The sequence below is a fragment of the Phalacrocorax aristotelis genome, chromosome 2 (genome assembly GCF_949628215.1).
Source record: "Phalacrocorax aristotelis chromosome 2, bGulAri2.1, whole genome shotgun sequence".
Lineage (NCBI taxonomy): Eukaryota > Metazoa > Chordata > Aves > Suliformes > Phalacrocoracidae > Phalacrocorax > Phalacrocorax aristotelis.
In genome coordinates, this window is record NC_134277.1 from 50,483,046 (window position 1) to 50,625,463 (window position 142,418).

A 142,418-nucleotide genomic window follows, 5' to 3' on the forward strand; every position below is an offset into this window, starting at 1 on the left:
AGGCCTTCATCCATCATTAAATTTTTCTCAGTCAGTATTTAATAATAGACAATCATTTTTAATAATAAGCATGGAAATAACTAACACTTTGAAAGCACATAACTTGGGGATTCTCTCCCTTCGCTACTTATTAGGTATTTAATTTGTTCTGAGACAAAAAGGCAAAAGTTTCCACTGAACCTTGGGAATATTTTGCTATGAATGACCATCTAACAAGATTTTCTCAAGGCATGCTGGCCTGTTGCCTTGAGATTCGATAACAAAGTGCATTGGTAGTACATTTATTGAAAGAAATATCATGAAAACAAATTAAAACAATTTAGAGAGACAGCCCAGAAGTTTTTTCTCAGACCAACAAGGACTCCAGGTACCTCTAAAATAGATCTTTCCAACATCAGCAGAATTACACCAGAAACCAACAGGGTATCATTTCATACCTTGGATGCCATAAGAGACCCAGACTCACCAAGTTTCTGAAACTAAGTCTAACACAAAACATTTATATGGCATGGCTGAAGTCAGTTGGATTACTTGGCTATTTGAAAATAAATCCCTACAAACTTGCATAATTTTAGCTCCATATCTAAATACTTTTCAATTATTATGTTGAATTACTGACCTCAGATTGCAGTCTCAGCCCTTCTGCACAGACTGCCTGACTGACAGAGCTCAGCTGTGATGAATGCCTCATCATCCCACCCTGCTGGGAAATAACAAGTTTCTTTCCTTCCAGCCCCTTTCCCAGTAGTTTGGGGCTTTTCCTAAAGATACTTGTGATAAGTGAATGTAAAATTCCTCAGGTAATACTCCTAAGAGATTTTTCCAATCTGTTTTTTCACCAAGTGGGAATTCCAACTCCACCTATATCCTGTTAAACATAGGGGACACAAATTTAAAAAGTAAAAAAGAAAGAAAACACACCCTTCATAGAATCGTTAAGGTTGGAAAAGACCCTTAAGATCATCGAGTCCAACCGCTAACCTATCACTGCCAAGTCCACCACTAAACCATATCCTCAAGCAGCACATCTACCCTTCTTTTAAATACCTCCAGGGATGGACACTCCACCACCTCCCTGGGCAGCCTGTTCCAATGCCTGACAACCCTTTCGGTGAATAAGTTTTTCCTAATATCCAACCTAAATAGCAATAGCAAGACATTTAGTAATTGCCCTTAAAAATTGCCCTTAAAAAGAGACAGAATAGAGAAAGTCTTGTATTAAGGACTCACACCATATGAAACTAATATTACAAAGGGCCTGGCATGTCAGTGTGCATGTAATTTAGGACATGATGAACGTGCAGGCTGACAAACCCTCTCTTGCTTTCTTCACTTCTGTTCTGCTTTTTGAGGCTGTCGCTCCAGTTCTCCTAAGAGAACAGAAGATAAAGATTTCAGGTTTTAATACACACCATATTTTCTCTTGATTTAACACAACAGAAGGGGGAGAGCCAGACACTGCTACAGCCACCCTGGGACACATCACCATTTTGCTAGACCCCATCCAGAGAGATGAAAAAGAAAATATGGAAAAGAAAAAACGGGAAAGGTGGCAGCAACCAGAGAGGAGAGAAAACAGAAGGCAAAAATTTCTCATGGACTCTCTTCTCTGTGCAGCCTAAAGAAATTATGCCTGAGTACTGCGCCCATCCCAGCACTGGTTATTTCTGCTGGTGACAGCCCTAGCAGCACCCTGGTGAAGCTGGGGTGCTGGCTACAGCAGAGCTGGCACACTGCCTTTGGTTGCCATTCAGGTGAAGCTGAAGTGTGAAATCCTTTGGCCACTGGCTGATGAACATGCTAGGAAATGTTTAGCATCCATCTCCCCAAGCATCTATCTCCCATCCAGCAATTGCCATCTTAGCACCCAGAGGGGCAGAGGAGGGGAGGGCTTTGGGGTTGAGGAGTTTCACTACAGTGTTTTCTAGAGGCTGAGAACCCGACAGGCTTGAATCCAGAGGCAATCACAGAAACCACAAATCTGCTCGGATTAGCGCTTTCCTGTGATACTTTTGGAAAACATTTCCATTGCCATCCTCAAGCAGAATTTTCCCCAGTTTTTCCAAAAGTGCTCCCACCTCCTACAGAAAGTCACCAGACTTGAAGAGAAGCTACTGACACAGGCATCCCCCCTGCAGAGTGCTGCGTGGTGGTGCATCCGAGAATGAGAGCCATCAAAAGATTCAAGCAGAAGGCAAAATCGTACTTGGCTCTTGCAAAAGAAACTAGTGGCTGACCCAGACAGCTGTGTGGAGAGAAGGGCATAACCTGACAGAAGCGATGTGCCTCCCCTTCATCCTCATGTCTGCTAGTTTGGCCCTTTGCTTCCCAACAGGATATCATTTTAATTGAATGATATTTCATATAAGGGGGGGGGGGGGGGGGGCGGAGAAGCAAAACCTTGGTTTGGGATTTTTATATTCTGTTTGGATTTTTTTTTAATGTTTCAATAAGGAGACCTTTGGGTTTAAAATGTAGACTGTGTTTAACCCAAGTGTCCTTTTTTCCATTCAGTTTTTCAGTTTGGCAGCCACCTTAAAGAGCCAGTTATCACTCAGCCTTAGTTATAGCTCCAGCCCCAAAAGACCAATGAAGCCCAGAGGTGAGCACAGTGAGCATCTTCTCTTAATAAAACATGTACGGCACCACCGGAGTCACCAGGGTGTGAAATGCAGTGGTGCTTTATGAACACAGAGACTGCTCTCTAGAAACACCCATGGGGGTTATGGCAAGCATAAAAAGGACTTTTGTTAAATGTAATATTTTAACTCAGTACCACGTCTGGTCCGCCACACTGGATTTCTTTCTGAATCAGATGCTAATGAAACCTCTGCTGACTCAGTAATGAGACAGAAAGCAGGCACAGTATGAAGGAAAAAACATAAATACCAGTTTCACACAGTGCAAGCCCCTGTTCCATTATCAAGTGTGTCGCCTCTGCCAGAAGAGATGGTAAATCTGCTGAAACGGAGCAATTTGCTATGCAAAGTGGCTGCCACAAGAGGGAGGTCCCATTGCACCGCAGCTGGGCTCGCTCGCCTCAGCTGCATGGAGCATCACCCTACACAAAAGCCTGGTAGCCCTTCGCTTCTCTTCCTCTGCAGCTTCTCAAGCCCATCTTGCACGGGAAGGATACCATCCCCCTGAAATGCTCTCCCTTCCCCTATCACCTCACTGCAGCTCTTCCCTGCCTGTGGAGAAGCTCTCCGGGGCCAAGGGCTAAAAGACATTTTGATTGTATGTCACTCCTGACCTGGGCCACATCTCAGCTAGCTGGGTGTACACTGAGAGCATACGACAGGCAAGCAACGCTACCTTCTTAGGAGCAGAAGGGAGGTACAAATCTTGTGAGTAGTATCTGTTCATCACTCAGGGAGTATCTGAGACTGAGGCAAAGGCAGAAGCAAGTTACTGTGGCACAACTTAAATTTATTAGAGTCCCTTAAGATGCCTAATCTTGTATTTCTCTTCCCCAAACAGATTGCTTCTATTCTGTTTTAGCTCGCTCTCATGCTATGTACGTCTTGTGCACTATCATGATGTTGGTTTTGTGCTCCATTTTATTCCTTTTAAAAGCTTACCTGGAAAGCCTAAGACGAATATAATGCAAAGCATTTCATTAATATGGCTTTACATTTCTAACAATGGCACAGGAGCATATTTTGGTTTTTTCCAATAGAAATCAACTGGGTATGGGGCCTTGAGATAATTTTAAACAGAGATCCTAGTTCTGACTTCCAGTCACCCTCTCACCTCTTGTCTTCTGACACAGGCATGGACCTTCACAGGGACCTTCTGACTCTGCAAGTGCTTTATGGGGAGATCCCTCAAAGTCCTGTGCATCACTGAGACCATGATCTAGCAGAAGCTTTAGGGTTATTTGGCACAAACCCATAGCTAGTGTAACTTGTCAAAGCCTTGTGGGTAGCCACTAAAGCTTCAAGGGCTCGCAGCAGTGGAGGGTCTGGCTTGTGCAGATACAGGCAGAGCTCCTCTGGGAGCTTTGAGCATTTTAGAAAGAGGTTAAAAGCATGCAAGATCCTCCTGCCATCATTTGATTGTCAGGCAGCTTTCCCTCTGTCTTTCTATATTAAAAAAATAATCTTGTTTTCAGGCAAAGAGATTCTAGACAAAAGTGAAAGAAATTTTTGTCACAGAAGTTCTTTCAGACCCAGAACAAAGGAGGGCAAAATCCAGCAGGAGCATCCCCTCTGTGTCTGGAGGGGCTGGACATGAGGCAGCAAAAAGGTTCAACTCCAGTGAAGGACGTTATTCTCCTGATCTTCTCATATCATGCCCTTCACTGCTGGCTTTTCAGGCACCTCCTGCAAAGCTGAGGGGACCATGCTAGAATATCTCCTCCAGACCAGGGCCAAGCAGGTGTGTGAGGTAGGAATAGAGCCCACCAAAATTGTTCCTCCCCAAGAAAATGTTCCTCTCCTACTCCAGAATTTTTGCAAAAAACCTTCCCTCCTCTTGTTTTTCCACATACATTCTCCCCTCTTTTCTCTCCTTGTCCTTGGAAACTTCACAACCTTTTTGGACTTCATTAACTCTTCAGATAGGCAGTGACGGGTTGAAAAAAATGTGCGGTGTCCATTCCCTACAAAGAGTGTAGGAGATAGGTGGAGGTTTCTGGCTCTGGTTAGAAATCAAAATGATTTTCCCAAGGCCACTTAGTTACTCACACAGTGCCAGGACCACAGGGCTGTGGTGCACACCACTTTTTGGATGAACAAGAGCCTCCTGCCCTCAAAGCCTGTCAAGGCCAGCAATGGGAAGGGATGATACAGGAGCAACATACACCATCTGACCAACACATTGCCAAACACCTACATGCCATGTTTGGAAAGCACTGACAGGCTTGCAAGGATCCAGGATGGCTCTAAGCATGTGCTTAACCTGAGACATGTAGTTGGTGAAGATGGCAGTGAGCTGGCAGACACGGGCTTGTGTTTTGCCCTAGGCTAGGGTCTCAACAACAACAGTGTTTCCCATAAGGCTGCTGCTAAAGGAGTACTCTATTCCCACACTGCTGGGCAATATAAGCATAATTTAAGAAAAAAAAATTAAAATTATTGCTTCTACATGATAAGAAGTACTGGAAGACTGAGGGGCTGTATCCTCTGATTGATCTGATGTTCAAAGATGCCTCTCCAAGCTGGCACAGCTCCAGGACCTGCCAATGCACATCCTCCCCCTTTTTTGGTTTAATTCTTCCTGACAGGCCACCTGAATTAGCAGCCCTCTGGCAGTAATTGTTCTTCAGCGAAAACACAGACTAAGAGCATGTACAGAGCTTGTTGCGCTCCTTCCAGAGAAACTCCCAGCTGTGCCTTGAGGCATGAGGTGAGGGAAAGCCAAAGAGAGAACACTATAAAATAACATGACAGACATTAAAAAAATGATGGCTCTGCCTCCAAGGACTTCGTGCTCCCCACCCTGGGTTGGGATTATTCAGATAAATATACTTCCATGGGCAAAGCACTGAGTTGAGCATTCTGAACATGAGATTAGTCTCGCACAAATTCTTCCAGTGGGACTTCGTCCTTACAAGTAACTAATGCTTATACTGCATAAACAGCACAGGACATGTATTTGGCACCATTTTACTGCCTCCAGCCACAGTCAAGACCCACCATTCTGCAGGGAGCCAGAGGATTATTTTCAGAGACTGCAAAAAGCTGAGAAATTTCTTTGCCAGATTATGTTAAATTAATGAGACTGTCTACCCATGTGTTTGCAGTGAACCCTGCTGACAAGTCCTTGCTTCCTGAGCATTTCCATGCTGCCCTGTCAGATGTCACTCCAGACCCTTGTACCAAAGTACAGAGAAACACTCCAGCACTGCAGAGATTACATGAGGGCAAGGATGACCTAGGCATACATATATGCTCAGGTTAACATGTAGCCCACGCTGCATTTCCATGGCTCAGGCAGAAATTTTCTTTGCAAACTCCAGATTTTGGTCAAAAAGCCAGATTGGATCACAGCTGAGCTGAATTCAGTTTTATGAAGCATGCCTGAGAGACCCTAGAAAACACGACTATGTTAGTTTTTTTAAAAAACGTGGTTTTCTTTAACAGTCGGACAGAACCAAGTCAGTGTTGAGAAGCGATCTCTAACATTTAAATGTCTGTCTCAGATATATCATTAGAGTTGGCTCTGGCAATTTGCAAGTTTTAGGCCCTCATCAAAATATCCACACATGCAGATCAGGTATTATTGTTATTATTGAAAAAACGTCTCACGCAAAGATTACTTATAGATGAGATGAATATTGAATAAATGTAATCCATGGATTAATTAGCTAAAGACCTATGTTAATCAGAAACCAAGAAAGGGAGAAACATTAGCTCATTAAGCATTTAGAAGCATGTTGTGTGTGCTTCCAGGATTCAGTTACCCTCTCTCCATAACACAACTGCTTTTTATTTAACACTTGGAGGTGTGTGAGAAGTCCGATGTCCTCTTATGTTAAAACTCAAAACTGTCAAATTATATAGTGTTAGCCACCAACACGATGAGAAAAAAACCAAATAGTATAGGACAAAAAGTTAGCACTACAACTCCATAAATTTCTCGCACTCTGCATACAAAGTCTGACATTTACATAAGTAATAGCTGGATTGTTCGTCGTGCATTACTTATTCATACCTTGTGTGAAATAGCTCAAAGGTAGAAGACTAATCCATTAATCCCCTCCCGATCCATAATCCTAAGAAATCATAAACCCTGCAAGACACTTTATCCTCTTAGGAAAATCAGGCTCATAAGCTGTGGACGGCAGCGTGCTCGGTGCTGAAGAATGGCAGCATTTCCCCATTGTACGGCTACGCGAGCTCAGGTCAGCCCTACACAGAGCTATTTCAAAATATGTCATCTGGTTGATGCACATGCACAGACATGGGAAGTCCTTGTGTGCGACCTCTCTCACAGCCCACGAGATGTCCTTGGAGGTTGTTGCAAAGTTTTTGTACATATTTCTTTTAACTAAGCACCTTCTATCTTCAAAGACAGACGGGTGTCAAAAGGACATGAAATTAAGTATATTTTTCTTACTTCAAATACAGCATTTTATAGAATATCCCACCTTCTGTTTTTTCCATGAATTTTTCAATGTTGCATATAGGCAGCTATGGTTTTTTCTTTAAGCTTTTTCTTTTTGACCAGCAATCTTCAGTGTCCAGCCCACCTGAAATGCATTACACAGTATCACACAAGCAAAAACAGCCCAGAGGTACAGGGAGATGCTCATCAGCCTGATTCTGGGGGTAAATTACAGACCTCTAAGAGCTTACCAAAAATCACAATAGGTAAACAAGGCCGGCAAGCCTGTGGTTTGGCCTAAACATGCTGCACTTATTCTTGTACTCAGCTTGCATGACACCACTTTGTTGCTCCAACACCACTGAACTCTGCTCCTGGAGGGTCCCCAGGCTCACCTGTGCAGCCTGTCTTCTGCATCACACCCTCTGGAACTGCCTGGCCCACCTCAAAAGTGACAGTGACTCTGCCTTTCCTCCCGAGGATATGTGCCACAATGGACAAAGACCCCGAGGTCTGCCATTATCCTTGTATGGCTGCACATCAGCCGCAGGTGGACCCTTGCTTCTGGAGGAGGAAGATGGCACCAGCTGGGGTGGGTTATTTTGTTTATGCTGATCTCAAGGCTCTATGGCAAAGGGAGAAGCAGATCGTACACAAAGTGGTTTGTTGTACTATAGGCCAAGTCTGAAAGGTAATGTAGGGGTTTCTTCTTAAGGGTAAGATCTTGGGCAGCCACTAAAGTCCCTCTTCATTAGGAAATAATTGCCAGCCTTTATGCACCTCCCTCCTCGCCATGTGATGGAGTCCAGTGAAGCTGGCAGAGCGAAAGGTAATTATCCCTACCCATGCAAGACTAAAATGCTGCCACCCAGCTTGTAAGTCTACAGTTTTGTCAGGGTCAATCTTACTACATTTGACAGTGTAGCTACACGATGAAGCAACATCCAAACAGTTTAATGCAAATAGCTTCAGCCACTAAACAGCCATACCAATGTGTTTCCTCACAAGCACTGTACAGTATATCCACCATTCCTTCTCTGTCCCGTACACCGGGACCCCTCAGCTATCACCCCCTCCTACAGTGCAGAGTGATCTCCACCACATGCAGCAAGGAGTGCCACATGGGAGCCGCGGATTTCCTCCGAATTTGTTGTGACCTGGGCACCTGTGACTGCATGAACAACCATCTTAACATTGCCAGCACTGCCGTGAACCGGAAGGCAGATTATAAAATCTAAGGATGGGAGTTTTGGCTTAGAGCAGGAGGCAGAGGTATTACCCAGCCACACATTTTGGTACATTGGCACCCCATGAGCTGCCATTCCGGGAGGCAGAGTGTTTCTCAGGAAGGGGGTACCCAGGTCTCAAAGACGCAGAGAACTGCAGGAAAATTAATCTGCAGTCCCCATCACTTTTCAAAATCATGTACTCGATACCTGTGGGTATGCCAAGTGGCTCAAGCAGGTCTGGAGCCTGAGGCTGCCCCAGCTGCAGCACAGATAATGGGTGAATTACTGACCATGTGGCGGGGTAGAAACCAGGACACTCAACTCTGTCCTTCCTGAAGCATTTTACACACCTCTGGCAATGAGATGTTCACATGAGCATACCCTGAGCATACAAACAGCATCTGAGTATGCCTTGGTGGAGAAGAAGGGTGTCCTGAGGCAGACAGTGCCAGCACCAAGCACAGCATTGAGGGGGTGTGATGGGTACCCACACCCCTTGTGCCTCTTACCACCTGACTCTCCAGAAACCTGTCTTTCATTTAACAAGAAAAATGAAATCCCTAGATCCTTTCTTTGGGAAAAAGATGCTTAGGGATGAGGCTTGAGGCAACTGAAGTAGCCTGCAGAAAATGCATTCCAGTAGCCTCTAGCAACTGTGAATTGCTCTCTGTTGCTTGAAGAAGTATTAATGCAATGACCTAGCGACCACATTTGGAACAACTTTTCAACCTACCACATTGACATATAAGGTTATAGGTGAAACTTGTTCACTGAGAAGACTTTCAAAGACCACTACTGCTGTCTTCAGACCCACTGGGTCCGGGTTCCACTGTGGGGAACACTCAGTGTTACCAACTTGTAGGGTTAGAGTTGTTAATAATGCATGGGCGTATACCATACATTATGTATTTAGCTCAGGCAAGCTGAGCTAAAGTCAAAGGCAGATCAAATAATCCATGGGATTGGACTTAAAATACTTGAAAGGTGCCTTTGGGCTAAAATTCAGTGATCAAAAAGAAGCAGAGAGTCTCTCTTTCTGGCTGGCACATCCTCCGGTGCTGCACCCTACCCAGAACAGGAGTCATCTGCAAGGGTCAATGGTGGCAACAGCCTCAAGATGGAAGGGGGGAATTAACCCTCCCCATGCCAACACTTGGAAAAGGTCTTTGTGTACTGTCACCACACCAGGTCCCCCAAGGGATGCCCACATAAGCTGGAGGTCCACAGCAGACTTCATGGGTGGCATGAGCGTAAGCTTTCCTCTTCAGAAACTGCTCCTGCACAATCCGTGTGACAGCACGAGAAACCTGCAGGTGTGCTGGTGATGCACCGGCTCTCCGAGGAAGCTACAGCTGGGGCAGGTACTGCAGGTTTTACACTGGAAATTGCTCAGACAAACCTATCCTTGGCCCATTGAAAGACTGCAAGCTGCAGTGTGCAATACAATACTTTGAGGTACTAAGGGACCTTCCGAATGAGGGTCTCGCATTAATTAATTAAGCCTCAGAGCACCTAGAAGGAAAATCTATCCTATTTTACCAGCAAGTGCAATGAGTATGTAAAGGTCACACAGAATAGAGGAGCAAAGGAAAAAGAGATCTTGGTGTCCTGACTCCTGACTCTTTGCTGCATCTATTAGCTCATGAGTCCCCTACAAAGGACATACATTGAGGACAAAAGGTGTCCCACAGCTGTGCCCCAAGGGGCACTGTACTGAGAGGTTTAATAAGGTGCAGAAGAATGACTAACAGGGTTACACAGATTGACGCAGGTCAGTAAAGAATATGGCATTAAGAAAATTGATCCTTTCAAAGCCTCCAGCCACATGCTTATGTCAGAACCAGACGTGACTTGTGTCTGTGTTTCATACGATACCACCAAGTATCCACCAAAGGGCTTTCCTTCATGTTTAAATAATGAAATGCAATGTAATGCCTACAGGTGCTTTTTCACAGGGAGAAGAGAGCCAAAGGGAAAGTGTTTGGGTGGGCTGAGGCAGAGCCCAGGTCTTCCCTGCCTCTCCCACCTCTCCCTGCCCTCCCTTGCCTGCATGGCTCGCAAGCAGGAGGTCACTGGTGGCTGGATTTGCCCGTCTGTCTGCAGTGCCAAGGAGGCCAGCACATGGGCACTGGAAGAGAGAGTAACCTGTATATGATTGGGGTGTGCGTGTGCGGCATAGCAGCTACGGTATCTGTGCAAAAGTCGGGAGGCTGTGATGGGGAAGAAAAAGAAATGTGCTTTACAGGTCATCATGGAAGATGGTTGGTATCACTATGAGATCATTTCAGGTTGGATGCTGCCAAAAACTTGAGTCTCATGACTTTCCAAGCACTTAATTTTGCATCTTTCAAAGATCATGCAATTTCAGTTTGCTTGTGCAGGGAACTTTTCACAGTTTGCCAAACTAAAGTAAATATTAAGAGCATCACTGTAGGAAAAGAAGATAATGTATAATCAATAAGGGACATTCTGCCAAGCTCAGCTGGCACTTAAGGACTAGCTGTGTAAAGCGTTGCGTGTATAAATCCCAGCAACAAATTCAATTACTCTTTGTTCTTTGTCTTGCAGCCGGAATGGAGATTGATGGACAAGTTGAAAGTGACACAGAGAGCGAAGGTAACGTAGAGATTAAAAAAATGCGGTCTTGTTTGAAATACAGGAGGTGATACCTTTTCTTTTTCTCTCTGGCTTGTGACTTGCTCTTCAACAGGAGCCATTTCATGAACTACTTGTAAGGAAGCAGATTTTTCCCTTGAGGTTTGACTTATAATAGTGATATATAAATGACCATTCCTAAGCAGTCTGTCCCTTTTAATCCACACTACTCGAGTAAGATGCTGTCGGAGCCCACATCCCTTGGCAGTCACCCCTGGTAAACCAGGCATGGAAGTAAAGCACTACCCTATGCAGGGCTGGGACTGCTCTGCACCGCACTGAGGTCCTGCTTGCCCTCCCTGTAATGCTTGATTAGACCATAACACACTGGCATCTTTATTAACCACGACCACAAGAAGATGAAAATAGAAATGGATTGGAGGCAGACTGATGGTTGTGAGGAAAATCAGGATGAGTCAGTGACAGGATTAAAAACAGCTTTAACCCTGTGTGTATAGTAAATAAAGAGAAATAGCTAAGGGGTAGGATTATAACACTAAATAGAGAGAGGTAGCTAAGAGGTAATATCATAACAGCACTGGACAGGTGATATGAATGTAGATGCTACTGCAGAAACAGTTCACAGCCATGTCTATATGATCCATAAAATATGAGAAAGCAATTAGCAAATGACTGGGGTTTATTTTGTTCATCACATCCACTTTTCCCATACAGGCAGACAAGAAAACAAGACAAAAGTGACAAATTAATGCTCCACATATAACTTAATATTTGATAGGTTGCAAATGAAAACCATGATAGTTAGCTGCCCAAAATGGACATTTTCCCAAAGAGGGTAGGTGGTCCTTTGATCTAGACCACTAACAGACATTCAGCTGAGATGCACCATTACATAGTAACTGAAACCTACCTAACGGCTTTTGGAAAATAAGTTGAAAGGTCCTTCTCATTCCCAATGACAAGTGTGACAACTACTAATCCTTTACCTACTAAACCTACTAATTCTTTACCACTGGCAAGCAAAAACTATTTGCTCATTATTAATTTCTAACTTTTCACCAAAACAAAGATACAAATACTTAAATTCTCTTTGCTTCTATTTTCCTCACCTTTTAGGCTGCTCATCTTTCACTCTGGTTCCTACTCCAGCACAATTTCCTTCTTCCATTACAACTTCTCCAAACCTGGGGAAAATACCAAAATAACTTTGTTTGTTTGTTTGAACACTATATTATTATCAGTAAGAAATTTTGGAAAATTAGAAGACAAAAGAATCTGGAAAACTTACTATTGATTTTAATGTACTTGGTCACAAAAGGGATGGAGCTGTCTGAGGGTTTTTGAATGTTTTTTTTTTCCCCCTTCCCATAATATTCTGCAATTAAATCATGCTCCATTTCAATCCTTCAAACTGGAGGCACTTAGGCTCTTCTGACTTCTGGACAAATGAGATTTTTAGCTTGCAATGCCAATAAGAATGAATGTGCATCAGAGACTGTTTTCTTTTCTGGATATAGACCTTTCTATAGAAAAGAAAACTGAGAGAAACAAGACCTGATGCTGCCTAAGCTGTACCTTTCCTCTATATAAACAGAAGACCTCCATCCCCAGCCTTGAAAAGTAAACAGCTTTCAAGGACGTTGCACCAACAAGCAACCTACATACTGTTTAACTGCCTGCAATTTCTGTTTCCGTTCCTCTGGTGTGTTTACAGGTCAGAAAGATGTCTGTCTGTGCTCTCTGATGGATGGGCTTTTGCATTTGTAACTAATTTCCAATTTTCTTATAGTCACATATCAGTCACTGATGTGCTAAAATGAGTCATACTGTCATAAATGGGAGTTGCATAACAAAAGAGCTGGATGTGGTTCTTGAATGGGGCATAATGCAAAGCCCACCAAGGTCCACAGTCCAACTCATGGACTTCGCTAGGGTTTGCACAAGTCATCCTGGCTGCCTACGCTTTTCTGGTGAATCCTTACTTTGCCAGCATGGAAAGCTAAGTGTTTCCCAAAGTACTTGGTTTTTATCCCTTGCAGAAGAGGAAGTAATGGACAAGACACCTAAGAAACAGCCCCTCAGGGAAACCAGCAGAGCAAGCAGACTTGAAAGAAAAACGCAAGAGAAAGACAAAGAAGATGAGAGCAAAGAGGAAGACAGTTGTAGCCAACAAAACAGAACTTCTAGGAGAAAAAACTACCAAAGAGAAAACAGTGATGGAAAAAAGGCAGGAAAAGAAGGAAGCTGGCAGAGGGAGAGAGGCAGAAAGGCTCCTACCAAAGATCAAAAGGAGTCAGAAAACAAAGAAAGGAAAACAACCAAGAAAGGAAAGGACGGGGAGGACAAACAGAAGACAGACAGGAAAAACAGGTAATTAAACAATCCCTAAGCACAGAGTGGCAGCGGTATTGACATGCCAGTGGCATATGGGTCAGAACTGCAAAACCAATAGACTGCCAATAAATTACTGCTCTCCCAAAAGAGATACAACAGTGCAAAAGAGTAGTGTAAAATGCCACAAAACCAAACTGTTTCCAAGGTCTTCTGTTATTATTATTTCTCAGCCAGGATCAGATCCATGCATGGATTGGAGTCCTAACACCTACAGCTGGGAGTAGAAAAGCACTATTAAACAAGGCAGCTTGAGCGACCAAGGCCTGAGCACATTTTTTTGGTTGGTCTGTGGAAACATTCAGGTTAAAATGGATCTTTCATGATTTCAAGTCTCTTCTTCCAAATCTTGCTTGTCCTAACCCTCTGCTTCTCCCCATATCTTCCATTTCCTTCTGAACGTGTGAAAAACATTTCTCTCAAGCCAGCTATAGCCCTAGGCAATGCTACTGTAGCTGAAGTGTGGTCCAAAGCACGATGCTGGGTGAGTTATGGCAGGGAGCAATTGCCTCTTCATTATCCTGGCTGGAAGCAGCCTTGCCCTGAGCACAAAGAAGCTGCACTGGCATCACACCAAGCCAGGGGACAGTGAGGCACTGTGCCCACATCAGTATGGGATCCCCAGGGGCCAGTGGCACTGCACCCATCCCCACGCAAGACCTTCCCTCTAACTCCTGCAAGTTTTTCTATTTTGTGACCTTTATTTTGTGTCTCTCCCAGTACTTCTGCTTCTTCCGACTCATCCGACGAGGAGTCGCTGTCAGAGGAAGAACTCGCGATGGTGATGGAGCAAGTGGAGCAAAAGAAAAAACTGATTTCCACCATGAGAAACAAGCCCTGGAGGATGGTGAAGAAGCTCTCAGTGCTCAGGTATCTGTCACGTGAGGAACCCAAACCCCTGGGGTCTTTGCTGACTGTCAGATGCATTTTGCCTTTTCTAGATATTGCATATTTGCTGCTGCTACTGTTACACCCCAGGCTCAGAAAAAGCAACTGGCAGAGCCTGGCCAGCCTGTCTGGGTTTAAATGATCAGAGTTCAAATGTGGAATTTGATTTTCAGCCTCTGTAACCAAAGAACAGACAAAGTGCAAATCTGTTCAACTGATACCCATGGCCAGGTCATTCTACCCTTGTATTTAAAACCAAATGACTCACTACTGTCAGGCTACTTGTAAAAGCAAACTCTGTGTCCTGGTTTGCTTATTCATGCCCATTGTCAGACAGAAATCAGAGCAGTGAAGTGCCATGTTACTTCACACTCCTGTGACGGGGCTACTTGGAAAAAATGCTGCATTACAGAATCACAGAATCACATAATAGTAGGGGCTGGAAGTGACCTCTGGAGATCATCTTGCCCAACCCTCCTGCTTGAGCAGGCACACCCAGAGCAGGGAGCACAGGAATGCTTCCAGGTGGGTTTTGAATGTCTCCATGGATGGAGACGCCACAACCTCCCTGGGCAGCCTGTTCCACTGCTCTGTTACCCTCAGAGTAAAGAAGTTTTTTCTCATGTAAAGCTGGAACTTCCTGTGTTCCAACTTGTGCCCATTGCCCCTTGTCCTGACATTGGGCATTATTGAAAAGAGTCTAGTCCCATCATCCTGACACCCACCCTTTAGCTATTTATAGGTATTGATGAGATCCCCCCTCAGTCTTCTCTTCTCCAGGCTGAACAAACCCAAACCTCTCAGCCTTTCCTCATAAGGGAGATGCTCCAGTCCCCTGATCGTGGTAGCTCTCCACTGGACTTGTTCAAGCAGTTCCCTGTCCTTCTTAAACTGAGGGGCCCAAAAGTGGACACAGTACTCCAAATGTGATCTCACTAGGGCACAGTAGAGGAGGAGGATAACCTCTCTCGATCTGCTGGCCACACTCCTTTTAATGCACTCTGGGATACCGTTGGCCTTCTTGGCCACAAGGGCATGTTGCTGGCTCATGGTCACCTTGCTGCCCACCGGCACTCCCAGGTCCTTCTCAATAGAGCTACTTTTCAGTAGTTCAGCCCCCAGCCTGTACTGGTAGATGGGGTTGTTCCTTCCCAGGGGCAGGACCTTGCACTTGGTTTTGATGAATTTCATGAGGTTTCCCTTGGCCCAGCTCTCCAGCCTGTCCAGGTCTCATTGGATGGCAGCACAGCCTTCTGGTGTATCAGCTACTCTTCCCAGCTTGGTATCATCAGCAAACATGCTGTGGGTACACTCTATCCCATCATCCAGGTCATTGATGAATATGTTGAACAGGAGTGGACCCAGCACAGACCCCTGGGGAACACCACTAGTGACAGGCCTCCATCCAGACTCTGCTCTATTGATCATGACCCTCTGAGTTCTGTTGTTGAGCCTGTTCTCTGTCCATGTCACTGTCCACTCATCCAACCCACACTTCCTTATCTTGCCTGTGAGGATGCTATTGGAGACAAACCTTGCAGAGGTTTATGGAGCAAAGACAATATTGCCACCCAGCCCACACTAAATGTGGGAACAACTCAGGCAGCTGCAGAGACCCCTTAGTGAAGGGCAATGTGGGGCAGTGGGGCAGGGCAGAGCATGGAAATCAACACCCACAGGTCAACAGGGAACAGCTCATAACAAACCATTCCCATGCCGAGGCAATTATTCAAATCCCAGCTCTATTGGTTGAAAACCCTCTGAAACACCTTTCTACTGGGAGAGCTTTCAAAATAGCATTGCAAGGCATGCACAGCCCCACAGGGAGTGGTAATGTCCCCCCCTCCATGTTTGCCAAGAGGCTGCTCAGAGCTGCAGTGACCAGGCTGTGGAGGCTGGTGGTCACCATGTTTCTCTCCTTCTCTCTTTTACACCCTGAAGGCCAAGACCTGATCCATCTTCCATTGAAATCAGGAGCCTTGAACACTGCCAATTATTTCTAAAAATCCAGGTAAATATCTATACAGGAAAACTGTATTAAAGCAGCTTTCCTATCTCACAGGCATGCTACAAGCCTGAGCTCATTACAAATAAAATCTTATGACCCTGAAGTCCAAAGTTCTGCAAGAAAAGAAAAAAAGCAAAGCAGTATTATTTCTGACATGTTTCCCTTTGGTGTAGGATCCTGGCTAAAATTCTGCCCAGGATCATGTTTGATAACTCACCTCCATCCTTTCATCTTATCCCTGAACCATGACAATCATTACCACCTGCTAATGAACGTAAACAAAACTGTTGTATTGCCTGTGCAGGGGTCTCCAGAAAGGCTCTCAGAGTGCTGCACATTCGTTAGCTATTTTGGCTGCACAAACTCAACCCTGAGACAAGAAAGGATTAGCCCCATTGCACAGATGAGGAATGTGAAACACAAAGAGAGCGAAACAGTATGTTCAAGACTTAGAAATCTCACTTTAGGTTCCCAAATAAAGTCACAGGTGATTTTCCCAAGGTTATGGGCTGAACTAGCCAACTATTTCTACCAAGTAGGAGTCTGTCTAGGTTTAGGATTGCAAAGGACTTCCCAGCTCCTGAAATTTAATCTCTTCACATGATGTATTACCAACACCAATATAAAACAGAATTTTATTCACAAATTCAGCATACTCTAACAGCATCTACCTAGATTCTTTTCTCTGTATTTCCCTTAGAAATCCTATTCTAAAACTAATTTCAGTTTGCAGCTTGATTTTACTCCTGACTAGAGTGCATTCATTTCTCTGGTGCTGAGATTATCCTGTTGGGCCTGTTGCACATCTCTGATATTTTTCCAGGGAGGTGTTCATGGAGAGAAATTCTGTATCCTCTTGGAGTTTTTTCACTAGGCAATGCTATTTTCGTCTTGACCAATGCACCAGAAGAGGGAAGTTGTAGAAGGCATACGGGGGTGGGAGGACCCCGGAGAGAGAGGAACAGGCAGGCATTTGGTCTACACTCAAGGAAAAGCGTGGAACAAGATTTGGGACCCATGTCTGCATGAACATGAATGCTTTAGCATTGGGTGGGCATGTGAGCTGTACATGGCACAGCAACACCACCAGCAGATACCAGCCAGAGCCCTAGAGGCAGCACGGGGTGTGGAGAGAGACCAAACCCCAACCTCTGCATGAGCACTGCTGCTTTCCCACCGGTGCAGGCAGAGGTGAAAAGCTAAAGACCCATTGCTGTTTCAATAACCTGCTTGTTTATTTTCCTATTAGGGAGGCACAAGCTTTTGTAGAGAAGTTTGAAGGAGCTCTGGGAAAAGGGAAGGGCAAAAAGTTGTACGCATATAAGATGATGATGGCAAAGGTAAGTACTGCAACGATGTCAGGGAAAAGCTTGGATAGCTGGTTATGTATTCAGCACATTTTTGGTAGAGTTTATTAACCTGTATTTGGCAAAAGAGACACCAGGAAATCAGAACAAAAACTCCTGCCTGCATTCAAAAAAATACTAGCCAGCTTCAAATCTATGACTATTACAGAAAGAACAAGGGGAAATTTCCCTCTGACCTGAATCTCATTTTGAACTTCCCTGAAGCAACAGCAGGTTTGCAGGAGCAGGGGAAACTACAGCTTTCTGGTTGCAATCTCCAAAACCTGGATCTGTGAGACAAGGTCCCCCTAAAGGGGAGAGATGCCATGTCAAACTCTTGCACTGCCTGTGGACTCCTGCAAAATTTCATCTTCCCCGGTAATGAGGAGAGAAGAGGGAGAATGATGCCTGTGTTTTAAGACTGAAGTTGGTAGCCAAGTTGCATGTTGTCATGGAGATTTTATTGAGAAGTGAAAAACTGAGCCAGGCCTGAAATTATGAAATCAATGGGAGTTTAGCTGCTGGTCTGATGAGGAAGGATTCAAGCTCAGTATTTTATCAAATTAAATTTTGTTTTAAATAGAGGTGGTTCTGCATCAATTCTTTCAATCCAGACCTAGGTCTGAATTTTGCACTCCTATATAATATGGTAATCTCATAGCACAACTGCAACTTTCCAAAAGCCTGGGAAGGTTAAAACTCAGATAACGAATGTGAACACTTGGGGGTGGGGGCTTTTGGATTGAAGGTAGTTTCTGAAATAGTCCAAAAGATCAGACCCAGGCCAGAGTATTTGCTTTGGACTTTACACCCACTCCTAGCAGCGATACCAAACCCTGACATTAGAAATCCCTGCAGACGAAGCAGCCTCCCTCTTCGCACCTCTCTGCTCACTGCAATGTTGTCTTGTTTCAGAAATGGGTGAAATTTAAGAGAGACTTTGACAATTTTAAAACCCAGTGCATACCCTGGGAGATGAAGATAAAAGAAGTGGAAAGTAAGTGGAACTTGCTGTGCAGCGGCAGTAAGACATTTTGTAAGACAGCTTTGCCTTCATCCAAACAATGCTGCAGGTCTCTGGTCCCCAGTCTCCATGCACCCTGGGCATTGGTGCCAAACAAGAAGCATAGCATGCACCCTGGGCAGCTCCGTGCTTTGCTGTCTCCATCAGCGGTGGGGACTGTTGAGAGGGTCTTGGGCAAAATGCTAGGGAGACCTGAGGGTAAAGGGGTCCAGGTCTTGCTGAGGACATTTGAACCCTTCTAAACTCCTAACCATGAAGTGTCTTCTCATTTAAGGTCACTTTGGCTCCTCAGTCGCTTCCTACTTCATATTTCTGCGGTGGATGTATGGAGTAAATCTTGTCCTTTTTGGGTTAATATTTGGACTGGTTATAATTCCAGAGGTAAGCATTTAATTCTGCTTTCAATAATATTGCTGCTTAACATGAACATAAGATTGATAGCACAAATAAGTGTCTTATAACAGGCAGTGCTTTAGAAAAATGAAATGTATAAGGATGATTATTTACAAAGAACAACTTACAAAGCTGTTACTGACACAGGAAAAAAAGTCAGGTTGAAGTCAGGAGACCTAAGATGCTATCAAAGATCCTGCCCATCCAGCAGCTAAAACAGGAGCTCAAAAACCTAATTTAAGGCTAGTTTTACATTTTGACTACAGTGAAAAACATGACCTATGAATCCTAGGTACAAGCTCAAGACAGTAAAAGCCATAAGAAATGAACTGTGCTCTGAAAGAAATTAAGAACCCCTTGCCTTTTGGGCCATCTGAGGGGCACGGCCCTGGGCAGCAGCCATGGCGCAGCCTCACAGGAGGAGCCCTCGAGGGAAGGAACAAACGATTTCCCAGCACTTTGCCAACTAAGATTTGTTTGGGAAATATCCCTTTCCTGTACTTCCAATTCAGATGATTCACAAGGAAGAATTGTATTTAGTTTTTCTATTTCTCGCTGTTCTTGGAGAAGGAAAAGGATCACATAGCCAACTTTATATGATCGTTTATTGAAGAATTTTTTAATGTAGCCATTACGGCTCCAGCTAAATTACTCAGTGCAGTCTTTAAAGGCTGTTCAATCTGCAGACAGTGGCATCTGTTCTGTTCAATGCAGATTTTTATGGAGCAAAAATGCAGCACAGGGTCTCTCCTGAGGACCATGCTTTTGTTCTCCTTAATGTCGTTGCTCACGCTATGGAAAGTAAAAGCTCTGTTTCCTCACAGGATGAAGAGACATAACCATTAGCACTGAACTATACAAATGTATTTTGTTAGGAACTATGCATATGGTAGAAGGCTAAACAGCTTTCATCTTTAAAGCATGCATACTGTTACTTATTGCCTACTGAGCTGTTATGATATGGAGAGTAGCTGGGCAATAAACATGTAATCATAAATGATTCTGAAATTCATTAGATGGCCCTAAAAAATAAGTGATAGATTATATGCTAGGACCTTTCTAGGCTATGAATGCTAATGAGATATTTTGGTATAGGCACCAGTCAGAGTCTGCTTGTAAATATATTAACCCTCTATAGCCCTTGACATTCTCTCCTTGGACTTCAATAGCTGCTGGACTTGCTGCAAGACTTGCTTTTCTTGGTGCTATCAGGAGAGGCTGTGCCATGAAAACTGTTCTTTCTGTCTTTTTGTCATACGCTTTTTGCCCAAATCTAACTGCCCTTCACCTCACCTTGAGATCATTTTTCAATTCAAGATTATATAATACAAAATATACTGCAAGCTCGACCCAGTGCTCTTGACTTCTCTCAAAGGAGAAGTCCTGCATAAATAGATAAAGCTAATCTCCTTATTGCATTGGACCCATGAAGTTCAAAGAACTTCTTGCTAAACTAAGGACATTTAAACTGGAGCTGTTCACTGAGGGATACAGTCTCTTGGCAAAATACTTCCTGTGCTTTGGATGTTACCAGGGAAAGGGAAGTCCTCTGTTTATTTGGGTGATACTAATTCTAAATATTTTAAACTGCTGCTCTGGTATTAAGAAATAAAATATATATTAAAATCAATAAAAAGGAAAAACAACCAAAAGGGACACATTAAGAAAAAAACCCTGCAGAAAACTGTAAAGTATGTTATACTATACGTGCTTCACTGTTATTAATGTTTACCAGGTCCTGATGGGAATGCCATATGGGAGCATGCCAAGGAAAACTGTACCCCGGGCTGAACAAGCAAGAGCGATGGATTTTTCAGTTCTTTGGGATTTTGAGGTAAGCACAGGAGCATTAAACATAAGAGATCAGTTGAATACCTCCTAAAACCCTTCAGAAGTTAGTGGCACTACAGGGATGAATTTGTTTCAAGAAAAAAACAGCAATGTACCTATTTATTCCAGAAGATGAAGACACCTGCTGCCACAAAATCTTTGAGGATCTCCAGAGACTTCTGGCCAAAACAGCATGCATACACGCAGGCACATGCATATGGATTTGAATCACTTCCATACACAAATATGCTGGCTGACATATATCACATATATGTGTACACACACAAACACACGCAGACGTATATTTCTTGGGTTTGCAGGGATAAAGCAGATACACTTTTATTCCAAAGGGGACATATCACATCCCAACAAGGCTGGCTAACACTACCCAAAATGTCTCTCTCTGGCGTCAATGAGGTCAACAGGACAAAGTAAAATCCACTAAGGCCAGTGGAGTTATACAGTTCCACACCGAAGGAAGTTAAAGCAGATTTAGGAACCCCATGTCCTCTTACCTACCCAGTATTTTTAGTCATGAAACACAAGAAACCAAAGCTAGGTTTTTCACTGAGCATTAGAAGAAGCAGGTGACCATGTAAACTATCCAGTGATGAACTTGGTGCAACTCACTCAAACCACATTCACAGTTGCCTCATGAACTCAGGCAGGAAAGAGATCCTTTTTCAGAGGAAAAAGCATGCAATAAATACATTTCTGCTGTATTTTAAACCTACATAGAACAATCTGTATAAAACTATACCATCATCTCACATTCATAGAATGTAGAAATTTATTCTGAAAAAAAACCAAAAACTTTTGTATGTGCAAGAGCCATTTTACTTCCACCTAGAAAGGCAGCTGGCACACAGGTGAAGCGTAAGAGCTGCCCTAAACCAGGCAGCCAGAAGGCGAGTTCAAGCTGCAGACCCCCTTTGTGGGCAGGGAGCACCTTGCCATACCACTGAACTTGCTCATAGCCTTGGGAAGGGGATTGATTCCCACGTCCCTGCCACCCCTGTTCCCCTGAAATATTTATATGAGCATGAAGCTGGAACTAAAGTTTAGCACTTGCACCCAAAGGGAAGGCCCGAGTTTCCAGCCACCCATGAGCCCTTGGCTGCAATCCCAACTCACACCCCGCCAGCTACTCTTTGCCTTTGAAGATTTAGGTCAAAGGGATGAAGTGTTTTTAGGGAAGGCTTAAAAAAGAAAAAGATGTGTGCAGGGGGTGAAGGCATTCTGCTGTGGCCAATACCTTGGGATCTGACTTTCAAAGCTGCTGCTTCTGAAAGTATTTTTTAAATGCTTATTGGTGCAGGCCCACATATTACAAGCGTAGGGCCAAGTCCCTATGTAATAAACCCCTTCACAACTTCCTTAGCTAAAAGCCCCCCAACAACTACTTTAATGTAAGCCAGATTATTTAAATGAATTTATTAATAAGGCTTCAAATACTAGCATGTCCAGGAACCTGATGGGGCCAGACCTTCACTCACCGCCCATTTTCTACTGAGAATCCTTTTAGCTCCTGCTCTCCCAGAACTTTCACCAACTTGCCAGAATCCAAAATTCAGAGATGAATTAGCAACATTTTGAATAACATTGCACTGAATGAAAGGCTCATTTGAGCAGCACACTATAAAAATACAACTCATTCATCCAGGAAAAAAAAAACAACCCAAACCAAAATAACAACAACAAAAAACCCCAAAACCAAACCCCAAACAAACAAAATTACCCCCTGCAGGAGTACTGCTGGACTGCAGCTGCTGATTTTGTCTGGGAGACCATAAACTGTACACATATCAGTAAGGAGATTTGCTCTTGGATGAAGCTGTACCATCGCATGAAAGGCTGGGTACCATGACCTGTCAGTCTCCTGCCTGTGGCTCAGTTCACACTTCTACATTCCCCTGCTGTCACCAAGGGCTTGATCCTCTGAACCCCTCTGCCATACAGGTCCCCATCCTGTACCCACTCCCTTGGTGCTTGATACCAGGGAGCAATCACGCTAGTTTGAGAAGCAGTCTCCAGCTATGGGGCAACGATGTATACCTATACCTGCTGCAGCCAGAAGATGTCAAATGAAGCCCTTCACTGAGGCTTGCCTTTGAAAATGAATAGATGCTTAATCCAGCATGCTCCACAGGAGAAGTGCAATAGGGAAACATATTTCAGAGAAGGCATAAAATGAAGAGTCAATACTGTGATCCTGAAAAATACCTTTCAACAGAGAAAAGCCAGGGAAATGTAGGCTTTGGCAGCAAGGAGGACACATCATGGATTTCTAGAGGAGGAGAAAGGAATAAATCTCACTTGGACACCAGACACCATGTATCACAAATGGAGTTCAAAGAACATGCTGATGGTGTGAGCAGAGAAACTAATTTTTCAGTCCCCGCCATTTGATGAATCAAAAAGACAAATACTTGGGATTACAATCTAAGAAAAAATCTTCACTAGTGCCTTCCATGAACATTACCTTTATATTTTACAAAACCTTTTTCAATACACCTCCACAGCACATTATACATAACATGCTACGAGCCCCAAGCAGCCGTGCTGTGGTGTGCCAGCCACAGGCTTGCTGCATTTCCCCAAGTGGCTCAGCAGCACTGGCAGAAACATGTGCAGAGTTGTCCTGTACCTATGGCGCTGAGCCTTGTGCAGGGCAAACACGTAGCTAATGTGGCAACTAGGGATACCAAAGCCTTATATTAGGTTAGGAATGAAAAACCTAGTGCTTTGGGGGAGCTTAGTCTAATTGATTAAATGAAGGTGGTCAAACACTGGAAGAGTGGCCCAGAAAGGTTGTGGGGTCCCCATCCTTGATTTTCAAAACTCAGCTGGACACAGCCCTGAGCCACAGCATTTAATTTTGAAATTGGATCTGCTTTGAGCAGGGAGCTGACTAGATGACCTCCAGAGGTCCCTTCCCATGTAAATTATTCAGTGTCTCTAAACAAGATCCATTACACAGCCTCTGATACGAGCTTCAAGTTTTGTCTCAATTTTGGTGTTTCCAAAGGCTTGATCAGAGGAGAGCTTGCTCAACTATCATGGCCAGACTGAGTAACTACACTTAACTTATGAGCTGAAAGACAACAGGCAAAAAATAGAGAAGTACAATATGCAATGATAGACATCAAGTTGGATGAGGTAAGACAGAAAAATAGGGAGAGGTTGCTAATGCAGATTGCGAGATCTGCACACTCATTGGATGCCCAACAGTTTGTACAGCAGAAAAAAGATCTATTTGAGGCAACATGGTTGATATTGTGTCTGAGCTCTGCTTTCCACAGGAAAGTAATGCTTTGATTTTGATCTTTAGTTATATTTGCTCTGCAGGTGGTAGCCAGTAAAAGGAACTAAACCTGCAGGGTACCAAGCACCAGCTGCCTCCTAGCTGAAAGGAAAAGTTTTATATCATGGTGGGAAATGCCTTTGCTACAGCATTTCTACAAGACCTGAGATTTTACAGTGGCTTAGAGAAGCAGGTGTGCTACAGCCACAAAGAGCAATAAGGAGGTTTTTCTGGGAAGGATGAAACAGTGATGGATAAAAACTAAATTTTAGTTTTGAGCCAGCATCCTCTGGCATGCTTTCCCTCTTCTCACCTCTCTTAGGAGGATAAGCTTTTAGGAGGATGGCTCTCAAAGGTGACAGGGCAGCAAACAGACGAGATTAAGACACTAAACTTTTTTCCAAGTTGATTTTCCCTATTTTAAATCTTCAGTTCTCACCAGAAACCTCCTTCCTGCAGGAGAAAACTGCACAGCATACATAAAGGTTTGCTTTTGCTTTTCCTCCAGGGCTACATCAAATACTCAGCACTCTTTTATGGCTACTACAACAACCAGCGGACAATTGGCTGGTTAAAATACAGGCTACCAATGGCATATTTCATGGTTGGGATCAGTGTATTCGGCTACAGCCTGATGGTTGTTATAAGATCGTAAGTACAGCTCACATTACGCTCTCTGCAAAATCCACCAGATGTGTCTCGCATCTGGGTTCCCCTCCATGGGCACGGCTCACGGCTCAGTCCAGCCTTGGCTGGATGGCTGGGGAGTGTGGGGCAAAGGGGCTGCATGCCTGCTGTGTCCATGCACGCAACATCAGCATCCACCATCCCGGGCTCTGGTGGGCTGGGTGGACCTGGACAGCCCCCTCCCTCAGCCATGTGCTCACATGTCTTATATTGAACTCTCCCATCTCCTTCTCCAGCCCTCTTCCTCCTCCTCCTCTCTGGATCACTTTAACCCTTACTTCAACATTACTACAGGGCCACCAAACAGGTGGATTTCGTACATGAAGGAGGATTTTACTTACAGTAAATTTCAAAGGGTCCTTTTCCCATCTTTTCATTGCAAAAAAACACTCCTGAAAAACAATGTGAGTCACACAGATAGTGCAAGGGGTACAGAAGAGAACCAAATGCTACCAGACTGCTTTTGATGCATCCCCAAACCAACCTGTGGAGTTTTAAAGCAGGGCTCCAATCCCTGTGCCCCTGGTGCACTATCCCCCAGCACTGCTGAGGTCCCCACAGCATCCCCAGGGCACTAAGGATGCAGCTGAGGCACTTCTTACCACTGAGATGGTCTCTGCAAAGCCAAAAATAAAAAAATAACCCCCCCGTCTCTGTCTGGAGGACACACCGTGCAGGGGTTTTCCTTCCTTTGCAAGAAAGAATAAGCCTATGGATTTGTATTGCTCCCAAAATAGGCCCTATTGCTGTGCAGCAGAAAGAGCCTCTTGAGCCTTTGGCTGGAGTGGGACATGGGGATTTGCTGTACATTTGCCATGAAATTGCAGCATCTGTTGTCTTGCCTTCCTTGAGGGACTGGTGCTAGGAACTCTAGTGGGAGTTACAGAGGGATTTCAGGGATCAAATAATAGAAAGGAAACAGCAGAAGCCGTATCTGCTCCTATGCTGATTAACAAGAACAATCCTTTTTCTCTCCCTGCATGACTTGCAGCAAGCTTTTTGGCTCCTGCATTGTGCAGCTACTGAAGTAGCACTAAAACTTTGCTTTGTAGTGGGTGTGTTGGACAGCACCAGTGTTTTTTGACTAAATTTAACTAAATAAAGGTAGCCATAATCATATAATGTACCCTAGGACCCAGAAGCATAGTAGATAAACTTTCTTCAAGCACTCACTGGTGGAAGCAATACTTAACCTGCTTTAATCACCTATGCTAGGTTTTTTCTACATTACTGTGTTTAATGCAAGACCTGCATAGTGCTGAAGACCCCATCTGACAGTTCAGTCCTCCTTAAACCTGAAGTCCAATGGCAGGTATTAGACAGTTGCACCCAAACCCCAAGAATGGTCACCCCACTCTTTCCTTACCCACCAGCAATCCCAAGCCACCAGCGCTGCTTTGCAAAGATGAAGGACACATGGTGGCTCCGTGAAACACTGTCTGTCCTTGTCACAATACATGTCCTTATACAGGATGGCACGCAATGCCAATGAAAGTACAGCAGACGGGGATGATGACAACTTTATTTTCAGCTGGAAAATGTTCACCAGCTGGGACTACCTCATTGGCAACCCAGAGACAGCGGACAACAAGTTTGCATCCATCACCACCAGCTTCAAGGTAACCCTAACCAGCATTTCTCCATTTGCCTCTGGGGATGCTCCCAGTCCCTTCCATGGCAGAGGTTTAAGGGAAAATCTGGGTATCTGTGCAGCATCTCTCTGTATGAACAGGGTATGGCGCTGAACCACAGCAGCTCCAGGTCCCATGCCCTAGGTCATGCTATCCGTCCTGATTCTCTCCCCCATCTACCGGTGGGGGAGTGAGCGAGCGACTGTGTGGGGCTGAGCTGCCGGCTAAACCACAACATCCTCTTTTTAGGATTTTCAAACAATTTGTTTTACTTCAGAGCACAATTCCCTCACCATGTTCTGCTGGGACATGGCAGGCTGTTTGCCACTTGATGTCTTCCAATGGAACTGGGATGCCTGTATGAAGCTTAGTTTGAACTTAACACAAATTACCAGGTTCAATATAGCCAAAATAGCATGGGATTGCATTTCATAGGGTAGAAAATGATCTGATGTTACCTTAGGCTCAGGAGCTGCGAGATACTCACTCCAATTCTGTGAGCACCCCTGTTTTTTCAGGAGTCTATTGTGGATGAGCAAGAAAGCAACAAGGATGAGAACATCCACCTGAGGAGGTTCCTGCGGGTTTTGGCCAACGTCCTCATCATATGTTGCTTGTGCGGAAGTGGCTACCTCATTTATTTTGTGGTGAAACGCTCTCAGACATTTTCCAAAATGCAGAATGTTGGGTGGTATGAAAGAAATGAGGTAAGGGAACTTTGCTTCCAGTTTTCTGCTGTGATAATTTTCCATTGACATCAGCATAATCATTGCCACAGCTTGAGCACAGCATCCAAGGCTGTCCTCCTTGACAGATCCTCCTAGACATATCCAAGACGTATTCCCTACCAGGGCCCAGAAGTCCCTTTCAGTTCTTTTGTACTTGCTTTAGCTGGGAAACACATTGGTCTCACTGAGAGTTTCCAGGGAAAATTAACAACTCCTGCAGAGAGGGGAAAATACTCTTACAATAAATCACAGTAAAAGTCAAAGGGTCTTCAACACTTACAACACTGATCATTTTCTAAAGAATCTACCTCAAGTTGCATATTAATGCTTACAAACTGCTGTACTAGAAAGCTCTCTGCATGTTAGAAATGTCCATGATCACACATAAAGCTAAATGCGGATCTTTATCATCAATCTTGAATTATGGGAATAAGATTTTAGAACTTGCAGAAAAATTTCAATTGTCAAAAATTTTCTATGTCTGACTTTGGAATGAGAACTTCAAATCTTGAAGCTCGTCACAGAAAAAATCAACCTACGGAAAGGTTTAATTTTAATGTATACTACATTATCACGTATTTGTATATCAAAGCCAAATTAAATTCAAATCCATGCATTTTCATAATTCCCTCAGAACACATTAGCAAGACAGCACTTTGTCACAAAATGCTTTGATTTATTTCAGTGAACTTTTCCCAAAGAAAAAAATCCTATTTAAAAAAAAGGTTAATGTTTGAGACTTCCCTAGTGATAACTTGAGATCTGAACATATACAGTTCTGGGTACCATTCTCTGTCCTCAAAGAAAAGCACAAAAAAGAGACCTCTGAGTCAGAGCCTGCCAGCAGCTGTACAGACACACTCCTCTGCAGGCCAACAGGCACTGTAGGGCTGTAAAAAAGATAGACCCTCACTGACCACAGTACAACTTAGCATCTCACACCATATAGAGGAACAAAAATACCACAGGACGTATTTTTATGAGCTGCAAAACTGAGTCCTTGATGTGCTTCCATTCAAATCCATGATTACCTATTGCAAAAGCAAAGGCGCTGAACATGGAAAATAAACATTAGCATCAACTAATTATCTTTATGCACACAAGCCAAGTCTTGCACTTCCTCTGAAATTAAAATAAAAACCTCGGAGCTGATGCAAGCAGTACTATGAGGGACTTGAGGAACCTAAATATTCATGAGTCTGGACGGATAGGGAACAAATTCTTCAGAGCTCATCCCTTTGAGATAACAGCAAAAGTGCTCCTGCAAGAGCAAGCTGTGCAACCCAGCCCTGAAGTCTGACACTGTGCTGCCTGCACACTAAGCAAAGCCAGAAGCTGAGCTCATTTTGCTTCAGAAATCTTTCAGAAATCTCCAACCAGTTCCTGGCAGCCCCCACTCTGCTCATAGATAGATAGTCGCTGCTGTTACTATTAGTAGTAATCTCGTTTCCCTCATGTGGCAGGTTGAAATTGTGATGTCCTTGCTGGGCATGTTTTGCCCTCCACTGTTTGAAACCATTGCTGCACTAGAAAATTACCATCCCCGCATCGGGCTGAAATGGCAGCTGGGGCGGATCTTCGCACTCTTCCTTGGGAACCTCTACACATTTTTGTTGGCCTTGATGGATGATGTTAATGAAAAAGTAAGAGCTGAGCTAAAAAGCCACGTTCACTAGCATTTTCCAGAGCCAAGGGTGAGCGCAGCCCATCCCCGCAGCCAGCAGGGATGATCACTCTCTTTGCAGCAGGAGCTTCCCATGCCCCCAGTCTTGGCTGCAGCACCCCGAGGAGACTCACTGACCAGAGGGGTTTCCAGAGTCTCCAGCTTCTCTGTACAGCCCTGAAAAGAGAGTGGTTATTGTCTCCTATAATAATCATGGCATGTTAGGGTAATTAGATTTTTTCCTCTATCTGACACTGTTTGCAATTTCTATTAACACAGACCCCGAGGATGTAGTTTATAATCCTCTTCCCCTGCCCTCCCCACTTTAACTTTATCCTGGTAGCATGTTGCAGGCAGATAACTGCAGGAAAGGATAAACGTCTAACTGATCTGCAGAAAAAATTATTCTGTTTTAAGCTGAGAAGAATTGGAGGAATCAGAGTGGTTTGCTCTGCCCTGAAAAATTATTAAGAAAGTGAGGAAGGACTGGGTGGAGGCTCCCTCTGCACACAGTAGGCTTAAAGGAGGTCTGGCTCCTCCACGTGCAGGGAGAAGGCTGCTAGCTCCCCAAAACTCACGGTGCCTTCATCTGCTCTCTGTCTTGAAGGGCTGCTGCTCCCCTGCTCCTGGCAAAAGGGAAGGAGTTTCTGTGCTATTGCCAGCACCGCAATTCTGTTGTAAGCAGATGCTTATAGGACGGGTGGTAACTGGTAGGGAGGAGGGGGAGCCCAACGCCTCGGGTTTCTCCAAACACATCCTCTGGGACCCTTATTTCCTGACGTTTTTGGCTGGAGGGTCTCTCTTCATTGCAGCTGGCTGAAGAGGACGTAGTGAAGAACGTCACACACTGGACACTGCTTGGCTACCACAACTCATCTGTGGGGAATGGCAGCACTGCCACCCCACCTCCCCTTGATCCCGCAGACGTGCCCAGGGGACCGTGCTGGGAGACAACCGTTGGCATTGTAAGAAATTCATTACATAGTAAGTCTCTGGGCTGGTTTGGGGTGGGGTTTGTTGTTGATGATGATGTTTTTAGCATTTCCAGGCTTGAAGTTTTCCTCACAAATAGTATCTCCTTCCAGACTCTCACATAGCAGCACCAAGGCAGTGTAAGTCCTTGGCCATAGTTCTCAAGCCATGGTAGTGAAATCCCCAGCTGGAAGCACCCAGGGCTTGCACAGCTCTGCAGCACTTGCCATGAAGAGCTCAAAAGGCTGGGTAGTCTGCAGCCATGCCTGCATCATGTTTTCATTCAGATCACAACCTTGCCTTTGAAGCAAACCTGCCTTCTCCACTTATTGCTGCACTTCAGTTCCCCTTGCAGAGCAGCTTTGGAGCACGAGTAAAACCCAACCACAGAACATACCTCAAGGGAACTCTTGACATGTCCCAGCCTCTAAAGCATCATGAGGCCATGGGGTGAGAGCACAATCAGGCAAAAATAACCCCCTTGAAATGAATGCAGGGTGGCCTTCAAGTCCTCAGAGTTTCTCCCCACAAACCCACCCTGCAACCTTCACCTTACACCAGGAAGTTCTGCAGCCAGACTATGCACAGCTTAAAAAGTAAAAGCAATTATTTATTGGCTGTTATAGATAGCTAGGTCTTACCAAGCTTCAAGGCTATGCATTATTCTGTACACCCAATGGTACCCAAATCCTTTCTCTTTCCTTCTCAGAATTTTAAACCTTTTCTTGTAAGCATTTTTCCTTTTGAATCCTTGGGACACCAGCTATCTCCATGCTACAAGTCTTACTTCTGCCTGCAATTTTACCCTGCTTGTCTTGCATATCTCCCCTGTCTACACTTCTTTATCCTTGCAGCTTTTGTTTACAACTGAGCAATTTTCTCAGGAGTCCACACGAAGGTTACAGAGCTGAGCCATAGCAGAGCTATGTACAATCGAAATTACCCTCGGTGTACGTATGCTTTAGACCAGCATTACGGCAGCATTAACATTCTGCTTCTGTTTTATGTTCTGCCACAATATATAGTGCAGTCAATAATGCTAGCAGCAACTATCAGGGCTAATGGCTGTAATGGAACTTGTGGTTCCCAAGCACAGAGGTAAAGCTTAGGCACCGCCAAGTGTTTGAAAACAGGCAGGGAGTTTGCACGTGGCATGCTTTTCTGAAGGTTACTGTCATATAAAGACAAATGGCTTAATAAAAAATACAGTCCCATATGTGCTACTGAAATTATAGTTGCTAAATGTTTTTTCCTTGTTTTAAATTGCAGGAGTTCGTAAGGCTCACTGTGTCTGATATCCTGGTGACCTACATAACCATCCTGGTAGGAGATTTCTTCCGAGCTTGCTTCGTCAGATTTGTGAATTACTGTTGGTGCTGGGACCTAGAGGCTGGATTTGTAAGTCAGTGTCTTAAAGCTGAGAAGATAGTGGTAATTTAGGACCATTTGGCCAAATGCTACAAACAGATTGGTTTTGAATGCTTCCAGTGGTTCTCCGGTCTTGCCTGATAACTTAATTGGTATAGGCAGTCTCTGGATCAATTAGTTCCACCCCAGAAAGAACCCTACAAAAATGCAGTCTGTCACCTCAGAACTTTAAAACATGAAGTTGAGTTAAAAAAAATTAATCTGATGTTCATTCAGTTGTTATAACCGCACACCTTTGAAGCCTTCTATACCTCTTCTCAAAGCCCCAGACCTTCCCATTTGTTGCCCACCTCACAGGCAGTAGCATGCTTTACTCACAGCACCATCTTCTGATCGATGCTCAAAGCTGGTGTTACTTCTACTGCAGTGGACCAAAGAGAGTTTCCTTCCCCTCTCATGTATGTGTAACACACAAAAGTGCTGGAGTCTTTGGTATTCATAAAGGTTACATTACTGAAGCCCCCCATACTAGAGCTGCACAAATACAGAAGAAAATTTTTTAAAAAAAGGTCCCTTTTTTCATTTTTTTCACGTAAGAATTGACAAAACCAGATGGATTCAGACAGAGGTAGATATACCTCTCAAGATTACAATTATAGCAGTGCACCAGTTGCCTAGCTGTCATACTGGGAGGGTTTCTGGGAGGGGTCTGGAGCAGAGCAAAGAGGAGGGTTTTGCAGGTGTCTACAGGGGCCTGGTCAAGCAGAGGCAGTTGGGGCACAACAGGCATTTTGCTGCTTGTGGAGCTCTTCGCATTTCTTCTGGGGGAGGTAGACAATGTTACCCAGGGTGGCCAAGGGATTTCAGAGCTTGGAGGACCCCTGGCAGCCAAGGAGAATGAAATTGCTCCCATTGCGTGTGCTCATAGATCACGGTCTTGTTGAAGTGTCTGGTTCCCTCCTCCTGGCCATGTCCTCCTCTCACTTTGTTAGCCGCCTTTGATTTTCTTTTAGATTCTTTCCTCAAAACAACCTTTACAAATATCACATGGGGGTTTCTTCATTCTTAAGATCTCAGTTGTACAAATAACTGGGAGTCTCTTCTATCCTGCAGGCACTCCTTAATGTATCAAAAAAACAAACCCAAATATTTCCTGGACATTCATCCTCCACCTCTCTGTGAAATTTAAAAGAGCTGCTTTAGGGCTTATTATACACTTCCCTCTCTCCTTTCCCCTGGCATTCGTCAACAGCTCAGACGGGCTGTGAGGTAATTTTGCGCTGAGAAACGAACCCCATTCAGCATCTGTCAGGGGATGACCAGACTGACATACTCCAGCAGATCAGCTTTTGCAAACAAGCAGTTGAACACAGGGAGCTCAGGAGCAAAGCAAGGCCCTTATTTATCAGGACTGAATAGTAACATTAATTTGTAGCCCATTAACATGGGCAGCACTAGAGGGTTGGTATTCTGCAGTCTGGCAAAGGCAAAAGTCTCCTTTCATGACAAGTGGCTCCCGTGATAGTTACAGAAAGAAGACAGCACCATGGGCTTCCCTCTTCTTTTTCTCCTACATCTTTGGGAGATTTGTGTATTCTTCCTGGTGCTACGGGTATCACTCCACTGGTGCTCAAGTAGGTGTTGGTTTGGGCTTTTTTCCCTTGGCCCAGGAATGAGAAAGGAGTGAAAGATGGTTTGGTAACAGCCACCTAACCCAACCTAGCTGTGTGCACCAGCACAATTATATGTGTGTTTTTCTAATGAATATAGCGAATAAGTCTCTTGTTTAATCCAGCCTTTTCACATAGAAGTACTCAAGGCAGAGGACAGCAGACTCTGAAAGTTGTCTTTATTTTTGTGGGGAAAAGATGCCCATATTAACCTCTAGCTAAAGATTTGAAGTAGAAATGGACCAGAATCAAAGGAACAAAGAAAACAGTTTTTGCACCCATCCCTTCCCAAAGCTGTGAGCAGTCAGCTAAGCAAGGCTTCTTTCAAGTTTTCATCATAAAAGGCAAACACCTTAAACCTCAACTTTATGAACTGCTGACAGTATTAAGTACAAGCAAATTGCATGGAAAACAGACATACTGCACAGGACATTCCAAACATAAGGGCATCACCCATCATTTCTTAGAACTGTGTTTTCTGCAACATAGTAAAAAAAAAATATATTTTTTTCAAAGAAAATGTAAAAATAAAACTTCACACAGTTTAGTATGCCAAAAGTCATCTGAGTTTTATGTGCACAAAAGCAGATATACATAGAAGAAACAGTAGCTTCATCAGAGGCAAATCCAGCAGAATAATAGTTTATAAAACAACAAATACCATAAATAGATTAGACCAGCACCCACATCAGACAGGTTGCTCTGTATAAAGCAGTATTTTAACTACGGGTTAGCACAGAGCAAAATGCCACCAGATACCCATCAGGTCATATATTCCATCATATTTCTCTCCCTTTGCCCTCTGTTTCTGTTCTTCAGCAGCCTGCTGCTGCAAGACCTGGGGACATGGATATATCTGGCATAGCATTTGCTCTCCAGCACATCATTATCGCTTAAACATTCAAAATTTTACCAGAGTGGAACTGTAAGTCCATAGCCAGATACACCAGCTGGGGTGTAAAGCCTAGTTCCATGCCATGGCTCCTTTGCTCGCAGCTGGCTTTATATTAGCGGGGAGAAATAAACACAGAGCAACTCTAAGCACCTCCATATATCTTTCCAATTTTCAGCAAGCCAAGAAAGAAGCAGCAGCCCACAGCACAGTAGCTCCAATTTTGCTTTCACCGCACTGCTGCTGCTGGTCACTCATGCAGCAGGAGCTCTCCCAGAAATCCCGTCATACCAGCTTTAAATAAGCATCCTTATAGCCAAGAGCAAATAATATCAGGTACCCCTAGCAACACCACACTCTCCTTTCTTTCCTCACGCAGCCATCCTATGCTGAGTTTGACATTAGCGGCAATGTTTTGGGCCTGGTCTTCAACCAGGGAATGATTTGGTAAGATATTTCCTTCTTATTATTATTTAGAAAACCTGCCAGTGGAGTTAGAAATCTTCCAAGCCAGCTAGAATAACCTTTGGGTTCTGCTTTCTCTGATGGTTTGGCTTTCTGTGCCTGAGTACAAATGCAGAAATTTAAAAATGCCGGCTTACTCGTCCAAGAGTAGCAGTGTCATGAGAGAACAGTCTTGCAAACCCTGCCCCACTCTCGCTTTTATAAAGTCAATTTTTCCAGCGGTAAAAATGTATTAAGATGGTCCACGTGCTGGGGGAGGAGATCAGAAAGGGTTTTGGGGCCACCACGAGCTTACACGTCAACGCAAGGATGGGCATGGAGCCAGGTGAGCAGGTCAGGCAGGACAGGCACATCCCAAAACTGCCCCGAAGGAGGGCAAACAGAAGCTGTTCTGCCCTGCTGTGACAGCACGAGAAGCAATAGGCAACGGCACAGTGCACCCTCATCTCCTCTGGAAGTAAGGTTTGTTTTGCCAGAGATTGATGATTCCTGCCCGTTCCCTCACTACGGCATCTCTGCCGGCTCAGGGAGGTCTCCCCCTGCTGGTTACACTCGCCTAATATTTTCGAAGCTATCCCCAAGTAATTTTTATCACAAACTGAAAATCTTTCTTTACAAGCACTGAGGGGTCTGAGACCTTGCTGGTCATCAATGTACGGTTACTGTACCCTAACATGGATGCTGGCAGCTTCTCCTCTGGGAACACAGGGGTAGGACAAGCCAGCCTGCTCAGATTTTATTTGTGGGTAAACTTGCTACTAAATGAGCACTTTTTTTACTTTTTCTGAAAATAAAAAACCTTCCAGTCAAAAAATAGCACCTGTCCTTCTCCTTTCCTTTTCAGGATGGGATCCTTTTATGCACCAGGGCTCATGGGTATAAACGTGCTGCGCTTATTAACCTCCATGTATTTTCAGTGCTGGGCTGTCATGAGTAGCAATGTCCCTCATGAAAGAGTCTTCAAAGCATCCAAGTCTAACAATTTTTACATGGGACTTTTGCTGTTGATCCTGTTCCTCAGTCTCCTGCCTGTGGCTTACACCATCATGTCCCTGCCTCCCTCCTTTGACTGTGGACCGTTCAGGTACTAGCAAAACACCCAAAATGCCAGTTTTCTGCTCTGATACATGCGATTATTTTCATAAAGTTAGAAGGCCTGGACTTCAGCAGAGACAGTGAAATGCCTCTGTTCTCCATCTGGTTAAATCCTTAGCAATGTGAGGCAACAGGCTATGCCCAGCTGTGGGCAACACACACCAATGAAAGCACCAGAGGACAGCAGAGTGCAGCCCCTAGTAAAAAAGCAATGGGAGAACCCTATAGGCTCTCAGAAGCATTGTGGGGGCAAAACAGGGGTCCAAAGCCACCTTCTAAGATCTTGCGTAGAGCCAAGAAGTCCCACAGCACGAGATGTATTTTACATGTTTAATTTTGTTTAAAAGTAGCAGGAAATAGGTAGGTCTGAACGTGAGGGGTAGCAGCTTTTTTTTTTTTAAGGACAGAATCAGCACTGCACAGAGCATTCAGTGGACTAGATTAACATGCTAATAAAGTCTAGTTTGATTGAGTAACACCATTTCCTGGGCCCACTGAGTCTGACTCAGCAAGGAGCCAGCTTGGAACAAATTGTTCCTGTAGACGCACTGTTTTAGGTTATCCACTTGCTAATGGAGAATGACAATAGAAAGCTGAAAGACACAGGGGAGAAGGCAAGAGACCAAGTTTCCTTCAGTTCTATAACAAGGACAGGTGTCAACGAGCAATGTCAGAAGATTTGACAAGAAACTTGTTGCACCCACACTATCATTTGGAGATGACTAATCTGCAATGTCAAAGAGCTATTTCAATTCCCAATCAACCCTTCAAAAGCCACTCAGCCTGATTCAGACCCTTGGCACTCTGTCTCAACCGACTGAAAGCTCAGCTCTCCTGGGCTTAAGGCAGTTGATGAAGTTGGGATGCTGTTTAGCCAAGTTTGTATTTATTGACTCTTATCATCAGGACAGAGTCCAATGCCTTCTTGAGCAGAATTCTACAAGATTCAGGAGGCAACAAGCCTTAAGACATGGAATAGAACTCCTTGGGTTGAATTCAGAGACCCAGAGATACTGGGGAGAGAAGAAGGTCAATTACATAATCCAGCCTTTTACATATTTGTTCTTTCATACAGAATACTCTCATCCGCTTTATCAATCCAGTTTGAAATGACTCTTTCACTCTGTTTCCTATTAAGCAATAATCACAGCTTGCTATTTTTGTCATTACTTAGCAGCTCTTCAAATTGCCTCATTATTTCAGAAAGCTGGAATTTGCATATGGAAAATCATCTCTACTGTGAAAAGACCATATTTAACAAGATATTGATCAGAAATGTATGGTTACTGCAATCTGTAGGTTTTTATACATTTCAGAGGGGTAAATAGTCAGAACTCATAAAGGAGCTACACATGGAAATAAATGTATTAACTCCAGGAGCAAGCTGGCCTACCAAAGATTATTCTTGTAATCAATGGGGGGGAATGGATGGACCAACAGATAATTTAAAATGAAGGCATCTCAAAATCCTTGGTGCCCAACAGCAAGCTGATGTTCACTGAGAGAGAGAGGAAACATGCTACTTAGCATTGTTAGATACGGAGTTATTTTGTCCCTCCAGGAAATACCTACACTCCTTAACTGTCCATTTTGTCTTTCCAGTGGAAAGAAAAGGATGTATGAAGTCATTCAAGAGACCATTGAGCTCGATTTTCCACTTTTTGTTGCAAAGATCTTCAGCTATGTGGCAAATCCAGGACTGATCATACCTGCAATTCTGCTCATGGTGTAAGTTTTCCTTGCAATATTACATGCCTGGCTGAGGGGAGGAGGTTGAAAAAAAAAATGCTGGGATGTTAGTGAGGTCTGAATGCAGCTTCTGCTGAGATAACAACCTGGATTAGGGCAGACACACGCTCCCTACCTCCCTCCCCTTCGCCCAACCCAATTTCCCAAAATTTAATTTCCTGACCCAATTAAACACAACTTTGTAGATTAAATGTGTTGCTGACAGAGGCCTCGTGGATATCAAAGCTGTCACAGCTTCCACACAAAAAAAAATTTCAGTAGCCAGCAGGAAATAAATGGACAGTCTCAGCCTGGTGCCTTTTGGAGAAGTAATTTCTGCAACAGCTGGTGGTATTTACAGCACTGCCAAGGCAGGGCACTCAAAAATTACACGTTCCAAAAATATGAAGAGGTGTGTTTTTTGTTTGGGTTGGTGGGGTTTTTTGTTGTTTTTTTGTTGGTGGTGGTTTTTTTTGGGGTGTGTGTGCTTTTCTGGGGTTGGCCTTGTGGGTTTTTTTTGGGGGGTGGGGTGTTTGGGGTTTCCCCCCCCCCAAATACTACGAATACTACATCTGGAATTTGTTTCAGTGCTATCTGATCATTTCAGCTTTGAAACCACACTTAATCCCTAGCACCTTCAGCAGCACTAGGACCAGGGCAGTTTTTTTCTTCTTTAAACAGGTATTTTTGGCATTGTTCTCAAGGTTTCCATAGCTATCAAAATGAGCGGGAGAGCCATGGCCAAATTTTATAGGCAGCTCTAAACACTCCAGGCTAAACAATGGGAGACAGGGAGAGAGTTGGGGAGCGTATTACATATGCTCGCCTGCTCACTCTTCCTCAGACATCCACACACATTGGAGATGGGCCTCTGGGCTGATCCAGTACAGTGGTTCTTGGGCACTGTGATCCTTCATTCTGAACAGGTTACACTGAAGATAATGCCATTAAATTAAATCAAATACAAGTTCTCATGTTACAAAGTTTCTTATAAAACAGCCTGAGAAAAATCCCAGTTAAACTGAAAATGACCTGTCATCCCTCTATCTGCTTCAAACTACTTACTTATTTTAACCTAAATAATGATGATCAGATACTGCAACTTGTGCAGACAGATCCTACACTTAGAAGAATCAGATCAGCACACGCAGGAGACAAGAAGTCTCACACTACATCCCCAGCACAGCCAAGCATATTATTGAGTTATTAGCTCTATTCCTGTGTGCTTCACAGTAGCACTAGCAGACACTACCACAAACATGAGATGAAGACCACAGAACTAATCCAGCCCAAACGGATGACCTTTACAGAAGGGCTGCAGGTCAGATGTCTGGGGCTTTGATGTAACCCCAAATAAGAGGTGGTGGGAGAGCAGTAGACATTTGAAAACAATGTTTTTTTCAGTGACAGCCTCCTGCCCTTTCCTCCACTGACAGCCAGGACAGGAAACAGCACAAATCCAGTTTACCTGCCCAAGAGACACCTTTTATCACCGCTTTCCAGTCTGGGCTATTCCCACACCATAGCCTTCCCGTTGTTCCATCTCTCCTCGAGGCACCATTTTCTCTCTGCCCCGATCCCCTCTGCAAACTGAGAGATATCGTATATCCACATTACCCGAAACATCCTCATTTCCCACCCAGATATGCTGCCTGCGCAGCCTTTAAGGATATTAGATATTTGTGATTTCTAGTCATTCAGCTACCAAGAGATTCACAGTGGGTGCCCCCATGGTGCTTGGGACAAGTCAGACCTACAGACCCTTGGCAGTAGCTCTTACATGCCAGAAGAGCATCAGGTGTCTTGCAGAAGTGCTACTTGCACACAAACTTTTCCTGGAATAATCCAAGGCAAAATTACAGCTGCCCTACAAGGACTTCTCCTAAGGCTTGGGTCCTTTTCTTATCTCAGAAACTTTACAGTTAAGGGACTCAAATTTAGCACATGATTTTCACATGCCTACAAAAATAACCTAAATATACAGAAGAGACAGAATCTAATTACATCAATTAAAATTTTGCCAGAATAGCAAGATAACAGTCCTTTTGCTTACAGTCCTGTAACCAATGGCTACCAGTGGCCAGAAAATTCGGTTTATGTCTCTTTTGCCATTTTCTCCAGAAAGTAGATAACTGTAAATCATACACAAGTCCCCAGTTTCCTGCTTTCTCCCTGCAAGTCTTCAGCTTTTGCTGCTATTTCTGCTGAGGTGCAGAGAGATAGACAGGGTCAAGCTATAGCTAGTCCTTATGCTGATCCCCATCCAGCTTGCCAAGAGATTAAAACCAGCAACTGCTGGAGCTCCATTGGGTAAGCAGAGAGCCAGCAGCTTTCAAAGTAGCACAAAGCAACCTACAATGCATCCTAATAACAAACAGCCTCTACAAAGAGCAACAGGTGGATCATAAATGGACAGTCTGTTCATTTTGATGGCAGACACACAAAAAGAGTGTTTTCCGCCTCTATGGCCTGAATTAAGTTGTTTTCTCAAACCACGATAACCCCCTCTCTTTCTGCAGTTGCAATCCAAAATGACTCTTCTATTTATTTCTGTTCTTGGCTCCTGGTCCCAGACAATGATGGGGTCCAGCAGGTGATATGGGTGTCAAACTTACTGTCGTATTTGTAGCTGCCTGAGGACAAAGGAAAAAGGAAAAAGGAAACAGAGCAAGAAGAAGCACAGATACTTTTGCACATAGGCACATAACCTAATGCCATTTGGGTCAGGAGCAGAATTTCAAGCCGTGGCTTGCAGAGCTTCCTGCCAGAAGTTAGAAGCACCTTACTGCATCACTGGGAAAGGAGAAAAAGATTCAAAACTACTGTGCAGGCTATTTATCAAATTTATATAATTATATACATGTTCCTTTTCTGGGTTAAGGATAGGTGACCTCTCCACCTTGGTAAAGACCAGTGATAACTGTCTTTTTGGCAAGAATAGTGACGTGTTATGATACCGAGTCCCAATTCACCCCTACTTACTCTCACCCTCATTATCACAAGACTTTGTCACCCTAAGCAGCTCCAGGAGGGTCTGGCTCTCACCTTAGATAGAGAGGAAAGGTCAGTTTATTTATAAATCATCATATAACATATTTACAATCAAACATTGATATTTTAGAGTGGCTCTTACTTTACTAGCAAACTTATGCATAACAACTACTGAAGAGACTAGTGCTCAATTTGATAATCAACGAGCTAACTTTTCTTGCTGGGAACTAGAGAGTCCAAGTTCTTTTGATAATTTGTAGTTGCCCTGATACCATTTTCCACATGCGCCTAGCGGAAATCCTATAAATTTAATGCTATTAACATTAGTCAGTTCCTGCGCTTGATCTTTTAGGTGTTGGCATTTCTTAACCTTTTCTGCTGCCGTGCCTGCCAAAGATGTTAATTTATTTTCATACCTAACTGCGATATTGACAACCAGGGCTTGGTCTTCTTTAATGAATACCAGCTGTGGGTTATATAGTTCATTCTGTTTATCTCTCAGCAGTGGCTCTTGGAATACTACCCACTCCTCCTTTTCGCCTCTTCAGCTAACAATTCACATAAGCAATTGTACCTTTTAATCCTGGCATCCTGTACTGCTAGGCAGTACCCAATAATATGGGCGCAGGACTCATTCTCTGCTTGACAGTGTCAACAAGATTTATTTTTACTTTCCTGTCTACCCCTTGCTAGAAATTCTCTCATCAGGTAGATGTCGGTTCTCAACTGTAGTGAGGTGATGAGGTTTTTGTGGGAAATGCCCCTATAAAACTCTAACCAGTTGTTACTGATCTTATCCTTCTTGAAGCTGGAAATATCACAGCCCTGGGAAATCAACTTGGTCCAGTTTTCCTGTTTCCTCCAGTTACAGGGCCTCAGAAAGATGACTTTTGGAGCAGGTACCTCCCATTCCAAGACTGGTTCCTCATTGCCGGTTCCTCAGATATCACCATTGCTGTTTCAGGTCTCAGATAGGTAGAACTTTTCCCTTATCCCCTCCTACTGCAATCCATAGTTTTTAAAATTCTTTCTCAAGTCCCTCTTCTCAAGCTACCACTCATACTATCTCATCTGAAGACTGTGCAACTCTGTGTAGCCTTCACACCTGCATGCTGGGAATCAGTCCCAAGAGCCTGGTGATACCTAGGCCTCCATCCTGAGCACTGGAATATAGGATGGCATCACACATACTTACTACATCTGTAGCCATTCCTTGATGGCTGCTCGAATTACCAAGGTTTATCAATTATCAATGGTTTCCAGGTACATAGTTTTCATGTTGGCCTGGTCTGCCAAGTAGAGCAGTTGCGGGATAGCATCCTTTCAAGACATCTGAAATGGCTTTAAAGCAGCCTTCCCAATCCATTGTACCCAGTCCTCTACTTTCTCCAGTAGTTCTGGTTTTTATATTCCTCTCCATGGGTCTACGTGTAGGCCCAGGTATTTCTCAGAACTTCTGGGTTCAATCATATTAAGGGGAGTGCCATTAATCATCCATGCTGGACAGTCATTGATGGTATATGAGCCTTTTGTTGGATGAATGTAAAAGCTGTGGCACTTTTTTCCCTGGATCTTGAGGCCAGTAAGATTGCAAAAGACAGTGACCCACAAGCATGGTCCCAGCTCTCACGGAGCAGTAAATCAGAGACGAGGGGTGCCAGGGCTGCACAGCATCCATGCTAGGCAGCTCAAGCATGAGGATGAATCCCTGGGCTCATTTTAGAGGCAGGTAGATCTAAAGCACCCCATTAAAATTGGAAAAATGCCATTTTCTAATGCTTACTTGAGTTCCCAGCAAAGTTTACAGCTCCTCATGCTGCTGCTCACAGTCAGACCAGGATGTGGCTTTGCTCTGCCTTTGCTGGGAACCAGCACTAGCAGGAATTCAGTAGCAAATCCAGTACAGCTGTAGGACCTGCCCAGAACGCTAGCATACACCTTGGTGGACCACCCAGGCAGGCTGCTTCAGCATTGCTGAGTCTTGGCCTGGCTACCTGCAGATTTGGACTGCAGCAAAGGCATTCCCCCAGATCCCCTTTTCTGAGGCACTGTCCCTTTCTTCTCTCCCCCCTAAGATCCCTTAAGGGCAGCTCAACCTTGGACAAACTCAACCTCCCTTGAACAATAAGCCTGCAATAAACCAAGGACAGAGGAAACTCAGGCTTAGCCTGCAGACAGAATGGGCCCATATCTCACAGTGTTTAGAAGAGGGACCTGGTGAGTTCACCCTCTTCCCATCAGTGCCCTGTTAAACACAGCACACAGCAGGGAAGGAAGCTGTGGTGGTTGGAGATGATGCTGGCTGCTAACACAGAGGGTGAGAAAGGACTGAAAAAGGAATGGGAATGGATTTGCTCAGTTACTCAATGAACTTTAGAATGCAGCTCAGAAACAGAGCGCATGGCACCCCAGATGGCTTTGAAGAGGCAGATCCAGTTATCTTTATGAAAACGGGGGTGCTCTAGGCACTTAAATCCTGGCTGGCCAGAACAAAACTGGCAGAGTAGCACCAAAGTCCTGGATTACAAAGCAATATATTTCATAAGCAAAAATAACAATTTTCAAACTTACCAAGACTGAGTTTTGGGTTAATACTAGGCAAAAAGAAGCAAATGTGTTTCCTCCAGACAGACCCCTGCAAAAAGCCTCGAGTAAGGCCATCCACTTGGAAACCAATACGCTGGTACATGGCACCTTGCTGGGCTTAGAGTCAAGCAGTCTGCTGACAAAATCCTCGGGCCTGGTTTGAGGAGGCTGAACCTGGGCTGGAGCCACACAAACAGGTTATGAACTGTCAGGAAACCCTTTTTTTTTTAGTCTTTTTTAAAATTTTATTTTACAAGAGAATTTTCTACTTCTAAAAAAAAAAAAAAATCTATAGTGATGAACTGAACGGCTGGTGCTTTTCCTGGGAATGGCTCGGAGTTATTGAGCAGATTACGTTTATAATTTAGAAGAATAAAAGCACTCTACATTTATGACAACCAAAATATTACTGGCTGGTGAGTGGCAGAAGTGGCAAGACAGCCCCAGATGCTTGGGCATGTTTTAAAACGTGGGCCTCCCCATGCGCTAAAGGCTGGCTGCCAGCAGGCTCTCTCCCATGCCACTTGCCTCTCAGTCCCTCCAGCTTGGCTCATTTTCCCCCTGGTTTTGGCGTGCCCTTTTTTTTGCAGAGAAACGGATCAAAAATAAGAGCCAGTGGCTCTGCTTCATCCTGGCTCTTGCTCACCCGCAGTTCCTGTCTCTGGTCACTCCCAACAGCCCTTTGTCAGGCTGCAGGAGACAGCCGGTCCTGGCCAAGGAGGAAGGCGGACTATGCCTCGAGTACTGTTGCCTGCCACTATTTTCCTTGTTTCCTAATTTTTTCTAAGTTCCCTGAGCTACCTGGTGTCTGTTTTGGTTTTCTTTGAGCCATGGCAGGAAGCCATGTGTTAAATCAGTTGAGCTCATTTTCACCCAGAAAATGAGCTGAATGAGCTCACCACCAAGGAAAGACCCAAGGGCCAAGGCTAGTGCAAAGGAAGCAGAGGTAGCCCATGGCCAGCCAAGGCAGAGGCAAGAAAGCAGGATGGTCATTTTTTTTCTGTTTGGGCAGAAGTGAGCTACTGGACTGGCTCAGCCCATCTTACCTTACCATGCCATGAGGCAGCCTGAATTTTTCCTAAGCCTTGAGGCTTTAAAGGGATTTTGGAGACAGCTGGTGGGGAAAACTAGGTATTAGAAGGTAGGCAAAAATTACATGTTCCCTTCCTGTGAAACTTTCTCTCTCCCCTAATCCTATCACTACAGTAACACATTTGTTTTCGTAGCCTCGCCATCTATTACCTAAATGCTGTGGCTGAAGCGTACCAGCGCGCCAATGCAGAGTTGAAGAAGAAAATGCAAATGGTAAGTATCGATCTGGCAAAGCCATCTTTGAAATACCATGCACTTCAAGTTTGATGACCAACCTATGCTTTTAAATTGCTCTTAACTTCTGAACACGTTAGTGACACAACAGGAAGACATATCTTATGATTTTTCAGTCCTCTGATGGCATTTAATGGCTAACTGCAAAGAATGGTCACATCCCATAATAGGCTGCTATTTCATACATCAAAACTACAGTGAGTTTTCCCATAAACTGTGCTTTCCATCTACAGAAATAGATTACCTCAGTGTTCAAGTAATGTTTTGGAGCCTGAGATTTCCCAGGGACAATGATAAGCCTATCAAAACCACAGCCAGATTTTGTACAAGCTGAAGAGCAGAGAGCCTTAAATAACAACACAGCAATAATGTTTTTTACCAGTAATTCTCAAAGCACTTTACAAAGGAGGCTGGTGTCTGTCTCTGCCTTGCAGATGGGAAAAGCAAGATACAGACAGATGCAATGACTCAAATTAGCAGGGTAGAATTTGGGTCTCATGATATCCGGATCTGGGAGAGGTTGCAACACGCAGAGGACCATAATACAGGGACCCCTGAACTAATATGAATTAGTTCTGGCAGCAGAATACCTGCAAAAGCACAGCTCTGCTCAGATAATGAGTCTCAATGAGAAACAACAAAGGTGTCCTGCTACTAGGGCCTGTGCTGGTCTGGTAGCACCAGTTCCCCCCAGAGCATCCCTGGTGGGTCTCTAACCCTGTGATGTTTTGTGCTACATAGATGTGTCCAAAGCATTGAGTCTTGCATCAGGAGAGAATACAATGCCTTCAAAGGAGGGGCATCAGCCATTTTGCTAGTACAGGGCAGGATCCAAGCCAAGGAAGCAATGCCACGTCAAGCAATATATTGCATAAAGCAGAGATCAGTGCAACACTGAAAGCAAGGATGTGAGCACTGAGAAATGGGTCTCCATAAATTACATTCAAATGCTCAAATTCAGAACTGATCACTCATGCATATAGCTTAAAATAAGGTAATACTTAAGGATGCCCTATGCACCACGAACAAGAGCTGAACACATGCTACAGCACACACGGTCTTAGGGGCACGTAGTCTATTTCAAACACACAAACTGGTTGTGATCAGGGTTTAAGGGAGCACAAATGGCAATGGAGGGGTCACAAATCAGGGCCTGGCACTACCCAAAGGAACAGAAACATCTCAAGACAAGCACCTGTCTTTGCACAGACCTTACATGTCTGTCCTGCAGGCACCTGTAGATTTGCTGAGGCAGCCTAGCCTGGTGAAAGGAGGGGTAGACAGCAGAGCAGGAGGAAAGGGAAGGCATCAGCACAGCCATGCTGCTTAGGGAGTGAGGGATGGAAGCTGCCTGCTCATGGCATGAGTGGTCATTGGTTGGAGCCCACCAGGGACCCCTGTGCAATGACCTGCTGAGCTCAGAGAGATCTGCCGTGGCTGCCCGCAAAGTCTGCCGGTTTGCCAAATAGATGGAGGCTGCTCTGTGGTTGGGACTTCTCAGCTGTAGCAAGGCCACAAGCTGCCCTGCATTCCACAGCTCCAGCCCTCAACTCCCTCCATTGGCAGATCACCCCTTTGGGAGGAGGGATAGAGCTGGAGTTGAGTCCACTGCATAAGAGAGGGCAGCCTCTCCCTTCCCTGCCCAGCATGCTTGTCCTGAGCAGAAACAGCCCTCAGGCATTTACGTCCCTCTGCCATCCAGAAGAAAATCTTTTGAAGACCTAAATGTATACAAGTAAAACCAGAGACAGCCCTACAACCCCATGCTGCCACGCTTTCCTCCTCTTCCTCTGGCATTTATCACTGACACCCTCCCTCCCCAGAGGTCCACATTTAAAACAAACCAAAACCCCAGGGAGGGCAGATTGACAGTTGCCAATCTACCAGAAAGCCTGGTAGACCTATCAGCAAGTGCTTTGCCCTAACAAGAGCCAAGCCATCACTTCCCAGGATCTGAGTCCTGACTGGGATGTGCTTCCTTTCTCTAAAACCCTTGGTCACTGGATCAAGATTTAGCACCTTGAACTTGGCAAAAAGATTACATTCATACCAACAAACACTTAGCCAGGCCAACCATGACACCAGGCCACCACCACTTCATGGATTACATCTGCTGTTTCAAACTAAACCTGATGGGTTTTATTGATGCAGCAACGTGAAGAGGAAAAAAACAAGAGAAACAACAAAGCTAGCACAAACCCTGTGCTGCAAGACCTGGAGGATTTACTTACACCAAGTATGAAGAGTGAAAGTCACTCCAAACAAGCAGAAGGTAAAAACTAAACCACCTCCCCTCAACCCTCCTGAAAAGGCTCCTTTTTCCACCAAGCGATGACTGGGAAAGATTGAGAAACTGGAGTGATACACATTTGCAAGGGATCAGATGAGTATTACTAGCACAGATTTTGCCCGCTTACAGAAGTCCACCTGCCAATGGACACCCAGGAGGAGCAAGTTTTTAGACTGGATTGTGTCTCACACAGGCTTATTACAGTGTGGGAATTGTAATTCAAAGTTATGATTCATATCCCAGCTATTAACCACGCTGGTCATGAAACCAGCAATTTATTCTGGGAACAGTGCTGCAACTCCAGCGTTGTTTCTGGGCTGATGAGTTGAGCTAGGCACAAACTTTTCTCCAAATTTATGTTTTCATTGGAAAATTCATTATGAATGAGACAGAAGCTTTTTACAGGACTGTGTTGGTCTTAGGGCAAACAAATGCATGATGTAAGCTCTGCTGAAGAGGGTCTGTGGCTGGGCAGAAAGATGCGGGAGGAAGCATTAGCATCAGATGTGGCACCAGATCCCCCAGACTCACTCTAAACCAGCCATTTCCTGACCACCAGAGCCTCCTGCTCTCATTTGTGAGAGACAATGCAACACATGAAAGATTTCTTTTTTTATCTTGATGCAGAAGAGAAAAAGCAGACTAGTGCCACCATAACCCTCTTGCATTTAGATGGGCTGTTTCTTGGACAGGCTGAGACAAGCCGGAAAGTTCAGACCAACTCGATACAGTTTCCCCCCAGAGCAAACCCAGGGCGCTCATTTAAACAGAAATAGTGCTGGCAGCATTGCAGGTGCATTGAAAATAAAGACTAAAATCAGCAATTACCCATGACCACCACAGGCTAGAGGTGTAGCAGCATGGCTGTTAGAACTATCATGTCTTACAAACGCGTAAATAAGAACCTACAAAGAAGGCCTGGGCAGCATACTGGCTATTGGCCATGGACCAACAGTCTTATTTATGGTTTCTTCACTCAGATGCTCAAACGCAAATCCCCAGACACTTGGGTTATTGCATGTAGAATAAACAGCAGCTACTGGGGAGAGTAAGAAAGGCAGTGTTTGCTTTCAAGAAAATAACATTCATAATCTTTGCTCTAGACAAGAAAATAGAGTCTCCTAATAGAACAAGCCCTGTCAGGAAACAAAGCAAAGCAGCAGCCCTGGATGGCAGCCCCATGACTGGTGGGAGAGGAGCAGCGTTCAACCTGCCGCCACACGTGTTCTTGACACAGCCACCAACCCTGGGTGTCTGGTCACCTTACCCTGGCCAGCCCAGACCAAGGGGGCATCCACCAGGACCAGTCCCTGGAAGGGGGAGAGGACATCCACGCTACTCACATGCTGCTCGATAAGGTCAGCAACACTTCTCCCATTTGACATTAAAACGGAGGTGCTGCATGAACTATTGCAGTTTTAGCAGGAAATACTCTTCATTGGTCATCCACTCATGATGGTCTCTATCTATCAAACACTATCTAAACCAGCTTTGTTTAGAAGCTTAGTAGTAGTACGGAGTTATAACCCACAATGGCTGTGCTGTTTTTGATTGTGAGGAAACAGGAGGCAGTCAGGATGGGAATCAGCTGTGGCATTGCTAAACTGCTACATACAGGATGCAGCCTTGTGTCCACTAACAGCGGCACAGTGAGCCCGCTCTGTGGTGTGAGTGCTTGTCAGTCCCTTCAAATGCTTCTTCAGTTAATAAAAGGAGTGTGAGTTTACCTGTCATATCAACAAAGGGGTTTTTTTTGCTGTCGTCTGTCTGCCTGAGGAGTTAAGTATTCTTTAAAAAAAGCAAGTGTCCCTGCCCACCTGCATGGCAGCCACTACTAGGAGTGGAGGACTCGCACCTGACAAAACCTTCTGTACTGGTCTGGTAGATTTCATCCTTCATGATAGCGTTCCTCCAGTCTACCGCACCCAAACTTTCATCTTTTTGTTTCAACCCTGCTGTGTCTCTCACCACTGTTTTCTCCAGGTTCTCACTCTGCTCGTCTTTTCATAGTCTGTTGGCAGTAGCTTGCACCATTATTTCAATCCCTAGATACAACTCCTAATTTAATGACACCACACAGCACAACTGAGAGACTACAAGTGCTTTGGCCTAGTTTCTGATTACAACCAGTTAGAAATTTCTGATGCAATTTAAGGATCGTATCTTCCAGATCTACAGGACTTCCCAGGACTCCATGGGAGGACTTCTCTGGGTTGACCTGCTCTTTTACACCTACAGTTTCTTCCTGTTGTTGATACAAACCCATCTCTCCAGCTTAGATCTGGTGTTCACATATGTTCTGTTCTTCATAAAAGTTTCTGTAAAAAAAATGAACTCATGTTCTTCCGTAAAAACAAATCCATAAATATAGCTAGTAACAGTTCCACTACAGCAGGATATTTGGGATTAAAGGTTCTTACCTTGAATTTTTCCACTAAATGCCACAAATCTTGTCATATGATTCATTCAGTACAGGAAACTCTAACTTATTTCTCCTCTATGGCTTGACAGAGCACAGAGCATTTGACCTTCACTGTGGGAATGTCCAGCTTCAAGGAGCTGGGCAAAGGGGTCCAGGTTAGGACAGATGTGAGGCAGACTGGGAAAAGGATTCTATTTTTCAGGTCCAAACCAACAGAAGTATTTAGGCGTCTGATTCCTCATAGGAATTAAGAGCTTAAATGTTGTGCTGTGCTTATTTGTAGATAGACCTAGCTCATTTTTTGATGTCTGTGCTTTACAAAAGAGGCCAGAACCCTAGAGAAGTACTTCCAGAAGATACATGCGAGAGTCAAATAAAAGGAGAATTCATAATTTCTTCGAAAAATTAAATAATTGCACTTTGCTTTCAAATACAGAAAAGCCAATGGGTTATTTGTAGAAAGAGCTGTCCCTGGTGTGTGGCTTAGTCAGTTTGGCTGTTCCCAGGCATGCTGCAACGGTCAGGGTCACTCATTCTCCCTGGGAGCCTCCACGTGGGAAGCTGCTCATCAGATTTATTTCCTGGTCTTGGAAGGACATTCCTCTGAGCCGGCTCTCACAGATAAGGTCTCGTCCTGCCTTTTTGCTGCAACACAGCTGTGGTTGCCTCTCCTGCGACCTCTGTCTGCAGAGACACCCGGTCATTGAACTGGAAAAATGTCAGACAAAAAGACGACTTTCTTCAGGAGACAGAAGCTGTCATCAAACATCCTTCTCCACAGTTGACTGTAGAAAACGTTGGTCAAGAAGTGCTGGGGAAAGGTGCTGCCAGCCTGCTAATCCAGAAGGATGTCACAGAAACAAAATGGTGCCCTGATTTCAGCCCAGCAGGTCTGCACTGCAGACTCTGATTTCTTAGGAAATGGTTGCATAATGAGGAATAGGATTTCCCTCCTCTTAGCTCCTCATCTCACATTAAAACATGATTTGGAAAGGGAAGGCATGGCTTCAGATCTCAGTCACCTCTACTAGAAAACAGAAAGGGGTGGAAACATGCATGCATACGAGTGTGAACATGTGTAAGAAATGTATATAATATTTATTTATGTACACAAGGAATATAAGGGCAATAAGAAACATTATCAAAAAGCCACAGAGAACTCCAGACAGGTTTTGAAAACCTGAGAAGCAGAGGCAGACTTAGATCCAAATTCCAGGATTTGAATGCTCTCTGAATGATGCCCCCCGCGACCTGCAATAATACTGAGCATTGCAAAGCACTTTGTCATCTTTGGAGCACACAACTGCCCATTAGCTAATTAATCTTTCAAGGTTTACTCATCTCTAATTATAATACATTAGGTTCACCCATTGATCAATGTCTTTTGCAAGCTCAGAGGCTTCAGGGTACAAGGGCGATAGCATCAGCTAGACAATGATTTCTGCAGACCAGTGGCAACTCTCTTCCCCAACTCCAATTCACAATAGGTTCCTCTGTTAGAGCACAATAGTTGTGAAGGGTGTAAAAATGCCAACCCTCAGTCCTCATATTGACCAAAATGATTATTTGGCTCTCTGAGTTTTGAGCCTATTTAGCAGTTACTCACGTGAAACTGGAGGTTAAGCTCCACAGACTCATTGGAGTATTCAGTAGTGTGTGGTTTCGTCCCTATTTTTCTGTTGTTAGGAACAGCAATAAGTACTTGTCTGAGAATTCAGCATTTACTTTTTTTCCCCTCCTCCTCCCCTGAAATTTAATGAAAGACTATATCCAGCCTGAGCCCCAGGGGAAGCTTGGGATAACTTCAAGGGGAAAGGAAGAAAATATAGGAAAAAGCTCAGTGGTGCATAGTGGGAGCCTCCTAGTAACATCTTACACAGTGCACAGTTTATCTAGAAAAGCCCTCTGCACTGCAAATTTTTCACATCTTCTATTGCCACTAGCTCGAATACTCTATCCAAAAGGTTTTGGCAAAAGACAAGGAAATATCTGAGCTTACTCCTTTTATTATTCTTCTCACTGAAGGCTTGTTTTTAAACAGGCAACTCTTGTGGGCATCAGTTTTTAGTTTGCATGGCCAGATAGAGCATGGGAAGACTGAGCATCTGCTTGGCATTACTGATGAACATGAATCTCAACAAAAAAAAATTTTTAAAGGGCAATTTTGCAAACCACATGTGGCTAACCATGAGCTGTGAAAGGAATACCAACATGCACATTTCTCTTAGGGTCAAAAACAACATTCAGACATTTTGTTCATACTGTGCTCAGCCATGATATGAGACAAACTGTTTTCTGCACTCACAATGAACAGAGATTAGTAGATACCACTGAACAGGTTTGCTCATAAAGCCAGAAAAGTGTTCCAAATACCCCATATACATGCAAAGAATAAACTGATTTTGCATTCAATATCATATTACTGGGGCCTTGGCTTCTCCAAAGCAGAAAAATCAGCTTTTCACTCCAGAAGGAGAGTAAGTTCCTTCCAGAAGAGAACTTTGAAACATCTAAGCTTGCATTTTCAGGTAGCTTATATGAAGCTTTCCAAGAAGAGAAAGGGGGACAAACATCGCACACCACCAATACTGACAGGATTTTTTCTGATAGCCTCACTTAATCCAAACAAGCAAGCAAAATCATCTTGTTGAGCCCTCTCATCCTCTGCTCCTATAGCCGACCCTGCACTAAGATAAAGCCATCTATCACACATTTTGAACCTTCACAGCCATAGGATTGTCACCTTCCTTGAAACTCTGAGCTACAGAGGTCTCATGCGTAATCCTCCTCCTTTCTACTTCGGGATCTTCGCGGTCTTCCGCTGCACAGCGGTGCTTATGGCAGCGGGAGAAGGGTTTCCTCATACCAGCTAACAAACCAGAGTTTTGGGGAGGGATTTTTGGTTTCTTTCAAGGTGCTGAAGAGGGCTGTCATCTGCACATTTAAGCTAAAGAAACATCTCAACTACAAAGAGGCTCCACACACCGCAAGAGCCATTGTAGGGACAGGGACCACAAGCTGCACTGACTCCACCATGTGCTATGACTTACACTCAGAAACCTTCACTGACAAATCCAGGCAAGGTAGACAACCAACAGCCATTTCCAAACACCCAAACAAAATTCCCAGTGATGGAGACTGGTATTTTTGCTGCTTATCCCACCCCAGCAGGCATGCTGCTCACTGCTCCAGCCAGGCAGGGACAGTGCCAGCACCAGGAGCACCACAGTGGCTTCCACACTGGTGAAGATGCATTAAGACTCAATCTAATGTCCTTTGGGCCCCTAACTTGACCCTGGCAGGCTGTGGCTGCAGCAGCTCACCCACCTCTCTGCACCCCAGCGTGCTCAGACACCTCTCAGAGCATATATCAGGTGCTTCTGCTGCCACCAAAGCAGGTCAGATGGGGATCTTTGAAGCCTGACACCACTGCACCTTTAAACCATGTCTCTTCAAAGCAGTGATGTCCTGACAACAGAAAAAGAAAGTGCTCACCGAAAGGCTTTAAAGAGTGATCCCCCCATTTTGATTCATGCTGCATGCAATGTTATCAGCTCTCCAGCCTGACAGCTGTGGGGATTTTTTTCTCTCCATCATGCTTTTCTTGCCACTTGCCTAAGCCCCGAGGCAGCAGCTTGTCCTTTGGCAGGTGGCAGCCTAGTTTCATCTGCAGCCAAGGCTTATCGCTCACAAATGCTCAGACACAGTTTTTCCCTAGGAAAAAGGCCACTCTGGAAACTGAGGAATTTAGGTCACAGCCCATTTCTCACACAACATAGTAAACACTGCTGAATCAGAATTCAGCATCATGTTTTAAATGGACTATATCAATGCAACGCTATGCGGCGGCAAGCTGATGCAGGGAGGCTTGACTTTGCTGCAATCATTTATTTCCAGTCACAGGACCCTACTCCCTGGGTCCCTTTTAATTTACCCATCTATAGACAGGTAAAGTCAGTGGTGAACATTGTCTCTAAATCTTAAATTGGTACCACACGGTGCTACCAGGAATACCCACCTCCTCCATGCACTCAGCAAATGGAGGCCACTAGGCTCCCACATGTTGGGAGACAGTCTGCATATGCATGTACCCACACAGTCACTGGGATAGAGACAAGTGGATTTTAAAATATTTGAGGATTTATATTATTTTCTGCACCACTCCTTCGTGATTCACAGCATAACTGGAAAGCACTGAGGCGAGGGGATGTGTTTGCGGCTGGTGCGCAGAGCATGCTCCCATGGCAGCGTGCAGGCAGAGGGAGGACAGGCAACAGCAACACAGGGAGGGACTGACAGATGCCATTTCTGAGCAGGCAAAAGCATGTATCAGCGTCAAACCCCCATGAAAAGGCCAGACAGGCAAAAGCCAACCGAAGGCAGCAGAGCAGCCAAGGGGAGGAGAGGGGCAACCACAGAGGGTCTCCCCGGCCTCCCAGGGACCAGACCTAGGCAGGGAAGTGCTAGCTGGACACAAGAGCCCCCAGGGCTGAGCCCAGCTGGGCTCCCCAGAGGTTCACGCCCAAGGGAGCCAGAGCAGGATTTAGCATAATTTAATGCAGTTTACAGAGCTGGGAAATCAGGAGGGTTTGGCCCCAGGCATAGCAAGCAGATGGGTTAGAAATTCAGCAGCCCTGCACCCACCTCGGGGCCATTATGGGGGTAAGGACACACAGCACCCACCACTGCTGCATACAGGCAACGAAAAAGGTTTTGCAAGGAAACAGCTGCAGGATATTAAAGCAGGAACAGAGAGAGCCGAGGAGATCTTCTCTGGTGGGAACCAAGCAATGCAGCAGAAGTTGCCAATGCCATCTCTCTCCAGGCAATGTGGGAGGGAGAAAAATTAACTTCAGCTCAGTTGAGGATAAAATAAAAACAACCGTAGCAGCATAGCACTGTTACCTGGGCTGCTCGAGGATGGGCAAACCATCACAGTGATCAAGCATGCAGATCAGGTTAGTAGCAGCTGGAACATTATTAAAAATGAGTTAGTAACCCCATTTTACTGGGGAAAAGCAGCTGCAAAAACATCCCAAGTGACTGTATCCTCCCCCCCTCTCCATTCTCTCTCCCTCAAAGCAAAGCTGTTTAGGGGAACCAAAGCTGCTTCTGCAAAAGGCTGCAGATCCAAACCTTTAGTTTCTGGTATAGCAGCAGCAAATACTTCAGTGCCTAAGAGATCTTTCTGATCTTCAAAATATGAAGGTTATTATCAGGTTTATTTAAATCAGGTACCAGGAGGGCTCAGGGCCAGGTAGAGAGAGAGAAAAAGAGGAGAGAAAAAAAAATAAGAACACCACCAAAACACCCCACCAAAAAAAAAAAACAACCTACATCCACATAATAAAAAACATCCCTTCTTCATTAACTGAGCACTTTGCGGAAGCAGAGCTTCACTGCCATCACAGCAGCACCACTGCAGCTTGCGGGTCCCCCAGCTCCATCAGCAGCTGCTATGGTGCGAAATGGCCCCCAGGCTGGGGCTACAGGGATTTTGCAGAGGGCCCAAGCAAGCCAACCTTCTGCTCCCCAGGAAGCCCAGCATTTTCTGGAGGAGAAGGCTACAGAAGCATGTCAACACTTCATACACAAATACAGCTAATGAGCCACAGGCAAGCTTTCCTTTAGAAATGGCTGCAGCTTGGCCTGGGAAACTCTCCACAGCTCCTGCTCAGCTTTCAAAACATCTGCCATTGTCCCCACATGGGACAGGGTTGTGCCACAGCAGCAGAGAGCCGTCAGTGGGGAAACTCTGCCTTTGCACTGCCCTGAGCATTGACCCACAGACAGAACCAGTCTCCTCACACAGAAGCAGTGGAAATCTGCTGTAACCCATCTCCACGGAAAGCCCAATGTCAGGCACATACCCTTTCAGCCACTTATGTCCCTTCCACAATGTCAGCAACATGGAGAATAAGCAGCTTTAAAGACATTTTTGCTGGCTCTGAAGAGCTAACCTAGTTGTCCTGGAACAGGACAAGTCACCACCTGGGTATGCAACGCTACTATGGTGCCATCGAAGCCAAAGCCAAGTAGTGTATTTGACCTGATTATCCACCAAACAGCCAAAACCATCACTTTACCAGGGATGAACCAGACACACATTGCTTACAGCACTCCTCCAACCCAAATTCCAGGAGAAAAAACAAATACTCATCTGAAAACATAGGGGGGTTTCACGTAGGTGGAATAGTGGGTTTGGGTTGGACTTTGGCCTGGACAGCATGCAAAGCTCACATCTCTTCATTGCCATTCCAATAAGAAACACAGCATGACCTCGCAGGCACAAACCTGATCCTTGTCCTTCCAACCTACCCCACAGCTACCATCACCTCCAGCGCAGCCCACCTGGGGATGGGCAGCCCCAGCTTCCTTCTGCCTGCCACCATATTGTCCACCTCCCAGCCAAGAGAGCACCCCAGCCTGGCACTGATTCAGCCCCTCTTAGTAGCAGTTCATTTACTAATTGCATTTCAGATTGTTATCCTCCGTGGGTGAAGGGGAGCCGGCACCCATGCGCTGGCAGCCACAAGCCACCCACAGGCAGCACAGTGCCCTCTTCCTGGCACGTCCAGGCTTCACATTCAGAGAGAATAAGGGATGCAAGGCAGAGCCTCTGAAAGTAACATCTGTTTAAAACTATTTGCAAGGCTATTGCTCCACCTGGCTGCAGGTGGGAAAGGAGCCTCACGGTGGTTTTGGGGGCAGCGCTGTTCCTCAGTCAGTCAAGGCACTGGCCTGAAGCTCAGAGCCCCTGTTGCCAGGGAGCCCCTAAAAATGGGTCCACAAACACCAACACAGTGGGCAGCTCTTCTCAGCCCACAGTAACCACTTATCTCAAACCTACCCCATGAGAAACCCACCCAACCAGCACCAGAGAGGTGGGATGCAGGGGCTCCACAGCACCAAGGCACATCCTAGGCAACCTCCACTAAACCTCACCTAACCGAGGAAGGTGTACTAAGCGCACGCTTGCCACAGGGGTCCCTGTGGTACTAGCAACACATTGCCTAAGCAACTACCATGACTGCTAAGCTCACCCCAGCCTCAGTAAAGAGACGGCTGCTCTGCATCTGGTCCCTACACTATTCCCTTCTGTCTTACATTGCCCCAGAGAATGCACTCGTCCTCCTCTGTATTTTGTGTCACAATTATCGTATTAGAAGAAGAGCCCCAAGAGTTGCTAATTGCAAAGCCACAGTCCCAGAAGGCAGCAGTCTTACAGCAGCCCTCACATCCCAGGATGCACACGGGCTCCCATGTGCACGGCGAGCCTTTCTCAGGCTGTAGGCAGCTGAGAAATGCTCTGCAGTAACACAGGTACCTACCAAATGGACATGAGAAGGGAAGGGCAATACACTATTCTTATAGTGGTAGAACAGACTCCCAAGACTTAAAATAAAAGTTAAGTAAATGCAAAAGCTTGATGCTTACCTGACCAGAACAACCTCCATCTCCCAGATCCTGGGGAGCAGAGCCAGCACAGACCAACCTGCCACTGCAAAAGGACAGCTCTACACAGCACTTGTCCCACCTGGGCACCATGCGGTGTTGATAACTTGCAGCATTTTACATCACAAGTCTCAGATGTTACATTTTGATGATGCTTCTATATTCAAGGTATGGCTTGAGAGATTCCGGTTCTCATTTTGAAACAAAAACACAAGCATGTAGCTTTCACAAAAGGAAAATAAGATTTAAACAAGGTGCAGGAGCAGCCTAGAAGTCAAGGACGAATCCAAATCATACTTTGGAAAACAAAATTAGCACCTAAAATTAATCTCAAAACTTTTCAATGGGTTGAACTCCCAAAATCAGAAAAACTAGTTCCTAGATTTCTCAGCCCTCCTGAAGGAGCTGATGGAGAACCCCTGGATGATTACAGCATTCAGACAAAGGGGATTTACCTCACAAAGCCAAGAAGGAAAGCCAGCATCATGCTCACTCCCACCCCACACCAGCCCTTGTGAACACAGGCGAGGAGATGCTCCAGCCTCTGGCACCTGGGGCTCATAAAACCTTACCCAGCTGTGAGCAGTATGTGGCTTAAAGGAGCCTCCAGAAAAGATGCTGTGGAGAGGGGAGTGGCGGCGGCTTTTTCTTTTATCTTGCCTCTCAAATTAGAGCCTCTAACAGCAAAATAACTGGGATGGAAAATGGTACACACTATCATTCCCTCTCTACCTGTGCTGCTTAATTTTTCCCAATTTAAGCAAAACCAACAGGTGCAGTGAATTGTATACTTGTGAGCTTTAGGAGTACTAGGGAGAAGATAAGTCACTCTAGAAATCCTGGAAGCAATAAGCCAAGCAGGACAGATGAGCTAGAAAGTTTCCAAGGCATCTTCAGCTGAAGCACTGTGTTTCTCTGCACTGGAAGCCAGCAGCATCCCACACTTGCTCTCTTAGGGAAATTTAAAAGCAAGATCCTGGTTTGCAGATGAGCATAGAGACAAGAAGTTTAACACTCAGACATGCATAGAAGATGACTAGAGTTTGGGGTTTTTTTTACAAAAAGTGCATTATGATCCCTGTGAGGGGCACCACCCTACTACAGTGAAGTCAAAAAGCCAGGCGAGAGGCAGGGCAAGCACCAGCTGGGCCAGCTCTGCTCCAACAGCAAGAGATGGACGCTGGCACTGAAAAAATTTCCCCATAGCCAAGGGATTTGCAATGGTATTAAGTCTCTCCTACATCACTGAATAGCAGCTGGGATATTTAGGAGGGGCAGGTGATCTCTTTCACCACAGGGAGTCGCCCCAAAAGGCCCAGATATACTTATAAAGCAGCTTTTGACCATCCTTCCCTCAGCTGGTGCCCGCTCTGTCGAGCTCTCCAGCCAAGCTGCCAGCAGCAGCCGAAACACAGACAAACCAGGAATAACAGCCCCATCTACTGGAGTCTTGGAAATGATCCACACCCTTGCATTTTGCGACCATGCAACCCACCACCATCATCATCCACCTGAAACTTCTTGCCAGGTGGGAGCGATGCTCAGGTGTTTGCCTACCCCCAGAAAGCCACTTTTGTTAACATATCTGCATCTGAGAGTGGCTAAATGCTGGTACAGTCATGATGTGCCCCGCATTGGTCCTGAGCTAGTTCAGACCCAAAAGGCAAATATCCAGACTATCTCCTTCACTCTCAGCATCCCCTCAGCTTTCCAGAGGTGACATAGCAAACGGCCTCTGGGACCAGAACTAGCTTCTTGGGCAAGGCTAACGAGTTCAGCATTACAGGTGATAATTACAGGTGTGAGCTTCACAGCTGCTTTCTAGGTTCTATGGCAGCACCACAGGGTTCCCAGCCATGGCACAGGAATGAGCAGTGCCTGTATGTAGAGTTATAGCAAAAGCTCAGCCCAGTCTTTGACACAACTGTCCTCGTGGCAGACCAGCTCCAAGTCGTGCAACATACCATGCTGCTTCCTATGCTGAGCTCCCTGCTTGCATAAACCTGAATCTAACCCTTACCCACATAGAGGCATATAGTCCCTTCAAAAACCTGGAAGGTCAGCCGTTTCGGTCCTGAGCATCCAACTCTGGCTCATACAATACACCCCATTCCCTCCTTCTCTGATCTGCCTGCTGTTAAAACCCGAGCCCCCACACTAAGGGCAGCAGGCACACCATGCTGCCGAAAGGTGGGCTGGCTGTGCCAGATGCACAGGTGTCCTGTGGCACCCCTTGTTCTGCTTACCTTAGGTTTTTTTTTTTTACTGTTAATATGCATCTTACAGTAAAAGCAAACAAGCACATGCACTATTAATTTAATAATTTAATACTTTCCCAACTGGTTGATGGCCATGGCTGAAGTTAGAAAAAGAACAGTGAGACCACAGCAACATGTAAAAAAGGACCCAGACTGAACATGTCTCCAACACAACCCGTTTCTCCTGGTGAAGGGTCTGCCTGCCATTACTGCTTGTGAATCACAGAAATAATATAATCCTCAACATAGCTAAAGCAGATGAATTTAACTTTTTTTTGAGGATTACTGCAGTGTTTTTTGCGGAAGAAATCAGCAACACGGGCGCTAGAACTGCTGTTTCACCACGGGAGCGGATCCCCCGCAAGGCCCGACCCCTCCGCGCCACGCGGCCCGGCCGCCGCTCCCACCCCGGGCGGGGGCGATAAACCGCCCCGTTGGGGGCCGGCCGAGACCCGCCCGCCGCGGAGGGCGTGGCGGGAAAGCCAGCCCCGCCCCGGACGTCACCCGGTGACGCCCGCCCTCCCCGGCTGACGGCACACGCATCACCGCCCTACAGTGGAGTCAGGCCAACAGGTAGCCGCCACGTCACCAGGGGGCGTGGAGCTAGGGAAGGCGGGAAGCCTGCCCCGGGCGCCGGCTCCTCCCGGAGAGGAAGAGGGGGAGGGAAGGGGGGCAGCCCAGCACCCTGCCGCGGAACAGGGTGAAACGGCAGCTTACAGACCCTCCCCACCCTTAGGCTGGGACCGTCCCCCACACTACTACCCACGTATTTCACCTGCCAAAAAGGTTCAAAAAATCAGTACCAAGCAGAGTGTGTATGAAACCAGTCTTTATTTCTCTCCCAGTAAGGCAGGACTGAAGTTAAGACCACTCCGTGGCGGTGCCAACCCACTCGGTAGCCTGGGCTGTGGGAGCAGCTGACCAGTCCTCGGTGGCAGGCTGGGCGCTCCAGTCCTCTGCAATTACAAAAGACAACGAACGCTTAGTGCACCCCAGCTCTTCCCACCCACTGCAACACACATCCCACTTCCCATAGGCGTCCCCCAAACTGACCTGTGGGGAACTGCTGGATGGGCACAGACGGGACCTGCACTCCCTCAGACCAATCTGCAACCTCGGGCTGAGGAGGAGCAGTGAATTCAGGAGCTGGGGCCGTCCATTCAGTCTGGAACTCCTCCTTCGTAACGGCCTTCTCAGCAGCAGCCTGCTCCTCCTTTTCAATCTGCAATGGAAGAGCGTAGCCTAAGTCCCTAAGTCCCCCAGAAACACTTCACCGCCCTCGCTACCGCATATCAGACCATACACACCAACCAACAACAGACAAGACTAATTAACCACCGCCTCAAGTGTGGATTGCAGTTATTATATTGGTAAAACCTGTCCTCAACAACAGGCAGGCAGGACCATGGGGCAGGAGCAAAAGGAGGGCATCTCATGCAGCCACACTTCCTCCCACAGGTCTCCTACCTCCTCGGGATCCCTGTAGAAGTACAAGTCAGGCATGACTTCCCATGGGTGCTCGCGGGAGATGGTGCCACGCATGCGCAGGACCTCCCGAGCCAGCATCCACCACATCAGACCCACTGAATGGGCTCCCTGCAACACAAGAAAGTATCTAAGTTAAACCTTTGAGAACACCTTTTTTTCTTCAAAAAAGCAAAAGATGACTTATTTGCACTTAATCCGAGGTCCTTGCTTGGCAAGAGAAAGGCAGTACTTGCTAATGCCCAGATTTATGTACTTGGACTCAAGAATGGACAACTTTTTGAGCTCCCAGTGACACTTCCAGGTCTCTGCAGAAATAGCAGTACACTTCAATCACCAGCACCTGTATTTGCTCTATGGAGCATAGCTTGAAGCCATTCTCCTGCTACAGAGTTTCATACTGCTCACAACCCCACACGAATCTTGTCCAAAAGACAGGGATTATGCTCATCACTTAGAGTAGAATGAAGGGAAAACTTGACCAAAGGACCGAATCTTACACACACACTCTGATTTGGCTTACATTAGTTTTGGTGAATGACAACATCTAGAGATCAGTTTCCCATCTCCCTAGACTTTACCTTTCAGGTGGTTTCTGGCAAGGTAATGTTTCAAAGCAGTTTCTTCATCAGTTCACTTTATCTTTCATTCATATTCATGAACTGTGGCAAGAATGACTATCAGACTCCACTCACTGGGCCACGAAGACCCTCATGGTATCAACGAAAAGTCCTGCCAGGTTACTATAGCACACGACCTACACTTGAGAGTTCCTTGGCCAGAGACCGGCCTCAGCTCCAAGCTCCAACTGTGTGCAGCTCATCGCCTCCCACCCACCTGCTAGTTTGAGAGAGATCTTAATTAGCTTATCACCCTGGGAGACATGAGAGATACAAGCCAACCCTCCCCTGCAGAAGGCATCCATCCTGCAACCTAGGGTGTGCTCTGGAGGAAGCAGCTTTGAACGCCGCAACAAAGGCATTACCTTATTGTTGCAGGGAATAGCAATATCCACATAGCGCAGCGGGGAGTCGGTGTTGCACAGTGCAATGGTGGGGATGTTGACATAAGAGGCCTCTGTCAGGGGCTGATGATCAGCCCGGGGGTCTGTAACAACCAGGAGCCGCGGCTCACGGAAAGCTGCTTGGATCTGGTTTGTGAAGGTACCAGGAGTGAAACGTCCAGCAATAGGAGTTGCCCCAGTAGCAGCAGCAAACTTCAGAACAGCACGCTGCAAAATGGACCACAGCAAAGGTGAAGCAGGAAACTGCACTTCAACCAAGTCATGCGAGTATGCTATCAGTGAATATGCACGAAATTTAATTCAACTATTTGTTTAAAATTCCTGTGAAATGAGGGCTCACCAACAGCTCTGCATTCAGAATGAGACAAAATAAAATTGGTTTTTAAAATAGCCGCGAGTTAAAAAGATCATATTCACCAGTAAAGCAAGAAGTCAGGATACAGGAAAAAAAACTTTTTTCCTGAACTTAGTTGCAAGCTCTACTCCGAAGTCTCGCAATCAGATCATGAAAAGGGGGATAAAACAGACAGCTTATGAAAAAAGCAAAGCCAGTTTTCTTCCATTATTTCTACATCCTTTCATTATCCAGCAGCATAACTTCACAAACAATAAAAGCACAGTAGTAAATACAAACTGTAGCTGTGTCCATTTGAATTGCAGCTGGCAGTTCTTATTCACTTGCAACAGCTTTAAACTTCTCAGGCATGTGGCAGGGCCTACTGTCAAACCCCATTCACAGAGGGAGCTCCTCTCCTGGCGTCAGTGAAAACCCTGCCATGGGGTTTGCTGTAGCACACTTCCGACACTTGAGAGCTCACCGGCCAGAAACTGACCTCAGCATCAAGCTTTAACAGTGTGCAGGTCAAGCCCACAGGTACCCAAGCTTCCCCTTTGCAAATCAATCCCATGTCATTCATAATCTTCCTTTATGTTTGTGGCACCACCTGCATTACTCCAAAGAAACTAAGCTCGCAGATACAATTTCAGTGGCTTATTAGATTTTATTTAAAGCTTGTGTCCCCTTCTATAACAGAATTCTTTTGCTAAACATCTAGAGATGAAATTAAAAATATACTAGTTACTATACCTTGCTCAATAACAGAGCAAACGATTTCTTTGAAAACTTCTGTATCAGGCGCTTATTGTCCCCAAAAAGCAGTTCACAGAATTACTGGGGGAGGGCCCACTAGGGGACTGACCACTAATATGCGAGAAATGCAACAAGAAGCACCCAAAGGAGGATATAAAAGAAAAAGTAGTTGTCAAATGCCCTGAAACTACAGAAATCTGGGGTGGATTTCAACTGATCTCTTCTAAGCTGCAACACAAGAAATACGCTTCCAAAAGTGTTCTAGAGCCAAAACTTGTGTTACTCCCTTTTATCATCAAGCTGCCACTGACAGGCAATGATGCATGGGGCAAGAGAGCCCTGCTCCCAAGACTGCAGGCCTCACGACCAACAAACGTCCATACCTGTCCAGTATTTCTAGACGAAATGACGCTCACATCAGCTGGGTTCTCAATGGCAACAATGGCACGGGCTGCCAGGAGGAGCTTTTCCCAAGTCCTCTTCAAATTGATGATGTAAATACCTATTGGTGACACAAGGCTTTACAGCAACCAGCAGATACAAGATCCTAAATCAGTCCAGCACTCTTCTGCCACTAAACTTGTCACACAGGTGTGGTTACTCCAAAATTCTAGTTAGTGGAAAGCTATTCCAAGGAAAATCCTCCCATAGGGTTTTAATGTAGGTCACTTTTAGTACCAACGACATGAACCATGGTCTGGTATGAGCATCAATCTTTTAACAGGGTGCAGCGCAGGTTGAAGAACATTGCAAACAAGCAGCAGAAATCACTATGGAGGCATTAAAACCATTTTGTTGCTATAGTCAAGAACTATCAGAAGTGCCCAAATACAGGTGTGATTGATTTACCAAGTTCGGAAATCCGTACTTCATCCTACCTCTCCGAGTAATATAATACAATCACTGAAGACGCCTGCACCTTTCAGGCCATAGAGAAACTGCTGGAGAGCTCAAGCATTAGCACTCTCCCGCTTTCCTGAGCTACGCCCCCAAAATCCCAGCTGCCCGTCCAAAGCCACCCACCCTAGGGGTTTACCATCGCTTTTCCTTTTGTAGATGTACTGCTCCATTTGGAAGTCAAGGTTGGTGCCTCCCAGGTGGGTCCCGGCAGCGAGGAACTTGAGGACATCCTCCTCCTTCATCTGCAGGACATCGAGACCTCCGGACATTGTGGGGTTTCCCTTTGGAAGCGACGACAGGGAACCTGCGGGCAGAACAAGCACCGGGCTCAGCGCGGCGGGGACTCCCACCCCGCGCCGCCCCACGAGGGCCCGGGACACGGCGCCCGCCGGCCGCCATCTTGGCTGCGCCGGCCGCCTCTTCCATCCCGCCCCGCACCCAGCAGGCCTCGGCCTTCCCCGCGGCCCGGCCGGGCCCGGCAGCACGGAGGGGAGCGGGGAGGCCGGCCGCCAGCGCCGCGGCGCGGACGGGACGCCCCACAACCCCACCACCCCACAGCTCCCTGAGCCGGCGGCCCGGACTCACGCTGACAACGCCGTGTGGAGGCCTGGTCGGGCGCGGAACGAAAAGGAGGGCCGCCTCCCCCTAAGGCCTATATATAGCCTCACAGGCCAATGGCGAGCAGCGGGGGCGGGATTCCGCACGCTGCTGACGCCGGGCGGAGCCTAGCGACCGGGGGCGGGGAGGCGGCGGGGCCGCGCGGCCGCACGCCGTGGGCGGGGCCGGGGCCGGGGCCGGGGCAACTGGGAGCAGGGTGTTCCCGCCCTTCCCGAGCTCTTTCCCACCTGTTCTGAGAGCGGTTATGGAAGACGTTGGTTAAGATGGGAGCGTCCCCTTCAGTGTGCTGTGGGTTATGCCCTGAGCAGACTTAAGGCTTCCTTTGAGCCCTTGAAGTGAAATCAAAGACTATGGCAACACTTTAGAATTCTGATTTCCTGTTGCAAGTGAAATATACTCTCTCGTTTTCAGGTGTTGATGGTTATTTTATGAAGTATATGTCACAGAATCACAGGTTGGAAGGGACTTCAGGGATTATCTAGTCCAACACTTTTCTAGGAAGAGCACAGTCTAGACAAGATGGCCCAGTACCCTGTCCAGCTGAATCTTAAAAGTGTCCAATGTGGCCAAGACAACCACTTCCCTGGGGAGAGTATTCCAATGGCTGACTGTTCTCACCGTGAAAAATTTCCCTCTCATGTCCAATCGGAATGTCCCCAAGAGCAACTTGTGTCCATTCCCCCTTGTCCTCTCCATGTGACTCCTTGTAAAAAGGGAGTCTCCATCTTCATTGTAGCTACCCCTTACGTACTGGAACATGGTGATGAGATCTCCTCTAAGCCTCTTTTTCTCAAGGCTGAATAAACCCAGTTCTCCCAGCCTATCCACGTATGGCAGGCTTCCCAGTCCTTTGATCATCTTGGTGGTCCTTCTCTGGACCCCTTCCAGCCTGTCCACATCTTCTTTGTATAGCGGGGACCAGAACTGTACACAGTACTCCAGGTATGGCCTGACAAGCACTGAGTAGAGTGGGAAAAATACATAGCTTCTCAGTTGCTTACAGTGGGAGGAGGCCTCTAAGAGGCTGTAGCATCCCTTCTGCTTTCACAGAATCATAGAATCACTAAGATTGGAAAAGACCTCTAAGATCACCAAGTCCAACCATCAACCCAACACCACCATGCCTCCTACACCATGCCCCGAAGTGCCACGTCTATATGTCTTTTAAATACCTCCAGGGATGGTAAGCCCACCACCTCCCTGGGCAGCCTGTTCCTATGTCTGACCACGCTGTCAGTAAAGAAATTTTTCCTAATATCCAATCTAAACCCCCCTGATGCAACTGCAGGCCATTTCCTCTTGTCCTATCACTAGTTGCTTGGGAGGAGAAGAGACCAACACCCACCTACTACAACCTCCTTTCAGGTAGTTGTAGAGAACAATAAAGTCTCTCTCAGCCTCCTCTTCTCCAGGCTAAATACCCCCAGTTCCCTCAGCTGCTTCTTATAAGACCTGCTCTCCAGACCCTTCACCAGCTTTGTTGCCCTTCTCTGCACATGCTCCAGCAATTCAGTGTCCTTCTTGTCCTGAGGAGCCTAAAACTGAACACAGCATTCGAGGTTTCCCACTCACCGGCAGTGCCTGGCACAGTTCTATACCATGAGGGAGAGCTTGTGTGGCCATGGCTGTCCCTGTCTTTCTGAGAAATTATGAATTACAGTAGAAGTAGATTTAATTGGCACTGAACTTACACATTCTGTTCTGCAGTAGACGTTAATGTGATAATTTCCCCTTTGGGGGATATTTTTTTTTGTCTGCTTTCAAGGGGAAGCAGAAAGTGACCAGACTTCACACGCTGCATCATCTTTCTCCGTTTTTCTCTGTCATATTCAGGAAGCAGACACAGGCCCAAGAACAGAGTTTCTTAGAAAAAAGAAAAGTAGTGATATTTACTTTGTTATGCTTGCTATCATCCAGACCTGGATAAATTTCCAGATGGTGCAGACACTATTGCTGGTGCCTTCTGCAAGTAAATTCATGTTCATGTTTTTCTAATAACAGAACTCCTTTAGTTTTCTCTCATCTATTTTAACCTAGTATAACTATAGCAGCGTGGCTGGGCATTGAGCCTCCTGATAGCTCCTTTGCGATGACTGCGCGCTGAGTGGCTCTGGAGGAGCAGGTTACAACATCATCTCACGTATGCTCTTCGCTTCCCATAAAATGAGACCTTGTCCTGTTTTGGTGAGCAGCAGTTTGTGCCATTTACTCTCAGCCACTTTCCATCATTCCCACAAAACTTCAACCTGCAAGTCAGGAGCTGGCTTTCACACTGTTCTTCTTTTCTGTATGCTTGGTAGACGATCCTAATTAACAGGATTACCAGATCAGTTTTTGAATATTCTTTAAGAGAATAATTCACACATGTGCCACATGGTGGTGACAAAGGTAGGTAAAATGAAGCTGGCACATAGTTGAGTTTTCAGCAAGAACATCAACTGTTAGACAGGTACCAAACAGATTATAGACTTCTGTGGCACTTTGGTAAGTGCACTGTGGGTAGTGAGAGCCGACCTGTTGGGGCTATGTACAACATGTATCTCCTAACAGGAGCATGATGTGAATATTAACTTGGGGAGCAAGAGGGGAGATGGTGGTGTTACTGTAGTACGTGCAATGGATTTAGTCTGGAGAGCTCTTCTGCGTAATCAAAAGCCAACTGTATTACAAGTATGTTTGAACATAACGATTGGAAGTTCAGTAACAAAAATTGCAGTAAATACGATGTTATCAAAGGAGTGCCACTGGTAAGAATTCCAGAGTCCTCTGGAATCTCTAACACTTAGCTTATTTCTTGTTGTTACAGTTTGGGCCCTTTCTGGTAGACCACAAGCTCCTGAGTCCATGAGAGGGCTTGGAAGAGTCATGCTAAAGCTTGACAGTAAAGTATTTCTAATTATTTTCTTAATCAACCTGAAAGTTTGTTTTATTTTTTTAACTGTGTGCTGAGACACTTTAAAATAAATCTCTGTCACTAATTAACACATCCTTCAGGTAGAAGTGTATCTGTCTTATATGTATTTCGGACCACATCTCTCCTGTCACTATTTACACTGAACTTGGTTACGTAATTTTTAAAAGTTGAGTTAGCTTCAGAATATTCCTTAACTGAGAGCAACTTCTTACAGCTTAGACACCACATCTGATTACAAAGATAATGAAGTTGATATTAAATGTAACAAGCTTGAATGTGAAGGATAGGGATGTTCCTACTTCTGTTGTGCAAACTATTGTCAGTCACTGACAGCAGTCAGTGAAATGCTGTAAGCACAGCCTGGACCATAACAAAACCTCTCTCTGCCTCATCAGAGAGCTGCTCCCAAAGTCTTGGGCAACTCCACAACGGAGTGGCAAGGATCAGCACTTGGGCGCTGATGTTTTCAGATCACATGCTATTAAGTGTCCCAAGAGAAAAGCTGCATTTGGCAGGGGATCGTCTGCAATGCTGGAGGGAATGCAGAAATTCCCGATGATTTAATTTTAAAAAGACAGAAGGGAAAAAAATTTGCAGGGGGTGGGGCAAGAGCAGACAAATCACATCAAGTATGAAACCTGCAGGCAGAAAACAGCTCTGTGTGCAAGGCAGATAGAAAAGCATTTCCCAAATCTATGGGCCCAACACATGCAATTAAGCCACATATTTATTGATACACACAGAAATGCCAAATAATAATTTTAGCATAGGGTGTTTACTGGTCCATCTATCCCTCGCCCCAATCTGCAGCAGGGGGCAGTAACAGGACACCCCAGCGGAGGTGTTTTCTGCAGACCCCAAAAGGGGTCCTGTGACACATGGATCGAATGGCGCATCTTGGGAAGAGGCTCAGGAAGAAAGGCTTTTGGGCGGTATCAATCCCACCAACAGTGCCAGTGGGTATCACTCCAGAGATGGTTGCTGAACCCCTGGAGCTAGACCCTCCAGAAGATAAAGGGGAATGCAAGGAGATGGACCCACCTTCAGTGAAGCTGCACAATACCATGTGTGCACACCGTGCTTCTTTGTAAATATCATCTTGGATTGTGTTTCAAAGGTTTGTTATTATTTCCTTCATGTTTCAAGGAAACACACTTCGACAAATCTATTCCCTTCTTATTTCTAGATCTACAAAGCAAGAATTGTCTAACATCTGTCACAAAAGTTGCGGAGGTTTCATTTTAACCTCTTACTGGGTTTTTCGGTCATTTTTACTAAAGTTCCTTAATGTGTTACGATAAAATCTCCCAAAGCATTTTATAGCAATAGAATTGGAAATTAAGGAACAGTGCCATATGGAAAATCAGCTCAATACTTCAAAACCAGAAGCAATGCTAGAAGGGATAAACACATTCAAGAGCTCCACATTGGTTTTGCAAAAGGACACATAATATTTGTGTGTTAGTGTGAGATGAGGAATATCTTCTGCTCAGTGCTGGTGTCAGTGATCATGCACGGCCCATTAAAAATAAAAAAGCAAGCGAAGCATTTGCCTGGATTTTAGGTGAAAAGGAGATCCGTAGTTCAATGTTTTATTACAAGGACAGTGCCTTTAAACTGTTCCTTTTGTCTCTCTCCCACCCTCCGGCACCCGAGAGGGTGGGGGAGCCTGGCTGCTATCTCTCCTCACAGCTGGGGCAGCTGTCAGCAGCATGAACAGAAACACCCTCTGCACCAGGGGTGGTTCTCCAAGGCAGCAGGAGAGCTCTGAGGAGCCCTGCAGTTACGAGGGCACTATTGCCAGCCTAATTTGGTTAATTGGGTACCTGCACAAGAAGTTCTGATCCAGCTGGCACCAAGCTGCACACCAGGACACTGGTAAGTCTGTTACACACAGAGAATTCTTTGTGAAAATTGCTCCATGTAAGAATGCATCATCTAGGCGACATCTGAAAAGAGGTTGGGGACCTTCAACAGCTAGAAGATGTACATCTCGGTATCAACAATATTAATGTTTGCTTAGCACAATCTGCATTCTGCTGAATCCCAGGACAATGCTGTGACAGCAAGAGGAGATCCTGCAATCCAGCATCACCTCACACTATGCCTCGCAGCAGAGAATTTTGTCCTGGGTAAAATTTCTGGTCCCCTAGAGAGATCAGACTGCCTGTGTAGCAAAGACCTGGTTGGCAGGAGATTAAAAACAGTCTCTCCCCAGAGTGCTCAAAACCCCACTGTCCTAAAGCAGGTATTCCACCAGCTGGTACAGAGATTTAGTTTCCATCAGTCTGCAGGGAGGCAGACAAAGCTGTGAAAAAGACAAGATTCCCCATTGCTATGTGGTTTTTCCATTTAAGAAAAGCTGATTTAAGTTGTACTAGCACAGCCTGTGTATGTTATACCCCATAGAAAAAGAGATTATGCATTGCCTTGTATGGGCTCTGAACTCATCCAACAGTCCTATTGTCTTGGGAACTTTAGCTTTCTTAAGCCTCTATTCCATCCCATCCCTTGTGGGTTTGATTGGTTTGGGGTTTGCTTTTTTTTTAAAGAAACACTGAAGAGATGACACGGTTCATTTTGGCAACCAGTTTTTAATAGAAACATATACCTTCTCACATAAATATTTTATATAGACACAAAACCACTCACAATACTCAAACCTATGCAGTGTTCCAAAGCTCCAGTTCTGTTTAAACAGTGCAACAAAAAAAAAAAAATCATTGGCACAGGAAGAACGGAAATGTGAAATTTCTAAAACATAAACCAGACTATGTCTCTCCTGTCCTTACACTTAAATACTTACTGCCCCAACACGTTAACAAGTTGTGCTCTTACACACAGCTGGAGGGGCAAGCAGATCCAGGCACGTTCACTAAGAGTGTATTGCCAGCAACGGAGGTCATTCCGAGAGGAATCCAACTGCGATCATGCCATATGTAGAAGGGATCATCACGTTCTCTGGGATTCAAGCCAAGATGGCTTCGGAAATTATTATCTATTAGGATTGTTAGTGTTGAACTGCTGGTGTGATGCAGGTACATGATCAGGCACCTGTGTCCGGATCTTTTATTTACTTTGCATTTAGGTTGTATGGTGACCATTTGTTGTTAATCAGAAGCACGCAACCTCGAGGGCAATATATCTAAGCTTCAAGTCCACACACTTTCTTTTCTTGACTTTCTATAGCTATCAAGAGGTAACATCAATAAATCAGTTTAGAAACAATGTTTTTGAAGAGGGGAAAAGGGTGAAGGATGGTAAGGATCAGAGATGAGAAACAGACTTGTGCCTGCCATTGTGATACAGCTTTCAGCAGACACTGAAACAGAACTTCAGGCTTTCCCATATATGAGAGACCTGACATAAGAAATAATAAAGAAAAACAAAAAACAAACATGCACCACAAAACTCACTCTCCCCAGCTCATGTGTAGAGAAGTTTTTGGATTTGCAGCACCAAGGGTTGATGATGCAGTTTAGACTCCCTGTTTCCTAAACTCAAAGGAGCCAAGGCTAATTCACAAGTAAAAAGCATACTACTGCAACAACAAAGAGCCTCCTCATTCTCCGCAAAGTGAGGGGAATGGAAGAACTTTCCCAAAGGAAAAGCTAACACTGCTTTAGGCCTGAATCCAGATTTAAAACAAAGAAACAAAAAGAAAAAACCCTGTAAGCTTTAACTATCTTTAACATCAGAATAAATTCTGTAGTTCTTCCTTTGTTATGTGACCAGACAGGAGTACAGGGCATAAAAGCCACCAAAGTGTTCCTGCATTTCAAGTTTCTGATGAGGATGTTACTTAATTCAAGATTTATCACCTGGCATTCTTTGCTTGCTTGCCTCATTTTTAAGAGCCTAAGTTTCTGTCTGCACAAGTTGCACACTGCTTTGCCATTGCTAAATCAGGAACTAAAAATATTCATGAAGCATCTTGCAGACAATGCCACAGACAGCTCTTGACTGCCGCAGCCCAGGACAAAGAGTAGGTCCACCTCACACACCAGATTAAGAAAGCCCCAAACAAATTCAGGCTTCCAGTGTAATATGTTGGTTTGATCCCATGCATCGGGAAGTAAAAGACGTAAGAGGTAACTCATGTGATTGCCACCTTATTCCACCAGGTCAGCAGTCCTAGACTTTGTTCTCCAGCTCTCTGTGCCAGCAGTGCTCAGGATAACAACCAGCAGGATGTGCAGTTACTGCTGTTCCATGCCCCCTCACGAGTTCAGGTCACTAAGGGTAGGAGGGACAGCAAAAGAAAGGAACAGTTCTTCATATTTAGGATTTGGCCAATGACGTGCCCACATGCCTGACAGTGAGCAGCAGCAGAGGGAATCTGACAGCTTGTCAGTCACAACATGGAATGATTTGATGCAGTGGTCTATTTATTAACATATAGACTCATGCACATGGGACCCTCCACCACCGTTCTTGGAGATTCTGGCACTGTGTAGCAGCAGTCTCTCCTTGCAGATGAGCTGAGGCTAAAAACAAGCCTCCAGCCTGTCCCCTTACACTTTATGCAGACTTAACTTTCACGTCAGTCATCAAACCTTCTTGAGCTAGAATCTGGCAAAGAATATCTTTTACAACCCACATTCCCTCTACGCTTGTGCTCTGGAGCTTGACAGGGTAGGCAGTGATTGTGCAAACTATGCTCTAAATTTTACGAACAACAGGTAGGCAGTACCGGTTTTTTGTACCGCTACAGTGTCATGTCTTCATATTTAGAGACATCTGCTATGTTTCTAAAGTGAATTTTAATATCCCTAGATATTTAAGAAAATAAAAGCCAAAGCTATGTTTTCTGCAAGGCACACTACAGAACAGGGTGCACACTTCGATGCCCATCTTTGCGGCACGCCAACATAGCTGCAGGAGTCCCATCCCAGCCAGCCAGCACAGAGGCACAAGTGAAGACAGGAGCAGGCTGTACCCAAATTCGGACAGCACACACTATGAGGTCTTTCTAACAAAGCAGGAATGAGGAAGAAGGCACAGTGGATGACAAAAGTGTATTTATCTCTAAGTCTAAACTCAGGAATACTGAAACACGGACTACTTGCTAAGAGAAAACAATCATCAGCTGGGGAACTGTGAAGGGTCTGTGTGGAGCCAGAGAATTAAAGTTCCCTACCAAACACTCATAGGTCTCAAACTTTGGAGAAAGCTTACAGAAAAGAGCAAACCCAAAGATACTCCATGTGCAAACAGCAGCAGCTTTTAAGGGAAATATCAAGTGTCAGCATCTATATCTGCTTTCATTATACATTTATGCATTATGAACTATGACCCTAAAAGCTAAATCTAAGGACCAGCTTAGAGGGTGTTGATCCAGGATTAACAAATTAACAACAGGAAGCAAATAGTCTCTAGTACAACTGGATAAAAACAATACTTGGGTGTTCCCGATAGTCAGATCAGCAGGAAAAAACGTTTTTCAGAGAACAAGTAGAACTTTGGTAGCGATCAACACTAAAGTGCCTTATGCTTCTTATTTCCTGTGCAAACACTGCCATGGAGGCAGAAGCACATTTCGAGAGTGTTAAGATGCTCAATTACATATAACAGATGATACAGCAAGGGGGTTCCAGCTACCGTCTCTGCTATTGTGCACAGTACAAAAGTGATGACAGAGACATGTTCCTAGCTTTCCTTCAGTGCTTCACTTCTCTTCTACCCACTCCTGCGATATAAGCATTAAGAGACACATCCAGCGCCCCACCGTGGTCTGCAGCATTCCCGTGAGGACAAACCATATGTTGAAGGAGGATCTACATCAGATGTTGGGTCATTATGGCCTTACTGGCCGGACCAGCAAGGCTGGCAGGTTCTGCAGTCACTGTTTTCTCCTCGAACACTTTTGCTCAGCAACATCTCATTGCATAAAGGTGGCGAGCATAAAGCTGTTTTTAAAAGGGGTTTTCTCTCAGCATAGTTACCAGGCTGTGGAAACCCTGCCGTTTCCCACTGGCAGTCTGCAAGCGCAGTCCTTCTGAAATGCATTGATCAAATGACCCAAAGTTCCGAGCCTTCTTTCCTCTACTTGCCAAGAGGCCTAATCTTCTGTCTCAGAAGGGCTTTCTTCGTCCTGGCTGAGCAAGGCTTATTCCTCTGTGGAACTGGGAACTTCCTAGTGCCAGTCGATCACAGCAAGCAAGAGAAGGAGCGAAGCTGATCATTTCTTGTGCAAGTCAGTCAAGATTTCAAGCCCATTTTTTCCATCATCTGTTCATACACTGTCCATGCCATCGCTGCCATCAGAGTCCGCCTGAGGGCACGGGGCACACCACCTCGGAAAAAGCCGACCAACCCAAAGTCCTGCAACAGGAGATAAACAGCAATATGTCATAATCTGCCTCTAGTGTTTTCATTTCTTATTTATTGCACGGAACAGCATGGGATACATTTCAGCTTAGACCCAGATCGTTTCTGGAAGACTCCGGCTTAAATAGCATTTAATGTTTAGTAAGAACCTGTAGCACTGTGCAACTGCAGGGCTACCCAAGAAAGCAAGAAGAGCAGTGAGTGGAGAAGGGAATGCCAGGATGGGGACAATGGATGGGGAAAGCCACACTCACACCCAACCAAGGGAAGGTAAGGGTGTAATGGTTTCAAGACACTTCAAGAAAATGACTTGACCTTGTTTTAGAGCTTCATATTTACAAAAGTCACTTATCTATTCTGTAAAAACTGAGATTTGTAAGTACTGAAGTAAAAAAACAAACCTGCCAAGATCTCCCCTTCTGAGGGCAGGAAGGGAAAGGTGGGTTTGAGTACATCTCCATCCCATTCCTGGGATACAGATCTGGGCATTTACTTCTCTTTCAATGTCCTAAGGGCAAGGAGCTGTTCTGTAGCTGGCTTATATCTGAAACTGGCATTTCACGCCACATACTAAAGAAACCCTTTGCCCCCGTGTGGCAATCACAGATGTGCCTACACTAATAAACCACAGGCAGCAGCAGCTCTAACTACAGCTCCTCCAAGCCTACATACTAAGTTAAGCTGAAGTGAAGTTAAGATGAAGTAAGCAAAGCGCTTTCCATCACTACCAGTGTAAGAATCAATATGTTACAGACAGAACTGAAATGAAATCATTCACCAGCCTGAAACATGAAGCAGGCCTGCGTAGAGAGATGCTTGCTGGAATATGCCCAGCTTTGCACGCCAGTACTCTGAGCTTGCTCTCCAATTCCCTGTCATCTGTAATTTTGTGAAAACAAATACAGGACTGAGGAATGATGAAAATAATCATGGAGCAAGCTCACTGCCTCGCAATCCATTCAAGAGGAGCAAGAAACACATCTGAGTAGTGACAACAGCCTCTCTAATTACTAGGAAAAGCACAGAATGTACTGAAGCCTCTGACTGCTTTTGGACCATCAACCAGAGAACTTTCCAGTTATTACTGAACAAGTCTGCACATAAACCAGTGACAAGAGATTCAGCCTCAACCTCCCACAGCGTGACCCACCTCAGGTTCTGAAAATGCTGACACTGATTAGCCTGACTGCGAGAGCACATCAGCAGTCACATTTGTTCTTCTCCTTTAGCAGACAACAACTTTCTTATCATAGCTGTGCTTCAGGCGGGGAGATCAGAAGTGAGGCTGCACTTGTGCGTATTAAAAGGGGTACACCTCACCTTGTAGATGAAGGCAATGGCCTGGCTTGTCCGGCGGTACTTTTGCGGGGACAGCTGCATGTGTGTTTTGATGACATCAGCAGGCTGTGTTGCCAGTGAGGCCAAGATTCCCGCAAAGATCCCACAGCCAAAATTGAGCAAGGGCATGAGCACTGGATCCAGCTGGTCTGCAACACAGCAAAGGGAATGCACTCAGACATGAAACAGACCAGGAATACTCATGCTGTGTGACAAAGTGAAAAGCTACTGAATGATTACATCAACATTAGGGTCTAAGAGAAGTTAAAATCCACGCAGGGTAGAGAAACCTTTCAAGAGGAAAAGTGGCTACAAGTCAAAAATTAGCACTATTAAAATGCCTCACTTGTAGGGAACCGAATTTGACAGGAACCCAAAGAAGGAAAGATTGTTCAAGTGTTGCCCGAGCCAATTCTAACATCAGAGAAACCCCAGGCTACTGGAAACTGATCAGTATAAAGGACAACCAGAGCAGAAAGGATGGCTGAACACATCCTCTCTTTCAACTGTTCACTAACCCACCTTATGCATCAGTCTTCATAAAGACAATCAATCAATTTAGGGCCAATTTCTGTTTCTACACTGGCCTGAGCTATAGGTCTACAGTTCTCCATAGGAAAATGTGAATGTCCTAAAGCCCTACAAGAGACTGATTTAACTACTGAGGTAGAGCGCAATAAGCAGAGCACACAGGCAGTCAACTGCAGGGCAAGATGCGGGAAAAGAAACACCTCCCATTTCCCATTACAGCCTCCAATGTTCAGCCTTACCCTGAGGTGTGAAGTTTTTGGTCTGTGTGTAGAACATCAGGTAGATGCCAGAGAAGGGCGCATCCCGCAGCAGCGTTGCAGTGAGCCCGCTGAACATGCCACGAGCCCCTTCTGTCTGATAGATATTCTTTAGAGCTCCATATACACTCCCATAGCCAAATCTTCCACTCTGCAAGGGTAGAGAGCGGTCAGTCATCCACATGCCAGCCACAGGCCAAGGAGCCCTACACACACCCCAGGGCTACCCCGTCCAAACAAGTGTTAGTATGCGCTCCGTGTGATGCTTGAGATGACAGCACAGAGGACAGCCCAAGGCAAAAACTGTGTTTTACCTACATACACCTTTAAAACAATCCTTTGAGGTAAAATAAGAAAGAAGCTAGAACTACACATTGTGTACAACTGAACCCTAGAAATCTCAGGTTGAATTCAGTTTCATCTTACACGTCTTGCCGAAAAATCAGTGCACAGCTTTTCCTGCACAAAGTGTGAACCAGGATGTCACGGTTTAGGCCCAGTCAGCAATCAAGCACCACACAGCTGCTCGCTCACTTCCCCCACCTCGGTGGGATGGGAGAAAGAATTGGAAGAGCAAAAGAAAGAGAACTTGTGGGTTGAGATAAGAGCAGTTTAATAATTAAAATAAAACAGTAATAGTAATAACAACAATTTAATGAAAAGGAAAATAAGAAGAGAGAGAGCAAGGCAAAAGCCAGGACGGGGAACCAAACAACAAGTGATGCAACCACTCACCACCCACCAGCTGACGCCGCCAGTCCCCGAGCCACGACTGCTGCTTCCCCAGGCAGCAGTTCCCCCCCAGTTAATATACTGAGCACAACATTATATGATACGGAATATCCCTTCGGCCAGTTTGGATCAGCTGCCTTGGCTGTGGCCCCTCCCCTCCTGGCTTCTCGTGCACCTGGCAGAGCGTGGGAAGCTGGAAAAGTCCTTGACTAGTGTAAGCACCGCTCAGCAACAACTAAAATATCAGTGTGTTATCAACATTATTCTCATACTAAATCCAAAACACAGCACTATACCAGATACAGTGAAGAAAATTAACTCTATCCCAGCCAAAACCATGACACAGGATGAAATCAGGACTACATCCCTGACTGCAATCAAGTGGCAGCAACCTTCTCAAGATGGAAGAATTTCTTCTCCATCATGAGGAAGGGATGCGACATCATTAACAGGGAACTAATTAGAAAGTCACACTCACCTCATATCGGGTCTTCACTACAGTCACTGGCAACATACAAATCCCAGATACTGCACGTGCGGTGGCACCCAGAAAGACAGACTCCAGGGCTGTGGGTGAACGGTCTACCAGAAACTTTTGCTTCATCATGTACAAAGTGCTGAAGTAAATCCCAACCCCAGGAATGCATCTTGCAAAGGACTTCAGAAGAAACAGAAGCAGATGAAGAAAGAAAAAGCACACATAAGACAAAATGTACTACAGAACATTTCAGAGACTGTTAAACTGACAGGAAGGTTTGCACTGAACCAAACCAAAACAAAATTACTTTAGTGATTTTCCCTCAGATAACATGCTGAGGAAAGACGACATGGTAAAAATAATTTACAGCATTGAGTGCCAATTGATTCAAATGATGCCAGGATTTAATGCATTCCTCTGCTGCAGTTTTCTAGGAACACGATATTCCAGAACAAAATTAGGTTGGTGCAGTTGCCACCGCACATTTGCAATGGTATTCGAAGTGTTCACTGGCTTAGGACTGCAAATCCACAGTGACTGCTATGACCTAATCAGTGTAACTCACAACATTAACTCCTTAAAGTAGGATATAATCATATAAATCACATGGTTTCATTCATAATTGTACAAGAGCTGGCTATTTAAATCCAGTCCATAGTTAGTAATAAACAGTAGGATTATTTATTTATTTTTACAAGTCAGGGTTAAAACAGCCACTTACTGGAGAGACACCTTTCCAGAGCCCCAGAAGACTCTCAGTACGAACAACCCTGAAGAGCAGCGTTACCATCCCAGCACGACTGGACCTGAAACAAAGACAAGACAGGAACTGCAGAGATGATCTGCTTATGCTCTCTGGCAGATGTACTCTGCAGCCACCCCATTTCACTCGTACCTCTGTGCATTACCCCAGCACCTTGAAGGCACTCCTTCTAGACTCAGTCTGCTTTCCTCAGTCACTCATTCCAGGGCTCCTCTGTCACCTTCTGCTTTCCCACCACTTGTAACACATGTTAGAGGCCTCTCTCATGAGCGCCTTTAGTTGCCCACTCCCTTTGTTTGCAGCAGATGTAGTCATAGTTGACTACACCAGGCAAATCGGAGCAGCCGCTCACGTGGACAGGTAATGCGGCAACCACATATGATTTTTCAGGCAGAGGGCACCCTGTGAAACTGCATGTTGGCCACTCCAGCAAACACCAGTCTCTCCGATGCATACAAATTCTCTGGTTACATGTTATTAAAGTAGCGCTCACAAGAGCGGCCATTTTCCCTCTTCTGGACCAAAATATCAATCTTTCTCCATGCTACAAAAACATACCTTCTATTTCAGAAAGACTCTCAGTATATGAATTATAACCCTTAACTCCAAGCCCCAGCCAACAAATCAGGCAGCAGCTTATGTTGGAGCACCCCCACACCCCCCATGCATACATGTCCCCACTCTCCCACCCATTCACAGCAGGCTGCAGAGTTTGCAGGCGGGTTTTCAGCAGGTCAAGGGGTTGGAAGAGGAGTGTGGAGCAAGTCCCACTGATGGAGCCACACACGAAGGCCTTTAGGACTGGATGCATCTGGAAGAGGAAGATGACTTTAAATTGCCAATTAATTAAGAATGGCACAAGAGGAAATATAGCAGCTGATATGTCACTTGTTATAGGAAAGGAAGACTAGCTAAGGACTGCTGCTCAGGGCACAGGAAACTTTTTCAGACCTTTGCAGAGCTTGATCAAATTTTATTTGTGGTTTTTGGACCCTCTGCCCTTCCTGGGAGGTTGTTCCAGAACCTCCTTGCAATTCAGTGGAAAGAGTTTTCTGACTGTCAAACGTATTAGCAGCCATTTGGTAACCATTTGCCATGTTAAAAGAAACGGGTGCCCCCTTCCCACCACCCCAGCCCCATCCACCTCTGCTTGGCACCGTACTGGCAGCGCCTCCAATGCTGCCTCCCCATTGCACACCAAGGTCTCCCACTGCCACGGACACCAGCGGAGCTCTCCCTTAACACTGCCCACCACCCCAACCCGGTTCAAATGTACCCAAAGCACAGCACGGCCTGCTCAGCTAAGGCCTGGTTTTGCTATCCACACCGGCTGCCACCTCTCAGCACTTCTCGTGTGATATGGCAGGAGGCACAAACCACACAGGAAGGTGAAGTGTTTTTTTTTAAATTAAAATACATACTGGTGTTTGGCTAATGAAGAACGAGTTTCTACACCCTTCAGACCAGAATCACCTCAGAGAAGATTTCTGCAGCACGGTGGTTTCTGGAGGTACACGCTCAAAAGCCGCGAATGCGCACTGCGTACTGCACACGGCTGCCTTCCACCGCCCGCTTTCAGACCCCTCCGAAAAACCCGCTAGGGCCCCCCGGCCGCGCCGCTGCAGCGGGGCAGCGGCCGCCCCCCACCGCCCCACCGGGCCCCTCGGCCGCCTCAGGGGGGCAGGGCCCGCGCGTCCCGCCCGTCCCTCAGGCCGCTCCGGCGGCTGCGGGACACGGTGGAGGAGGGGAAGGGGTGCAGCGAGCCCCCCGCCGCCTCCCGCCCGAGCGCTGCAGCCGGGCTCTCCTCAGCAGAGCGAACGAGGAGGCCCACCGGAAAACGGCCGGTAACCAACGGACCATAACGGACCGGACCCAACCCGCCGCGCGTCACTACCTCTGCCTCTCGCCCCGGCATCCCCGCACGGCCCCGCAGCCAGTCAGCGCGGCGGGCGACAGTGACGCGCGCGGCGCTCCGCCCCGCCGGCCAATCCGAGCAGCCAACCCCGAGCCAATCCGGGTCGGGGGTGTGAGCACCGCTCTGCAGGGCGCATGTGCCCCACCTCCCACCCCACCACCCCCGCCCCACTCCCCCACCCCCTGCCACCCGTCGCTGCGGGTGCCCCGGGCTGCGGCGTCGCTGGCAGCGGCGGGCTCGGGCCTGAGGGCGAGCAGTGGCCAGCCGCAGCTAGCCGCCGCCAGCCGCTTCGCCCTCGGGATCGCGCTTTTGTCACAGTGTTGTAAGGGGCCTCAGGCAAGAATGCGCTGAAGGGAATAATCTTTGCAATCCTGGTGGGGAATGCCCTGGAGGGATGCAAACAACCTATCAGCGGGCGCCAGTCCTGGTAGGTTTCATGTCTTCCCTCAGCTCCCTCCCCGCAACCGCCTTGCTGTGGGGGCTGTGGCGTTCAAAAGCCCGAGCAGAAACTCGGGCGCTATCTTAGCCCTGGCGCTTTCTTACCACTGTTGTTTCCACTTGGTCTTCCGCATCCTGGGCCCAGAGCAGAGGAGCGCTGGGTTTCCAGAGCATGGAAGGAGCCAGGTGACGAAATAAGGCACTTCTGTTTTCGGCCCGCGTCAGCACTCGGCTGTGCGTCTTCACTGCACCCGCAGAGCCAGGCATTTCTTATCGGTGAAGCAGGAGGAGGCTGGGAGGAGCACGCAGCGGCTTCGAGGAGCTGCTTTTCTGAGAATCTTGCCCCCTAGCTTCCCATGCCCTGGCCAAATGAGAGGCGGCAGCATCATACTGCAGCTACGTTCGGCTGTTACTAGAAAGAAAATCCTAGGCGCAGCAATAGCCACGTGCACAAACCACTTAGGCTTCTTTGCTCACTTTGCACATGACAGCCCCTTAAGAAAAAAAGCTCTTCATTAGGGACTCCCTCCTCCCTCCTGCAAGCTCCTCTTTCATTACACAGATCTCTCCTCTGGGGGGGGACGACTGTCATCTTACATTTCATTAACAGACTCAGCCTGCTAACTCATGAAAAAGAGGATCAGCTCATACCCATCCCTCCGGGTACTTCTTTCCCTAGGTCACCTCTTACTCCACCATGGAGCTCCATGGGCCACAGGGGGACAACCTGCCTCACCATGGTCTTCACCACGGGCTGCAGGGGAATCTGTGCTCTAGCACCTGGAGCACCTCCTCCCCCTCCTTCACTGACCTTGGTGACTTCTGCGCTGTTTCTCTCACATATTCTCACTCCTGTCCTACAGCTGCTGTTGTGCAGCGGTTTTTACCCTTTCTTAAATATGTTATCACAGAGATGCTACCAATGTCGCTGATTGGCTCAGCTTTGGCCAGCGGTGTGTTTGTTTCAGACCCAGCTGGAACTGGCTTTGTCCAACATGGGGAGAGCTTCTGGCATCTTCTCACAGAAGCCATCTCTGCAACCACCCCACTACCAAACCTTGCTACATAAACCTAATACATTCTGCCCCTCACCTCGGTGAATCGTGTATTTAAGAATTATCATTAAAATACACATTCATCTACAATCTTCACAAACTTCACTTAACATCAACAAAAGAATTCCACACACCAAAATCAAAATATCATCATAACACTGACAAAAGCAGACAATTACATCCCTCATCCTTTTACCACAATTACCACAACAAAAATTCCCTGCCATTATTATGCTTGCTGCTCTCTAGCAATGTTCAGTCCATGTTTTGCCTGTTACCTGTCCCAGTTAGAAACACAGAATCATTAAGGTTGGAAAAGACCTCTAGGATCATCAAGTCCAACCATCAACCCAACAATACCATGTCTCTTAAACCATGCCCCGAAGTGCCACGTCTATATGTCTTTTAAATACCTCCAGGGACGGTAACCCCACCACCCCTCTGGGAAGCCTGTTCCTATGTCTGACCACTCTTTCAGTGAAGAAATTTTTCCTAATATCTAATCTAATGCAACTAGATGTGTTAATCTAGATACGTCTAAAGCATCCCCTGATGCAGCTTGAGGCCATTTCCTCTCATTTCTGTTGCTAGTTACTTGGGAGAATGGACCAACACCTGCCTCGCTACAACCTATCAGGTAGTTGTAGAGAGCGATAAGGTCTCCCCTCAGCCTCCTCCAGGCTAAACAACCCCAGTTCCCTCAGCTGCTTCTTATAAGACCTGCTCTCCAGACCCTTCACCAGCTTTGTTGCCCTCCTCTGGATGTGCTCCAGCAACTCCACGTCCCTCTTGTACTAAGGGGCCCAAAACTGAACACAATGAACACAATATTCAAGGTTACTGTTCTTATCTCAAATTCCTTATTCCCCATGTTGGGTGCCACAAAGGACTGTGGTGGGTTGACCTTGGCTGGCTGCCAGGTGCCCACCAAGCTGCTGTATCACTGTCCCTCCTTCAAAGGACAGCGGGGAGGAGATACAAGCAAGGGTTTGTAGATCGAGATAAGGACAGGGAGATCACTCAGCAGTTACTTTCAGGGGCAAAACACACTCAACTTAGGGAAATTAATTTAATTTACTGCCAATTAAACAGGGTAGGATAATGAGAAATAAGAAATCTTGAAAACACCTTTCCCCCACCCCTCCCTTCTTCCCATGTTCAACTTCACACCCAACTCTTTCACCCCCTCCCTGCAAGCAGCACAGCGGGGTGGAAAACCGGGGATGTGGTTAGTTGATAACACTTCATTTCAGCCTCTCCTTCCTCCTCACACTCATCCCCTGCTCCAGCGTGGGGTACCACCCATGGGTTGCAGCCCTTCTTGAACTTCTCCAACATGGGCCCTTCCCACGGGCTCCAGTTCTTCAAGTTTTCCACAGGCTACAGCCTCATTTAGGGCACATCCACCTGCTCTGGCATGGGGTCCTCCATGATCTGCAGGTGGGTATCTGTTCCACCATGGATCTGCATGGGCTGATCACTGTCCTGGAGAAATGCAAGGAGACAGCTGAGTTCTGGTGGCTTTCCAGCCACCAGTGGGAGACATATTTATTCTTCATTAAAAAGGGGATGAGGCAAAAATTACCCGTATGTTCTGGGTCTGGACTGATCCCTGCTCAGGGATGGCTGCGGCTGGGGTGCCCAGACACTATTGGCTTTAGGTGTAGGCCAGCTCTGTCTGAACCCATGGTCCAGTCTGTCCCCATGACTCACACTACAGTCTCACCGCAGTCCCAAATTTCCCCAGCTGCTGAGAGATAGGAGCTGAAAGGTGAAGTGTCGCTGACTTTGCTGAGGGAGCCAATGGGTCTGGGGCTATGGAGCGGACATGTCTCAACAGCGGGTCTTTCTGGTGGTCTGACAAGCATCACACAGGGGTGACACCAACGCAATCAATCTGGCTGTGAGCAGGGGGGTGGACCACATGCCCTGTGTGCGTTGTGCTGTGAGGTCGTCTTCCACAGGAGGATACCACAGGGCTTTACAGATCTTCCTGCAGGTCACCGTGGCCACCCAGCACCAAGAACCAGTCTCACCCCAGTTAGAAACAGGGAGACCCTGACACACTGCACACACGCACTTGCATGCGACAGGGGCATGGACGTGGCTTGCGGTGTACGTGGTATGGACACACCAGAGCGCATGAGCAAGGTCGTGTCCTGAAGTGTGTTGGGCAGATTAGCAAATGGCCTTGACATCACTGCAGGAAAGGTGCTGCTGACGAGCCCTGAGAGGCAGAGCTTTAACTGGTGGTTGTGTTTGCACCCAGCACCACCCTTCCTTCTGTGCAACAGCAGCTGAGCACCCTTTGGGTGCTGATGGTGCCAAATTTGTGGTTACAAGTTAAGAAATGTGTTTTCCAGCTCTTGATCCAAGCCAAAAAGGTCTCCAGGGGGATGTGTGCTGCCATGCTGCAGACCAGGACCCTGCTGTAACCTGTTTTGCTCTGCTGTGCCTGTAGGAAATTTTCTGCTGAGCCTCTGTCCAGAAGAAACAGGTTATGATTATCTCATGCCGCTACTCACATTTTCCGTCCACCATAACACCAAAAGTGTGCCTGTGAGGCTGAGGCATGGGCAGGTGAGAGCAGAGCATGCTGCCCAGGGCCAGGGCACGCTGGCAGAGTGGAACCCGTGCCCAGGCACTGCCCTGCCCACCAGGTGGCTACCCAGAGACAGCTGCAGCCCTCTCTGCTAGTCGTGGGCACCTGGCTCCTCCTCCTTTTCCTTGTCCTTCTCCTGTCCCACTGACACTGCTCTTTGAAAGGCAGGATGGACACACTGGCCGCTCTCCTGCAAGGGCTGGTGGCCAATTTGCCTTGTTCTTGGGCTCTTCTCAGACAGGGTGTCCCACTGCCATGCAGGGTGCAGCCAGTGTCTCCTGCAGGGGTGTTCAGCCTCATCTCTCCCCTGCACACAAGGTGACAGTGGCCTGTGCCACTGCTGTCACTGATGCCCATTGATGTCTCACCTCCTCTGGCCAGTGCTTCCCCCATAGGAAGAGCCCAGGGTGGAGCTCCGTGAGCTGCAAGCAGAGGTGCCCTTTGGCATCTCCGGTTGGGGACAAAGCCTGACCCCAGGAAGGCTTGTGAAGCCACCTATGCTGTGGCTTCAGGGAGCAGCTGCCTTGTGCTGCTGTGCCTGCACCAGCCAGCGCAGGCACCGGAGGATGTCCTGCCACAGGCTCTGTGCAAACACTGCAGGCAGCCTGCTCCTCTCTTCCTCAGGCTTGCTGAAACGCCTACCCCAAGCACAACATCTGTGGTGTGAGTAGCCCAGGTGTCACCCGCAGTCCCAGCTACCGTGCAGGGTGGCTCGTGAACCTCTCTCCCCGCTGCACTGGGAGATGCCTGGGCATTTCAGAGCTCCGCAGCAGTCTCGGTGCTGCTGGGGCTGCTTGTTCCTTGTGCATGGGCAGCCTGTCATCTCTATTTAGATGAGAGGTACAGAGCTGCCTAAGGAGCCAAATTCCTGTCCGGTTGCCACCTCTTTTTCTGCATTGCATAATTCCTGGGTATCTTCTCTGCCACCAACACTGACAGAGGTTCGAGTGCCATTTTAAACCTGAAATGGCAATGGAGATCCCACTTCAACACTGGCAGTTGGTTTCTGGTTTTGGTTTCTCATTTCGATTGTTGAAAGAGTTAATACCCAGCAGAGCCTGGCTGTCAATCAGACTATCATATGCATATGGCTTGATTCACACATAAAACTTAAATTCAATATCACACCACCCACCACAGCCAAAGAAAGCCAGCCACTGCCACATGTGGAATAGCTGTAGATTTTCTCGGTTCATGGAGATTTATCCCTCTGCCTTTGCAGCATTGATGAATGAAGGTGGGCATCCAGGGGTTTGAGGGAGATGATAGACCATTCTACATAGGGATCTCCAGCAGCACATCTATTGGACTGTCACCCAGTGTTGTAATGTTTGCTCAAAAACAAAAAAAAAAGGTGATGTGACTTTCCTGAATTACAGTAGCAGCCCCAGACTACAGTGAGGAGCAGCAGTATTTAAGGCAATAACACACACTTCAAATGCTGCCCATTGCTCAGTAGTGCTGTTCTTTGCCATATATCTTGTGTTGAGGAGGTCGGAGAGAGCTGTGGGATGAAAGCTGTGTTGGGTCGGAATGAAGCCCCAGCAAGCGCTTGGCAGAGTCGGTTGAAAGCCAGTGCTATTTGGGGCTTTACTTCAGTGTTAGTCTGTGAGAGTGTCCTGCCGGGTGCGTGTTTTGGGGAGGAAGGGTTGATATGGACTTGGCAGTGTTACGTTTATGGTTGGACTCTACGATCTTAAGGGTCTTCAACTTATATGATTCTATGTATCTATCTTGGGTATTTCTGTCTGTGTGGGTGTGGGTGCAGGGGCGAGGTACTTTCCAAGGGAAAACGTCAAAGGAAACCTGGTGCCCTTTGCCACCACCAGCTCTTGGCAGTGTTGGGCCATCCCCCACAGACACCTTCACGGAAAATCTTTGGAGCAGAGGAGAGCCTGAGGGCAGAGCAGGGGCTACAGGTGAGGGACAGGGGCACTTTGCAGACACATGGGGGAAATTGCGAATATCTTCCACTGACATTTGTGTCAATGTTCAAAGTGAAAAGATACATATCAGTTAGAAGATAAACCTCATGTTTCCGTTTCTCTAAGTGTGAACCAAAGAGGTGAACTCATTGGCTTGAGGTTTCGTACGTCTTTAATGTAAAACTTGTGACACAGAGGAAAAGGCATTTTATGACTGTGCACTGCTATGGTGAGGACCTTACCCGTGACTTGTCATTGCAACATAAGCTAAGGTAAATACTGCCAGCATATATGTGTGAAGGTATGCCCGCTTCTTAAAAACCTGTGATATAGAGGCTTTTGTTTTTTACACTCTTTCAGACAGTGTTGGATTATGGAGGAGAACTTGACGTACCTGCTGGACGGAGGGGGCTTTGAGGACATGTTGGTGAGTCATTCCCCACCGGGCTGCTGCCCTGCAAGCCAAGGCCAGTAGCACATCTGAGGGGTCCAGTTTTGCCTAAGGGGAGACATAGTATTGGTAGGGTCAGTGAAAGTTTAGAAGAAATCAGTTGGATTGTTCTCTGGAAAAAAACATTGAGTGGAAACATCTTTGGCTGATGAGACCGGGGATGTGCCCATCCACCTATCTTCTTTAGCTGTTTGCTGTCACAGGTGCTGCCCAGGGATGCGGTGGTTGCTGCTGGGGGGCTGTGAGGGGCTGAGGAGCAGGGAAGGGGAATGTTGCTGCTGCTGATGCATCCTGACAGGTGCCGGGAGAGCAGAGCTGCTGGTGTTGCAAGAAAATCCAGCCATCCCCATTAGCAGAGTAAAGTCTTGGTGAGCATGAGCTGTTGCCAGCAGTGGTTTGAAGGCTAAGAAGACGAAGTTCCTGCTGGGGAAGGGGGAAGAAGGGGCAGAAACTCTTGTCTGCTCTTTGTGAAGTTGCCCCTCGGGCCAGAGCTACCACAGCTGATCTCACCCCAGGATGGAGAGAGCATGCAATGGGCAGCACCCGTCAGTGACCTGTATGTGCTGGTGCCTTTACAGCTGAAAACCTGCTTGAACTGTGTGGGAATCCTCTGCAAAAGTAACTTGTCCCACATAGGGGCATTTCTGGCACTCAGCTAACTGGAAATGCAGCTTTTAGGAGATAGGCATGTCAGTTCCTCCCTGAGCACTGCTCCCTTTCTCCTTTCTGAAGGAAACATGGAATAGGACCCCAAAACCTTTGTCAGGGGCTCTCAGCCCCATGGCCATGCCCATTTGGTTGCTGGTTTGCAGATGCGCCCTGGCTCTGGCCCTGCTGCCCCACCACATCCACCTGGACTGCAGGCACAGGGCTGGGCACCCCACATGGAGCTGGCAGGAGGATACTGGTAGGCTCTGGTTTACCACCACAGCTGCATTTTCCTTGATCTCCTCTTCCCCTCTGGTACAAGAACCTCATCCCAGATCTTGCAGGGGAGGACTGGTCACTCATGTTCACTCCTCATTTGCATCCTCCAACACAGCTGAGGCACAGCTGTTTTGTCCTCATGCACCTTTCTGTGAGCTGACTTGTGCCTAGTATGTTTACTAAGAGGGTGATTTGGGATTTGGGCCTCATTAACTTCATTGTCCTTGAGCAGGTGGGTGACATGTCACCAACATCTAACTCCTCTGCAGCCTATGAATACCGCTTCTTCTACCCAGAATTGGACATCAGCTGTGATCTTGAAAATATTCCAGCATTTTCATCTACCTTTTTACCAGTGCTGTACTCCCTTCTGTTTGTGGCTGGCCTCGTGGGAAATGCTTTGGTCATTTGGATCCTAACAGTCTTCAAGAAGGTCAGGGCCATGACTGATGTGTATCTGCTGAACCTCGCAATCTCTGACCTCCTCTTTGTTTTCTCCCTCCCCTTCTTGGTTCAGTACTCGATTGTGAGCCAGTGGACTTTTGGAAATGCGATGTGTAAGATCATCAGCTCAGCCTACTTCATTGGTTTCTACAGCAGCACCTTCTTCATAACCATCATGAGTTTCGACAGGTACTTGGCCATTGTCCGGTCTGTCTACGCTCTACAGGTTCGGACAACTGCCTATGGGGTTATCACCAGCCTGGTCCTTTGGGCAATTGCCATTTTAGCATCAACGCCAGACTTAATTTTTTTCCAGGAAACGAACAACAATAACTGGACTAAGTGCACCCCTCACTATCCTGACAGCAACAATGGCTGGAAAACTTTCAGTAATTTTGAAGTCAATGTCCTGGGGTGGCTGATCCCTGTTAGTGTCCTCATTTTCTGCTACCACAGCATCTTGAAAAACCTGCAGAAGTGCCATACTCAGAACAAGTACAAAGCAATGAAACTGGTTTTTGTTGTCGTCATTGTGTTCTTCCTCTTCTGGACCCCCGTCAACATTGTGATTTTTCTCGACTCTCTGAGGAACATGTACATCATTGATGACTGTCAGACAAGCCAAAAGCTAGACCTAGCCATGGAGGTAGCAGAGGTGCTTTCCTTCATCCACTGCTGCCTCAACCCAATCATCTATGCCTTTGTGGGTGAGAAATTCAAGAAGCATCTCCGCGAAGCTTTCAGAAGATATGCACATTTTCTGTTGATCTGCAAAGACTACCGTATTTTTAATGGGCACAGCCTGGACAGGCATTCCTCGCTGCAGGCGACATCGTCACAGTCGTCTTTTGTTGGCAGTGTCTTGTAGAGATACAGGTCAAAAACTTTCATCCTGGAAAGGTGACCTGAAGTTGAGAAATCCTCCCAGCAGGGCATCCTTTTAGGACAGGAAAAGTGGAAGAAGCTGCTTGAGTTTACTTTTATCATGGTTGCCTATGGGGTTCTTACTTTTTAGCGTCTTTTTTTAGTATCTTCCTCCCTTTCCTGTGACACATCCTGCCTTGCCTGCTTTGTGAAAGGGAGGCTGAAATTACCAGCAAACTCCCACACTGCCTGAGCTGCATGGAGAGGTGCCTTAGAAACATTTCTTTCCCCACCTCAGATTCTGTACTGAAAGGAACTATTTATATTTCTGAACTCAGGACACTTGGCCACTCCTCCCCTTATCTCAGCAGAGTGTATTGGCTTTGCAGGCATGGATGGGGCTCACAGCAGGAATGGGAACCCACTCACTGGAGGGATATGGTGCCCAAGTGTAAGGTGTCATGCCAGGGCCGGTCTCCCAGCTGACAGACCTGAATGAGGCTTCCAGCCCAGAAAGAGCTTAATGAGTGAATAATTAGATAAGCAACAAAGAAATAAATGCTATGCATGTGTTTTGTTGAAATCAATGTGGAGGAATATCTAGGCATGATCCTGACTCCCTGTCTGCTACCAGGGCCTGCAGCTCCTGAGCTGGAAGGGTTTGGAAGTTGTAGCCTCAAAATGACACTGTTGGTGTCAAGAAAAAAAACAACTTATGGGAATGAATGAGTGCCCTAAGGATGAGTGGAGAAATAGTTACTATGATAAAAAGGCTGAAGAGTGGAAAAAATACTGAGTGTGAGCTGAGAGCATGGTAAGAGTCATGTGCCAAAGCTTCCTGGGGACCTGCTGGCTGGTAAACCATGGGCCAGGGTGGTAGCTGCTCTCAACAGAGCCCTGACCTGCTGGCCAAGGGGCTGGTTGTTCTGCAGATGCCCGAAACAGGATGGAGAGGGAGACAAACAGGGGTAATACACCAAGCATCCTGTAACTCAGGTGGTATCTAAAGTGGACAGCACTGGCTGGTTTGAGTGGCAAGAGGCTCCAGAGATGCCTAAAACCCAGATGACGCTCACACTTCCCCATGAGGGAACTTTTTGAACATTTTAAGCAACTGATGTGCCAGTATGGTCACTGCTCTTGAGCATACATCTGGGGTTGACCTCCCAGTTACTGTTCCAACTTGGTAACTGTGAATGACTGATTTATATGTGAATTGGGACCCATGCATATACATATAGATGTACATATACATATGTATACATGCATGTGTGTATATATATATACAAGTATACACACATGTGTATATGTCCATATATATATATGTGCCTTCTTTATATATACAAATATTGATAGACAAATGCAATGGTGTTCTGAAGCTTTTAGTCCTGATCTATTTCTCCCTACAAGATATCGATGTATTTGAAGTTTTATAATAAAGGTACTGCATGCAGCATAATTGCATAATCCTAGAAGCCTATTTCATTGTTAATTCTTTGAGCTTGTGCATTTTCTTCCATCCTGGGCAGTTTTACAAAACTGACAATCCCTCCAGCTGCCTCTTCTCTCTCTTCTCTCTCCCTTTCCTCTTCATCCTTCACTGGGAAAAAGAAGCAGAAAGTAGATTATCTTTTCTTCTAGAAATGTAGTTTCCTGTAAGAGTCTGCCCTTGTAGTGTTTCCACACATACTGAGTACCCTTGGGCTTACTTCCTAGAGTAGAGCAGAACAAAACACAAAATACCATTAATTTAAACTACTAATCTTCTTTGGATGGGATTTGCTATTTTAATGTACTCGTATTCACAATCTGCAAGGTACAATCTTTTGCAAGAATGGGCCAGTAACAGAAGGTGTGTAAGAAACAGAAGCTGCCTCCTGTGGGCCATGACACATGTTCTCCAAATTGTAAAGCAAAGACTGTGACCAGAGGAAAAGGTTCAACTGCTGCCTAGGTCCCAGCAGCAGGATTGCAGCCAGGTGCAGCAGTACAGCTCCTGCCTTTGGGTGCCTTACCACCCTCGGGCAACAGCCTTTTTTGTATATGCAAACACCCAGGTGCTCTAGAAGGGGCTTCACAAAAATTCATGACAAAGACAAAGGGTGGTAGGCAGGAGGACAGCATCAGCTATCTCCCCTGCAGATTCACAGTGTGAGCCCTTTAGATCAGGCCTCACTCGGCTGAAGCACAAGAGATGGGAACAATTTCTGCAGCCCTGCAGCCCCATCCTGCAGCCCTCATGTGAGTGCTCTGGGACAGGTGCTGGAGCCCATTTGCCCAAGCTGGCAAGAGGATGGCCTTTCCCTGGCACTGATGAGCATCCCTGCTAGGGGATATCTTCCTCTTTTTAGAGGTTTCATTGATTGCTCTTCTGTAGCTGTTGGAGTGAGGTTGTGACCCAGGGATTCTTCACAAGGGGTGTAACCCTGTGGCATGAGGGCAGCATAAACATGCAGAGCCTTCTTTGCAAAGTCTTTCATTTCTCTAGCTCTCACTAGAGTCTAAAGGGCATCTTCCCCCTGCTGCTACCTCAGCACCACTTGCAAATCCATCCAGCGGGGAGGTGGAAGATGCTTTCTGTGGCTCAGAGGATCTCCTCCCAGAGGCAGCTGCCTTTCTCCATCACAGCGGCAACCTCAGGAGCCCCAAGCTGAACATGGCCTCAACTTTTCACAGCCCTGTCTGAACTGCTACCACTGCCTTCCTGTGCAAAGGGAGGTGAGACCCACATCCAGAGGCTGTACGGCTGGCAGTACCTGCCCTGTGTTGCTGTGGGCAGCCAGAAGCATCCCTGCAGGTCTCAGAGCTCTTCTCCTTTCTGAAGGAACAAGCCTGGGAGAAGTCTGCTGCCCTGACAATGTCTGTGAGGGCACTGAGAGCACAGGAGAGCAGGAGGCATCTTCCTGCACCTGTGCAAGCTGCTGGGCAGCTTGAACTTAACACCAAATTTTAGGGTCATCCCAACAGCTGGGAGCACAAGAAGCACCCAGCTGCTGAGGCTAGACCATCTGGCACAGCCCCTGTGCCTGTTCACCTGCTTGCATAAAAAGTACCTACTGCAGTTGTTATATTGGTCCTGCTCATATCTGCTACTTAGCTTTATATCCTGATCTTGCTTTTTCTTTTTGCTGAGATGATGCAGGTTAAAGAGGATTCAGGATGATGTTGGCCCATTAAATAGTCAGATATTCTCTTGTTCTGGATTTAGCATGTCATCTTGAAACAGAGAGCAGAGTAATTGTTACCCACATTCAAGCTTAAACGTAAAAATACATACTTGTTTTCTTATGATTTATTGGTGTTATTTGCACCAGAGGGTCTCTTCTACAGAGGGTCTCTGTTAGAAAGATGGAGCCTTTGTCTGGTGCCACCCCATGACGCTCTGCCTGTTTGGATGGAAAGGCCTTGACAGGCTGGAGCATTGCAGTGGCATCAGTAGGGCTCATCTTGCAGAAATGTCATTCGCAACACTGGGCAAACCTGTGCAGCACTCAAAGAGCAAAAGCATATGTTTAACAACACATGCTGTTGAACTGCACCAGCAAAAAGTGGGATATTTGAGGTCATGCTGGCTTATGGGGTTGCTAGACCCCTTGGGAAATAGCGTGAAGTGCGACCTGGTGGATTCTTCCACACCTTTCAGCTCTGACCTGCAGGACTGCCACTTCAGCATGGGAATGACAGTCTCAGCATCTTGTTCCAAAATGGCATCCCAGAGTATGAAACTAGTCCACGTCTGGTTTTTTCTGGCATTATGCTGAAGCCTCCTTCCCAAGGCAACATGCAGACAACACTAATTAAATCCTTGCCAGAATCTCTGCCTTTCAAGTCCCTTGTTCAGGCCACTGCATGCTGTCTAGGGATGAGGATGGGAGCTTCTGACTTGATCCTTTCTGGAGGAGTCCTCCCAGCCAGCAGCACAGCTTTGCCTCTTTCTGCTGTGGTAGCATCCAGCTACACCCAGAGGTCAGAACCAGTCAAAAGTTTTACAAGGGGAAAAAAGAAAGGTTAATGAAGGGTATTTGTGTCCCACACCTCTTTTGGCTGAAAGATGCTCCTGTGCAGGGATGGGCCTGCATTAACATGCACAAAACTCCTTGTAATTGCATTGTGTACAGAATAATCGTGTTTTATTTTCAGCCTCTTGAAAACACTGATTTAGTATACCAGTTATGAAGCACCATGGAAATTACTAACTGTGCCAGGACAGGATCCAGAAAGGATCACAACAGAAAAAACACAAGCATGGCTTTAGATATTCTGTCCAGATGTAAAAAAAGTTTGGGAAATTGAAAGAGAATTGTATCCTTAGTCTGACTACATCAATTTTAACTGTAGCATGTGGGCTGGTATGCCGTTTTGCTAATATTTGTACCTCAAAGGCAATAAGTAATGCTGGGCAAAGGAGAGCTGCTACTGTACTATGCCAGCTGAGACACACAGCTTCTGAGCGGTGTGCTTCTGCATGTCCGTGCACTTCTGCATAAATCTGTATTTCTGCTGACTCTGCCTAAATGCCAAAATGTACAGAGCCAGGTCACAGAAATCCCCGCCTCAGAATAGCAGTAGCATGATTCGGGTTGCCACAGACTGCTGACGAGTGCATCTGCTGGGGCCACGTTCTGACACAACGCCACTCTCATCTCGTGGCCAGCCGGGGCTGTCTGTGCAGGTCCGGTGCGCTTTCCAGCAGTCAGTGTAGCCAGTATAAGCCTGTGTCAGCATCTGGGTCAGACTTGCCATGTAGGATGAGATATATGCAAGAAAAGAGTACTACCAAGCGAACAGCAATGTTTGCTGTGTTACCCCAGTAAATCCTTGTTTTCCTCACCATACTCTAGTATCCAGGCAGACTTCCCACTAACATTAATGAATGTGTGGTTTGTGCATGCGTGCCTGCATCACCAAGACATTTATCCCTTTCTTCACCTGGCACTCTCTGAGGATGTTCAGTCTCCATAATCCTCCACGTGCTTGGGTTTAGAGAAGGTAAAGCACACAAGTTTTGAAAGAAAAGAGCATTCAAGCAGCAAAACCAAGTTCTTCATATCTGTCCACCATTATCTGCGTGGATAACCCTGCCTGTCCTAGAGGATCCTGCAGAACAGGTTCAGGAGGGGCTTGAGAACAAGGCTGTCACGCCTTCAGGAGTAAATCTTTTTCTCCTTTTTCTACAGAAAAACCACATACCAGGCTGTTAACCAATGAAGTGCAGCAAGGCCTCAAAGCCCTATGGTTTGCTGACCCATACTTGGAGATAAATGTGATCTTTCCAGAAAACATAAGCATAGTCCCCAGGGGTGTGTTGCACATGTGAAATGATCTGCAGGAGTAGAGCATGGTCGAGCTTCAGCTCTGCCAAAGGGAGTGGGCATACTGAGAAACAGAGTGGATCAGAGCGTTTCTGCTCATCTCTCCATTTCCTAACAGCTAGCAGCATGTGTGTATGCTCCTCCTCTGTTTCAAAGACACCATGGTCCTCTCTGCCATGGAGGAACAGCCCCAGCCTGGCTCTTTCCTGAACCTGAATTCTGATGCTGAACTTACTGACAGATGACTGTGGAGGCTGTTTCAGAAAAAAGATGAATCACGATCCAAAGGGAAATACCCATTTTACCTATGACTTGACCCAGCACCCAGCCCAGGGCAAGGGCTGTGCAGGACTTGGTGAACCACCAGATAGGTTTGTGGCTGGCTGGGCAGGTTTCAGTCCTTTGGGAACGCACATGATGCTGGAGCTTTCTGTATGTGGAAGGGGCACATCTGATGCCTGCCTCTAGGATGGATGTTGCCACACCAGATGCCAATCCTTGATGAATTCTAACAGACCATAGAGGACAAGAGGAAATTTCATTTGAGATCTTCAGAAAATGTGTGTGTCTCACAGAAGCAGGGGATGGATGCAGTGCACTGTATTCCTGGGCCATGGACAGGCTGTGGCTTATTACCACCAACTGAAGTGAACTCAGACCAATTTGGTTAAAAACGTACGTGTCAGTAGGTTCTCTTGACTTCATGACTAAAGCTGTGCTGAAGCAATATCTCCATTATCCCTTTCTAAGTTAGCAGCAGTAGATAACTATTGGACCAGCACCCAGCAAATATGCAAACAGTCATGTATCAAGTACAGCAATTGTACACAGGAATTTGGCCCCTTAGGCAGCTCTGTACCTCTCATCTAAATAGAGATGACAGGCTGCCCATGCACAAGGAACAAGCAGCCAAGACTGCTGGGGAGCTCTGAAATGCCCAGGCATCTCCCAGGGGAGAGAGGTTCACGAGCCACCCTGCACGGTAGCTGGGACTGCGGGTGACACCTGGGCTACTCACACCACAGATGTTGTGCTTGGGGTAGGCGTTTCAGCAAGCCTGAGGAAGAGAGGAGCAGGCTGCCTGCAGTGTTTGCACAGAGCCTGTGGCAGGACATCCTCCGGTGCCTGCGCTGGCTGGTGCAGGCACAGCAGCACAAGGCAGCTGCTCCCTGAAGCCACAGCATAGGTGGCTTCACAAGCCTTCCTGGGGTCAGGCTTTGTCCCCAACCGGAGATGCCAAAGGGCACCTCTGCTTGCAGCTCACGGAGCTCCACCCTGGGCTCTTCCTATGGGGGAAGCACTGGCCAGAGGAGGTGAGACATCAATGGGCATCAGTGACAGCAGTGGCACAGGCCACTGTCACCTTGTGTGCAGGGGAGAGATGAGGCCAAACACCCCGCAGCAGTGTGGAGAAAGGGGCGGTGCTGGAGCAAATGTACTTCACAGCTTCAGCTCTCATGAGCAGCATGAGGGAAAGAGACCGGAGGGAAGGAGGAAGGGAAGGAGTTTCTTTTTTCAGCATTTTGAATGGCAGCTTGCTGATGTATGGCTGTGCTGCAGTTCCTCCTGCCTGGATGAGCCCAGGAGGGAAGGGGTGTGATTGCTTAGCCAATGGCTTCTTGCCCACTCTCTTGAGTCTTACTGTTATCATTGGAGCTGACCCCGCAAGCAGCATAGCCTCGGCGATGAGCTCTGAGTGATGCGTGTAACTCAGGCACACACTGAAACAGGCAGATCTGAGCAGCTCGCATATGTATCATCCATCCCTGGGGATGAGGACATGTCCCTAGGAGACCCAGCTGAGCCTCTGTCACCCCTCCAAAGCAGGAGAGCACCATCCTGTGTGGTAGCCAGAGCAAGGGGAGGCTAACAAATGGCTCAGAAACCCAGATGTGGTCACCAAGGCATGAGTGAGCCTAAGTACTAAGTTGTTTCAATGCCCTTATCCCTTCAGTGTTATTTCTAACATGGGGATAAATGTTTTGTCTTCACTTTTAATACCCATTTGAGCTGCACTCCTTTTGCTTGCAGAAAGTGTGCAAGCTGTCAGAAAGCTGTCAGCTTTCTGTGGCTCTTCCCTTCACCAGCCTTCAGGCTGAAATTTTTAATCCCTAGACATAGTCTCTCTCTCTCTTCCCCCCATCCCCCTGGTAATTTTTGCCTCCCCACCTTTTTGATGAATAAATGCATCTCCCATTGTTGGCTGGAAAGCCACCACAGCTGGGACGTCTCCTTGCATCTCTCCAGGACAGTGACATGAAGGGATGAGGCTCCCTCTACTGGGTTTTCTTTTTGAAGTGAGGCACAGAAATGATTTCTGCAAAGGGCTCTGTGTGTGCATGATCAGCTCGTGCCAGCACCTGCACCGAAAGCTTCCGTGTGGACTCTGGACAGGCAGCAGCTCTGCTGCAGGAGAGCACGGGAGCAATGGGGCACAGCTGCAGCAGGAATGCGCCTCCAGAAATGCCTGCACCCAGCTGACAGAAAAGACAAGAGGAGGCTTTCAGAGAAATTAAGAAAAAGGGGAAAAAAATTGTCCAGCAGGGTTCAGAGCAGTCATGGCAATGGTGCATGTGGCACTGCTGAGCTGTGCAGGGCAGCTCTGCATCAGCAAGCTCCGGTGGGACCCAGGGGCTCCATCCCTGCTCACCTTTAATGAGGATTTCTGAGGGATTCAGCCTGAACAATGCAGATCCCAGCTCCATGGCACACTACTGACAGTGCAGTGAAGGTTACAGCTGCCTGGGTTGTGCTCCTGTCCCTCCGCTTGAAAGAAATGCAGAAGAACCTGGTAGAGCTTCAGGCTGGAAGAGCTCTTTCTTGGGACATGAGCCAGCTGGGTGCTGCTGTTGCTTTGCTTGGGGGAGCAGTGCAAGTGTCTGTTGTAGCTGCACCCAGTGATGCCATGCCATGACCATTCAGCCGCAGCTGGTGGCCCCAGGGGAAAAGAACAGACACCTCCTTCCTGAGCTCAACACCCTTTGGGAGCATTTCAAATGCACAATTCAGGCTTGTAAGCTTTCCAGGGTAGAAGCCTGATCCTCAGAACAATCATTTGGATAAGCTTTTGTTGTGTCTTCAAATCAAAAATCAAACACGATGCAAATCACCATGGTGTATAGTCAGTTAGCTGTTAGACCGAAACATCCCATCAGGTGCTCCGCATAGCAGAGTGAGTCAAAACAGGACTGTATCTGATTTTTATCATCAATCTATGGATACTTGCATGTTTGTATGGGCATTTTCTCCCTGTACACTTAGAAAGTAGCATCTCCATAGGCTATTCCCCACACTAGACCTTTTTCTTGCTGTCTACAGGGAATAAAATCCTCAAAGGCCATTTGTGCCAAAATCACGTTCTCCTCCACTTACTCATTCCAGCTCTGCCATGGTCTCAGCTGTAATTGCTTTCCACTTGAGCAAAGTGATAAAACAAACAAAAAGAAAGTGTGTGGTAACTCTGGCAAGTCTCTGAAGCCTGCAGAGGGAAGGCTTGGTGTCAGCACTGGGAGAGAGGAGGTTCCTGGGGTTCCCTCTGGTACCCCTAGGCAGTTACAGTTGCCCATCTGCCCTGTGGAGGGGACTCCAGTGAAGCTCTTGAGAGCCAAGAGAGCCCCTTTCTGTAGACAACTACCACCATCAGGCTTTCCCACATGGCAAGGAAAGCAGGGTGTGCTGGGGAGAACAGCATTTTGATCCTTCAGGCCGGACATTTCTTTACCAAGTGCTTTAGTCCACAAAGCTTGAACTTGCCAGTGCTGCTGTGCAAAAGCCTGCCTCCCCAAGCTGACCTGGCAGCCTGGCCACAGAGCGGGAAGAGATGCCACTGATGTGGAAGTACTGCTGGTCTCCCCAGATGTTGAGAGAAATAAGTTTTCAAATTCAGAAGGCAACTCAGAGGGAGATGGAATAAAAAGAAAAGAGGATTTGCCCACGTCTACTCACTGTACACCCGCACAGCACATCCTTTCACTTTTGATTTCTTCCTCTAAAACTCTCCTGTGCCTCACAGTTGGCAAGGCATAAAACTCTGCCTAGGAAAAGTCTCTCTCATTACAAGGGATGCAATGTCTTTTTGTTTCTAGCTTGGAGAAACAAAAGATGCTTTTCCCCCTCATGTATGGACCAGAATGAGTTTTTGAGTCTTTTCAGCCACTTCCTCAGACTTTCTTATCCCTCAGGTCTGTCCTGAATACAAGAGCGTGAACAGAGCTTGAAGATGGAGAGCAGAGGTATTGCTTGATGTTGCAATTGTCTTTCAGGTGGTGTTCATTTCATACGTATTTGTGTTGCACTACAAGCACACACCATGGTAACGACCAGCACTCTTACCTAGGGTTATTACTAACAGCAGAATACAACAGAAAGCCTTTTCTCTCTCCCGGGGAGATCTGTTGAGGATGTCTGTGACTCAGCTTGACTTGGTTTCTCTTTATTTGTAGTCCTTCAGTTAAAAACTATGCGGGTACTCCTTTCAGCAAACCTCATTTCTGCAGGAGGGTAATAGCCTGCTGTGTGTGGTTCCTGTTGAATTCTGGGCAGTGCGGGAGGGAAGGGGTTGATGATTGCCTTCAGGGAAACCCAGCCATAAGGAGGTCCTTTCTATCTGGAGGCAAACAGTGGCTAGGGACTGTCTCTCCTGCTGTTACACAGGTAGTCCTGACCCTTATTTGCAAGGTTTTTGGCTGCAAAGCAGAACACCAGAGGTGGTGTTCTGAGTACTGGTGACCCAGGAGTGGGTGCCCACCAGCACAAGAGCGGCCATGGCTGCCTGGGCTCTGGCAATCCACGTTTTACAGGTCAGCAGCAAAACAGCTTGGTGTGTGCAGGTCCCAGTGGGGAAGTTCCTACTAGTTTATCCACACCTTTTTTGTAAGGCTGTGGGAGGCAGGGGCTGGGGAGGACACAGCTCTTCATCATCCTCGTGAGGACATGGGAGACAGGTTTAGATTTGGATGTCCTCTGGGCCACAGCACACCTTCTGCAGGACCCACAGCTGGAGGAGTGCTGCAGGGATGTGAGATTATCCATGGCATCGAGGAAGCCTTCATTCAACTTTCTGAATCTTACAGTTCTCATACAATGAGAATGTTTCCTTAGTACTATATACCAGAAATTATCGTTCTGAAAGGTGAAAGTTCAGAATTTTAGCAGTCATAGCTCCTACTTTCAGTCTGTGGGGAAAAATGGGACATCAGACTTTTGATGTCTCCTTGAAAAAAGTACAGAGTTCTTTACATCTGTTTTTAAAGAAGGGGCAGGATGGGGCTGCTGGCACTTCTCAGAGCAAAAGAAGGAAAAGGTGAGTTTTGAAAATTTGCTGCTCTAGCCCTTTACTATTCCTTAACCTTTAAACTTTACTTTCGGCAGTGTATCTTTGCTGTTCCTGGCTAACACCTAACCAGGTATCAGTTCCCTGATTATTTCCATGGGCACTTGTCCTCACCCATGCAGCCGACATCACTTGCATAATTTGGCTGATGTTGGAGGCCCACAGTTTGACCTTTGGTATATTGCTATGTAGCTGTTGGGGATGTAACATTTGTTAGATAAAGCATAATGTAATGAAAAAAAACATGTAATTGGCAGAAATACCAGAACTAAACTTATACAAGAACATTTGCCTGGCAACTCACTATACGAATCAATGAGCAACGGCTCAGACAACCTGGAAGACACTCTCCACCCCAAAATCCCTATCTAGCTCAGCCTCTACAGACGTGGCACAACTCTGCCTTTGCAGAGAAGGAATTTTAATGTCCCTTGGCATCTGAGGCAGGGACATGACCTAGAGGTGTTCTCCTGTATTCCTGTGTGTACCAGAGGACCTTGGTATTGGTACAGCCCTCAACTGGATGCATTGTCTTGGATCCCCATAGTAACACACCCTGCTGCACAACCTCCTGCTTGGTTTCACCCCAAATGAACTGCTTTGCATGTCCAGTGGTGCCTGGAAATGTGCTATGCAGCATCCTAGTTGTGGGTGCACCTGTAATGCAACCCTGAGCATGATGCTCAGATCAGGGGCCAAGAAGGCTTCTTGATTAATGAATGTGCCAATGCTTTAAACCCTCAGATTCCTCTGGTCCACTGGAATCCCTGGGCTGCAGAGAGATATTACACTCAAAATCTTGTTTATTGGCAAAGAGGAGGCACAATGTATGTATAGGTAAAGCCAAGAATTTATTGTTAGTGTAATGGCAATCTCAAGGCTCCAATCATTCACAGTCTAGATCTGCTGGTCATAGAAAAAGGAAGAATACTAATGCAGTTAAATTAATTTTGCACAGACATAGCTTCTCACCCTTTTCCTGGTGGAATGCTCACCCTTCCCCTGCTCCTCTGTGTCCCAAGGCTGGTGATTTTACCCAGGTGGTGGTGGTGGGGTGGGGTATTAAAGCAAGCTGTCAGCTGTCAGCACCTCCAGCCTTTCCCTGGGTTGAATGTGATGTTCATGCTGATGTTTTTTCCTGCCTCCCTCTAGGATCTGCTTGGGGTAATTTTAATATGTTTTCTAACATGCTTCTATACCTTCTTCTGTCTTCACTGGTCTGCAACTTCACGCTACACCTAATATACTATGTGCGGTGCCCTTTATGTATGTTAGATTCTATTTTTGTTCTGTCTGTTACAGCTAAACTCAGTTTTTGCAGCTCCAGGTCTGCATTTTTTTTAACTGACCATCAGTGAGTTGTGATAGCTTTGGGGACCCAAGTGCCAGCCCATGGCCCATCTTTTACCCTCCTGTACCTGTACTCCTCTGTGCTGCATCCCATGTCCCCACTGCTCAAGGCCCCTGCTGTCATACCAGACTGGTATTTCTATACACTATACCATTTTGTCCAAGTCAGAAATGCTCATTCTGCATAGGATAGGGGGAACCAAGGGGGTGAGAACTTTTACATGCTGAGTATGAAGCCCTTCAGGCACTTCTGTCTCCTGTGCAAGTCCCATCCTCCATAAGCCCTTCTGAGTGGCCGCATCCTGCTTCACAATTTCATGGCACCAGAAGGACCAGAGCAGAGCACATTAATGGTTTCTCAGCTCAGCCCTGAAGCTCAGCCCAGGAAGCCACCCTGCAAAAGTTCACGTTTCATAGGGTAGGCATGAACGCTAGAGAAGAGGAAATATACATTTAAATCCAAACAGGCTCGGCTTGAAAACCAGAAGGCTAGTTTTCAATGCAGCTATGAATTAAGGTAAGAGACAATTTTATTTTACCTGTAATTCAACAGAGCAGGATGACGAGAAATGGGGGTCTCATGAACTTAAGGAAACTCTTCAGTGTGTAGTGCTTGGAATCTAAATGATATTTAATTTGAATAAAGATGATGTAAGTAATGTTTCCATATTGTGAAAGTAGAAAGATGAGCACTTTTATTAATTGAAGTGGACCAGGGCAGAGAAATTTTACTTGGTGACTAATTGTGGCATCTTGTGGTAAGAGAAATATTCACCCTGGCTAGAAGTCCTCAAGGTTAAGGCAATATGCTGATAGATGACTAGTGTGTAGCATTAGGCCAGAAGAACAGACTGAGAAGATAAAGCCCTTCAACTTCATTAAATGATTTTTGTTAGATGTCTGCAGGGATTTTACAACTCACCATTGCTTGCTTTTAGTTTTGGTCAGTGAGCCAACATCCCAAACATCACTGACACTGAAAGATAGCCCAGTACAGAAAATCTGGCAGAGATGATAGAAAGTGTCTGATGTGGACAGACCAGCAAAAGAGTGGCAGAAATTCAAAAGACTTGAAAACTGAACTTTCTGTATGACAACATTACTTGATTTCTCTGTGATTCAGCTTTCCATAGGAAAGACATTGCACAGAATTGTCTGCTGGCTTGGGTGAAAATTTAGGTAACACAGTGACGGCAGCCCATTAAGTACTTGTGAGATATAAACATTGATCCAGAAAGAGCGGCTCCAAAAATCTGATCTGTTGGGGCAAACCCTGCATGGAGGCGGCACAGCCAGAGGCAGTGAACTGGGTGACAGGACAAAAGACAGCAACTGCAATGAATTACGAGGGTTTGGGCAGCTCAGAAAAAAGTCCAAAAGGGAGAGGAAAAGGCTAAAGATTGACAAAGAAGAACACACAGTTAATTGAGAGTAAATCGCATAGTAAATGTGATCTTCCAGGGAGGGGCTGGCAACTCCAGAACATAAATCGCATCTGGAGAGTCAAGAAGGGGTAATGTGCACTGCTCTCTAAAAGAATGGAGAAAATGAAAGGCCCATTTCTAGAGAGCCTTCTCAGATTTCTCAAGGATGCCGAGGCAACATGAGCTTATTAACAACCAAAAGGGGGGCAGGAGGTAAACAGGCAACATCATAAAGGCAGCAAGAGGATGGAATAAACCATAAACAAATAGACGGTTACACAAGGTAACCATAAACAAGTACAAACAGTGCACATAGCTACAAATGATCATTTGTTTTCACTGTCCCTTCGACAGAAAATACAAAAGAAATTTGAATGCCACTTAAGAAGGGAAGGCGTGGGAAAAGAAATACTGAGGAAGAGCAGGTAAGAGAAAATGCTGGCAAAATGCTCAGCTATACATATAAAAAAAGATACAGAGCGTCACAAGCAACCATGCAAACAGAAAGGGAGAACAGGGAAAATAACAGGCTGGAGGAAATACCAGTGAAACAAATTTTCCAAGAAAATCCTGATCCTGGCAATCACCGTCCAGTCAGATGACAACCCCAAACACCCAGTGCAGCCCCTGGGAGGGTGCCTGGTCCCAGCTCTGCGACTATTTCCCAGGCAGCTGCGTTAAAGTGCTCCCCAGCCTCCGCGAGGACAAGAACAAATACTGCTCTTCTACATGATTCTCACGCTGTTTACCTAACTTTGCATCCCCTGGCTGGTCCCTAGGGGCAGGACACTGCCTGGTAACCATCTCAGGTTGCAGAGGCTCTGTGGAGGACTCTTGGATCTGGTCATAGGATCAAAACCACAAAGTCATGAACTTGTGAGTTACAGATGAAAGTTTCAGAGCCATTTCAGTGATTTTTTGAACCTCGACTTTAAGATCCAGGGGAGATGCAGGAGTCTGAATCGTACCGTCAGGTCATATTTCCTAAATGCCTAAGTCATTTCTGAAACAGGTATTTAAGGCTCTGACCTCCTTAGGGCCAGATTTCTAAAGGTACTTTGACCACCAGAGGTTCAGACCAATGTCTTGTGGGATTTTTCAGACGCCCCTTGGCACTTAGCTACCATTCAGAAGAATGAGTTGATTCAGTGATGGTCCCCGAGGAAAATGCCTTGACATGACTATCTGCAACTTCACTTGCTCAAGAGTCTTGGTCATGCCCTGAAACCTGAGCCTATTCCTGCTCTGTTAAGGAGCAGGTGAGACCCCAAGTGTACAGGCACCAAGTCTCCCGCATGGCTGCCCTGTCAGCGTCAGTAGGGCTTTGTCCTCCCCAGAGCTGAGGGAAGGAGCTGAAACCACTGAAAGCTTCATCTTACAGTTTTTGCTGTAAATATACCAGCAACCGCAGGAGTGAGCTGCTAGGGGTTTGGCAGGTTTTGCCGTGGCCCCAGCAAACCACAAACTGCTGCTGTGCTGCTGTCCCTCCTGGATGGCTTGCAGCAAGTCTTCCTGGCAGGGCAATAAAAACAGCAAGTGGAGGGGTGTTGCTGGGGGCAGGATTCACCCAGGGCATCAGGGTTCAGTCCTCTGTGCCCGCTTTGCGGGCATTCAATTTTCTTTTGTATTTTTTGTTGAAGGGACAGTGAAACCAGCCAGCTGGACCATGCACTGACGGAGCAAGAGCAAGATCTTGTTCAAAATAATACCTCTGTGGTTGCTCTGAAGCACAGGTAGTGACGCCCTTGCCACTGGTAGAGACAGTAGTAGGTCCATGGTTTTTTGTTTTCTTTATAAGTCAGAGTACACCTAATTTTGTTGTGATGGGTTCATCTGAAACTTGTGCCCTGGTTACTTGCTGCCCTGCAGCTATCTCCAGGTTAGCATGGAGTATCTCTGAGAAAGCACTTTCCAATGCTGCAAGGCCTTAGGTGAAGGTGAGAGAGATCCTAGGGATTTTGGACTCTATACTATGCCCTCCTGCCCTCCGTGATCCAAGCCTGATTTTTAAAATGCATTTTTTACCCAAAACTATTGGTTTAAGTTTGTGGATTTACATGCTGCTTATCTCCAGCTAGTAGTGGCTGCTTCTAACTTAGTTTGTGATGTTGCTGTAAAAGCTCTAGAACTGGTTCAGGGAAGGGGCATTTTTTTTTCATCTCTTTGACCCAAATGCCTTTGTAAAGGGACCACAGGCTTCTGCAATATTCAGGCTTATATTTATCTTAATCAGCAGTGGTTTCATCAGCTTCCATTTCTGGGTCCTTTATTTAGGACACCTTAAATGACCTAAATTTTTGAAAGCCTCAGCATCGTGCTTCTGCATCTTGAACTCCACCTTGAGTTGGAAAATCCAATAATGAAGCAGCCCAGATCACTACTTGCTTTTAAAAAGCTTATCCTCGAAGTCTTGGGGGATCCTTCATAAATTAAATTGCCCAAATCAATAAGCAGTTATTAAACTTGCAGAACTCTGCTGAGCCACATAAATGGTCCAGCTGATCTGAGAATAAATCACAGGAGAAAGAAGAAACACCAAAGAAAGGAATTTCTTCACCTTAAAGTCATCAGGGCAGGACTGGGGGAGCAAGGCTGCATCTGAGATTATACCACACCCACTCAGGAGCGATGGAGGAATGATAAAAGAATGGGTTAGAAGTAGGGAAAACACTCAGGATTTAACAGAGGCAGTGCAGACTGGCTGTTTGATAACAACATCCCCATCCCCAAACTGTGCTGCTTTCTTTCCACAGCCATCATATAGCCTCCCCTCTAACCCAAGCCCAGCAGCTGCTCCGTTCTCTTCACAGGACCCCACCTCCTTCCAGGGGGTCCCGTCCTGGGATTTGGGCTAGCTAGTGCTGGTGAAGTACCTGGAGAGAGGACAGTTTGGCTTTTTCAGTCATTTATTACCAAAACAGAGTCCTGGTTGTTAAGAAAGACAAGTGTGCCTCAATAGCCCACTTGCTCTGCCTCTCTGCCTATCAGGGCTGTAGGGTCTCACCCAGTACCCCACTTCTGAGCTCCTCCACCGTGTTTGGCCTAAACCCATTTCCCAGACTGATATCTTCCCTTGATGTGGAGACCCTCAGACATGCAAAAATCTCCTTTTCCTACTTGAAGTCTGTTCCAGTCATTAGCCTTTCAGCGTTAAAAATGTCTATCTGATTTCTAGCTTGCATGATTCTGGTTTGAATTTCCATGTGTTGGTTTATGGTATGGCTAATCCCACTAAATTAGCAAGATTATTAACACAAGCACAAGTGAAATTAAGTGTTATCAAAGTGTGCCTACAGCCCCAGTATCAAGCTCTACAATGGTAAAGTCTTCCCTCTTATGTCCCTTCCCATTTAGCACATCCTTAAACACCGAAGGGTTGCATCAGTTTTTCTTACTGCAACCTCTGGCTGCAAACTCAGTTGCAGAGTCTGCCTGTATCACCAGTCAGGTTTCCAGGGATATGCACCCCCACTCTCGAGACACTGTGTTGTTTAACTACAAGGTATTCACTTTGGCTGCATTAAAGCCAATATAAATCACCCGAGAAGCCCCAGATTACTCAGATCTGTCTGAATCACTGTTCAATTCTTTCTTTTACCACTTCCCCCTGCCAGCTCTGATTCCCAGTCTGCTTTCAGACCACTGATGAAAATACTGAAGAGTTTGTGGCTTTCAACTGATCATTCCTGCAGACATTTACAAGCAATATTTGTAGTTCAGTGAGTCTTCCTCCATGGCTGGCTGGCTTTTGAAATCTGACAGCTAACCAGCCCACATCCCATTATAATGCTTTGTTGGGCTTGTGATGCTTTGGGCTGGAGAGATGCACCAATTAAATAGGCAGGCAAAGCTCCAACTGTCCCATGCAGTATCCTTTATCATCCTTGCAATCTCATTAGATGTCCAAACTAAAGCTTCTCTATTACAAAGCCACGCAGACTGGCAATAGCTATGCTATCCCCCTTTACTGTTTAAATTTTATTTTGCCCAGGTTAAAGGCTAGGTTATACTAGCTGTTTCAGCTTGCTTCCCACTTTTGAAGGTCAGCATTGTGTCAGCTGCTTCCAGCATCTGTAGAGGTGGAATGGGGAGAATGTGTCCCCGCTTCAGGACTGAATAAAAGACTGAGATTTAAGATTTAAAGTAACTGTACCTGATGGGCTGGGCCTGTTTTTGACTCTGGCTATCTAACGTGATCCCAAGCAACTCCAGAGACTGTCCCCTAAGAATGGAACTACCCTGCCCTGAAACTAAGTGAATTACAGAAACCAGTTGGGTGTAGGACTAGAAACTGGGCCCCACCTCCGGTTAGTGTATTGCCCATAAGTCTAAGTTTTGGTTTGGGTATCATCCAAACTGTCATTAGCGGTGTTCGCGGCTGTCTGGTGATTGCATGGTAGTTGCTTGGCGCCAGGTTGGTTAAGAGTTTCACTCAGAGTGCTATGAAGACTCGTATCTCTCCTACTAGTTTCCACCCAGTTCTGGCTAATTCCCTTAAATGTCTTCGGTTTGTGTGTTAGAAGTGCCACCAGCAGCTATGACATTTCATTTGGAGGTACCTGAGGACATCCCTATGGTCTTGCCAAGAATCACCAGCCAGCAAGAAGCAGATGGGTGTGGTCACAAATGTGCAAAAGCAACAGCGTTTATGTTTTGGTAGGGTGGTGGCAGCTCAGATCTAAGGGTGAGAAAGGTGTATGCGCCTGCAGGGTTTCACAGGGTTTTCCACAAAGCCTACAACTTCCCTGGGCCAGCTGAATCATCAGCATGCAGCTCCAGCCTGTTCAGCATGGGCTGAAAACATGCTTTGCTTGCAGGAGAAAAGCGTGCAAGTCAGCCTCACCGAGAAATGCTGACTAAGGTGTGCCAATCGTTCTCAGGCTTAGAATCTTTTACTAGTATATTGTGCAAATCTGAAGTGTGACCTGTGTTTTGTTATCATGGAGAGGCAAATGCTCACAGACCCCTCTTCTTGGCAGTAAAGCTTGTGACATGGCACTTGGCTGAAGCGGCAGGGATAATAACTGGAAAGATCAGATGCATAAACAGCATTTGGCTTTTGTGGCACCCACCCTGCTGCCAGTGCTGTTTGAAGGTTGAAATGCAACTTCTGTTGCTTAGAGGAGTTTGTGGATCTCTCATAATTTCAGTTCCCTATGTATTACATAGAGCGCACATGGTTATTGGGAATAGCTGGGTTGAGAAACAGGGGGTTTGGTCCTACAGACTATTATCTTTGAGATAGCTATAAACGTGATTAAAAGCAGAAGTGTTTGTGGGGAGTAGGGTGCTGGGGAAATATGGGGAGAGAGCAAAGTGGTTAAACAGTTCCATGAGAAGCAGAACTGAATCTACTATTTCCTCTACTCAGCAAGGGAAAATGTCTAGTGGAGGGACCTCGTAGCCCTGCAGTCCTTATTCAGCGTCATCCATGCTCTTCAGTTCACTTTGTCCCTTGGGTGAACAATTAATGTAAGCACAAGAGAGAAAATTGGGTTGACGCTGACATTGAGAAGACTATAGTATATACTGTGGTGAACTTTATGAGGCTGATGGAGAATACCTGGCAGGAAAGGATGGAGGATGGGCAGAGCTTTAGGGCGCAGTAGAATTGCATCATATTATGCCTATCTGGCACACGCTGGGTTTTGGGAGCCCTTTGGAGTTTGTAGCCCACCCGTTGAGTAATATCAGCTTAAAGTGAGCAAAGTGGTATCAGAGGAGCTAAATATTCAGAAAGAACTGATGACATTGCATATGCAGGATGAGTGTGAAGGGAGGATATGAGTGTGTGACTGGTGATCTGTGCTGGGTTTGGCTGGGATGGAGTTAATTTTCTTCACTGTAGCAGGTACAGTGTGTTTTGGACTTGGTATGAGAATAGTGCTGATGGCACGTTGATGTTTTAGCTCTTGCTAAGTGGTGGCTAAGTGTCCCTAAGTAGTGCCTATACTAGTCAAGAACTTGTCCAGCTTCCCCTGCTCTGCCAGGGGCACAAGAAGCCGGGAGGGGAGGGGGCACAGCCAGGACAGCTGACCCCAACTGACCAAAGGGATATCCCATACGATATGATGTTATGCTCAGTATATAAAGCTCGGGGAAGAAGAAGGAAGGGGGGGAATGCATTTGGAGTGATGGTGTTTGTCTTCCCAAGTAACCCTTAGGCGTGATGGAGCCCTGCTTTCCTGGAGATGGCTGAACACCTGCCTGCCGATGGGAAGGAGTGAACAAATTCCTTGTTTTGCTTTGCTTGCACGTGCAGCTTTTCCTTTTCCTTTTCATTATTATTGTTGTTATTATTATTATTGTAACTATTACTGTTTTGCTTTACCTATTAAACTGTCTTTACCTCAACCCCTGAGTTTTCTCACTTTTTACCCTTCCGATTCTCTCCCCCAACCCACCAGGGGGGAGTGAGCGAGTGGCTGTGTGGGGCTTAGTTGCTGGCTGGGGCTAAACCACAACAGTCCTAAACAAAATCCAGGACCTACTGAGTGGACAAGACACAGACTGGGCCAGCAGTTTCAGATGCCAATGTCATATTGGTAAGTGTAGTTCTCGCTTGCCCCAGCACATGCTATGCAGCATCTCGCCTTTCCCATTCATGTAGGTACCACAGGCTTTGCAACCACCCATCCAGGGGTAAAGGAAATAATTTGCTACTGTAGAAATAAATTATCCCCATCAGTGAGCTAGAAGAGATCACAGGATTGAAAAGGTAGTTCACGAGAATTCGCAGCCCAAGTGATGTTCCTCTTTACTTCAAGAAGGCCAGGAGTTCGTCCTGCACCTCCATGTAAATGTTCTCCTGCAAATAATGTGGCCATTTCCATGCCCATATTTCTCTCCAGACAATGCCAGTGGGCACCGCCTGTGCAGAAGTCTGCCAGATCTGAGCATTACCCAGTGGTAGGAGCTGCACTTCCTTACACATGTGTTCCCCCTGTGCCCAGTAGAGTGCAGTGGCTTCTATGGAAACATGGAAACTCTCCAGAGGAACAAGCTGCCTTTCTAGACATTAATTAAGGGAGCAAATATAGGAAAGACCAGCACAGTTAGAGGCTCTCAGAGAGGAGAGTAAACCAATGTGTGCTCCCTCTCTCCAGATCAGCGATTTCAGACAGCACACACAGTCTAGACAAGTACCACCCAGCAGCCCTCTCTGGATGCCTGCACAGTTAGCAAAGATGCTAATGGGATACAAGCAGCCATCAATCAGTTTTTTCCTTTGTGCATGATGGAACTTCTGCTTGTCACACCAGGAAAGACATGTCTGAAACAGGCGCTTACACGGCAGAGAAGCAGCTGGGGCGCTGTGCAGAGACATCATGGCCTCTGTCTGGCTTTGTCACAGAGTCACGAAGTTAGGGTGGGGCTTCTGGAGGCCTTTTGTCCAAACCCACGCTCAGAGCAGGGCTGGCAGAGTTTCAAGTATCTCCAGGGATGGAGATCCCACAAACTCCCTGAAGCCCTGTCCTGGTGTTTGACCACCCTCACAGTGAATGTTTTTTTCCCATATAGTGAGTAACAATTTCCCATGGCCATTGCCTCTTATTCCTCTGAGGAAAGTTGTCTGCTTTGCCTTTACACCTTCTCACTAGATCCCCCTTGAGAAGTCTGTTGTTGGGGTTGATCAAACCCAGTTCTCAGCATCTTCTCATATGCCAGGTGCTCCAGCCCCAGTCATTTTGGTAGCCCTCAATTACCACATGCTGGTGCATCAGTGAAGAGCCAGCTGTGGAGCACATCAGCTCACAGAGTAAGAAGGACGCTCTGCTACTGTGCAGACGGGTGCAGTAACAGCTCAGTGGCAAGGAGCTGGGTGTGCTGGTGTAGCGACTCATACTCAGCACAAAAGACTTGGTGCGCCCCGACACAAGGTACCTGCTGCATACATTTAGTCTCAGAGGATAAGAAAGGGTGGGAAGGCAGAAAATTTTGGGCTATTGGGATTATGTACAATGTCTCCTGCTCAATTCTGTATCCCTCAACAAAGTAGATAAAGTTATGACTGGAGAGAGACATGAAGAGATGAGGAACCTGTCATATATCTCTGTAGGCAACTCCAATTAGTCTTCTCATCAGTAGAAAATCAGTATCATCTTTGCAATTGCTGTCAGCTTCTGTCCCAGCACCTAGGCATTTCCTATTTGTCCCCTTTAATTCTGCTGCTGTCAGATACCACATCTTCAGAAGATGGAGAATTAAACTGGGCTGCAAACAAGGGGCTGGACAGACTCTGCAGGCAGACTCAGCTCACAGTTCAAATTGAAAGGCACTGCAAGAGCTGCTCAACCTATGGGTGTGCTTGCCTGCTGCAAACATCCTTCCCCACACTCTGCCCACACCCCAGAACTATTACCACTGAGGTAGCCCTTCATCTAGACCACTTTTCTGTGCAAAACCACAAAGACTGTTTTCTAATGCCTCTCTTTGGAATCTTCTCATTTAAATGTTTTGGGTACAACTAGGCTTTGAACTTTCAGAATAAGAAGTTATTTTAAAACAGAGAGCCTGGATTTCCATCTAGCACAAAAAAACCTCTTTGAGAAATGACTGCAAAATAAGAGGCCAGAACTTCATGGCCCACACCACAAACAGCACTCTGGCAACGAGGCATTAGGAGAAAATGTCAATATGGTCACCCATAGTCATAGAAAATGTAAATAGTAGCCACCCACGGGGGAGTTTGTTGTAGCTACCACTGCATCATATGAAACTTCTTTGGCAAGGACTGTCTCATACTTCAGGACATCTTTATTTCATACTTAGTCTTGCAAGGCTTATTTTAAACAGAGGCTATGCAAACTATTGCTATCAGTGAAACGTGGACATGTAGGCTGGGATTCCAACCACTTTGCTGTAAGTATCAGTAGTGGGAGTAGTTATACACCATCGATGTCTACCACTGGGTAGTGTGCCCATGCTCTCCTTATAGTCAAAAGGAGTTTCATCAATGCAGCCAGCAGAGCCTGGAAAGCAGTCTGTCTTGTCTTAAAGCAGATGTAGCCTGCCCTGCGTTGGATCAGACGCACTACTCTTCATTGGCTGTATTGACCGCATCTCCCACTAACAGGAGATGTAAACATCTATATTAGAGACAGCTTATGATCACTGAACTGAGTCCCTTCTTTACAGTCAACAGGTGGTTGCTGTAAGAAGATTATGACACTGTGACCGAGGGATAGTTACTAGTTGCAGTTTTGTTATCACTGACCTTTCCTTTCAGTCTCAGCTTTAACAGGTTGGCCATATTGTCATCTCCGTGGGCTTCTGCACAGTGTGTCACACTCAATTTCCTTCTTTCCTACAGTGAGAGCAAGTAACGGACACTTACAAGCTTTTTACCCCAACCAGGGGGCAGACTGAATGCAGTAACATCTGCTCCCCTCTAGGATTTTTGGTTCCTTGCAAACAGAAATCTTTGCAGGGACTTGAACACCACATCCCAAGGGAGTGCAGAGGAACTGATGGGTGCCCCGAGTTATTCGATGTGCAGACCAGTAAGCCCAGAGGTCACACACCTGCACCGCATACTCTCATTGGGTGCAGCCTCCAAGCTAACAAGCCTTGGCTCCACTCTGCCTGCCTTGCAGCCAAGGCAGGAGCAGTCACGAGACACTTTGATGCTTGAGGAAAAGGGCCAATATAGTTTCTCTTCTTTTGATCATAAGATTATTTTTTAAAAAAACCTCATCAAAGAGATGCTTGCTCCCAAGGGATGTCCCGGTCCAAACTTTGCTCCTCCCACGTCAGCAAACATCGGCTCAGACCCAGCCAAACTGGGCGTCTTAACACACTTCTACCCCAGGGCTAACGTGGGGTGAGACTGTGCTCTTGGTGGTGTTGACAGGCAGCACATGCTGATCAACAGCTACATGTGAGGTATTGTTTCCTGCTGAGCACCACCCAACAGGCTGGGACAGCACCTGCATTTCTCACGCTGCAATGCACCTCCTGCAGAGCTCGGTTAGTTGGATGTCAGTTTGCTGCTGAATTCTGCTGCTCTTCCAATAAACAGGGGCTTACTCAACAGCCCTTGACATTCTCATTTATTTTTTTTTTTATCCTAAAGAGCTAATTTTCAGTGAAGTACATTTAACAGCAGAATCTGGGCTTTTGTTAGGACCTACCATCACCTCCACAATAATACAACTCTCACTAACCCAAATAGTGACAAAATCCCAAAGCGTGCATGTAAGTGACATCTCTCAGCATTTTACCATAGCAGATACTGGATCTCTCTACCGTTATTCTCTTTTCTCTTTTCATGTTGCCTCTAGCCAGAAGATCCAGCATGATGGAAGCATTCACAGAAACGACACCTGAATACGCTTATGACGAACATGCTTTTTCCTGCAACAAGACTGACATCCAAGAATTTGGGAAAATATTTCTGCCAATATTTTACATTGTAGTGTTTGCTCTTGGCCTCACAGGGAATCTAATGGTGGTTTTTGTCATTGTGAAAGAAGGCGGTAAAAAAAGCATCACTGATATCTATCTCCTGAACTTGGCTATCTCGGACCTTCTCTTTGTGATCTCCCTCCCCTTCTGGGCTTCCTACACGGTGCGTGGATGGACCCTTGGGACTATTCCATGCAGAGCCGTTTCCTCACTGTATTACATTGGCTTCTTTGGGGGCATGTTCTTTATTACTGTTATCAGTATCGACAGATATTTGGCCATTGTCCGGGCAACGTATTCTCTGAAATCCAGAACAATGAAACATGGCTTTCTTATAACCTGTGGAGTATGGCCAATAGCGATTTTAGTTTCAGTGCCACATTTTGTGTTCTCCCAGCAGGTAGAAAATGACTGCATTTCTGTCTTCCCCCAGGAGCTGGAGAACATCTGGCCGGTGTTCTGCAATGTGGAGCTGAACACCATTGGCTTTTTCACCCCAGTCTGCATCATATGCTATTGCTACTATGGGATGGTCAAAACCCTGCTGTCCTGCAAAAATCAGAAAAAAACACGAGCCATAAAACTTATCTTGGTTGTGGTGGTTGTGTTTTTAATGTTTTGGTCCCCCTACAATGTACTGATTTTTCTAGAGACTTTAAAGCACTATGAGTTATTCACAAGTTGCAACCAAATTAAATCATTGGACTATGCAATGCACCTGACCGAAACCATTGCATTCAGTCACTGTTGTCTCAATCCCCTTATCTATGCCTTCGCTGGGGAGAAATTCAGGAAATACCTTTATCAAGTCTGCTTAAAGTACTGCCCATTCCTGTGTTTCTGTGGCCCCTGCAGTCGCTACCAGGTGACCTATTCGGCTAGTTATGCAGAAAGCGTTGTAGGCAGCAATGTAACCCTGAACACCAGTGAACAGGATGGCTCTGTCTTTGTCTAAAAGGCTCTGTGAAGAAGAAGTGTATGTAAATATGTCTTCTGCAGCGCTAACCACTGCTGGCAGTGTAAGAGAACAACCCCTCGCCTTGGATACAAGGAGTGTTGTAGATGTTTATTTAGTGTGAATCTAAGGGGTATTGTATATGATTAGTTAGCGTGAATCTAGACTCTTTCCTTTTTGATTAAGCATTATGAATAGTTAATCTAAGGCTAGGGACGGGATGTCTTGGCCATCAGCTCACTCATTTAGGTAATGACAAATGTTCCTTTTTAGAAGAAAAATGAGTGAGAGCTGCTAAGAGAAGATAGCTTGAAGTAGTCGTTTCTAGGTAACGAGGGTTAGGATACCTCATCGATCAAGACCACCAAAGACTGAAGAGAGGAAAGCATGCATGGAAGAATCTGAAGTGGAGACAAGAAGAACGACTCAGTGCCATTATATAACTTATGTAGATTAGAATGAATATGCATTACATAGGTAGAAACGTAGAATCATAGAATGTCCTGAGTTGGAAGGGACCTGCAAGGATCATCGAGTCCAACTTCTGTCCCTGCACAGGACAACCCCAAAATTCACACCAAACCTCTGAGGGGTGTTGTCCAAGTGTTTCTTGAATATTGTCAGGCTTGGTGCCGTGACTGCCTCCTTGGGGAGCCTGTTCCAGTGCTCCACCACCCTCTGGGTGAAGAACCTTTTCCTACTACCCAACCTAAACCTCCCCTGGCACATCTTCCTGCCATTCCCTCGGGTCCTGTCATTGGTCACCAGACAGAAGAAAATATATATGGACTTACTATGTAAATATGGTAAGGTAGCCAGTTTCAATGTGCTTGATTTGTGGAAAACCACTGAGTGCCCAGGCTTGTGCAACCCTGAAATAAATTAGCAATGCCTCTCCTGAGTGTGTGATTATTGACTCATTGCACAATGGGTGACAAATCCACTTTTTGGACAACATCATGGAGACAATTAGCAATTATACCTCCTCCTTTAAGAGGTTTTTTTTATGGAGGAAATACAGAATGGCACCTTTGCTACCTTCTTCTATGATGTCCTCTCCTTCACTATAATAACTTCTCAGTACCTTGACCATCCTTGGGCAGTTAAGATACATCTATTGGCAATTCTGGGGAATATTGTCTTGGTTTTGTCTATGGTTAATAAGGAATTTAAGAATATCATCCAGAGATCTGCCCCAAGACTCAATAGGTATGAGTGGCAGGGTATGTGGGATAGTATGGGCAAATACCTGGGATGGTGGACACCTCCAGTGTTTTGGAGTTTTACCCCTGAACAAGTGCAGAATCCTGAAAAACTACTATTTGGAGAAAGTATGTTGTCACCCTGGCAACTCCAGAGACACCTATTACTGCAATGTGCTGGGGCCTGGCCCATGCCTACCGAGCCCCGTTCAACATTATTCAGTACCCACAAGGGGAAGAGAAGGTCTCTGGATCTAAAAAGACAAAGAAAAAGAAAGCAACAGGCACTGAGGCCACGCGCCATGGGCCATTCTATGGTTTTACGTACGTGACCACAGAAAGGACATGAGGAAGTGGGATGGAAAACCTGTGTCAACCCTAGAGGCACCAGTACGTGAGTTGCAAGGAAAAACCATCACTCAGGAGGGTTCTTCTAGGAAAGTCACTGCTCCAGTTTCCAGTAAGCAATTCCCCAGACAGGAGTAGAAGCACTGATTTTGTTTCTAAGTGTAATAGAGGGAGTCCTGATTCACATTTACAAGAAGTGAGTAGTGACTACTATGATCAGGACTAGAGGGGCCCTGTCTCCAGCCAGGTGGAGGAAAGGGACAACTGGGTTTACTGGACTGTGTGGATCCGATGGCCTGGCACATCAGACCCACAGGAGTATAAGGCTTTAGTGGACACTGGTGCACAGTGCACTTTAATGCCATCAAACTATATAGGGACAGAACCCATCAGCTTTCTGGAGTGACAGGGGGATCCCAAGAGCTAACTGTGTTGGAGGCCAAAGTGAGCCTCACCGGGAATGAGTGGCAAAGGCACCCCATTGTGACTGGCCCAGAGGCTCTGTGCATCCTTGGCATAGACTGCCTCAGGAGAGGGTATTTCAAGGACCCGAAAGGGTACTGGTGGCTTTTGATAAAGCTGCCTTGGAGATGGAGAGAATTAAACAGCTGTCCACCTTGCCCAGTCTCTCAAAGGACCATTCTGTTGTGGGGTTGCTGAAAGTCAAAGAACAACAGGTGCCAATCACCACCACAACAGTGCACCAGCAGCAATATTGCACCAACTGAGATTCCCTGATTCCCATCCATGAACTCATTCATCAACTGGAAAGCCAAGGAGTGATCAGCAAGACTTGCTCACCTTTTAACAGTCCATATGGCCAGTGTGAAGGTCTAATGGAGAGTGGAGGCTAACAGTAGACTATCGTGGCCTGAACAAAGTCACTCCACCACTGAGTGCTGCCATGCTGGACATGCTAGAACTTCAATACGAACTGGAGTCACAGGCAGCCCAGTGGTATGCCACAACGGATATTGCAAATGCATTTTTCTCCAACCCTTTGGCAGCAGAGTACAGGCCACAGTTTGCTTTCCCTTGGAGGTGCGTCCAGAATTGACTGCCCCAGGGGTGAAAACACAGCCCTACCATTTGTCATGGACTGATCCAGGCAGCACTAGCACGGGGTGGAGCTCTGGAACACCTACAGTACATTGATGACATCATCGTGTGGGGCAACACAGCAGAAGATTTTTTTTTGATAAAGGGAAGAAAATAGCCCAAATCCTTCCAAAGGATGGTTTTGCCATAAAACAAAGTAAGGTCAAGGGGCCCACAAATGAGATCCAGTTTTTAGGAATAAAATAGCAAGATGGACATCTGTGCTGGGTTTGGCTGAGATGGAGTTAATTTTCTTCACTGTAGCAGGTACAGTGTGTTTTGGACTTGGTATGAGAATAGTGCTGATGGCACGTTGATGTTTTAGCTCTTGCTAAGTGGTGGCTAAGTGTCCCTAAGTAGTGCCTATACTAGTCAAGAACTTGTCCAGCTTCCCCTGCTCTGCCAGGGGCACAAGAAGCCGGGAGGGGAGGGGGCACAGCCAGGACAGCTGACCCCAACTGACCAAAGGGATATCCCATACGATATGAAGTCATGCTCAGTATATAAAGCTCGGGGAAGAAGAAGGAAGGGGGGGAATGCATTTGGAGTGATGGTGTTTGTCTTCCCAAGTAACCCTTAGGCGTGATGGAGCCCTGCTTTCCTGGAGATGGCTGAACACCTGCCTGCCGATGGGAAGGAGTGAACAAATTCCTTGTTCTGCTTTGCTTGTGTGCACAGATTTTGCTTTACCTGTTAAACTGTCTTCATCTCAACTCACAAGTTTCCTCACTTTTGCTCTTCTGATTCTCTCCCCCATCCCACCCTGAGGGGACTGAGCAAGCGTCCGTGTGGGGATTAGTTGCCGGTAGGGATTAAACTACGACACCTAATAAAATCCTATTGTTAAAAAAAGTCATTGCTGAATATATGTTTAGTGCCAACAATGCACTCAGTGTTTTTAGCATGCAATAATCAGACCAAGGACCGTCCTTAAGGATTTGGGACCTGACCTGGAGCGTAACTCCTGACTTCCACGGGCTGTGGCCTGAGCCAAAGGCCAGAGTTTGGTGGAGTCTTCACTCAGCACAACCCCAAGCACTCTGCTGAGCGAGGGGCTGCCAGCTTGATCAACAGAAATCAGCACATGCTGGGACAACAGGAACTGGAGGTATGAGTTTGGGTATCATTGTGCTTGGTCCAAATATGGCACGATCAAACCCTGAATTGCTTGCAGAGCATGGTAAGTATGTATTCCTTACCCATTCTCTGCTTGCCACATGTTGTAAACACTGAACTGTGTCTATGCCATCATAGACAAGAGCTTTTGGGACAAAATAACCACTTGCCTATGCTGCTTAACACAGCCTTCATCAACCTTTGAGGCCTCCCCCACCACAGCTAATTTCCCCAGGGAAAACTGCAGATATACCCAGATTCGGTGTCCCAGAGGACACATTTACCAAGTGCACTCCACAGCCTCCAAATACCCTTTTTACTCTTGCAACAACAATGCATTGGGGGTGGAAAATGTCAACCAGGCAAGACAACTGAGAGTCCTTCCCCAGGGGCCTCCTTGGGACACTCCTGCCATCATCTGCTGCAAGAGCAAAAGAGATTTTCGTTTGCACTGTGGACTGGAGATAGGTGAATGGAAAAAGGACTGTTGCCATCTATGACACTGCGATCACCTTACAAGGAAAAGTCAAGGACCAGTCTTACAAAACGACTCCATGCCAGTAGGATCCTATTTCTATACACTGATGTCATTTCTACTCATACTGGCAATATGTCAAAGCTAAAGAATTGCTCTCATTTATCAATTAACACAAAAGAGTTGTTCTAAAGTATCAGTGGGAGGTGGAGGCCTTTTCTTTGTGGACCACCTTATTTTTAAGAAAGCTTGGAGGAGAGCCTCTCCACTGAGCAATTTTCCATATGCAATAATTCCACAAATATTAAATATTTCATTTTTTCCTACTGAATATTCAGCACAGTCTACAGTACAATAGCCCCTTTTCATAAAATGCCTTGTTTTAGGTGTAAATATATTCTACATGTTCAACTTTTAAAATTTCAGCCATAAGTGGATTTTTCAAATGCCAGATTTATTGTCGAAGATTAAGTGTAGCATGTGTCACTTGAAATTAAATTACTTTTCAAATTTCAGTCTGCTTAAGCAAGTGAGACGAGACAAATCCCTCTGTCCCCACCCCCAAGCAAGTGGTATTTTTAAGAAATGTTATTTTTACAATGTTTTTTTAAAGAAATGCTAAGATGTGCAGAAAGAAAGAGGAAGGTACTCTGTGACTAAACAAGAAGCCATCTGCACGAAATCAGCCTGGAGAGGGTGAATTACCAGGCTGAGCAATACAATCTCACTTGGTTTATTTAATTTTCCTTTTATTTTTCAGACAATGGTGAGACACTGAGTGGGAAGAGTAAAAAGCACCTTTACATATGAGCCATGTGCTGTCTCCAGAATGAAAGGTGCAGGCCCAGAGCTTCCTGCCAGATCACTAAGAAAGGAGATCATTTTCCTGCATCGCCCCAGTGGCTTCCCAGGAATCCTAACCATCCCCAGCACAGCACAGCACAGCAGACACACCTTCCAGACGCATCTCCTTCTGGCAGTGCAGACTTGCTACTGTGAGTCAAACTGCCTCGACTGGCCGGGGTCCTCTGCAAGCTGCAATGTGTGAACCTGCATCTGCAAAAATCCTTCACTTCCAAGCCAAGACCCCCTCCTGAAAACCTGCACTTCTGTCTTCTTTGCCACACTGTGCAGTGGAAGACGTCCAAAGATTATCAGCGTAATATCATCAAATTTTACACCATGTATTTGCAAGTTATTATATAGAATTTGCTATTTATGCGCAAGGTCTTATTGTGTAATATTTGAGCATTTGGTTGAGATTAAAAGCTTCAGGGGCGTTTCTAGACATTGAGCTCTGCAACAAAACGCTAGTTTATGCAGATGCCTCCTCATAGCAGAAGTGGTAAGTTTGAAAACCAAAATCAACATTTTCATTTTGTTTGCATTAGCAGGAAGAGTTTTGTTGTAATTGCCCCTTAAAAACCTTCAGCCTCCATGAAACATACCAGTGCTTAGAGGACAACCAGTAACAAACTTTACCAGGACTGGATTCAGCTGCAGCTGAAACAGGCATGGCTGCTCATCGCTGTACTGCACCATGCCACCATGCATGTGGAGCCGCAGCCCCACAGCTCCTGCCCACACCATGCCTCTGTTGTGATTTGTGACAGCTAATATTGTGTAGTTTCCTGGGTTTCTGCTAGTTTTATACATTACCCTCCTTGAGGTATTCTTTGCACCATACGAGCCTGACTGAAACACCACTCGTCTTTTTAAGTCCCTCCACTGGACTTTCAGTTAATTGTAGCCTTTATTTAAAGATACTACTTCTCTTTCAAAACCTCTACAGCAGGAAATTGGTACTTTCTAACTGTCTAGCTAGTTTACAACATACACTTTTCTACGTACGGCACTAATGCTGCATGCCTCCTTAGACTGGATCAACACATCCCTAAGGACCAGTAATATCCAGTCCCTACCCATCCTACATGAGAATGTAAACCAGTCTCTCAGTATGGGATAAAACCTTTTTCATCTGCCGTAAATTAAGGATAGAATCTTGCTTAATTAGCAAGTCACAATTTACACATGAAAACGCGCACACACACATGCACATTTGGTGTATCTCTCCATGGAATAGCATTTGGTTGTGCAAAAAGGAGGTCAGCAAATCTCTGGGTGAGAGGATTGGGCTTTGGGGGTTTGAAGGATGGTGAGCTATCTTTGCATATTATTTTTTCATCACGGCCAATTTTTTTCCTCTTTGAGAATCACACTGACACTTAACATAAATCTTTTCCCAGCTGGGTTACAGTTTGAGGAACTAACAAAAACTGAATCCAAATTTACTCAGCAGGTTCACAACTATACTTTATGTTCTATTTATAAATAGATTGAACAGGACACATATTTAGCCAAACTGCTTGCAGTGAGATACATGGACATTAGTATCTTCTTTAGGTGCTACTGCGAATCCCTCTCCTTCAAATATCACATCACAGTCCCAAAATCAGAGGATTTATGTTTCTTCATTTTTAAGCCAAGCATGGCTGCTTTGAATTATCTTCATTGGCCTCTTGGTGTTCTTAACTTGTACAAAAAACTTAGAAATGCAGCCAGTCAGAGCATCACACTGACCTAGGAAATTGCTCAGCAGTGAAAGCTGTCATTTCCAAAGTTGGCATCAGAAAGGCTCACTAACCACGTATTTCCCTTGGATTTAGAATTTGCTGGGAGTGGATCTGAAGTCCTGGTCCAGGGTAGTCTGAAGTTTTAAGGCTATATTTCACAGAGAAACTATTTGTAAACATATTGGTTATGAGTTAAGTTCTGTCATTTCCATTTTGTCTCTATCACCTTTGCGAGGTCCCTCACTGAGATCTCATAGGTAATACAAAACGGTTGTCCTAGCAGGATGCTCTGTTGCCAACGAGGGGACAAGTCCCATCCATGCAAGTCCCAAGTCCTGCTATCACTAAAAAACAGAGTGTTCCAGAGAAGATCTCAGTTACCAGCTTTATTCCTCCCAAATTTGAATTCTAGAAGTTGCACTATCTCTACCCACTGTTGCTTTTGCAGCTCCTATCTGGTAACATTTTTCCTCTGCAGTTATTGGCCAAGCATAGTGCAGTGCTTTGCCAAAGGCTGTTTACACATCACTTCTTAAATGACCACACTTTAGTAGTGAATGAAATATTTTCTCTATTAAGGACTTACCCAGTCCTGCTCAAAGATTCACTGTTTGCACTTCAGTTTCTTAAGACAGCTGAAACTCTAATGACAGCTTGTGACTTCCAGAGTTATTATTTTGAAATTCAAATCTGGTAATCAAAGCTAAAATTGAGAACAATGTATTACTATTTAAGCATGGCTTCTGACACTTGTCACATACATTCAGCTTCTGCTGAGGTTGGTAATAATTCTGCTGCCATTGATAACAAGAACTTCCTAATTTACTTGGTAACTACTCTAAGAGCTTGGTTTTCCACATATACACACCGAAACCTCAAGACCTGGCTTTTGCAGTATCAATGTTAACACATTGTTTTCAACGCAGAAAAAAAGATACCCACCGACTGCTCCTGTATAATTTTGTTTGTTACACTAATATTCAATACACAAATGTCAATAGTTAATATATTGTATTTGTTATTCCTCTCCCTAAAGAAATACTGTAAAATAGCTCCCATTGGACATGGGGAAGAGTTTGCTTGTGAAAAACAGTTTGCATTTACAAAATTTCCAACTGTGATCCTTCAATCAGCAGGAAGAAGCACATGACCTTTATATCACTGAAGGCAGAGGTTAGTGAATGGGATAGAGAATGCACGCGAGGACTCTGGCACAGCTTTTTCTCTATACAGGGGATATTATCCAATTGCCAGCTGCAGCTGTAAATGAAACAGTCTGTTTTCCACCCCACTCAGATTTAAATCTCTTCTAATTTATATGCATTTGTCACCGCTCCATATTCAGCTGCAGCCCAACAGTCCAGCTCCATATAGGTCCATATGCCAGGATAACGCAGGCAACTGAAAGAAGCTGCATTTCTCCCACAAGGAGTTTGCATTTAGCCTATAAATGCTACATTAAAATTAAACCCAGCAGCACCGTGACACAAAGAAATGGCAGCACAGTTTGCAATAGCCATGATTTGCAGGGCACATTAGAGGACACCAACCTAGCTGAGGAAGCAGAACAGTAGATGGCTCCATGCATCTGCTGACAATACAGTTCCCTCTAGTGCCAGACATGCACTGCTATTTCTATGTGCAATTTCCTATGCACTTTACCAGCACAGTTCCTTACATATATGAACTGCTTGAAACCCTGAGCTGCAGCTCAGATTATTTTTCTGAGCTCCAATCAGGTAGGAGCAAACTAGGGGAAATGGTATGACTAAGAGGAACCTGGAGCAGGTTGTTGCACCACCTTTGTCCACAGCCCTTTGCCATCCCCTTTGCCTTGGGCAATTGCTGAGCTACATAGACCCCAACTTGGCCATAGCAGGAGCACATGGCAATGGGGAGCATTTCCCAGTGGAAGGCCCTCGAGAAATAGTGCTAATGGCCTTAAACCACTCAGGGATGGGGAATTGGGTAAGCGTGCATCTCACTAGACATCCTGGTACAGATGAAGGACCTTCACCAGCGCATTTTCTTTGCCTTGGAGGGAAGGTGTCTGAGGAGGCTCAAAGCTGGGTTTGTCTTTTTTGTAAATGGCAGTATTAGAGCTGACTAAAACTTGACCAGGTCATAACCCCCGAGTGGCTTCAGAACCTCTCTCCAGTGAGTCTTTTCTTTATTCTATCCCCTCTTCCTCCTGGGGTCCTGTCTTAGGAAATAGGTATCCTTGTACTGCTGTCAGCTGATTTTTTCTAAGGGAGTCTTCCTTTGAATCATTAAGGCTCACAATCACTTGGTATCTTGTTCAGCTCCTTCTTCTTGGTCCCATTGCTTGTCCCTGCTCTCCAGATTCTCCTGGTAGCTCAGGTCTCAGTAAGCTACAGTGCAAGAGATGGACAAGATACAAGCAACCATAAAGACAACACTCAATACGCTGGCCAGAATTTACAGATCAAGTCAGAATCAGAAAAGAATGCCACTGTGGCATATATCTTTTCACACAAGGCTAATGGCACCTGGAGCCAAGTATTTCTGAGATCACCATAAGCTCTCACTATCCCTGTAATCGCTCTTGCTCAGGCAGGACCCTCTACCCTAAGCTCGCTCTGTCTTTTCTTCTGCCTCTTTAGTGTCAGTGCTTTCTTTGCATTTCCACCAGAGGGTAGCATTATTATACTCTATCAGACTTAGAAGTCATATATGGTAGAGCAGGACACTGGAGTCACTGATGAACAAGTACAGAGTGGGAAAAATATATCTATGAAAAATAAGAAAAAAATTGTCACTACATCCTGCTGCTGGAAGAAACATGAATTTCTTCTTTTTTTTTTTTTTTTTTTAATTTGCTAGTTGCTATTGAGCAAATGAGAGCCTGTGGATGTTAAATTCACTACAAGCGGTTCCACCAATGATTCACAAAACACATTGGAATATCTTGTGAATCACAAAAACAAAAGAGATGTCCCAATGAACACCTTTTATTGTTGCTGTCACAGTTTTATGCCAGTGCCCTGAATGGCTTCTCTTGCTACTAAAAGTGAACAGAATATTCTGTAAGTTGTCTGTACAGTTTGTCTTGAAGAGGACTTGCAGTGAAACAGCTTTTACCATGTGATGGCTGAGTGCCTGGGTCTTAGCAGACGTAGAAAGAAGATTAGTAACTGATAAGAGCAAGTATTGGTTCTTTCTCAATCTTGATCCTCTGCAAATACCTTGTTTTTTCTAACTAGGTTCCTTTATGTTACTGCCATGTGAGGAACGTGGCGGGAGAGACTGCGAAGGTATTTGTTGTGTAGATGTTTAGGATAATGCCAGTCATTTAACAAGCTTTTTAAAACTACCTACAACTACAATGTTTGAGGCTTGGAGGTACTACCACAAAGCTAACAGAAACCAAAGCCTTTTTGCCAGAATGCCATCATTCCTTTGGATCTAAACTCATCACAATAAACGTCAAACAAACTGGCCCGAGGAGACCTCTGCTATTCACAGCTGCCTTGTCTATTTTTTTGCCCCTTCGGAGACACCAGCCATTAATGGGGACAACATAGTGATGGTTAGGTGATGGCTGGGAAATTTAAAAAAGAGAAATTATATCTCAGGTACCAATTGCTCCTCAGAGTGGAAACAGCCCAAATTTGTCATCTTCCTGTAGAAACAGCTTGGGAACATTTGATAGATCACTGAACAAGACAAGGAAAGCTCCTTATGGGGTCATTTCATATTTAAGAATACTACTACTCATGGTTTTTGCATCAGTGATTTTTATTTTAAGTAAAATTCAGCACATAAAATGACTATTTCTGTCATGTTTGGGTCTTGAAGTTTCATTTCTTTTTTATGAGGCGTTCTGAATACAGCAGCTTTGCATGCACGGCACATGGAAAGAAAGCAAATAGGGTTGAGGAAAACAATGGCTAATACCATTCACAGAATTGCCAGTGGATACAAACAGCAGAATCCATAGGACTGGACCACTGAAAGAAAAAAGATGTGGGGAACTGCAGCTTAACAGTGTTGAGCAAGAAAGACACATTTGGGGCCCAAATCTTTTGCTTGTCAGTGCAAGCACCTGTCTTAGCCAAAGGGAATTTGTACATTTAAAAAGACTGAGGTAAAATATGAGTGAATCACCTGAGACAACAGTGTGGAGAGTGGTTGTCTCTAAAACTGGCAAATTAATTCACTTTCCTTATTTAGTTCTCTGTCAGATTGCTGCAGCTTTATTTATGCATGGGAAATTTGGAATAAATTAAAAATTATGAGGAAGAGAAGTGCACAATGAATGGTGGCACAAATGCTTTGCTAAAGAGCAAAGATTGGACATACAGATGTGAAAACTGCGATTCAAATTCACTTGAATTGCAAAACAAGAACTGCACAAGGCCTGACCATGCAATATGGGGTTGGTCACCTGATGGAGAGGACGGTTTGGTGAGAAAGGTAATTTTTTGTCCAGCTGTCACTTCGGCAGCCTGGATCCTGCGCCGATCCATGCGATCAGTCAAAATACTGATTTTTGCAATAGTTGGCTATCTTCAGTTACTGTCATCTGCCTTGCTCCTGAGGCAGTCTCTTCTGGATGAGAACTTCTCGAATAAACATTTCTGAATCCTCTATCCATGGCCAACACTGCTATCAGAGGAAATGCTGGTGCAGTGGTATATCAGTGGTGAGTATCTCACAGCCTAGCTAGCAAGTCAGGTAAAAATGTATCTCTAGTCCTTCCTTGGGCAAGACTCTTACGCATCCTGTAAAATGGCAAGTTAATGATAAGATTTCCCATAAAAGGTGGGAGTGTCTGAGATCATCTGTTGGCAAGAAGTAAGATTCTCAGGGTTTGGGTTGTTCTGCTTTTTGCTTTTATTAAGTTCCCTTCTGTTGGTTTTAATGTGCGCCCATCCCATATAAAAGGTTAATCCCCTCCCAGCCAGGCTAATCAGGTTTGGTCCACTTCTCTGAACTCTTGTGATTTATTTGGCCAGTGCCACATACCTGACACCATCTAGTAAAGAGGTAAGACTTCTTTTTTTCTCCCCTTCTCCTGCTAACCTCTTGCTTTTACAGCAACATCCTCTACATCTCATTAAGATCCCTTCCCCCTTTCCTCTTAACCTCACAGCCTCCTGCCATGTCCCTTTTGTTAGTCTCTGACAGGCTCTTTTCTGAGGAGGAGCTGAAAAAAATATGCTATCATGTTAGAAGGGGACTTCAGAGCTCTCCTACTACAGACTACAGCTATACTTAGTCCCTTTCACTCTTTCTCTTCAAGCCATTGCAGGACCTTCAGTCACATCACCTTTCATCCACATTCTGCATCGTCTCATTTGCTCAGAGATTCCTTTTTTGTGTCTTCTCTGCAGTTTCCCTTGTGGGTTCTCCCAAGGACTGTTTTCATTGGTAGGCCAGCAGAAGGTATTTCAGGGTTCATTTTTATCCTCTTGATTTTCATGAACTGGCAGATATTTTTTTAGGATGTATGAACTCCTGAAAATGAAGCTAAGTTTTTATAGTCTGCAGGCACAACCATTCTTCTTTTTTCGTGGCTAAGCGTCCCTCTTTCTGCGTTTGTGCAAAGTCTCCTTACAAAGACAGACTTTCCCATTTGCTGATGCAGTAAGAAATGCATTGGTATGGTAGGCTTCATCAACACAACTGCTGCTTTACAGAACAGTGTGGTCCAGCCGTTTTTCCTCACCTCACCACAGCCACACACAGATGCCCTGACAAGAAGCCTTTGCTGCACTACTACTCTGGTGGTATCAGCCCAGATTTCCACCTGAGGCAGTGAGCAGGTACAGAAAGCTGCTTAGGAAGCATTTACTACTTGAAAGTCTTCCAAAGAAAGACTGGGCAAAAGGCAATATGCCAGATAGGTCCTTTCTTCAGGCCAGTGCCATATGAATCAAGCTAAACTGTCATTCATAAGGCTGCAGACTTGGTTCCTGGTAATGTTATGATTGAAAGATCAGAAGCGTATTTGAAATGTGGCATGTGGGCTAAGCATAGGTCAACAGACCTCAAAAGTTTACTGGTGATGTGAAATCATTCCTTAACCGAGAAGGGTTCTTACAGGGTAGAAGAGAGATTTTGTCTGGATTCAATTCTATTTGCTACTTCATCTGGAAATCAAGAAAAATCACCACTGATGAAATTCAAAGGAGACACCTATTTTGATGGAGTAGAGAATAATGAGTGGGACAAGATAGGCATGCAGACTCATGGTGGTTTATGGTGGCAAAAGTATTACTTTTGCGGCAAAATGAAGAAAGAATAATGCCTACAGAGCATGAGGTGTTTTTTCCTGAAAAGCAGGTGCTTAAAGAAAGATTTTTATGTCATTGTTATTGTGGGTGAAGAGCTCAACTTATGCCCCTAGTGCAACAACATGTCAAAGAAGAGATAAATGAGGCCCTTACATGGACAAAATAGCAGTAAGAGGAACAGCTTCTGGTTTCTGTGAGCAGAGCTGATGAAACTGGTACCACAGTGCCGCCTGTCCATCTGATGTTCTCGTCTTTAAAAGACTGCTAGTAAACTGAAGAGAAGATGTACGTGATCTGTAGAGCAATAACCTGCACCAGAGGATCACCTCCCAGTGACAGATTTAAAAATCTTCACAGATGCAGCTTGTGAAAGATGACTGAGAAGCTACTTCCCATACAAGTACTTTATTCTGGTGAAACATGAAACCAGCAGATCCCACATCTCATGTTGTCTTCACATCAAGCTTTTCTGAAAGAAACACTTCAGCCAAATATAAATTATTGGGCAAAGTAACAATGTCAGAGGCATATAGAATAGCAGCAAACAGCATAACAGAAAGAAGAGCTGCACCTGTGTCTGGAATAATACAGGAGGTTGATCTAGAAGACCTACCACTCCTCCTGGACTGAGATCTATGATTCTTCCTACCTTCCCAACCACCTCCTGTAGCTTTCTTGTTTCTGTTTCTCATTTGACTCTTCAGTTTCTCCTGCTAACAAACAAGCAGCCTCTCCTGTTGAGAAATGGTTTTTACTTCTGCTTGGCTGGCCTTTTCCGGGACAGAGAGGAGAGCAGCACTTGCCAGCTGCTAGCACAGCTGTTCTGCTGGCAAGACTCAAAACCATCGCATCTGACTAGCACACGTCCTCTGTTCTCTCTTCTCCCTTCCTAGGATCCCCCAAAAGATAGATAGGGCCCACCACACTCTCAGGAGAAATTCATAGAAGCTGCTGAGTTTTCTGCTGTGACAAGAACCACTGTAAACCTCTGCACCCTCTGCCCTTGCACCGCACACACACACCCCTCATCCTACTTCTTGTTTGATATTTTGACCACTGTTACTATTTGTGCAAAGTCACTGGTAGGAGGTAGATTTGCTGCATATAAAACCCGCTCCAGGAGACATCAAGCAAAAAGGTAGCGTGAGTTACCAAAAAAGGTAACATGCCTTCATTTCTTTTCTTAGCAAGATAAGTAAGACTTGGGAAGATCCCACAATATGAATAAAAGGAGCCTTCCTGACACTAAATCTATACAGCTCTTTTCTTCTACAATTACATAGCATAACTTGCAAAATCAATTATCTGGCAGAGAAGGACTAGAAATACATCTCCCACGCACCCACCAAGTGCCTTCCTCCCCTCTGCTCACTACAGATGATCCTTTGAGTATTTTTTTATGAGATTAAGACGCATTTTACAATGCATAAGAAAGAACAAGGCTTCTGTTGAATGACAACTGCTTAGTGACATCTACTTACTGGGTAAGACGAAGCTGTTTTAACTCAGTAATCAGCCTCTCAGTGGAAACTTTGCATTTCCTTACACATTTTAAGATGTGTTTAATTTTATTTCTGCGTTTAAGGGGCCATCTCTGATGAGCATTGAGGAGAGAAGCACTTGTGATACAATCTGTAAGGAAGTACAAAGTTTCCGTTAAGCGACACAGCTACCTAATGACATCTGCTTTTTGCAGCTGCTGGATATCACTGTGTAGGCAGCACCTCCTTGACAGAGCTACCTGGTGAGAAACAAGCGATTCTGCAACCTTAGAGCAAAGAAGATTCTTCACATCATCTGATAAGAAAGGAGGAGAAAAGGTAAAATTCACAAAATGTAGTTCCTGTAACAGTTATGTAGCATGTACGCTCATCACGTGTGACTGTAATGCTTTTTCATTTACTGTTTGTTGCTGCTCAGATAATTTTTAAAGCTGTTTTAAGATCTCCTGCATTATCAGAAGTGTGTGTGTGCGCGTTATGTGAGCGTATGTTTTCAGTTTTAAATATTTAAGTATATTATGCTGAATCTAGATTAGATTCAGGTATGTCTAGGTACAGTTGCTGCAAAGCTGTCATCTGTAGACCATTGGTGTCAAACAGTTTTGTTCCTGTGACTTGTAATTCAGATTAAATTTCTCTCCATGTAAAATGAAACAGAACTGTAGGCCAGAGAGTTGTCATGCCTGGGACTACACACAGCAGGGGTCAGGTTAATGATAGTCAATGTTTGTTGTTATGTAGCAGCAACATACAGTACAAAGACAAATGAGGCAATGATGCTCACTTTTTCTTCTGTTTCCCATTCATAAAATAAAGACAAAGAGGAAGGACATAACTCAAGCTTAGAAAAATTCTGGTATGTTAGGCTGAAAAATAAAATTACACTTGCTGTGATGTGAATAACACACAGAGTAATAGATCAGCAATGTATTTGCGCTGTGCCCAAGTTACCTACCTCAAAGTAACATCACTTAAAATTCTGTCGCTGCCTATTAGAAAAGAACATAGATACAAAAATACCCAATTCCTGTTATTCATTTAGCCACTGAAAGCAGCACTTACTGAAAACTCCTGTCAGCTTTCAGTAAGCATAATTTCATTAGAAGGTAGAGTCAAATGTATTTTTATGACTATCTTCTTACGGTGATGTTTGCCTGATGGGGAAGGTGGGTGAAATCCTGAACTGCTATGAATAGCAGCTTTGCTTTTTACTTTATTCCACACAGAATTTACCGCTCTCTGGGATAAATCTCTACGGTCCATATCTTTCATTCCTATTTTCTTTCCTCCCTGCTATTTGAACAGTGTCCAGTGTGCTTGACATCCAAGTTGCACAGTGTTGCAAGGACTAAGCACATGCATGTTAAGGACAGTATATTTTGCAAGTGTGGATATGTGTTTCATAATGCTTAAATAGTTTTTGAGAACCTGTAATGAGAAGTGCGCTGGAACTGCAAGTTAGTCATTGCTAGTGATTCAGGCTTGCAGAGTAACCACACGGTCTTCATGCACCGAAAGTCACTGACATTTTTATGTTCTTTCCTTCTTAGGAACTGGGGGAAAAAACATGAGTTCTTCAAGTACAGAGCCCTTTGATGGTGAAGCCTCAACCTTATATGACTATTACGATAATTATAACGACGCTCCAAAACCATGCAGTAAGGAAAGCGTCAAGAGGTTTGCAGCCTCCTTCCTACCTGTTCTGTATACCCTAGTATTCCTGGTCGGGCTCATGGGAAACATTCTGGTCATTGTGGTGCTCTTCAAATACAAGAGGCTGAAGAGCATGACTGATGTGTACCTACTAAACCTCGCCATTTCAGATTTGCTCTTTGTTTTATCCTTGCCGTTCTGGTCTTATTTCACAATAGACCAATGGGTTTTTGGAACTCCCTGGTGTAAAATCATTTCATGGATCTACTTGGTCGGGTTTTACAGTGGGATATTTTTTATTATGCTTATGAGCATAGACAGATACTTGGCAATTGTTCGTGCAGTATTTTCCTTGAAAGCAAGGACTGCCTTCCATGGCTTGATTACCAGCCTTGCTGTATGGCTAGTAGCTTTTTCAGCCTCAGTTCCAGAACTTATATTTAGAGAATCTTTCAATGAACATAATTATACTACCTGCAAGACAATATATCCAGGCAATTTTACGGCATGGAAACTTTTTTCCACTTTGGAAACCAACATGTTAGGGCTTCTAGTCCCTTTTATAGTTATGACGTTTTGCTACTCCATGATCATTAAAACATTAGTTCACTGTAGAAATGAGAAAAAAAATAAGGCTGTGAGAATGATCTTTGTTGTCATGATCATGTTTTTCTTCTTTTGGACCCCTTACAACATTGTTCTTTTTTTACAACTGCTAGAAATTATGGGAATCATTAGAGACTGTCAGGTGAGCAGGAATCTGGACTATGCTTTCCAGGTAACAGAAATCCTCGGCCTTTTTCACTGTTGCCTCAATCCAGTCATCTACTTCTTCATGGGCGAAAAATTTAAGAAGTACCTGAAGATGCTCTTCAAGAACTGGCGGTTACCTGGAGATATTTGCAAGTGGTGTGGAGTTCACATCACTTACCACACTGAATCTACCAATTCATTCCACACACAATCTACAGGGGATCAAGACGCTCTGTAACATGTTTCAGAACAACAACTTAACTCATCAGCAAGCAAACTGACAAAAGCAGGACCTTTGAAAAGCTAAGCAAATGCACATGCACTTAACAGTAAGCTAGTGCTGGATTATTACTTACTTCAGCTTTGATTTCTGCCTGTAGATTTTCTGATTATTATGACAGAAGTTGTCCTAGATGTGAAATGTGGAAGATGGACGTGCAAGTTCTATCTGCTGTGATTACAAATCACTGCTCAGATGTAACAGCAGCCTCAGCTCTCCACAAAGCACTGTGCCGTGCTGCTTCTTTTTTGCCTGAATCAAGAGGGAGGTTGGCCTGCACGGAGGGTAAGAGGAAGAGATAGCTGCTTGTCATCAGCACATGCATTTGGAAAATATATTCATTTATTCTAGAAGGATGGCTATTACCATATTTTTTTATTCTACAGTTGACCTGCATAGGACTTGTTCGCTCTGATTCTTAGCAAACTATTAACAGTACCTGTTACTGTTGAACATTTCATCTCAGGGGGAGGATACACCCTCTGTCATTAATAAAAAGGACAAAAAATATTTTCTTTACGTGCACAAAGATTCAAAGCAAATGCATTACTTTGTGTTACAGACATGTTTTCTCTCAGGATTCCAAGTTGCCACATATGCCTATGTGTAGATGTGTGTATATATAGGCATTTTGAATTACTTTACCACTGTAACTCAGGAGAGCAATTCTGTGTTTTAATTAACAGAGAAAATGTTTAAAATATTTTTGAATAAGCGTTTTTAAAAACTTATTTTCCACCATGTCTGAATAAATATGAAGCGTCTTGGTTACAAATATGTCTTTTAAAGTGAATGTTCTTTGTTCTGAAAGTACTTAACCCCAAGACTCAATTTTCATTCATTGGAGACTTATCCGGCAAACCAAAAGAAAATAAAACCAGAGATTGTGTAGAAATGGTCTGTCATAACCTAGAAACCGCACAGAGAATCCTAGCATTTGATAACAGCAAAATGCAAAGAGTGTGATGCCCCAGTAGCCACTCACAGACATGCATGATATTAATCAGAGATCTGGAACAGGAAGGAAAATCACACAGCAGTGTTTAGATTTCTGCACAAAAATACTTTTAAAAGAGGCAAAAGTCAGTAACGTGGTAGCAGACAAAGTAAGAGTTGAAAAATATGTATTGGAAGATATTTCTGGTGTGTCTTTTTGCTGGTCGACAACCATTCAACAAGAACACTTTTATTTTTCTTAGGCTGTCAATAACAAAGTGCCTTCTCAGCATTCAGGCATGGCTGCAAGGAGCAGACAAGACATTAAAATGCATCAGGAAAGGGCTGGTGAAGAAATGTAAAAATATTGTAGTGCCATTGTTCTCATCACCCTAAATTAGAAACATAAGTAGAAGCTCACCTCCATGTGACCTCTCTTGTGATACAAGACTGAAAATAAAAAGCAGCACACTTAAATTAATTTTGGGAATGCACTACCATTAGCAGTTTGCTGAGGCTGACAAGCAAGGATCTGCATTAATGCAGATGACAAGAACAGCTGTGGAAGGCATTACTTGTGGTAAGAAAGCGTCTTCCTTCCAAAGAAAAAGACGATAAATTCGTACTACTCAAAACCTTACAAGCCACTGAGTACATCAGTTGAGAAAAACTGCTGCAAGGGTGGGTTAAGCCATCTTAAGTGGGTTAAGCATTAGTTATTTTGAAAAGGAGGAGAAAGACAAATTGCAAGTGTCAGATGCTTCAAAGTCTCACAGATGTCACGGAATCCAACAACATGTCACTCCCAAGCCAGCACAGCACATTTTCCTCACAGATGTGATACTAATGGCGCAGGTACCGTGAACCGCTGAGCTATTTATCAGTCAAGTGCACAGACTAACCTGGAAGCCAGACAGTGCACTGCAGTTATTTTTTCTCTTGGTCCTACTCCGTCATCCTTCTAGTCAGTGAGAACAAATGGGCCCTTTTGAAAAACCTTGCCCTTCAGACCAGGGGAAGGGGTGCCTGTGCTGGCCTGGCAAAAATGATGGTCAGCAAAAAGCAAGCTGTTGGTTCTTGACAACTGTGAGATGAGAGAGGTCTTGGGCTAAGAGTGGTGTTGAGGAATGGCACCAAGACGGCCAGCAGCTTGCAGGCTGGTCCCACTCAGGGCATACACCCTGTAGTGGGGGAGGATGCCAGATCTGCTCATGTGCTCATGGGCCGCACCCAGCGGCTGTGCAGCATTGCCATAAATGGATCTAGCGTAAAGCCCCTTTTCCACACAAAACTCAAAGTTGCTTCAGATCACTGCTTGGTTTTGTGCCCCACAGCCTGTGCACATGTGCCTTTGGTGCAGAGGGTGCCTGGTGCAGCCAGAGCTCTGCCCAGGTGAATACTGTCCTTGTTTCTCTGCCCAAATAACCTCTTCCAGTCTTCCCAGTAATACTCATAGCTACTCAATGTGCATGCTAGATAAGCAATCGAGCTGAAAGCTGTGCTCTGAGCAGGTCTGCTGAACTGGGTGCAAGGGGAGCTCACCTTTAAGAGATGGGCTCAGGAATCCAGGTCCAGGGACCTGGAGCTCACCAAACCTGGGTGGTTTCATCCTCTGTCACCTGGAGCAAACCTTCCTCCCCCATGCACCAAGCTACAGTAGATAATGCCACTCCTTTTTTGAGAGAGGGCTTTGAAATCTGCTGATGAGAAAGGATGAGATAATAGTATTAACACAGACAAAAATAAAGCAGGGATTTTCAAAATGTGAAAAGGTGACCAAAGTTGTCATTTTAGCTGAACTAGAGTTTCCAAGCAATAAAAGATGGTATGTACAGGCTATTGAACCATGAAAGAGAATGGATAGACATTTGAGTGAAGCAAAGCTGACTCATTTGTGAACCCACATTTTTACATCAGGGTTCCTCAGAAGACCAGCTTGCATCCTTTCTTCAGTTGCCCTAAGCTGCCATAGAAAGGTAGACAAGGGGGAAAATCAGCTTAATTATATTAAATATAAATAATGATGGAAAAGTAAAAACAAGTTGGTTGGTTTTTTTTCATACAGTGCTTAGGCTACCACAGTCACTCCCTAAACAAAAAGCTGAATTACACACTTTTACTCTGGAAGACGGCTTCATCCCTTTTTGTGCAGAAGCAGCATCATGGTTGGCAGGACCCTCCCAGTCTGTGAGCCAGCCCTGGAAAGAAAGTAAGGAATTGCTGTTTTCCTTCCTACACTATTACTGCTAACCATTGTCCCAGCACCAGCTCCGCACACCTGGTCTGAAGGAGAGTGCAATTTAACAGGCACTATGATGCTCCTCTGTACCAGGATGCTTCCAGTCTAAAATTGCCAGCAGGGATTTACGCTCACACATTTTTCTCCAGGAGCTCTTAATAGTTTCTAGTTTTATCCAACATCTCTACCTTAACACAGCCAGAGACCAACCTCATCAACTCCCATCTCTTATGCAAATATCTCCATCTGATTTGATTTATAGTTGGAAATCAAGAACCATTTATTAATGTCAAGCAAAATCATAATTAAAATGGTGCTTAAGGCGATGTCTACAGAGCACAACAGGACTTTGCTGCTCCAGGCATGAAAGAAGATTTTAAGTAGGAGACTGGAAATGAATAGTCAATGTAACTGTGGTGAGATCTCTAGCATTTGCATAACCGATAAGACCATTCAGCGGTGATGTAGTGCTGGTCATATCTGCAGTCATCTCACTGTAACAGGGCAGTGATATATGCAGGTGCTACTGGCAGTCATGGAGAAATCACTCCTAATGGAGGCACTATCAGTGAGGAGACACCAAGTTAGATGTTTCCAGGATGATTTTCTTTTTCACAGTCATTCAGCAGCAACATCCATCAGAAAAATCAAGAAAATCCCATCTTATGGCACAGTCATTGAGTCAAAGACACTTCTCATAGAAATGAGGCTCAAAAGTGGAAAAGCCCTTTGTGTGTTCCGAACCAGCAAAATCCAAGTTCCCTGCCAACTCCTTGATGGAGCACTGGCATGACTCACCAACGCTGATGTCATCCTTCCCTTGGCAGAGCATATCCCTCCACATACCCCTCATGTGCTCAACTCAGAAGACGACTGCGCACAGGCTACGCTCAGGCTTTTGTCTTATTTCTGATCCTCCTTTGAACTCTCAGAAATGGTAGCATATGATTGCTCTACTGAAAAGAGTAATTAATGTCTTCTTTTCTGCATCACTGGCCGCTTGACCTTATTTTTTAAAAGCTGCTGTCTTATAGCTAGGGGAGCTGAGGCACAGAGCAAGAACTCAGGCATTATGAACACAATGCACATTTTTGAACAAATCTCAGGGCCCTCCTAGCTCTGCTTGGGGAAGGTTCACATTTCAGCTTGGTGATGGGGGCTCCAGGTAAAAGCCGCCCACACTGTGCCCTTTCTGGTAGCCAAATCTGAAATGGCCAGCCAGGAAAGGCCCCGTCTGGATGCAGGTTCTGCAAGGACCACCGCAGGTTAATGTCAAGGGTATCTGGAGGTAAGTGGAGGAAGATGACCAGCTAATGCCATCTTCCAATAAAAGATGTTCTTCATTGGTGCAGATAACAGAGGGTGTTATCTTAAAAATCCTTACCTTAAAACACCAGAGAGCAAGGATTCCTGTTCACAGGTGACCAAAAGAGAAAAAAAATTATCCTCTGTATAAATGCAGCCCAAATACATGATTGATCAGTGCATCATACTTCTCTAGTTTTTGTGTGTTTTGTTTTTATTTCAAGTCATCTTGGAAAGGTTGAAGTTTCTCTGGACTTTAGTATCTTCTTTCAGAGTAACAACATGCATTCAGCATACGTAGCTCAGTAACCGCATGCTGCAGGCTTTTTATGATTTCAGGTGTTGCGAAAGAAAAACTACTAAGGCACTAAGAATTTTTTACATTTCCAAGAAGTTGTTTGTTTCCTTGCTTTTACTTTTAATGACTATAGCAAGTAATCAAGAATCTGACCTGCAAGAACCTGATCTGTTTCCACAGATATGAAACCTTCATAAAAGGCACTCTTGGTACTGCTAGCAACATGTAAGACAACAAAGACTAAACGAAGGTCGACATTACCAGATCCACTCTTCTGTTCAGAAAAGGCCAGTGGCGTTTGATCAGCATTTTCCGAGAAGCTCTAAGCAACCAAGTTCAGGAAGAGACTTTTGTACTGGGGACAGTGATTGGAACAACAGGTGGACATCCCTGCTCAAACAGCATAATTATCTTTTTTGCACAGGGACTTTGCACTCAAAATATCTCCACAGAAGTATTGTGGTTTGGACAGGTAGATCGAAGAGAGGGTTCCTCCCTGACTTTTAACTCGTTGCCATCACACACAAACAGAAAGAGCATTACTAGCTAGTAGTATCACAAAAGTATCTTATTCAACGTGAAGAAAGACCAGACAGGTCTCTGTACTTGCTCATAACTGGTAAACTGAAGTTTTACCACAAGTAAGACTATGACCACAGAATGAGTGAGTTACCTTTTCTGCTACCAAAGTATGTGGGAAAGTGTAAAAAGTACACAGAGAAAAAAGAGAAGGATGGATTTTCCTGTTACTTATGCCCTTGTTGCTCATTCACAAGCACAAGGAATGGAAAAAAAATAAGGCTGGTTGATTGCAAGGAACAACATTGTCTGCAGCCCTGCAGAGAAACAGTGCTGAGAAGCTGCAAAGCACACATTTGCTCTTGCTATCAAAAATCTTGTTTATGCTCTCTAGAAGAATGAAACCCATAGCACGAGGTGCCACACAAAAACCTGCAATGCTACAGAGAAGAGGCTGAAGAGTTTATAAAAGGAAAGAAAGAAAGAAAAAGGAAGTTTGGATTTAGGCTGTTTTTTCTTCAGTTCTGCTTCACCAATGTATCCTTGCATAACACAGGTCAGTACTCACTTCCTTTCCTCAGAAATATTAGGGAACTCCCAAGATCCCCCACAGGGAGGCTGGCTCCCATCTGCTTTTTGCATGAATGTGTACGCTGCAACCTCCTCTCCCACAGTCACATGGAGCTGAGAGCAAATCCATCCGTTTCCTTGCCAGCTTAAGCTCACATTCTCCGCATGCAGCAGTCACGCAAGTAGGACATCTGGCTGTTTACTAAACTGGCAAAACATTTTGCGTTCAAAGAGACAGTTTCATTAAAATCTGGACACTGGAGACAATGGGTTTTTGGTGGCAGCTGTATTGGCTAGTGACAAACACCTTTTAACCCAACACTATTATTTGCATTTTGTTTCAGCTTCAGGTTAAAACTATTTTAAAGTGTAGATGGTTTTTCAATGTTATTGAAATGAACTATTTAATTATTTCTGCTCTATATTCTTATTAAAATCCCTATTCTGATGGGGGAAATAATTTCAAAAGTCCTCATGTAATCAAAAATTTTAGAAAGATATAAGACAAATCCATGAGTTAACACATTTTTTGTTAACAACCTCAATAGATCTACCGCATTGCTCGCTCAGTAGCTTATTCCACATACCCATAGGAATGTGCCAGAATTTAGGAAACAGCTAGCATTAGAAGCAAAATTTCAGTAGTGATGAATATTACTGTAGAAGACTACCAGACAGAAAAGGGGTGGGTTTTGTGTTTGTTTTTTTTTTTAAATCTACTGAGTTCGTTGTTCATGAGAATTTGCCTAGCAATTAACTTTTATTGCTTCTATAGTGTAAAACATTAGACTGTTTTATAGACTATCAAATGGGACTATGTGAATAAAATTTAAACAAGCCTCAAATTAGCATTTATGAAAGGTCAACTCTTAAGAGATAATTATTTAAAAATTCGTGTCAGCAACTGAAAAAGCAAGGTTAGCACTAGATATCCAAGATTCTGCAGAATTTTATTTTGTGTGGGTTGTTTTTTTTTAATTCCTGGAATGGGTTTGTACAGATGCAGGGTAATTGTGACTAATCGTGTCAGAAAAAGAGCTCACCTTTTCTGTAAGGTAATTCACAATAAAAAACTCAGTCATAATATGATAGTACTGAACGTGGCATGTATTTTCAGGAGGGCACATGCCCAATTCATGAACTGTCATGCCAAAATAAACCATTGGGTATGTGTAGACTTCGATGTTCCTGGAAAAATGTAAAATGAGCTCTAGAAATGTCAACTACTTGCATGGGAGGAGGGCGTATCAGCTTTTCTACAGCTAACAATGAAGCAAGTAGGTAGCTTGTATAAATGTTTATTTTAGTGACAGCTAACAAAATCTGACATGTTTTCTAGGCCCGAGGCCACAAGATCCAACAAAGTTACTGCTTTGGCAACACCAAAAATTTCGGGGGGGGCAAAAAAAAAACCAAAACACATCAGTGAGAACCTTCACAGCAAAAGCCACGACTGCCCAGTCAGTGAATGGCACAAGCAAGGTGTGTCTACTCCAACATGAGCAGTGGCTGAGGACCAGGTACATGAGACCTTATACCAATCCACCAGGCAGACATGCTCTTTGAACGGAAAGGTGCTTCTCCTTTGTGACAGCAAATGCAGAGTCCCACGCAGACACACTGCAGTGCACAGGGTTAGAATGCAGCTGGGCCTGGTCATATTCATGTGGATAATGCTTGTGCTTAGGAAGAAAAACATGCTTTATTACCTGCAGCTTACTAGATAGCTTCCACTCTCTGCACTGGCTTCCTTATTCAATTGGGCTGCAGGCTTAAGCCAGGCAGAAGTAGCCCAAGCATGTCCATCACTACCTATCAACCTGAGTTGATTTGTCCAAAAGAGACTGTAGTACCCTTATCCTCTACTTGTCCCTGAAAAACAAACAAAAAAAACCAAAACAAAAGCCAAACCCCTTCCCTTCCCCCCAAAAAACAAACACCAAACCAACCAACAAACCAAAAACAAACCAAAAAACCAAACCAGCCTTTTTTTAAGGTGCTGTTTTCAGCCTTGTCAGGGTTCTCAGTCAATTCAACTCTTGCATCTGCTACGTAGAAATCAAGACTCTGCCCTCCTCTGTAAAATAAGACATTTTGCAGATGAAAAGTACTTCAACAAAACTAAGTATTATTATTGAGACAGAAATCTGTGTATTCATTGCTACATTTTTTGTCTTGTCAAGACAGGCATACTCTTGTACTCATAGCCCTAATAGTTCCATCTTCTTCCACAGAAGATGAAAACAACATTATAATGCATTATTCTTAAAAAAAAAAAAAAAAAAGCCTTTGGTTGTGAGCAATTTCTTCCTAACATTTGTCAGTCAGGTTAAACCGCAACAACGGGTGATTGTTGTCCTGAATCATGGAGGTTTGTAGACCAAAACCCCTACTCCTTTTAGCCTTGCTTGCCTAATTTACTTCACATTTTGACATTTGTAGAAGCAGGGGGTTTCACCAATTTGCATGAAGACACTAAAACAGGTAGCAGGAAAAAACTAAGTGCTTCATAAGAACAGGAACATTCTTTCCAAGTCTAACCAGCATCACATTTTCACATCAGAAGGCATACAGCCTGACAATAAGTGAATAAGCCCCAAAAATCAAAATATACTATGGAGCACAGACCAAGGTTGTTAAAATAGAGCTGATGCCTTTAAATAATCTCAATTGCTGTACACCAGTTTGTATTGCAGAATGTGAGCTTTAGAGTTCAGGAGGGTTTTTTGCAAACTGAGTCATGGTAAGCGAGCAGTGAGCAGCTGAATCAGCAATCAAAGTTAAGTGTCATCTACTGAAAAGACTTTAAAAGCAGTGAAATTTCAGCTCAGATTAGTAAGAAAAAAGACTTCACCTGAAAGTTTCAGGTGCTGAAACTCAGAAAGAGATGATCAGGTATGCTCACCTTCAAAAGAGGATACAGGGCTAGATAGGCCTTAGCCAAACTCAGTACTATTACTTTTATATTAAAAAATACACTTTTATTAAATAAGAAAACAAAGACAACAAATAACATGAGCTGAGCTCTGTGTATTTTTGAAGCCCTCAGACTCTGAGACAAAAGCATTCTTGTGTGCTGCGTCAATGGGGCAGTCCCTTGACAAACTCATTACAGAGAGAGAGAAGAAATGGTGGGAATCCCTGAACGTTCTTTCACCCACCTTGCAGGTCAAGTACAACAGTGTGGCTGTATTTCTGAAGAAGGTACTTGCTCACCAGAAACTGTAGTGAAACCAAACCAGGCATCGTCAAGCTTTTATTATTTCATGAACAACTGAAAATACGCGATGCATATCAAGGACTCTCAGAAGCAGCATGGTTTCTACCTTGAATTGCAAGGATAAAATGGAAGACAAGACAGTGATAAGCAGTTGGGGAGCAAGTACCAGCAGAGCTACAGGTATTCACAACCTTGCTGTTAGGTGGATTTTTGTTAGGATTTGGATATATTTTCCCCACCCTGCATATGCAGCCAGGGGAGCTGAATCTTGACCTTCCTTCACCTCCTTTCTTTCATGTAAAAATTTCCATCTGTAGCTATGAAAATCTGAAAACCACAGAGCTCACCATCATTCACCTTTGCCAGTTCAGTGAGATGCAAGGCTATAGCCTGTAGCTGGTTGGTCATGGCTGGAGGCACAAAAGGGAACTGATTTGCTTTCCCCCCTCCACTGCCAACTTGCGTGGGTTTGAAAAAAGAAAAAAAATTTAAAATACCCAACAAAAAACACATTATTTACCTGACACATTATTATGCTTTCCCCTCTGCCTTCACACGGCTTCTCATCCAGATCATATTTTGTAACACTGAATATTTTTGTTTGCTTGTATCTCCATAGTGCTTAAACATCCCGTTTCAGCACTGTTCCTGTTGGTACAGTATAAAGGAGAAACAAACTTCATGCAAGTCAAGTATTCTACTACTGTAATCTCCTTTCAGTATCTTTGCACAGGTTGGATTTTTCAGAATTTAAAAAAAAACCAAACCACAAAGCTCTTTGAGTGATTTCAGCATAGCTAGCTCCTACTCTTGCATCTGAATTACTGGCACCTTCTGTCCAAGTTCTCCTTCTTTCCTAGGATAGGTGATCAAGCTCAATTTTGGCGCAGTGGTGGGGTGTGGTGTACCCCTTTTTTTCTGATAAAAGACATTAAGAGGAGTCCAAAATTTAGCTAGTATTAAAACACCGTCTTCTAGGTGTTCTTCAACACCTTGCCTTTGCATCAAAGCACACAGACCTGAGGGATTAGACTTCATAAAGTAAAAAACCAGAGCTGCTTCAGCCGATACGAACCAGCAGCAGTTTCCTTCTATTTCAACACGAGCTAGGTGGACTCAGCGCTTTAAATACAGTCACGTCTGCAGGTGTCTACGTTTGGCTGTAGTCAAAAGACTCACATTGTTTTAACTTCAGCTTTTGAAGTCGATACTGCTCTGGATCAAAGGACCAAAAGAGCAACATAGGAATCCACTGTAGCAGAAGTCACTGCTTTGACAAAATTTTGCAGGAAATCACACTGACCCCTCATGAGTTCAGTACTAGGTTCTCAAGTTCTTCAGTACAGCGGATCTACCTGTTCATGATTAGTGCAAACCACATCCTAAAACTGAGTGGAAGGGGGGGGAAGTCAGAAAGCTTGAAAGAAGAGATGTAGAGTGTGTGCAGGATCCAGACTCCTTCTCAGAGCCTAAAGTCTTCTGGGAAGCCTCGTTGGTATAGCGAGTGTTTCAACATCCAGAAATAAAATTTAACATGGAGGAGGCAAGAAAGGAGTGCAAATTTTCCTTCTGCACAGCTTCTTTCTTATCCCATACATGCCTGCTGTGAAAATAGCAACTAACATTTTCAGTAAACAGGAGAAACATTACAGCCTAATGCTCAGCAATGGACAGAGCATGAGGAAGGTTGAGAGTTTTATGGTTATCAGTTTCTTTTCCTCCTCCTCCTCAACAATTCTACCTATGCTTCAGAAGACCCCTTCACCCATAGTGCAGGAACACTGCAGATCCAGATCCTGCAGCCACCACACACAACACACAGCCATTCACCTTCATCCAAGGCAATCGCTTTGGAGAGTACTATTGCAGAAGTCCACACCCAGGGAGACTTCTGGCTAATTTAAACTAGAGATCCATAAAGGTGCATTCTGTGCACCTGACCAAGATTTGTGGGTCTTGCAAAAAGGAACCTCTGAATGGGATTTGGAAGAAAGGAGAAAGATATAAGCAAGCTGGAAGCAAAGGAATCTTCATCCAGCTTGCAAACTAATGATGGATGGGTGGAAGGGGTGAAGATCAACTCCACTTCAGACAACCGAAGACACATTCAAGGGAAGTTTTTGAGTTTCTCTACACAAAAGACTTCCCTAGTATGAGAGGAAGCATCAGCAAGACTTAAGGAATAATGAAACAGGAAACAGAGAAGAGTAATTTCTTAGCTATAGCATTAGGGCGATGACCCAAAATTGCTAGGCATTTCCCCACCTTGTGCTCAGAGCTGTGCTCTGGCCCATAACTACAGACAACACTGGAAATATTAGTTAATAATAGTACAGAAGCACCAAGTTAAAAAAAACAGTGCGTACATTTACAAGGACTAAAGAAACTTAACAGAAAGCTTTCAGACTATAGATACTGGCTGCATTTTCCTACTGAATTCAAACAGATTGGTGTTCGAATACACCAGTATCCAAACAGATCCACTCTACTTAACAAAGGCCCTTTCTGTTGGAATTTCAAACTCAATTCCCAGTTCCAATAAGCAGTCTTTTTTTCCTCTTGTTTACAAAAAAAATTTAGAAGGCTAAATTACTTCTGCAGTTGTAAGCACGTTACCAAAATGCAAGATAGCAATCTTACCACAATGCTTGCACAGAATCTGCTATGAACACATACTGGGGAGTTTCATGACAAGACTGTGCTGCCCATTACAACACTAGAGTTAAAAGTGGGACCTTCCTAAGACCCTGACTTCAGACTCCTATCTATATTTGGCTCCTGAGGAACAGGTGTATGTGTTTTAGTCTAAAACATCACTGATTCCTTGGCCACAAAGCCTATATATCCTACTGAAAGGCAACTGCATCAGCAAGAGCCTGAACCTAGCACTGTTTCTGTGAAACCACTTGTAGGTAACACACACCTTCAAGACTTCCCTGAAAGCTAGGGCCTCTGCTTCACTACTCCCATCTTCGATAACAAGCAACAGAAAATACCTTCTGAAACTGGATTTTTAAAAATGCATACTTTATTCAGCAAAAGCATGACAAAGATCCCCGTGACATCTTTTCCAACGTTTTTCCATCCAGGCCTTTACATCAAGTCTCAAGATCATCTCCTCCTGCCCAGTTTTGCCTTCTCATTGAAGGAGAACCATTAAAGCAACCTCAATCTTCTGTAGCTTCCAGTTTCCTTTGTCACGTGATCTTCCAGCCTGGACCTTGAGGCTGGCTACCATGCTTTTAAGCCCTGGCCTGCAAGACAGCTTTCTTGCAACTCAGTCATTTCTTTCAAAAAAGTTGCTGCAGCACCAGGTCCAGGTCATTCAGGACCTTGTCACCCTTTCGTATCCTTGCTGAGCCTTCTCTATGTTGCTCTGCAGCTCTTAAAATTTCTGTAAATCCAGTCCATCAGGGAGGTAAGAAGGTAACAGAAAGGGCATGAAATGGTGTCAGAGCACAAAGATATACTTCATGTTGGCTGTGAAACTGATAACTGGCTTACATACAGCAAAGACGACTTCAGGAAACTTGTCAACAGCTAACTAACAGTAAACACTAGAATAGCTTGCCTAGTCTGGGGTCTCCATCACAGGAAACTTTGAAGAACAGGTTAAACAAATACACTGGGAATAATTCAGATACAGATGAAACTGGCTTAGGGTACAGAGGCATAGGGCTAGATCAGCTCTCACAAACCTTTCGTCTTGTATTATCTGTTAAAATGGTGTTTGCAGTCTGGAAAAGAATATTCATACAAGAAGAGATTAAAACAAAAATGCAGGGACTGCACATTAGTTAGTCATTCCTTTGGGCAGTTATGCTAGAGCATTTTCAAGCAAAAGAAGATGAGTGACTGCAAAGCCATGTAGTAGAAAAACATTCTCAAGTAGTTTCCTGCTAGT

The 142,418-nt window shown here is 45.3% G+C and overlaps 6 protein-coding genes and 2 non-coding genes across 16 annotated transcripts; 4 read left to right on the plus strand and 4 right to left on the minus strand.

Moving 5' to 3' along the window:
• Positions 1–12,820: 12,820 nt before the first annotated feature.
• On the plus strand, positions 12,821–47,938 carry TMC2 (transmembrane channel like 2). Its single transcript, XM_075086128.1, has 18 exons — positions 12,821–13,265; positions 14,007–14,156; positions 17,432–17,522; positions 18,444–18,525; positions 18,827–18,933; positions 20,681–20,779; positions 24,588–24,730; positions 26,238–26,385; positions 26,916–27,104; positions 28,589–28,768; positions 29,601–29,753; positions 31,030–31,158; positions 34,070–34,137; positions 35,000–35,239; positions 36,853–36,978; positions 43,782–43,860; positions 46,033–46,153; positions 47,275–47,938. Exons 1-18 carry the CDS (start codon positions 12,946–12,948, stop codon positions 47,526–47,528), a joined length of 2,679 nt encoding a protein of 892 aa, XP_074942229.1. The 5' UTR covers positions 12,821–12,945; the 3' UTR covers positions 47,529–47,938.
• Positions 47,939–59,120: 11,182 nt separating this feature from the next.
• On the minus strand, positions 59,121–63,513 carry RPSA (ribosomal protein SA). The gene is made up of 7 exons (XM_075083488.1): positions 63,391–63,513; positions 62,942–63,109; positions 62,289–62,407; positions 60,777–61,022; positions 59,774–59,902; positions 59,360–59,528; positions 59,121–59,262 (listed from the first exon to the last, which is right to left on the minus strand). The coding sequence occupies exons 2-7, from the start codon at positions 63,072–63,074 to the stop codon at positions 59,168–59,170; spliced, it is 891 nt and encodes a 296-aa protein (XP_074939589.1). The 5' UTR covers positions 63,075–63,109; positions 63,391–63,513; the 3' UTR covers positions 59,121–59,167.
• On the minus strand, positions 60,452–60,610 carry LOC142054073 (small nucleolar RNA SNORA62/SNORA6 family). Its single transcript, XR_012659419.1, has one exon. It is a non-coding gene; the product is annotated as a small nucleolar RNA SNORA62/SNORA6 family (small nucleolar RNA).
• Positions 61,518–61,677, minus strand: LOC142054074 (small nucleolar RNA SNORA62/SNORA6 family). Its single transcript, XR_012659420.1, has one exon. It is a non-coding gene; the product is annotated as a small nucleolar RNA SNORA62/SNORA6 family (small nucleolar RNA).
• A 5,398-nt stretch (positions 63,514–68,911) lies between the features above and the next one.
• On the minus strand, positions 68,912–79,401 carry SLC25A38 (solute carrier family 25 member 38). Of its 5 annotated transcripts, none has more exons than XM_075083489.1 (7): positions 79,225–79,401; positions 77,456–77,577; positions 76,725–76,809; positions 76,004–76,183; positions 74,776–74,944; positions 73,988–74,154; positions 68,912–72,661 (listed from the first exon to the last, which is right to left on the minus strand). In XM_075083489.1, the coding sequence occupies exons 1-7, from the start codon at positions 79,384–79,386 to the stop codon at positions 72,539–72,541; spliced, it is 1,008 nt and encodes a 335-aa protein (XP_074939590.1). In that variant the 5' UTR covers positions 79,387–79,401; the 3' UTR covers positions 68,912–72,538. The 5 variants fall into 5 exon arrangements, with proteins under 5 accessions (XP_074939590.1, XP_074939591.1, XP_074939594.1 ...); XM_075083490.1 differs by lacking the exon at positions 79,225–79,401 and adding an exon at positions 78,661–78,739; XM_075083493.1 differs by lacking the exon at positions 79,225–79,401 and adding an exon at positions 78,598–78,620.
• A 5,673-nt stretch (positions 79,402–85,074) lies between these two features.
• Positions 85,075–88,610, plus strand: LOC142053896 (C-C chemokine receptor type 8-like). Its single transcript, XM_075086129.1, has 2 exons — positions 85,075–85,128; positions 86,312–88,610. Exons 1-2 carry the CDS (start codon positions 85,075–85,077, stop codon positions 87,389–87,391), a joined length of 1,134 nt encoding a protein of 377 aa, XP_074942230.1. The 3' UTR covers positions 87,392–88,610.
• Positions 88,611–99,693: 11,083 nt separating this feature from the next.
• Positions 99,694–113,065, plus strand: CX3CR1 (C-X3-C motif chemokine receptor 1). Of its 5 annotated transcripts, XM_075083494.1 has the most exons (4): positions 99,816–99,898; positions 101,160–101,230; positions 107,213–107,350; positions 111,089–113,065. In XM_075083494.1, exon 4 carries the CDS (start codon positions 111,103–111,105, stop codon positions 112,165–112,167), a length of 1,065 nt encoding a protein of 354 aa, XP_074939595.1. In that variant the 5' UTR covers positions 99,816–99,898; positions 101,160–101,230; positions 107,213–107,350; positions 111,089–111,102; the 3' UTR covers positions 112,168–113,065. The 5 variants fall into 5 exon arrangements, 4 of the variants coding, with proteins under 4 accessions (XP_074939598.1, XP_074939595.1, XP_074939597.1 ...); XR_012659010.1 differs by lacking the exons at positions 107,213–107,350; positions 111,089–113,065 and adding an exon at positions 102,446–102,538; XM_075083496.1 differs by lacking the exon at positions 107,213–107,350.
• A 15,243-nt stretch (positions 113,066–128,308) lies between these two features.
• On the plus strand, positions 128,309–130,311 carry CCR4 (C-C motif chemokine receptor 4). The gene has a single exon (XM_075083498.1). It carries the CDS (start codon positions 128,309–128,311, stop codon positions 129,383–129,385), a length of 1,077 nt encoding a protein of 358 aa, XP_074939599.1. The 3' UTR covers positions 129,386–130,311.
• Positions 130,312–142,418: the final 12,107 nt, after the last annotated feature.

What these genes read in the sequence shown, in the direction of transcription:
- CX3CR1 (XM_075083497.1), top strand. Translation starts at nt 111,103, where the DNA reads ATGATGGAAGCATTCACAGAAACGACACCTGAATACGCTTATGACGAA.
- LOC142053896 (XM_075086129.1), top strand. Translation starts at nt 85,075, where the DNA reads ATGGAGGAGAACTTGACGTACCTGCTGGACGGAGGGGGCTTTGAGGAC. An exon ending in GGGGCTTTGAGGACATGTTG is followed by an intron (nt 85,129 to 86,311) that starts GTGAGTCATTCC and finishes GTCCTTGAGCAG; the next exon opens with GTGGGTGACATGTCACCAAC.
- SLC25A38 (XM_075083489.1), bottom strand. Translation starts at nt 79,386, where the DNA reads ATGCCTGGCTCTGCGGGTGCAGTGAAGACGCACAGCCGAGTGCTGACG. An exon ending in ACCAAGTGGAAACAACAGTG is followed by an intron (nt 77,578 to 79,224) that starts GTAAGAAAGCGC and finishes TTCCTCTTCCAG; the next exon opens with ATGCATCCAGTCCTAAAGGC. An exon ending in CTGCAGCCTGCTGTGAATGG is followed by an intron (nt 76,810 to 77,455) that starts GTGGGAGAGTGG and finishes TCTTTGTTTCAG; the next exon opens with GTCCAGTCGTGCTGGGATGG.
- CCR4 (XM_075083498.1), top strand. Translation starts at nt 128,309, where the DNA reads ATGAGTTCTTCAAGTACAGAGCCCTTTGATGGTGAAGCCTCAACCTTA.
- TMC2 (XM_075086128.1), top strand. Translation starts at nt 12,946, where the DNA reads ATGGACAAGACACCTAAGAAACAGCCCCTCAGGGAAACCAGCAGAGCA. An exon ending in AAGAAGCTCTCAGTGCTCAG is followed by an intron (nt 14,157 to 17,431) that starts GTATCTGTCACG and finishes TTTTCCTATTAG; the next exon opens with GGAGGCACAAGCTTTTGTAG. An exon ending in GGGACCTAGAGGCTGGATTT is followed by an intron (nt 31,159 to 34,069) that starts GTAAGTCAGTGT and finishes TTCCTCACGCAG; the next exon opens with CCATCCTATGCTGAGTTTGA.
- RPSA (XM_075083488.1), bottom strand. Translation starts at nt 63,074, where the DNA reads ATGTCCGGAGGTCTCGATGTCCTGCAGATGAAGGAGGAGGATGTCCTC. An exon ending in CTACAAAAGGAAAAGCGATG is followed by an intron (nt 62,408 to 62,941) that starts GTAAACCCCTAG and finishes TGTCACCAATAG; the next exon opens with GTATTTACATCATCAATTTG. An exon ending in CGTCTAGAAATACTGGACAG is followed by an intron (nt 61,023 to 62,288) that starts GTATGGACGTTT and finishes TCCATTTTGCAG; the next exon opens with CGTGCTGTTCTGAAGTTTGC.